General features: G+C 45.7%; 2 protein-coding genes across 2 annotated transcripts in view; both read right to left on the bottom strand.

The window, feature by feature from the left end:
• The window catches only part of LOC144599787 (B-cell receptor CD22-like), a 35,199-nt gene extending 14,222 nt beyond the window's left edge, over window positions 1-20,977 (bottom strand). Inside the window, exons 1-4 of the mRNA XM_078411023.1 lie at window positions 20,779-20,977; window positions 16,978-17,096; window positions 13,370-13,729; window positions 6,897-7,205 (exon numbers count right to left, since the gene is read on the bottom strand). Coding sequence (XP_078267149.1) covers window positions 6,897-7,205; window positions 13,370-13,729; window positions 16,978-17,029 — 721 coding nt within the window. The 5' untranslated portion in view covers window positions 17,030-17,096; window positions 20,779-20,977. The remainder of the gene's footprint in view (window positions 1-6,896; window positions 7,206-13,369; window positions 13,730-16,977; window positions 17,097-20,778) is intronic.
• A 40,551-nt stretch (window positions 20,978-61,528) lies between these two features.
• LOC144599959 (cell division cycle protein 20 homolog) lies at window positions 61,529-99,348 on the bottom strand. The gene is made up of 12 exons (XM_078411239.1): window positions 99,252-99,348; window positions 97,371-97,472; window positions 93,819-93,909; window positions 91,959-92,144; window positions 87,034-87,175; window positions 81,518-81,608; window positions 78,332-78,426; window positions 76,254-76,408; window positions 68,721-68,904; window positions 66,755-66,867; window positions 65,460-65,553; window positions 61,529-63,573 (listed from the first exon to the last, which is right to left on the bottom strand). The coding sequence occupies exons 2-12, from the start codon at window positions 97,444-97,446 to the stop codon at window positions 63,466-63,468; spliced, it is 1,335 nt and encodes a 444-aa protein (XP_078267365.1). The 5' UTR covers window positions 97,447-97,472; window positions 99,252-99,348; the 3' UTR covers window positions 61,529-63,465.
• Window positions 99,349-133,319: the final 33,971 nt, after the last annotated feature.

Below are 133,319 nucleotides of genomic sequence, written 5' to 3'. Positions count from 1 at the left end.
TTTAGAACTGAGATGAGGAAAAACTTTTTCAGTCAGAGAGTTGTGAATCTGTGGAATTCTCTGCCTCAGAAGGCAGTGGAGGCCAATTCTCTGAATGCATTCAAGAGAGAGCTGGATAGAGCTCTTAAGGATAGCGGAGTCAGGGGGTATGGGGAGAAGGCAGGAACGGGGTACTGATTGAGAATGATCAGCCATGATCACATTGAATGGCGGTGCTGGCTCGAAGGGCCGAATGGCCTCCTCCTGCACCTATTGTCTATTGTCTATTATCTATAATGGATTTTAACATGATAGCCAAACATAATTTAACCTTCAGGAATGTGCACTGCCTATTTTTAATTCAACACTAGACCAAGTGGATCCGTTGGGCCCAAACCTCTCCTACATTGGTGCAGCACCCTCTCCTCCCTCTTCCCCCTCCCTCCCCACCCCTTCCCCTCCCCTCCCCCCTACCCCCCACTTCCCTTTCCCCTCAACCCCCCCTTGTCCACCCTCCTCCCACCTCCCTCCCTCGCCCCTACCTCCCTCCCCCCTCCCTAGGAGATAGATTTAAACTTTAAAATGTGAATAAAAATATAACACCGATTTCAATAAAACTAAGTGCATTATCACTAAAGTGACAATGGTGAGTAAGGTGGGCCTAAAATTGTCGCGCTATCATGTACCGTTTTGGCTGAAGTTCAGTCACAAACAAGATAACAAACGAGAGTTTTAGTATTTAGATTCTGCCTCTTGATCCACATACAGCACTTCTTTCAGTTTAGGTGCTGCTTCTTTCTGTTCAGGTGCCTGGCTTGCAGGTTGCTCCATTCCATCACGCTTTCCAAGGATGGACAATCATTAGTCATCCCCTCTACACGCATGGGACTCGGCTACTTTCACTCCCGGCTTTCATTTGGACATGGTGTCTGATCCTCTTTTAGCCTTGGCAGTTTGTCAATGGACATTTCCCTTTTTTATCCCATGGGTTGCAATATTTTTTTAAACAGATCCTCAGTTTCATATCTGCTTTGACTTCCGTTTTAGTGATAACATAACTAAAGCAAAAATTTCATATCTACACTGCATCAGCAATTGGTTTCCTTATTGGTAAGTCTGAATGTTATTTTGGAGATATGAGAGACTACTGATGCTGGAATCTGGAGCAAATAACAAACTCTGGGTGAACTCCTCAAATCAAGCAGCATCTGTGAGGGCCGCGGGTTCAGATTGAGACCCTCCACCAGGGCAAGCTCCCCACTCATCCTTTGCCTCCACAGATGCTGCTTGACCCATCAAGTTCTTCCAGCAATTCCTATTTTGCTGCTCAAAATTACTTTAAATGGGAAATGTGATACCTGAGAAATAGGCACCATTAGTCTCACACTTATTTAATGATTGATTCTGTCTCCTTGTAAGCCCCTGAATGCTAATAGACATCATGGAATATTCAGGGTAGACACAAAATGATGGAGTAACGCAGCGGGACAGGTAGCATCTCTGGAGAGAAGGAAAGGGTGACGTTTCGGGTCGAGACCCTTTTTCAGACTCTTCAGAATATTCAGGTACAGACGTACTGTGAACACTGAACACTTCAAGAATAGGAGCAGGAGTATGTCATTTACCCATTCTAGCTTTCTCCAGCATTCAATAGGACGATGGCTAATCATCTATTGTTTACCATATCTCTGTTCTCCCTCTGGGGACCATTTTCTGTACATCATTTGTGGACTCCAGATGTACTGAAGTATGGTTGTGAACTACAAACTGTCTGTAAATATGAATCATGGCATACAGGATATTAGCTGTAGGCTGGAGTGAAATTCTGCATGCATGTTCAAAGCACACCACATGTAAGCATGAGGCAAGCATGTTGTTTCCATGAAGGCAATACCAATAGAAGCTGTTTATGTTTATACAAAGCCCGCCAGATGCTGGCTGTAATGCTGTGGATTTTCATTAAATATCTTTTCTGTGCTCACAAAGGGAACAAGTGTGCATGAGTTAGACCACCACCAACATGCACAAGCACATCCATTTCAGGTTCAAAGAAGTTATACAAAAACACACACACAAAACACTGAAGGCACATACTCAGAACACAGCTATGACAGGTAGACACAAAATGCTGGAGTAACTCAGCGGGTCAGGCAGCATCTCAGGAGAGAAGGAATGGGTGACGTTTCGGGTCGAGACCCTTCTTCAGATCGATGTCAGAGGAGGGGGCGGGACAAAGAAAGGATGTAGTCGGAGACAGGAAGACTGGTGGGAGAACTGGAAAGGGGGAGGGGAAAGAGAGGGAAAGCTATGATAGGTTTTGGTTTTTTATTATTGTAACGTCTACCAAGGTACCGTGAAAAATGTAATTTTCAATGCTATACAATCAAATCTGATAATACTATACATAGATACAATCAAGCTAAACTCAAGTACAATAGGTAAAGCAAAGGGAAAGATACTGAATGCAGAGTATAGTTCTCAGCACACTTCATGTAGCTACACCCTGTAAAATACAGACTAAAGCCCCTTGCTCGATTTATGTTAATCCTTTCTATTACTGAAGAAGGGTCTCGACCCAAAACGTCACCCATTCCTTCTCTCCTGAGATGCTGCCTGACCTGCTGAGTTACTCCAGCATTTTGTGAATAAATACTTTCTATTACTTATGTCGATCTGTAATACTCTGTTTAAATTAAAATTTTAGTTGGCTCTGGGTGATGGGCATTGGCTCAATGTGATCTTATTTCTCCCAGAAGAACTTTTAATTGAGCATTGCTTTAGAAAAACATCACTTTATATGTATCCTATTGCAAAATGGGTCCCTATCTGAATCATGCCAATCAAAGTTGTACAGCAGATAAATGAATGCTGTGGCCCACTAGGTCCATGCCAACCTTTACAGCCATCTACATTAATTCCATTTGCCGACCCACAATAAGTCTGTATCTTTCTGTGCCATGCCTGTTGAACTTTCCGTCTAAATGCCTCCTAAACGTGCTGACTGTATCTGAGTCCACCATCTCCTCCAGCATCACATTCCAGATATCAGCCGTTCCCTGTAAAAAATGTACTCTTCAGATACCATTTAAAACTCCTTCCGCTCAACTTAAATCTAAGTTTTCCCATTTTCGTTACTCCTACAAGTGCCCTGATAAATTTTTGGACATTTTGGAAGTGTTGCAAATCTGCTCAGATACCAGAGTACTTAACTCTGTGCAACAACAATTTTTACATGCGTTGTGCTGTTAAAGGCATTGCAAAATCACTGAATTTTGAGCCAATTACCCACAGGTTCAAAGTATATCATTGCAATTTTACATACAACATAATGCCAAGTGTAGAAAGAGTGGAAATGACAACATATTCATACACAACATGGAATGGCGGGACTGTCGTATGTTGAAAGACTGGAGCGACTAGGCTTGTATACACTGGAATTTAGAAGGATGAGAGGGGATCTTATCGAAACATATAAGATTATTAAGGGGTTGGACACGTTAGAGGAAGGAAACATGTTCCCAATGTTGGGGAAGTCCAGAACCAGGGGCCACAGTTTAAGAATAAGGGGTAGGCCATTTAGAACGGAGATGAGGAAAAACATTTTCAGTCAGAGAGTTGTAAATCTGTGGAATTCACTGCCTCAGAAGGCAGTGGAGGCCAAGTCTCTGAATGCATTCAAGAGAGAGCTAGATAGAGCTCTTAAGGATAGCGGAGTCAGGGGGTATGGGGAGAAGGCAGGAACGGGGTACTGATTGTGAATGATCAGCCATGATCACATTGAATGGTGATGCTGGCTCGAAGGGCCGAATGGCCCACTCCTGCACCTATTGTCTATTGTCTAACACGCCTGAAAGGCTCAGGAAATATTACAATATGTTTAACCCAAACAGCCCCACGGAGATCCAACTTCGAATTGATATTGAACATGTCATTAATAGACGGCCAAGAGACTACCACAGGGTAAGATTCAACACAACACCTATCGGCACCAAAGGTACCAAAGTAGGCTGAAACAAAAACAAAAATCACCTGAATAAATCCAAGGCCAATTAGTCAACACAAATCAAATCGACGCAAAGTATTTCAAAACATGCTTGTACAACAACCTGCCTGAAGATGCAGGATGTGCAACTTGGTATCTGAATACAACAGCCATTCTGTAGGTACAAGTGAAGCTATTTCACTCAACCCACAGTGACAAGGCACACCACTGTATGTATATTCAGAGAGCCAATAGGTAGGCCGCAGTGACTCTAAAACATTATATATCAAAGAGACACCAGTCAGGCCAAGATATTCTGCTTCACGTTTATTCATGGAAAACCTTCTGTTTTTAAAGAGAAAAATCACTGCACCCTGCATAACCCTGCTCTAAAGCTTTTGACTCCATTCCCACTAGTTAGGACCTTTCAACGTCTAACCTATCTATTCCTTTAATAACTCAAACAAAATTAGACAGCCTCTTAATCTTCCAGGAATAAAGGATTAATCTGCCTAGTCTTTGTGGTTTATGTTTGTATTTAATCATTTTTAGTTTGCTATCAATCCAGTGAATGTGTAGCAATTGCCCACTAAGTCACCATTTGCCCCACTGGTGCTGAGGAAGAGTGGGACAGATGGACCATATCTTGCCCCCCCTGCTTCATACTGGGGTGGGCACAGATAGTGAACGTAATCATTTGAATGGAGTGACCAACCCGGTGGAAAAAAGTATGTATTTGAGTTGTTTCACCATTTTTAATTATGAGTCAGTTTTAATCCTTTACAATAGACAATAGACAAAAGACAATAGGTGCAGGAGGAGGCCATTCGGCCCTTCGAGCCAGCACCGCCATTCAATGTGATCATTGCTGATCATTCTCAATCAGTACCCTGTTCCTGCCTTCTCCCCATACCCCCTGACTCCGCTATCCTTAAGAGCTCTATCTAGCTCTCGCTTGAATGCATTCAGAGAATTGGCCTCCACTGCCTTCGGAGGCAGAGAATTCCACAGATTCACAACTCTCTACCTGAAAAAGTTTTTCCTCATCTCAGTTCTAAATAGCCTACCCCTTATTCTTAAACTGTGGCCCCTGGTTCTGGACTCCCCCAACATTGGGAACATGTTTCCTGCCTCTAACGTGTCCTACCCCTTAATAATCTTATACGTTTTGATAAGATCCCCTCTTATCCTAAATTCCAGTGTATACAAGCCTAGTCGCTCCAGTCTTTCAACATATGACAGTCCCGCCATTCCGGGAATTAACCTAGTAAACCTACGCTGCACGCCCTCAATAGCAAGAATATCCTTGCTCAAATTTGGAGACCAAAACTGCACACAGTACTCCAGGTGCGGTCTCACTAGGGCCCCGTACAACTGCAGAAGGACCTCTTTGCTCCTATACTCAACTCCTCTTGTTATGAAGGCCAACATTCCATTGTCTTTCTTCACTGCCTGCTGTACCTGCATGCTTCCTTTCAGTGACTGATGCACTAGGGCACCCAGATCTCGTTGTACGTCCCCTGTTCCTGACTCCTTTACATTGTTAAAATAGCTGAATTCACACAATCCCCTACACTTCTTAAATAATGGAGTGACATTGGCAATTTTCTAACCCACTGATTATTTCTGGACCAAAACCATTGGGAATGTCCGGGTCCTGATAGAAGTGCCATCATGTCTTGATAATCCAACACTGTACCTCGCTCCTCACTTACTTCCTTTAGCACAATGAATGGCTAACAAGAAGATCTACTACCCTGTTTCCTCTATTCATCATAGCTATCTTCGTAGTGGGTTCAGGCAGCATCTCTGGGTAGAAGGAATGGGTGAGGTTTCGGGTCGAGACCTTCTTCAGACTGTATTGCAAGGAATGGGTGATGTTTTGGATCAAGACACGTCTTCAGACATGAGCCGAAAAGGCACCCATTCCTTTTATCAAGGTCTGAAGAAGGGTCTCGGCCCGAAATGTCACCCATTCCTTCTAACCAGAGATGCTGTCTGTCCTGCTGAGTTACTCCAGCATTTTGTGGCTATCTTCAGTGTAAACCAGTATCTGCTGGTCCTTCCAACACAGCTATCTTGTTTTCTTGCTCCTGCCTTCCTTGGCATCTTTTCTCAATTGACTACTGTCTGCTTTTAGTCCAGTTTCTTTTCTGATGACCTTTTATATTCTTCCCTATGACTTCCACCTCCACCTCTACCACCCACACTCGCGATTCCTTTCCAGTCTGAGAAGAGGAAATGAAAGTCCCTCCAAAGGTCCTTTTTCTGCAAATATCAGTCATAGATTTACATGATCAATCCTTTTCAGTTCAATTTCAGCGCAGTTTATCATCACATGTACAGTGAAAAGCTTTTGTTGCATGTTATCCAGTCAGCTGAAAGACAATACATGATTACATTCGAGCCATTTACATTGTATTGATTCATGATAAGGGAATAACGTTTAGTGCAAGGAAAAGACAGCATAGGCTCTTAATAAATATCCTTTGCTTACTCAAATCATTAGCAGTGAAGAGTCAAGAGTGTTTAAATTGTCATATGGACCGGGACAGGTCTTACTGGTTGTCTTACTGGTTTCGTAGGGCGTGGAATTCTCTGCCACAGAAGGCAGTGGAGACCAATTCACTGGAGGTTTTCAAGAGAAAGTTAAATTTAGCTCTTAGGGCTAACGGAATCAAGGGATATGGGGAGAAAGTAGGAACGGGGTACTGATTTTGGATGATCAGCCATGATCATATTGAATGGCGGTGCTGGCTGTTAGGGCCGAATGGCCTACTCCTGCACCTATTTTCTACCTGCTGCAGCTTTGCAGGCATATTGATGCATCAACACAACAAATGAACACAGTCCTGACTGAAGAAGACATCTAACCCACACCACCAATGCATCCCAAGACTTTGCCGTAACCCATTTGAAAACCATTTGAACTTACATCGTATTTGCAGCGTGATGTAGGTTTCATCGGAGTACGGGTATGGCGTGTAGTTAACTGTGCACTTGATGAGCTGGTTGTGGTGCTGGTGGGATGGGATGAAGGCCAGGTTGCTCTTCAGTGACCAAGAGTAACCAGACCATTCGTCCTCACTCTTGGGGGTCCAGTCCGTCAGGTCCTCGACACCTTCCCAGCTCAGGCTAGCCTTTCCCCTTTGGTCAATGTTGCCGGTGGAACAGGTCAAAGTTACAACTTCATCACCTTCAATGACTTCCTCGGGGATGGATATGTGTGGTTTTGTTGGGCGAGCTGTAGAGGTTGGAGAGAACAAACAAGCTTATTGAATGGAATTGTCACGGAGCCTTTAAGGCAGAGAACAAAGGAAGAATAGCATGATGCGATTTATTGTCCCAGATGAGTATACAATAGATGCCTCTACATGTAGGAAAATAACTGCGGATGCTGGTTCAAATTGAAGGTAGACACAAAATGCTGGCGGATCAGGCAGCATCTCAGGAGGGAAGGAATGGGCGACGTTTCGGGTCGAGACCCTTCTTCAGACTGATGCCTCCATAGTAGAAGGTAGTGCAGTTATTTGGTATCAAGTCAGGTATGTCAGCAGATATCTCAAAGTTATTGGTAATCTCTGACCCTACTCCTGAAACCCTGGTGTCTGTGACTACCTCCTATTGCCCATTTTAATGAGCGAGCTCGTCACTACTGATGGCAGTAAAACAATATCACCCACGGTGACAAAGGCAGTACATGGAGCAGCAACTGAGACTGAGCACAAGGAATGGCAATGGCAGTGTTGGATAGAGGTTACTCTCATGGGTGAGTTGGGCAGGAGTGGCAGGCTGGGGCTGCCTGGCTGTTTAGTTCTGAATTCGAGTGCCATCTGACAATAGACAATAGACAATAGGTGCAGGAGTAGGCCATTCGGCCCTTCGAGCCAGCACCACCATTCAATGTGATCATGGCTGATCATTCTCAATCACTACCCCGTTCCTGCCTTCTCCCCATACCCCCTGACTCCGCTATCCTTAAGAGCTCTATCTAGCTCTCTCTTGAATGCATTCAGAAAATTGGCCTCCACTGCCTTCCGAGGCAGAGAATTCCACAGATTTACAACTCTCTGACTGAAAAAGTTTTTCCTCATCTCCGTTCTAAATGGCCTACCCCTTATTCTTAAACTGTGGCCCCTGGTTCTGGACCCCCCCCCCCCCCCCCAACATTGGGAACATGTTTCCTGCATCTAACGTGTCCAACCCCTTAATAATCTGTGTGGAGGATGCTCATTCTTCCTGTGGTCTGCAGTGGCTTCCTCTGGGCACTGCCTCCTCCCACATCCTGAAGATGTGCTGGTCCTGTGGTTAATTGGCCACTACAAAATACCTTTAGAGAAAATGTGTAAGAAGGAACTACAGACGCTGGTTTACACCGAAAATAGACCCAAAATGCTGGAGTAACTCAGCGGGACCGGCACCATCTCTGGAGAGAAGGAACGGTTGATGTTTCAGGTCGAGATCCTTCTTCTGAAAAGCTGGAGTAACTCAGCAGGACCGGCAGCATCTCTGGAGAGAAGGAACGGATGACGTTTTGGGTGGAGACCCTTCTTCTGAACCATTCCTTCCCTCCACAGATGCTGCCGGTCCCACTGAGTTACTCCAGCATTTTTTGTTTACCCTTAGAGAAGGTGGGTGGAGGGAGAACAGGCCATGTGTTATTGGGCATGTGAGAAAGAATCGGTTGAACGAAAGGAAGGGAGGAAATGGAATCGATTTGATTGCTGTGAGAATTTTGGCATGCAGTTCATTGACTGAATATTGGCATTAAAAATGCTGAAGTAACTCAGCGGGTCAGGCTGCATCTCTAGAGAAAAGGAACAGGAGACATTTTGGGTCGAGACCCTTTATCAGGCTCCTTACACACTCATTGACTGAATAGCCTAAGATGTTGGAAGGAAACGGGAATTCAACAATGCCTTATACAACAATACTATGCAAAATGTGTAGGAAGGTACTGCAGATGCTGGTTTAACACGAAGATAGACACAAAATGCTGCAGTAACTCAGCGGGACAGGCAGCATCTCTGGAGAGAAGGAATGGGTGACGTTTCGGGTCGAGACCCTTATACAAACACCGATGCCTTAATACTTTAAAAAGGTCAGAGTCGGATTGGTGTGGTGAGTGGAATAATGTCACGATGCCACTGACATGGGACGTACTTCCCAGTTAAAAGATGTTTTGCACTGCGGTTTAGATCGTGGATTTAGTCCCAATACCTACAATAGTCGCACATCTCAATTGACTGGCAACATGACTAAAGAAATCACATTTGCTGCATTCCTGCATGTGCTGCAGTGCATTTGCTGCCTGGTTAGTATAAGAAAATAACTGCAGATGCTGGTACAAATCGAAGGTATTTATTCACAAAATGCTGGAGTAACTCAACAGGTCAGGCAGCATCTCAGGAGAGAAGGAATGGGTGACGTTTCGGGTCGAGACCCTTCTTCAGACTGATGTCAGGGGAGGGGGCGGGACATTTGTCCCTGATATCGCTTATTTGATCTATGGCTGTGTTTTAGTTTAGTTTAGTTTAGTTTAGTTTAGTGGTACAGCGTGGAAACAGGCCCTTTGGCCCACTGAATCCGCAACGACCAACGATCCCCGCACATTAACGCCATCCTACACGAGGGTCAATTTTGACATTTATACCAAGCCAATTAACCTACAAACCTGCATGTCATTGGAGTGTGGGAGGAAACTGAAGTTCTTGGAGAAAACCCACGCAGGTCACGGGGAGAACGCACAAACTCCATACAGACATGCAGGACAGTGAGGGTCTCTGGCGCTGTAAGGCAGCAACTCTACCATTGCGCCACCGTGCCGGCCACTTTGACTTCCTCTCCCTCTTTTCCTGACAGTTACTTTGTGCTGCTATATCTGCTATATCCTTTAACTTTATCCGTCTTTTTAATTTTAACGCTCATAGAAAACCCACCCCCTTAACTGCTGCACTTTCTATACACCCTCTTACAGCTGAGATCTACTCCAGTGCCAGTAAGCTGAGCAAAGAAAATGGAGTGGGAGGAGTACACACTCAACTGTTAACCATTCTGAACTGGACTCTCCCCACACTAGAAAATCTGGGCTTGTATCCAATCATTGGATGCCTAAAATGACAGATTAATCCCACACCCAAATGTCAGTGTTAAAGTGGGAGGAATCTTAATGTCTACTTCAGAAACTTCAGCACAAAATGTGGTGCCACAGGGCAGTATTGAGGGAGTGCTGCATTGGTAAGCCAACTGTGCTTTGACCTTCTGTACGTACACTGATGGGATGCACCTCAGCCTGGTTTGGCAGATGCATTGGTTTGGCAGATGCATTGGTAAGCCGACTGTGCTTTGACCTTCTGTACATACATTGATGGGATGCACCTCAGCCTGGTTTGGCAGATGCATTGGTTTGGCAGATGCATTGGTTTGGCAGATGCATTGGTTTGGCAGATGCATTGGTAAGCCGACTGTGCTTTGACCTTCTGTACATACACTGACGGGATGCACCTCAGCCTGGTTTGGCAGATGCTCCACTCTTGACTTCCTGAACTTGCAGAGTGTGGTGAGCACAGTCCAGTCCATGGGCTTGTCACTGCCTTCCACCTACACCATCTTCACATGTGTTGGGTCACGAAGGCTGGAGGTATTCTCAAGGATGTCTGCCATCCTGGTCTTACCCTCATCCTCTTTCTACCCAGCACCCGGTAGAAGGTGCAGGAGTTGGAAATCGTGGACTTCCGGACATAAGAACATCTTGGACACAAAATGCTGGAGTAACTCAGCGGGACAGGCAGCTTCTCTGGAGAGAAGGAATGGGTCGAGACCGTTCTGCAGACTCGACTCGAAACGTCACCATTCCTTTTCTCCAGAGATGCTGCCCGTCCCGCTGAGTTACTCCAGCTTTTTGTGTCTATCTTTAGTTTAAACCAGCATCTGCAGTTCCTTCCTACTCATAAGAACAGCTTCTTCCCCACCGTTACCTGACTTGTAAGATATACGGTTTCAGCATGGAGATAGAAACAAGCGGAGGTTTTCAGTACACGCTGTTGCCTGTGTGGGTCGTCTTTATTTTGCAAAATCTGCGCATACTTACACATATTCACGAGACTGATGATATAGAATATATCACGTGACACAAATCACACCATTACAGTACTGTTGTTAAAGTTACTGTTACCATTATATACACTGCACTGCTCTCCCCTTAGAAAGTAAAATCACTTGTAAATCAGACAAACAAGAATAATTTTAGAAATGTAACCTAACGACTGGTTTACGCACTCTGATCTCCTGAGTAGTTTAGGGGGAGTGTCGGTTTGTGGTTCTAAAGGAGAGTCAAGTTCAGGATCATTTATCTTTGTGTCTACTTTCTTTGGAGATTCTGATTTTACGTCTGAACTTGGAATAATACCGAACTCTGCCAGATCTGTTTCTTCGTCTATGCTTTGCTCTTGTTCCCTTGCTGGCATCATATGGTTTATGTGTACACTTCTAACATGTCCTCCAGTTTCTACCACCTGGTACCACACACTTCAACTACAGTTCCCACCTTCCATTTGTTTGCTTTGTGAGGGGTGCTGAGAACATGGACCTGATCATGTGTATTGAACCTGCGTTCTTTTTGACATCCACCATAATGACTTTTCTGATGTGAGTGATTGCAGGCACCAACCTTTAAATGCATCCTGCTCTTACATACGATAGACACAGAGTGCTGGAGTAACTCAGCAGGTCAGGCAGCATCTCTGGAGAGAAGGAATGGGAGACGTTTCACAGAGTGCTGGAGTAACTCAGCGGGACAGGCAGCATCTCTGGAGAGAAGGAATGGGTGACGTTTCGGGTCGAGACCCTTCTTCAGACTGATGTCAGGGGGGGGGCGGGACAAAGGAAGAATATAGGTGGAGACAGGAAGATAGAGGGAGAACGGAAGGGGGAGGAGAAGAGAGGGACAGAGGAACTATCTAAAGTTGGAGAAGTCAATGTTCATACCGCTGGGCTGCAAGCTGCCCAAGCGAAATATGAGGTGCTGTTCCTCCAATTTCCAGTGGGCCTCACTATGGCACTGGAGGAGGCCCATGATCTTCTATCTCCTAAAGGGGTTGTTCAGCATCTCCATGGTGACCACTTGCTAAACTTTAAAGACGTACAATATCAAATGTTGTTCGAAACCATCCGAGCGGTACGGTGGCACAGCAGTACGGTAGCTGCCTTACAGCGCCAGAGATCAGGGTTCAATCCCAACTATGGGTGCTGTCTGTACGGAGTTTGTACGAAGTCTCTGTAACCGCGAGGGGTGTTCTCTGGGTGCTATGGTTTCCTCGCACGTTCCACAGACGCACACGTTTGTAGGTTAATTGGCTTTGGTAAAATTGTAAATTGTCTTCAATGTGTAGGATAGTTCTAGCATACAGCAATTGCTGGTAGGCGTGGACCTGGTGGGCAGAATGGCCTGTTTCCACACTGTATCTCTGAACGAAATGAAACAAAACCAAACTAAACTAGACTAAACCAAACCAAACCAAACCAAACCAAACTAAACCAAACTAAACTAGACTAAACTAAACTAAACTTCACAGATGATTGCTTTAAATAGCTCTGAAATAAGAGGGCAGCCGTGCTTAACAGTGAGTATGCATTGACTATGTGGTTCGAGGACAATATTAGCTGGAAGTGAGCTAATGGCAGGGCTTCACTCTGACTGTACCAGTCTCCTCAGCAATAAGGCCTCCAATCTGCATTGTGTCAATGATGAGAGGGAGTGCGTGTTGGATTCCCTTTGGAAGTGAAATGTCACCTACAGAGCCCTAAGAAAACATGCCGGTCCTCACAGTTTTATCTCCAAACGCTTTCTGCAAAAATAATGGCAAAGGGTCCAAGGAACGTTCCTCCAAACGTGGCCTGGGATGGAGTGCTTCCACCACGAGGAAGTCCGACACAGGCTGCCATTTGGTTTTTTAAGAGCAGAGGAGGCTGAGGGGTGGTGGTGGAGGGGGTGGGGATGGGGGAGTGGATGTGTGGGATCTGGCTCAGAGGTGAAAAGAAATTGTAAGGAGCATTGAAAATGTAGACAGCAGGAAGCATTCTTTCCAAATGCAGATATGTCTATGACCAGAGGGTATAGGTTTACGATCAGGAGTAAGAAGTTGTGCGGGGATCTGAGGGAGAATACTGTTTACCCAGAGCATGGTTGGAATGTGGAATATGCTGGCCATGGGGGCAGATAACCCTACAAACAATGAGGAAATATCTGAAAGGAGCACTGGAATCATTCAGACAGAGAAAGGCATGCACCAAGTGCTGGTAAAAGGGATTCGTTTAGATGTGGTCCTGATGGTCACCATGGGCTTGGTGGATTGCAAGGCCTGCTCTTGTGAACCACGACTCCTGGATTGCAAGAGAATTCCAGCTTACCATATACGTTGACACTGATCCCATCTTCTCCTGACCAGTTGTTTCCCTGCCCCAGTTCGAATCTGAAGTAGTAAGTCCCGGTGTCGGCCTTGTGAATGTTCTCTATCTGGAGCGTACAGTTTCTCTCGTTCAGGTCCCCTATCAGCTGCACTTCAGATGACACCCTCTCCAGGTTTTTGTTGTTGTATATTTCGGCGGCCTGGTTGTTGGGAAAGGGCGAGTTCTTCAGCCACCGGGCAGTCACCGTAGAGGGGTCTCGGACCGGATCAGGGTATTGAAAGGAACAGTTTAACACCACAGTCTCCCCTTCCCAAATGGAAATGGAACGATCGACCCACACAGACCACTGGCAGACTGACCCTGTGGAGGTGAAAACAGGAACGTTGCAATGACTTGCTGTCATTTCACATTGAGTCCAGGCATTCTGCAATCTGCAATATTCAGGTTGAAGGACACATTTTACTGTCAATATTCCCAGACGTGCAAATGCTTCCAAAATCCCCGCCATTGAAGGGATTTACTGGAGTCGCTGCCTCAAAAAGTCAGCCGGCATCATCAGAGACCCACACCACCCTGGCCACACACCCCTGCCATCGCGAAGAAGGTACAGGAGCCTGAAAACAGTAACGTCCGAGTTCAGGAACAGCTTCTTCCCCACAGCCATCAGGCTATTAAACACCACAACCTCAAATAAGCTCTGAACTACAATAGACTATAATTGTTTTTATTGCACGATTATTGTCTGTTAGTTGTTTATGTGTGTGTGTGTGTGTGTGTGTGTGTGTGTGTGTGTGTGTGTGTGTGTGTGTGTGTGTGTGTGTGTGTGTGTGTGTGTGTGTGTGTGTGTGCGTGCGTGCGTGTGTGCGTGTGCGCGTGCGTGTGTGTGTGTGTGTGTGTGTGTGTGTGTGTGTATGTATATATATATATCCGTGTATATGTTTATGTATATGTGAGTATGTGTACATGTACACACACTGAACTTTTTTCTGGTTTATTAAACTCTTTACAGTGCACTATGTTTACATATTCTGTTGTGCTGCTGCAAGTAAGAATTTCATTGTTCTGTCAGGGACACATGACAATCAAACACTCTGGACTCTACAAACTCTTCACTCTTGACTCTTTAATGAATGTTGAAAAGAGTTGAACAGGTTTAGAATGATCTATTGCTCTTGTGTTATCTCATCGCACTGGTCTATGTTAATAGAAGACCCCCCTGATCTGTGATATCAACAGACATAGGCTGTGGTGGCTCAGCGGTAGAGTTGCTGCCTTACAGCGCTTGCAGCGCCGGAGACCCGGGTTCCATCCCGACTACGGGTGCTGTCTGTATGGAGTTTGTATGTTCTTCCCATGACAGCTTGGGTTTTCTACAAGATCTTCGGTTTCCTCCCACACTCCAAAGACGTACAGGTATGTAGGTAAATTGGCTTGGTATAGGTGTAAATTGTCCGTGAAGACAGACACATAAAAACTGGAGTAATTCAGCGGGACAGGCAGCATCTCTGGATAGAAGGAATGGGTGACGTTTTGGCATCAAGACCCTTCTTCAGTCTACACATTACATAGTCTGTCCCTCGTGTGTGTAGGATTGCGTTATTGAGCGGGGATCACTGTTTGGTGAAGACGCAGTGGGCCGAAGGACCTGTTTCCGTGATGTATCTCTGAACTAAACTAAACTAATTTCATCTACACACACCATCCATGCAAAGTGAGGTTATGGAAGTTGCTGTTGAGACGCAAATTGTCCCTTCTTATCCCTGTGAAACATTGCGTAATTTGGCACAATTGTTGCCCATGCTGTTATTTCACATTATGCCATGAAGAGTTGTTCATCTGGGACCAAATTAAAATCTCACAAAAGGTCTGAACAAACATACCATCCAGATTAGTTTGACATCATTATAAATGCATACAAGGCGGGAAAGAATGGACAAACTAAACATAAAGAACTGATAAAAAAAATGAACATAAAGTATTCTGCTCAATGGATAATTACAAACATAAACAATGAATTAAAAGTAAAAATTTGGAGAAAATAAATAAATATTTTTAACCTTTTCTCCCAACATTCTCCTTTAAAGAAAGCACAAAGTGCTGGTGAAACTCAGTCAGGCAGCATCTATGGAGGGTATGTATAGACAATGTTTTGAGTTGGGACCCTTCTTGAGTCTGAAAAAGGGACAAGACTCAAACATTGTCTGCCCATTCTCTCCACAGATGCTGCATGACCTACTGAATTTCTCCAGCACTTTGTAAAGCATTGGGTCACCTCAGGTTATAGTTCCTTAGGCAGGAACACTCCTTCCTTCAATAGCCTCATGGAGTCAGAGAGTCACAGAGTGATACAGCGTGGAAACAGGCCCTTCGGCCCAAATTTCCCACACTGGCCAACATGTCCCAGCTACACTAGTCCCACTTGCCCGCGTTTGGCCCATATCCCTCCAAACCTGTCTTAATCATGTGCTTCTCTAACTGTTTCTTAAATGTTGGGATAGTCCATGCGTTAACTACCTCCTCTGGCAGCTTGTTCCATACCCCCACCACCTTTTGTGTGAAAAAGGTACCCTTCAGATTCCTATTAAATCTTTTCCCCTTCACCTTAAACCTCTGCCCTCTTGTCCTCGATTCGCCTATTCTGGTCAAGAGACTCTATGCATCCACCTGATCTATTCCTCTCATGATTTTATACACTGATTGTATAGTCTGCCCTGTTCTTAGGGGCTATGTCCACATGCTATAACGTGCAGGGAACAACATTGCATTCTTTGTTCCAGTCCTCTTTTTATCTTCCTGATGCACAGAGAAACTCCACTGAAGCTCCTCTAAGTGGTTGTCAGGACCATAGGGATCTCTCAGTCTGGTCCTAGTTCGCCACACACACAGTGCTGCGATGGTAGTGCCAAGAGATTGGAAAGTGCCTGCACACAGATTGTGGCCCAGCTTGTCAACTGTCCAGGAACCACTCACCTCACATTGGATCCATGTGAGCTCACACACAAAGACTGACGAAGGAGATGACTGCAATCATCACCCATCATTCTGTAACCATCAGAAGAAATGGGATGGGAGAAGGGATGTTGAAAATATTTGCACAAAGGGAAATTTTTATCCAGAAGGTAAAATCAAGGATTGTTCTTCTTAGAGTAGTTAAGTTAGAAAGTTAAGGCATGATTTAGCAGAAGTCAGTATCGTTATGAAAGGCTTTGACTGGGTAAAAGTGTGTATAATTTCAAGTGTATATCCAATTCCTGTTTTAAAACTAATAGGTTCCATCCTAATGCACTTTTAGATAAATGCATTCCAGGCAGATAATCCTCACATCAAATAAAGTGTAAATCTTGCCAGCTGACCAGTCATTGGAGAGCAAGATCTTAGCATCATTGGACAAAGAATCAGAGGGAATGTTGAGTTGAATTTTTAATCCCAAAAGGTAACAGAAATAAGCTTCAAAATGCAATTCAATGCACACCTAATTATCAGTCTCTGAAAATAAGAAGTGCACCATTCAAAGAAACAGCAGAGACATAACAGTTCAAAGGACCACCTTCTTAGCATTGCATCCTGTGATCTCTTAAGAATATACCTAGTTGTCAATGGACACTTACCCTGGATAAGGCACGTGGCTATAAGTGCCAGGGTGAAGCGTGACGTGCTCATTGTGTCGATCTCAGCCTCAATAGGAGATGTACACACAGCAGCTGGGCACAATCAGACACATTGATACCTGTACAATGGACAATGAGCCACAGTCAACAAAGAGATGATTTAAGACATGTTTCGCAATGGCTGCAGCACAAGCCCCCACATCTGTCAAACTGAGCACTGAACTCTCATTGTACTTGCACTCTCATTCCTGTCCTTTGCCTCTGTGCAAAAATTACAGATATGGAACTGCAGTGCTGAAATAATAACAGTCCCCGACAAGAGAGTTGAAATTTATGAAATAAAATCTACCTTGTGCTCTTCTCACGTTACATCCTCTTCTCTGCCTCAGTATTTGCAACTACTCAAACAGGTCGATCATTTTAGTACCTCGTTCCAAACAACCACACTCGATGTATAGCTGGACATTCAGCTGTGAGGGCATTCTGTATTTTTCCAGACCTGCCAAGCAATTTTTTGTTCTCCAAGATGAACATCTAATTTTGACTCGTTGATGTCACAATCTCGGCCTTGCAAGAAACAAACTGCTGGAACTGCTAGGTGGCGTAGCGGTGGAGTTGCTGCCTAACAGTTTGATTCTGACCATGAGTGCTGTCTGTATGGAGTTTGTACGTTCGCCCCGTGACCACGTGGGTTTTCGCCAGGATCTCCGGTTTCCTCCCACACTCCAAAGGCATACAGGTTTGTAGGTTAATTGGCTTGGTATAATTGTAAATTGTCTCTCGTGTGAGTGTAGAATAGCGTTAGTGTGCGGGGATCGCTGGTCGGTGTGTTCCTCCAGCAGTTTGTTTTTTTAACTTCAGATTACAGCATTTGCATTCTCTTGTAACACCATTTCTGCCACGCTTTCACTTTCCAGAGCTGGACTTTGATCCCAACAATAGTGTCTTGCCTTTTTGAAAATTGATTATAAATTGATGAAAATTCACACCAATTCCATTCCTATGGCAAGAGTTGCACTTTTCTTTTTAAAATACTTGACTCCATTTATACCTCACGCTGCCTCGGCAAGGCAAGCAGCATAATCAAGGACGGGTCTCACCCTGACCACTCCCTCTTCTCCCCTCTCCCATCGGGCAAAAAAATATACAAGTGTGAAAACGCACACCTCCAAATTTAGGGACAGTTTATTCCCAGCTGATAGCATGCAACTGAACCAACCTACCACAACTTGAGAGCAATCCTAAACTACTATCTACCTCGTTGGTGACCCTCGGACTATCTTTGATCGGACTTTGCTGGCTTTATATTGCACTAAACGTTATTCACGTTCTTCCCTGCACACTGTGAATGGATCGATTGTAATCATGTATTGTCTTCCCGCTGACTGGATAACACACAACAAAAGCTTTTCACTGTACCTCAGTACACGTGTCAATAAACTAAACTGAACTGAACTGATATTCGGATTTAAGATTATGTATTTTGTAGCCCAATCAAAAAACATTTTTAAGGAGGTATTATCAAAGCTTCGTGACATCCAGATGTTGATAGTAGATTTTTAAATTTTTTTAAATTTTTTAAAATTTTTTAAAGCATATGTACAAATAATAATAAACGACAAACTGGTTATAGAGTTCTTACATAGCTTCAATTTAAATTTTTTAAAGATAAAATAAAGATGAAAAGAGACTGAAAAAAAAAAGACTATAAACTAATAGAGAGAAAGCAAAGAAAAAAGAGAATTACAAACATAAAGATTATGGGGATAGATCCGGGAGTTAGTGAGTATAGTTGTACATCCAACCCTAAACTCAAGTTTTAACTTTAGTTTTAAATTTTAGTTTTGTGACAAACCCATTTACTTTTTTAAAAATTCAATAAATGGAGACCATATTTTAAAAAATAGATCTAGTTTGTCAATTAAGGCAAACCTTATTTTTTCCAAATGCAAGGTCTCGGTCATCTTAGTAGATCTTTGGTACCTCAAAAATGTAAATTGGATAGCAAATTAGCTCAAGAACTACATTTACAAATTTGACAGCAAAAGGATGGGGCCAATGCCTTGATAATCCTATCCAGAATTCTCAAAAGATACTCAGGAAACTGAGAAGAAAATATTTTCTCATCCACTCCCTATGTATTAGGGGCAGTTCTTTTTACAGAGGCCACCCGGAAGAAATTCATGCAGTCACAGGGAGAACTTGCAAACTCCGCACAGAGAGCACCTAGCCTCTGGCACTGTGAGGCAGCAGTTCTACCAGCCGTGCCAATGTGCCGGTCACAAACGTGCTGCCAACATATTGAATGATAATCCTGAGCTGAAACCCACTCACCTCAGCCCAGGAGAGCTGATACAATTTGCAACATCCCAATACTTTCCTGGTAAAACAAAGTTCTGAGTTCAGGTCTTTTGTCTGTCTCGTTTGTATTACATCCACCTTAACTGTGTTTCATTAGCAATCGAGAGCTTGTGAGTGCAGATCCACACTCTACATACCTTGATATAAGAGCATAAGACAGAGGAGCAGAATTAGGTCATTCAGCCCATCGAGTCCACTCCACCATTCAATCGTGGCTGATCTATTTTTCTCTCTCAACCTCATTCTCCTGCCTTCTCCCTGTAACTTTTGACACCCTTCCTAATCGAGAAAATACATGTAATCTATTCTGATATTTGAGTGTGTCCCAGCAGGACAGCAATAATGTTAGGTCCTGCCTTCTGCAGAAATGGTTATTTCTGACTCCCTTCCCCAATCTTTGCACATGCCCAATCCTTTCCACTCGTTTAATTTCATGTTTCATGTATCTTGTGTTTTGTGACTGTTGGCAGATCAATTCCCCTGCTGGGATAAAGTTCTCTTGTATCATATCACAACGTTATCCGAGGTCTTCTTCAATCCTTCTGGTCACAATCATTCCTACCCCAATTTTTAGATTGTCCCTGACATCACACAAGTTCTTCTTGGAGCCCTGCGTAATGTTTAGCACTCAACTAAAATAACAAAAATCCAATTCTCTGATTGCTATTACATTCCCGCAACCCAAATGTGTATACATTTGTTAACCTCAGCAAACACTTGTTTCCCTCTCTCACCAGCGATTGTAAATCAAAAGCAAACCTATTCAATTAGTTATAAAGTTCTTTGGGCATCCAGAGGTCTCAACGGGCACTTTCTAAATGAAGGGCTTCTGTGCGCTCACTGAAAACATCCACTAAACTCAGCAAGGCAAACTACAGCTATTGTGAACTCACACAAAATCTTGATGAGTGGTTGAAGTTAGATTTAGTTTCAGTACAAGAATTAAACTTGCACACAGTAAACAAGATTACTGACTATAGCGTTACATTTTAAAAAAAGCTTTAAATTAAGTTAACAAGAACACTGCCTCAAACAAATCTAAATAGTACTTACAGTTGAATCCTTGCTCCTTTGAAATGGTGCAACAGATGGCAACCCCACACTGTGTATAAACAGGGCAATGATGGAGCGATGTGAAATTGAACACTTGTCCCAAAACAGACACACAAGAGGTGAAATGGCCCTCTCCTCGCCTACAGATCAACTGATTATAAACTTAAAGACCACAATAACCGAGCAACTCCTTTCATGTTAAAAAACTATATAAAAATTCCACATAATATATTCATTTTCAAAGTGGCTTTGTAATAAGAAATATGCATGGCGAATTGACATTTACAATGTTAAACAGCCAACCCAGACTCGAAGGCATCTTTGTTAGTTCAATCATAATTTTCTATAAAAGGCTACATTGAACGGAAACCATGAAATTGTTCTTACTTTTTCATCAAGACATGTTTGAATTAATTTCTTTCCCAGTTAACCAGACATTAAGAGATATCATTAACTCTTCCGAAACCAATCACATGCTCCATTGTTGCCCAAAGGTTGTCACGCATCATATTCGCATTATTTTCCAGTTACATTCCTTTAAAGATTTTTTTTTTCTTTCCAGCTAATACAATGCAAAGACAAACCGGTGAGAATTCCTAACCTGCAAAAGATGCTTTTGGAGACTGTCCACTTCAATGGTGCAGATAGCTGAGCACCGTAAGGGATTGTTAGAGCTTGTGGGTGTGCATAGCACAGTGCAGTATGAAAATCACACCACCCGCTCCTCACCACTCACAAAGGAAGGCTTCTGAAATGTGAGAAGAAGTCACAATGGAGACACAGTTTGTATGATGGGCACACTCCAGCATGCAAGGGAGAGCATGTCCTAGAGTGGGGCAATCTCAATCAACTGTTTGTACTGCCCATTGCAGACACAGCCTCTGTAACTTCAACACAATGCAGTGCCTGGTCTTAGTCAATCCTCCCCCAGCTTTTGCTTTGTCGCTCACATCGCCTGCTCTGGTGAAGTCAGTACTGTTGTTTGAAAACGGACTTCTTTTTTTGCTGAGTGTTCTAGGTGCTAGGTTGTTTTCATTATGCTTGTCCTCGGTAGGGGATAATTTTTGATATTGAGCAATTGTTTAACAGTAGATGATATCTGATCACCAACCATATACATCCCATACCTGATCACCAACCATAACCAATAATATACAGAATGGTCTCGACCCGAAACGTCGCCCATTCCTTCTCTCCAGAGATGCTGCCTGTCCCGCTGAGGAACATACCTATACACGCCCTTGGTCATCTGCCTTGTCCGACAGACCTCTCTCATTAACAGTGAGTACAATTCAATGCAGCAGTTGTTCCTCATTCCCTGGCATGCTCCTGCCTACTCTGCCCATTCAACCTTCTATCATGACCATCAGGGACACCAACAGATTCCCTGCATTCCCACATCCTGCAGGAGGAGCATTGTGCCAATCCACCTGCTATCACCACCGCACTGAACCAAACCAAAAATCACAAGGCTCACAACCAAAAGGTGACTTTACCTTATCCTCTTGGTCACCTATGTTCTAGCATCCTTGCCTCAGCTTCCTCACCAAAGACTCCTGCACCAATGACTCACACTTGCCTTCCACACTTCAACTCAGCCTAGCCTCTCTCCAAACCTGGCCGCCCCCAGCAGGCTGCTTCGCCCCACCTTGCCTCCTTATTTATTAGCTGGTCAATTAGCCAGATCGGCCGCTCCAACCAATCATGCTTGTCAAGACTCCCACTCCTGCTCCAACCTGAGATTAACTTGCTCCAAGGCTGTCAACGGCTTGCTCTTTGTAGTGTGGAGAATGGCACCTGTACCTTTGGGAACTGAGTGTACGAGATGGTGCGATATGAGTCAGGTGATGCATTGATAACTTATCAGTCCCTTGTGTGATGCATTGATACCTTATCAGTGAGCATGTACAGTGTACTTCTTTGCAATAAAGACATTGGCAATTGCTTGACTGAAACCCATGTCTGTTTTTGTCAACATGTCACTACCGTAATACCTTACACTTTTCAAGGCTGCTGCTACTGCCCTGAACTCAAATGAACTTGTTCCCAACCTTTCCATGGACTTGCTTTTCAAGGCCCCCACTGCCACTCTGAACTGAACTTGCCTTATCCACACTGTAGGTACATCATCATCATTGGTATTGGTTTACTATTGAGATACAGTGAAAATCTCTGCGTGCTATCCAGTCATAAATCATACCACACACAAATGCAATCAAGCCATTACAGGAATACAACAAGTAGTGCAAAGAGAAAAATATCAGAGTGCAGAATGAGGATGAGGATGTGAAGAGGATGAGGGACTTTCGACAAGAGCCGCAAAATCTTTACCTCGTGCTGTGAGCGAATGGAAATGTTTTTTTTGTGAAAATAACATTATTGAGGCTGAGGAAATGGAGGATAGTGATCAAGCACGGGTAAGGGTGCAAAACAAGGCCATCGGAGAATGCAAAAAGACCACTCTTTTAATTGAAATTGGCCCTGCAGTGTATGCAACACAAACGTGACAAGGCAGGGAACAGGCCTCCACAGCAAAGTCCTGGAGAAGCACAGACTCTGCTATCGATGCAAGGCCGGCACAAAGCAAACTAGCGCCTGTTCATGGACTCAACATGCCGCAACTAACAAAAGGAAGGCCATCACCTCCACCCATTTCTTCTCTCCAGAGATGCTGCCTGTCCCGCTGAGGTACTACAGCATTTTGTGTCTGCCTTCAGGTTTAAACCGGCATCTGCAGTTCTTCCTTACACAAAAGAAAGGCCATATTGCATCAGCATGTAGAACACCATCACAGGACAAAGCAAAACAAAAGACTTGACTAAACCAAACGCATGGGGCTCTCAACCTGGAAGAACATTCAAACATAGAGGGACTTGAGCTGGTCTGCATCTGCACTATGAATAGTGGGACTGAAAAGAAGTGAGTGTAATTATGCACAAACCGAGAAATAAACCCTTGGTATCATCTTTGGATTCAAGAAATGTCATCAGTATCTGTTGGGTAGGAAGTTCGCCCTGATTACAGATTATCAGCCACTTCTCGCTATTTTCAGTCAGCGATACCTGCAATGGCAGTCTGTAGGATGCAGCGCTGGGCAGTTCTCCAGTCACAGTATGACTATAGCATTGGGTATCGCAGCTTAAAAGAAAGTGCTATCGCTGAAGCATTGTCGTGTTAGCCTGATGAAGAGTCAGATGTGGGCACTGAAGGTGCTATCTATGGTAGTGGGCAATGGCTTTCCAGTCACAGCAGCACAAATTGCTGCTAAAACTCAAAAGGACACAGTGCTAAAACAAGTGTATGAACAAAAGAAAATTTGTGTGGACGGTCAGGAACAAAACCATGTACTGATGAACTAAAACCTGGAGTACTGTGTGCGGTTTTGGTCTCCAAATTTGAGGAAGGATATTCTTACTATTGAGGGCGTGCAGCGTAGGTTAATTCCCGGAATGGCGGGACTGTCATATGTTGACAGACTGGAGCGACTAGACAATAGACAATAGACAATAGGTGCAGGAGTAGGCCATTCAGCCCTTCTAGCCAGCACCCCCATTCAATGCGATCATGGCTGATCACTCTCAATCAGTACCCCGTTCCTGCCTTCTCCCCATACCCCCTCACTCCGCTATCCTTAAGAGCTCTATCCAGCTCTCTCTTGAAAGCATCCAACGAACTGGCCTCCACTGCCTTCTGAGGCAGAGAATTCCACACCTTCACCACTCTCTGACTGAAAAAGTTCTTCCTCATCTCCGTTCTAAATGGCCTACCCCTTATTCTTAAACTGTGGCCCCTTGTTCTGGACTCCCCCAACATTGGGAACATGTTTCCTGCCTCTAATGTGTCCAATCCCCTAATTATCTTATATGTTTCAATAAGATCCCCCCTCATCCTTCTAAATTCCAGTGTATACAAGCCCAATCGCTCCAGCCTTTCAACATACGACAGTCCCGCCATTCCGGGAATTAACCTAGTAGGCTTGTATACACTGGAATTTAGAAGGATGAGAGGGGATCTTATCGAAACGTATACGATTATTAAGGGGTTGGACACGTTAGAGGCAGGAAACATGTTCCCAATGATGGGGGAGTCCAGAACCAGGGGCCACAGTTTAAGAATAAGGGGTAGGCCATTTAGAACAGAGATGAGGAAAAACTTTTTCAGTCAGAGAGTTGTGAATCTATGGAATTCTCTGCCTCAGAAGGCAGTGGAGGCCAATTCTCTGAATGCATTCAAGAGAGAACTAGATAGAGCTCTAAAGGATAGCGGAGTCAGGGGGTATGGGGAGAAGGCAGGAACGGAGTACTGATTGAGAATGATCAGCCATGATCACATTGAATGGTGGTGCTGGCTCGAAGGGCCGAATGGCCTCCTCCTGCACCTATTGTCTATTGTCTATTGTCTAAAACCTTATCACGATAGACAACAATGGAGAATTGTCATGTGAGCAAGGATGTATCAAATGGGATCACAGAGTAGTAGCACCCAATCCTTTGAGGCAAAGATTACATACAGAGTTCAGAGTGAACATGCAGGTACTGACGGAATGAAGCCAAAGGTTACATGTACTGGGCAGGACTAGACATGGAGATAGAAGAAATGGCAAGCAAACATAGCACCTCTCAGAACTGCAGAAGTAGACCTGCACAACCCCCTTTGCAAATATGGTTTTGGCCTACTAGACCTTTTCGTAGAGTTCGTGTGGAATTTTTTGAGCAAGGGAATAATAATTTTCTTGTTTTAGTAGATAGTCATTCAGTGGAGTGAGGCGATGCATGGAGGTGCAAAAACAACAACAGAAAGAACAATAGATGCATTGCAGTCTATCTTTGCTTATTACAGCTTACCTGAAGGTCTCTGACAACGGCCCCCAATTTCCTGCTGTACTGTTCCAAATGTTCATGCAGCTAAACAGTATCAGGCATACCTTAATCCCTACTTGCCATCCGGCATCTAACAACGCAGCCAAAATGGCAGTCAGGAATGAAGCTCTGAAGACCCACGTTCTGGAAAGGAATTTGAAATTCAGTATGTCACAGCAGCTAGTAATTTCTTACTGAAATACCACACTACTCCACAATCTACCACAGAGTATATCCCAGCTGAACTTCTCATGCAAAGAACGCTCAGGGCTAGACTGAGTTTGGTTCTGCTTAACCTGCCACCCAAGGCAGAATGCAAACAATCTGATCAGAAACGTCATAATGGTGGAAATCATGAAGAACGCAGGTTCAATACACATGATCAGATTCACGTTCTCAGCACCCCCTCACAAAGCAAACAGAGGGGAGGTGGGAACAGTAGTTGCAGTGTGTGTGGTGCTTGGTAGACATTGGAGGGCGTGTGGGAAGTGTGCACACAAAGCATACGATCCCAGCAAGGGATGAACTAGTTCAAGAACAAAGCTTAGACAAAGAAGCAGATTCGTCAGACTTTGATATCATTCCAAGTCCACCTTCAGATGTAGGATGAGATTCTCCGAAAAAAGTGGAGACAACGGCAAATGATCCACAACCTGACTCTCCCCCTAAACCAGTCAGGAGGTCAGAAAGAGTGCGCAAACCAATCGTTAGATTATATTTGGAAAAGTGAACAAAGTGCATTTGAATGTTTTTTAAAGTTTAATTGATGTAATACATGAGATCATGCTCATGAGTAATATACATTTTAGACATTTTAGAGGTTTTATCACATTGCCTTGAATTCAAAAGAATGACCAATGGAGTTGAAAATTGAACAGTTAGGCAACGAAAAAGAAAATTGTACTTGTGTGGAAAATTTTCAAGTTCCTTTATTATGTCAGGGGAAAGCAGTGTCGTGTATAAAATGGTAACTGTACCTTTAAGATCTGAGTGTACCAGGTAACTTGGGTCAGGTGATTTATTCACACTTTGTCAGTCTCATGTGCAACAGCATGCTTGCAGTGTACATTTGTGCAATGGAGAAGACATTCACTGGCAATTGCTTGACTGAAACCTATGTCTGTTTCAGACAACATGTCACTTTTCAAGGCTCCTGCTACTGTTCCGAACTCAAATTAACTTGTTCCAAACCTGTCCATGGACTTGTGTAAGAAAGAAACTGCAGTCTGCAAAAGGGTCTCGACCCGAAATGTCACCCATTCCTTCTCTCCAGAGATGCTGCCTGTCCTGCTGAGTTACTCCAGAATTTTGTGTCTATCTGCCCATGGACTTGCTTTTCAAGGCTCCCACTCCTGCTCTGAGCTGAACTTGCCTTATCCACACTGTAGGTACACAATCACCATTGGTCAGGATGGAACCCGGGTCTCTGGCGCTGCAAACGCTGTAAGGCAGCAACTCTACCGCTGTGCCACTGTGCCACCCCAGCATAGAGAGATATGCCAGTGCGATTACAAAGTCGGTCAGGAATTTCAGATTGGAAAACCTAGGTTAATTAAGGAAGCCGAATGTCAAGCCTTCTTTTACATTTTGGTGTAATACCCAAACTAAGCATTCTGTGGGCTTTTAATGTCACTGTTTTAAAAGTACTGATCTCTCAACAACGTTATAAAAAAATGTAGGAATCCCACACAAGCTGTGGGCTTTACAGTCTTGATTCCACTCTCGCACAAGAGCAAGACTGTTTGCTTAGGACTTGTTCATTTCCACGTTGTCAATGTATATCCACAATGTTTTATTTACCAGGGAGCAAGCTTTCTGTTCTGTGGGATGATTAGAGCAGCGATTGTTCTCCTGAAAGCAGAAAGGGAGGGAGAGAGATGTTCAATTTATGCAGGGTTTTTAATAGGGGTTGCATGAAGCCTTGTCTTGGAGTTAATTGTCCTATAAACACAGTTCAAAATCCTGATGCCTCACAGCTCTGCTCAAGAGGATTAAAATGTCTGATTATTACAAAGTTGTGATCAGTAAGGGGTAGGCCATTTAGAACGGAGATGAGGAAAAACATTTTCAGTCAGAGAGTTGTGAATCTGTGGAATTCTCTGCCTCAGAAGGCAGTGGAGGCCAATTCTCTGAATGCATTGAAGAGAGAGCTAGATAGAGCTCTTAAGGATTGCGGAGTCAGGGGGTATGGGGAGAAGGCAGGAACGGGGTACTAATTGAGAATGATCAGTCGTGATCACATAGAATGGCGGTGCCGGCTCGAAGTGCCGAATGGCCTCCTCCTGCACCTATTGTCTATTGTCTATTGTTTGTTTCTCTGTCCGTTTTTCTGCTTGCTCCCGAAAGTTGTACCAATGTGTGTGAAAATAACTGCAGATGCTGGTACAAATCGACTGAAGAAGGATCTCGACCCGAAACGTCACCCATTCCTTCTCTCCTGAGACACTGCCTGACACGCTGAGTTACTCCAGCTTTTTGTGATACCTTCGAAGGTTGTACCAACGATCAGCATTCTCCTGAAGCACATTCAGAGCCCTACCAGTATTGATATTAACTATCGGTTTGTCAGCCACAAGCCTAAACTACCTCTGAAGAAGGGTCTCGACCCAAAACGTCACCCATTCCTTCCCTCCAGAGGTGTTGCCTGTCCCGCTGAGTTACTCCAGCGTTTTGTGTCTACCAGGCATCATCTCTGCTCTGCCATCTCTCGAGCATGTCTTAGTATCATTGGCAAACTTGCAAATCATATACATTTACATTAAATTCACTGGTAAAAATAATTAAGGGCTGCAGTCCCAACGGTCCTTAGGATATCACTAATCACTAGTCCCCAAGCATAACTAAATCCATCTACAAACATAATTATGATAGATGTATTTGTGGTGTTGCTGCATTTAATGTACCTGCAAATCTGAAGCAAATAAGATTTTTATTGTTCCAGCCCCAGGGCATATGGCAATTAAACAGTCTTGACTCTTGAAATGCATTCCAACCATTTCTAATTCTATTTTTATTAAACCAGTTCAGTCTGAAAAAGGGTCTCGAGACAAAATGTCACCTATTCTTTGTCTTCAGAGGTGCTGTCTGACCCGCTGAGTTACTCCAGCTTTTTGTTTCTATCTCTCATTTCTTATTCCATTTACCTAAGGTGCTCAGGCAGGATGGATGATGTCTCAAGCATCTATATGTGTCTGTATATCGGACTTTGCTTGACTCGAAACATGGAAACATATTTGAGGAAGGATATCGTTGATATTGAGGCAGTGCAGCGTAGGTTCACGAGGTTAATCCCTGGGATGGCGGGACTGTCATATGAGCAAAAATTGGAAAGACTAGGCTTGTATTCACTGGAATTTAGAAGGATGAGAGGGGATCTTATAGAAACGTATAAAATTATAAAAGGACTGTGTAAAAGGACTGGACAAGCTAGATGCAGGAAAAATGTTCCCAATGTTGAGAGAGACCAGAACCAGGGGCCACAGTCTTAGAATAAAGGGGAGGCCATTTAAAACTGAGGTGAGAAAAAACCTTTTTCACCCAGAGTTGTGAATTTGTGGAATTCTCTGCCACAGAAGGCAGTGGAGGCCAATTCACTGGATGAATTTAAAAGAGAGTTAGATAGAGCTCTTGGGGCTAGTGGAATCAAGGGATATGGGGAGAAGGCAGGCACGGGTTACTGATTGTGGATGATCAGCCATGATCACAATGAATGGCGGTGCTGGCTTGAAGGGCCAAATGGCCTCCTTCTGCACCTATTGTCTATGTTTCTAATAGGATATTGGCATCTTCCACAATGCCTTCTCCATTTTTATCAGTGGTCCCCATTGCTTTGGATGATCACGTGATGTTAACAACCCCTCCAACATTAATTCAGCCTGTGCACATAACAAGGGCTATCCCTAGTCCTCTGGAACTGGCTATGTTTGGAACCACCTTTCCTGTAAAAGGTTATCCACTTTGGTGGTAAGAATAAGAAGGCAGAATATTATCTGAATGCTGTCAAGTTAGGAACAGGGGACGTACAACGAGATCTGGGTGTCCTAGTGCATCAGTCACTGAAAGGAAGCATGCAGGTACAGCAGGCAGTGAAGAAAGCCAATGGAATGTTGGCCTTCATAACAAGAGGAGTTGAGTATAGGAGCAACGAGGTCCTACTGCAGTTGTACAGGGCCTTAGTGAGACCGCACTTGGAGTACCGTGTGCAGTTTTGGTCGCCAAATTTGAGGAAGGATATTCTTGCTATTGAGGGCGTGCAGCGTAGGTTTACTAGGTTAATTCCCGGAATGGCGGGACTATCAAATGTTGAAAGACTGGAGCGACTAGGCTTGTATACACTGGAATTTAGAAGGATGAGAGGGAATCTTATCGAAACATATAAGATTATTAAGGGGTTGGACACGTTAGAGGCAGGAAACATGTTCCCAATGTTGGGGGAGTCCAGAACCAGGGGCCACAGTTTAAGAATAAGGGGTAGGCTATTTAGAACGGAGATGAGGAAAAACTTTTTCAATCAGAGAGTTGTGAATCTGTGGAATTCTCTGCCGTGGAGGCCAATTCTCTGAATGCATTCAAGAGAGAGCTAGATAGAGCTCTTAAGGATAGCGGAGTCAGGGGGTATGGGGAGAAGGCAGGAACGGGGTACTGATTGAGAATGATCAGCCATGATCACATTGAATGGTGGTGCTGGCTCGAAGGGCTGAATGGCCTCCTCCTGCACCGATTGTCGGATTGTCTAAAAGGACAGAAGAATGTTGGTGAAGGTGCATCGCATCTGTTGCAGCTGATACTATGACTAAGCTAAAAGATGTGCCAACGTGTTGTGGAAAACTGCTGCATATATAAATGTCTGGTGGGCGAGGTGAACATTTTTCAGGGATAGTATTTGACAGAGAATTTTGTTAGGAGAGCTCTGAGGTGTGATGGACTAGAGTGACCAGGTATGTGTGTGGGAAGGAACTGCAAATGCTGGTTTACACCGAAGATAGACACAAAATACTGGAGTAACTCAGTGGGACAGGCAGCATCTCAGGATAGAAATAACGGGTCGAGACCCTTCTTCAGACTGAGTTGTGCATTTGCAGGTGGATTACTTTTGCGTAAACGTGCAGTCATCTGATGATGAATTATTACTAAATATGAATGTGCATCCTGATTTAGAAAATACAGACAGTAAATATGCAAGTATAACATGCAATCAGGGAAACACAAGGTATGCTCACCTTCATTGCAAGCGTCTTGGGGTCCTGCCAGGCTCTGAGGAAGGTGTAGAGCAGAGGGCTCCAGGAGTGCAGGTACAATGTCCCTTGAAAGTTATCTCACAGGTAGTTAGGGGGTCAAGAAGGCTTTCGGCACATTGGCCTTCACCTGTCAGAGTATTCAGTATAGTTGTTGGGAGGTCATGTTACAGTTGTACAAGACACTGGTGGGGCCACATTTAGAGTATTGTTTCAGTTTTGGTCACCCTGTTATAGGAAAGATGTCAAGCTGGCAAGGGTGCAGAGAGGATTTATGAGGATGTTGCCAGGACTCGAGGGCCTGAGCTACAGGGAGAGGTTGTGCAGGCTAGGACTTTATTCCTTGGAGTGCAGGAGGACGAGGAATGATCTTATAGAGGTGTTTAAGATCATGAGAGGAATAGATTGAGTAAATGCACAGAGACTTCAACCCAGAATAGGGGAATCAAGAGCCAGAAGAAATCGGTTTAAGGCGAGGGGAAAATAAATAATAGGAAGTTGAAGAGCAACTTTTTTTTTACACAAAGGGTGGCAGGTACATGAAATGAGCTGCCTGAGGAGGTAGGTGAAGTAGATACAATCACAACGTTGAAAAAACATTTGGACAGGTACTTGGATGGGATAGGTTTAGAGGGATATGGGCCAAATGCTGACAGGGGGACAAGTGTAGATGGGGCATTGTTGGTCAGCATGGGCATGTTGGGCCAAAGGACCTGTTTCCATGCTGTGTGACTCCATGACTCTATCAAAAGAAGTAAGTCTTGATGAACTTTTACAAGATTCACTTGGACTAAGGTGACAACAAGGCATCCAAAGTAAAATCCTATCAGGAGGCCAGTCAAATTAGTTGGAGAACGAGGATGAGGGAGGGGATGGAGAGAGAGGGAAAGCAAGGGTTACTTGAAGTTAGAGAGGTCAATATTCATACCGCTGGGGTGTAAGCTGCCCACGCGTCTAGTCAACCTTTTCCCCTGACCCATCCACCTGTAGAATTTGATACGTGTTGTGGTTTACCACTTGGTATGACTGTATGGCAAATCAAATTCCCCGTATGATTTACATACTTGTTTTGTCTTCATACTTGGCTAATAAAAATCCATTACAATTACAATTACATTAAACAAAGTTTTAGAGGGGGGAAAGAATTCTCCTAAAACCAAAATATAATCACTTCAAAAGGAGCCCATAGAGTGTACACTCGCACTTTGTGAGACCAATGCAGCAATGAACCTCTCCATTCCCCCTCCCCACTTTCTCTTGAGAGAATTGCAAACATGTCCTTCAGATAATTGTCCAGCTCCTTTGTGAACACAACAGTTAAATTTACCTTCACTGCTACCCAAGTTAGTGAATTCCAGATCAGTAGTAAGCGCTGTGTAAAAAACGTTTTCCGCACTTGACCACTGGTTCTTTTGCCTATCAGCTTCACTCTGTGTCTGGTATTTGGCTACTTCACAAATGGGAACTATTTCCCTTTAATTCCTCTATTTATATTATTCGTGGATTTTAAAACAGCTCTATTAGGTCTCCTCACAGCCTACTCCGTTCCTGAGAAAACCCATGTAAGTCCCGAGATACACAAGGAACTGCAGATGCTGGATGACAAAAATAAACACAAAATGCTGGAGTACTTCAGACTTCAGAACGTAAGTCCTAGGACTCATCTTGGCGAATATCCCCTTCACCCTCTCCAAACTCTTTATATTTTCTCTGCTGTAAAGTGTGGCTCCCAAAACTGGGCTGTTGCCAAACGAAACTCTTGTAAAGAATTATCATCTTGCATTCTTGTGCCTCTATTTATAAAGCCCAATGATTGGGCAAAAATTATCATGTGCAATTTTTGTTAAGGTATGAATAAAAAATATGCACTTCCCTGACTTACCAATGGGTCTAAATTCATTCATCTAACTGGGACCTCAGTGTAAACAATTCAAGTTTATTGCCTTACCCAGATAAATGAGGCAGCTGACCTCTGTAAATGGCAGTAATTTATAGAGATTTGGCAGTGAAGACAATGCTGAGCAACTGTAAGAGGAAGACTCTGTACAGATAATGATTCACTGAATGGAAATGCTTGTCTTTACGAAACAAACCCCCAGCTTTAATTCTCAGTTGTCCGGAGTCTCACTGTGCATCATCAATTGTTTGTAATTGCTGCTCTTAGAATTAGTACCACATCCATCTTTACAAGATTGGGTTCCTCCTGGTGTGGTACACTTTCCTGACCACTTATTTTGCAGGAAATAAATGTTTGACTTAGCTTCTTGTGGCTTCCAGTAGGTCTGGGCATATTGTGGATGCAACACAGCGCATCACACAGACCAGTCTCCCCCCATCCCCCCCACCCCCCCACCCCCCCCCCCCCCCACCCCCCACCATCTACACTTCGCACTGCCCTCGGGAAAGCAGACAATGTAATCAATAACCACCCTCATCCTGATCATTCCCTCGTCTCCCTTACTCTGACAGGTAGAAGATACAAAAGCATGAAAGTGTGTGACACAAGGCTCAGGAACAACTCCTTCTCCACTGTTACTAGGCTCTTGAATGGTCCTCTCATAAGCTAAGGTAGACACAAAATGCTGGAGCAACTCAGCGGGACAGGCAGCATCTCTGGAGAGAAGGAATGGGTGAGGTTTTGGGTCGAGACCCTTCTTCAGGCTGAAGAATATCTCCTCAAGGTATGTCTACTTTGAAGAAGTTCTCCTCCTCTCTCCGACGAGAGTTCAGCAAAATCCTCTCATAAGCTAAGGATGTCTTCCCAATCTACTTCATTACAGCTCCTGCAATTTTTATCCGCACTTTCTCTGTCGCTGTAACATTATATTCTGCGTAGGAAGGAACTGCAGATGCTGGTTTATACCGAAGATCGACACAACATACAGGAGTAACTCAGCGGGTCAGGCAGCATCTCTGGAGAAAAGGAAAAGGTGACATTTTGGATTGGAACCCTCCGAAACGCCTGCTGTACCTTTTAACCAGAGTTACCACCTGACCCGCTGAGTCTATCTACATTATATTCTGCACTCTATTTCCTTTCTCTTTTGCATTGCCTGTTGTACTCACGGATGGTTTGGTTGCAATAATTTACCTGGATAGCTCTCAAGTTTTTCACTATTGTAAACCGATAGCAGTGTCCAATGTTTGTGGAAGTCAAAACATGTCATGTGGTCGTTCAATTAACTTGCCACTCTCTCCTCGTCTTCCCTGCTATGGAGATCAAGAACCCAACGTGCTACTTTTGTGCAGCCTCTGTGATGAGGGTAATCCCAAACTTCTGTTTGCTCGGAAGTTGAAAGATTTGGACCCATTGAGCCAGCATTGGTGGTATAAGAAAATAACTGCAGATGCTGGTACAAATCGAAGGTATTTATTCACAAAATGCTGGAGTAACTCAGCAGGTCAGGCAGCATCTCAGGAGAGAAGGAATGGGTGACGTTTCGGGTCGAGACCCTTCTTCAGACTGAAGAAGGGTCTCGACCCGAAACGTCACCCATTCCTTCTCTCCTGAGATGCTGCCTGACCTGCTGAGTTACTCCAGCATTTTGTGAATAGAGCCAGCATTGGTAATACATTTGCAAGTCAAGATAGTGTATGATTTAGGGAGAACTTGAAGTTGGTGGTGCTTCCTTGTAGCACTATCCTTGTTCAATATAGTGGTGGAGAGATAATCACAGATGCTTCCAACACTGCTAAAGCAGCCTAGTGGGGTGGTTACAAAGCATCCTATGGAAGATACACACCAGAACAATGTACTTATTTATCCAAACACAAAGTGCCAGAGTAACTCAGTGGGTCAAGCAGCTGCATTCATCAGGTGATGAATCAGTAGGAGACACAAGGAACTGCAGAGGCTGGAATCTTGATCAAAACACGAAGTACCGGAGTAACTCAGCGGGTCAGGCAGCATTTCTGGAGGGAACAGACAGGTGATGTTTCAGGATGGGACCGTTCTTCAGACTTCAGAAACATTGTCTGTCCATTGTCCCCAGAGATGCTGCCTGACCTACCGAGTTACTCCAGCACCTTCTGTTTTGCTCGTGATTCCAGTACCCGCAGTTCCTGATTTACCCCCTGATTATACTGAGTTACTGAGTTACTCCGGCACTTGGTGCTTTGATAAATAAGTACATTGCACATTGCACCTGCAGCTCCTTGTGTCTCCTACAGCTGATGAGATGATGGCTGACCTTCGGACCATCTTGCCCTCGTGCTGAAACACATTCATGAAGATAAAATGTTCAGTTCCATGGTCACATGCACTATTCTGGAATGATGTCAGGCAGCTGCATGTTCTGGCATCCCTCACATCTGACTCGAAGGTATTTATTCACAAAATGCTGGAGTAACTCAGCGGGTCAGGCAGCATCTCAGGAGAGAAGGAATGGGTGACGTTTCGGGTCGAGACCCTTCTTCAGACTGACTGTCACTGTGACAGTGCCTGGCACTGGGGGGGATAGAGTGGCGAGGGCAGGTTCAAGTTCCACCCACGCTGATTTGAAAGTCCACACAACAGTGACTTAGTGAGCAAAGTCAAATGAATCAGTAAATTGGTCAAAGCAATCATTAAATGGTTGCTATGCGGTTGTGGTGATAATGCTGAAGAGAAACATGACAGAATATATTCAAATCGTGCCACTCTTCCCTCCAAAGCCTTCCCATTACCCCATTACAAGAAGGATGTGGAGACTTTGGACAGGGGATAGATGGTTTACCGGAGTTCTGCGTGGATAGAGAGGGTATCAGGTACAAGGAGAGCTTGGACAAACTCGGATTGCTTTCCCTGTAGCATTGGAAGCTGAGGGAAACCTGATAGAAGTAGAGACAATTATGAGATGTAAAGCTGAGGTAAATAGTCAGGGAAGCTCAGAGGAGGAAAGTTTAAAGTAAACATAGAAACATAGAAAACAGGTGCAGGAGTAGGCCATTCGGCCCTTCGAGCCAGCACCGTCAGTCAATATGATCACGACTGATCATCCAAAATCAGTACCCCGTTCCTGTTTTTTCCCCATATCCCTTGATTTTGTTAGCAAAGTAGAGCATGACATGTTTTTTACGATATGATAGGATACGATAAAACTGTATCCATCCCCGGAGGGAGGTTGGTCTGCCAACAGTCACAACACACAACAAGGTACACGAACAAATTGAGATTAAAAGTGAAAACAAAAAGAAAAAGACAAGCAACTGTTGTCTGGCTGCTGTGTGCACAGCGCCTTCACCAGAACAAACGAACAAACACACGAACACAGACTGATCCCCTGAGGATTCTAAACTAGAATGCCCACCCCTCCCCACACCGGGTCTCCCTTTGTTCTCCCACTGTCCCTCACGCGGCCCCCCCACACCAGGTCCTCCATTGTTCTTCACGCAGTCCCCCCATGCCGGGTCCCCATTGTCTTCCTCTCCCCCACATGCTCATCCCACATTGCCGCCGAGACTCGTGCCACCCCCGAGGCTCCCACTGCTGCCACCGAGTCTCCCACGGCACCTGAGGCCCCCGCCGCCGCCGCTGAGTCTCCCATCACCGCCAGCGCCAAGGCTCCCGTCACTGCCATTGCTGAAGCTCCCATCACCGCCACCGCCAAGGCTCCCACTGCCACCACTGCTGAGTCTCCCATCACCGCACACCGCCGAGGCCCCCATCACTGAGGCCCCCATCACCACCACTGCTGAGTCTCCCATCACCACCATTGCTGAGTCTCCTATCACCGCACACCGTCGAGGCCCCCATCACCACCACCACTACCGCCCCCATCACCACCACAGCCGAGGCCCCCATCACCACCACTGCCGAGGCCCCATCACCACCACCGCCGAGGCTCCCATCACCACCACTGCCGAGGCTCCCATCACCACCACTGCCGAGGCTCCTTCAGCCAGACAGGCCTCGCCGCCCGGCTTCACCGCAGTCCCCTGGGTGGCCTGTGGGGCGAGTCGTGCACATTCCGGTCTTCTGGTATCGCTCTGGTCGTCGGCGCCGCGGTTGTTCGGCGGGTGGATCGGGCCGGCGCGGCCCTCCGGCATACACATCCTTGTATAACAGTGCTAACCCAGCATGTGGTGCCAGAGATGGAGAAAGCAGACATGATGGTGGCATTTAAACAGCTTTTATATACTCTAGATACACGGATAAATGGGGAACGGAGGGATTTGGATCACGTGAAGACAGAAGAGATCATTCAACTTGGCATTGTGTTTGGCACAGACATTGTGGGTCTAAGCGGCTGTTCCTATGCTGTTCTATGTTGTCTGCCAGAATGTGGGTAAGTGGTCTTGAAGAGTAACGTGAAGGCATGTGCAGTTCGCATCATGAGCGATGGTGAGAAATTAGATTGCTGGGGTGAGGAGTGTGATGTGAAAGTAGGTGGATGTGATTTTCTCCCGAAAACAACTACCATGCATTGGAATTCTCGCCACAGAGGGCAGTGGAGGCCAAATCACTGGATGGATTTAAGAGAGAGTTAGATAGAGCTCTAGGGGCTAGTGGAATCAAGGGATATGGGGAGAAGGCAGGCACGGGTTATTGATTGGGGACGATCAGCCATGATCACAATGAATGGCGGTGCTGGCTCGAAGGGCCGAATGGCCTTCTCCTGCACCTATTTTTCTATGTTTCATGCTGGGTCCCTTTTCCTTCCCCAGAAAATTTCTCCTGGTACTTATCGACATATATACGGCACCTTGTGACAGTAATAAAGACTGAGGTCATTTTTAGATTTGTACTCAGTGTACTGATCTGTTCAAGGTACTCTTGGTAAACAAACATCTTTGACGATATTTGATCCAGGGCTTGTGTACTGAGGTTTAAAATGCCTACAGCAAATCTGACAAAGCAGAATCGTGCCATTGTTCACTCTTTAAATAAAGGGTTGATTGTCCTCTGTCGTTTGCTGTGCAGTGCTCACAATGAAGAACAGGCTCCCAACAGCACCATTTACTGTTGTATTATAATAGATACAGTGGTCATAAATCAAGGGCTAAACTTTCCAGCTTATTGCATCTTGAGTTAAAGGTCTGGATGTTCTATCGCCGACCTTTACATCTATACACTAGGACTCTCGTTTGTTTGTTCCTGAACTACAGTCAAAACGGTACACGATAGCGCAACAATTTTAGGCCCACCTTACTCACCATCGTCCCTTTGGTGCTAATGGGAGGTTCCATTGAAATCGGTGTTATATTTTTAAAGTTATTCAGATTTTAAAGTTTAAATCTATCTCCTAGGGAGGGAGGGGGAGAGCGGCTGGAGGGAGGGGGGGAGGAAGGAGGAGAAGGGGGGTTGAGGGGGATGGTGGGGACGGAGAGGGGGGCGTGGGGGAGAGGGAGAGAGGGGCGGAGAGGAGGGGAGAGGAGGGGAGAGGAGGGGAGAGGAGGGGGGAGGAGGGGGGAGAAGGGGAGAGGGGAGAGGGGAGAGGGGAGAGGGGAGAGGGGAGAGGGGAGAGGGGAGAGGGGAGAGTGGAGAGGGGAGAGGGGAGAGTGGAGAGGGGAGAGGGGAGAGAGGAGAGAGGAGAGGGGAGAGGGGAGAGGGGAGAGGGAAGAGGGGAGAGGGGAGAGGGGAGAGGGGAGAGGGGAGAGGGAAGAGGGAAGAGGGGAGAGGGGAGAGGGGAGAGGGGAGAGGGGAGAGGGGAGAGGGGAGAGGGGAGAGGGGAGAGGGGAGAGGGGAGAGGGGAGAGGGGAGAGTGGAGAGGGGAGAGGGGAGAGAGGAGAGAGGAGAGGGGAGAGGGGAGAGGGGAGAGGGGAGAGGGGAGAGGGGAGAGGGGAGAGGGGAGAGGGGAGAGGGGAGGGGGGAGGGGGGAGGGGAGGGGGGAGGAGAGGGTGCTGCACCAATGCAGGGGAGGTTTGGCTCAACGGGTCCACTTGGTCTAGTACTGGTTAAAAATAAAGAGAGCAAACAAGAGCAACATTGCAGCTTCGTTCTCCATCTGACTCTCCCTATAAAAGATCCATTTATCACCAAACCAAATAATAACCCTCACTTCGTGGGATACCTGACTAATTCCATGAAGGGTGGTGAATAAAATTAAAGGATATGAATAAGAGATGTGAACCATTCAACAGGGGGTTATTCCAGAATGCAAGTGATACAATCCATCAATGTTATGCCTCAATGTACAGAGGAATCTTGGATCACCGGTCCATAGCGCCCTGAAAGTGGCAACACAAGTAGAAAGAGTGGCACAAAAGGCATAGGGTATGCTTACCTTCAAACAGTAAGTCGGAGCATTGAATATAAGTGTCCCGACGTCATATTGCAGCTTTATACACCGATCAGCCAAAATATTATGACCCGATCAGCCAAAACATTATGGCCACCTGCCTAATATGCTGCTAGTTCTCCGTGTGCAGCCCCATACGCAGCAGGGTGCGATGCATTGTGTATTGTGCATCCTCCTCTTCATCCTCTACCTGTTCCCCCTTGGTCAATTAATCCGCCGTCATGGTCTCAACTTCCACTGCTTCGCCGATGATATCCAGCTCCTCATCTCCACCAAGTCAATCTCCTCCACCACACACTCTACACTGACAAACTGCATCACTGAAATAAAATCTTGGCTTCAATCAAATTTCCTCAAACTCAACTGCAACAAATCTGAAATCATCATCATTGGTCCAAAAACGCTCACCAAATCCACCCAAAACTTCATCCTCAATATTGATGGTCTCCCAGTATCCACCTCACCTCACATCCGGAATCTTGGAATCATCTTTGATCAAACCCTCTCCTTCGACAAACACATCAAACACATCACAAAGACAGCCTTCTTCCACCTCAAAAACATTGCCCGTCTCCGTCCATCCCTCTCCTCCACAGCTGCAGAAACCCTCATCCACGCCTTCATCACCTCCCGTCTGAACTACTGCAACAGCCTCCTCTATGGCGCACCCTCAAAAATCATCAGTAAACTTCAATACATTCAAAACTCCGCTGCCTGTCTACTCACCCACACCCCGATCCGTGACCATATCACCCCCGTCCTTTACAAACTCCACTGGCTCCCCATCCCCCAGAGAATCCAGTACAAAATCCTCCTCATGACCTACAAAGCCCTCCATAACCTGGCCCCATCCTACCTGACCGACCTCCTCCACAGGCACACTCCCACCTGCACCCTCCGCTCTGCCGCTGCCAATCTCCTATCCCCCCACATCCGGACCAAACTCAGATCCTGGGGGGACAGGGCTTTCTCCATCGCTGCTCCCACCCTATGGAACTCACTACCCCAAACCGTTAGAGACTCCTTCACACTCACCACATTCAAAACATCGCTGAAGTCTCACCTGTTCAGTACTGCCTTCAACCACTGAAAGTCACCTCACCTTCTGTCTCCTTTCTCTGTTCATTTATTTATTTACTTATTTATCTATTTATTCATTTCCCTATGTTCTCAAAATCTCTGTAAAGCGTCTTTGAGTATATGAAAAGCGCTATATAAATAAAATCCATTATTATTATTATTATTATTGTAACAAGATAACCAATGTTATTCACTTCACCTGTCAGTGGTCATAATGTTTTGGTTGATCGGTGTATAACTTTGCTAAGGCCACATTCGAAGTATTGTGCGCAGTTCTGGTCCCCCTATTCCAGGGAGATATTGGAGGCTTTGGAGAGGGTGCAAAAGAATCTTCCCACAATGCTGCCTGGTTTAGAGGGTATTAGCTACAGGGAGAGGTTGGACAAACCTGTGTGGTTTTCTCTAGGGCGTGGAGGTTGAGGAGAGAGAGATCTGATAAAAGTAGAGACAATTATGAGAGGCAAGATAGTGTCTACAGTCGGAGCTTTTTCCCAGAGCGGGAATGGCAAAGACTGGAGGGTAGAGCTTTAAGATGAGAGGAGCAAAATTTAAAGGAGGCAAGTCTTTTTACACACAGAGTGGTGGGGTGGCTGGAATGGCTGCCACGCGTGTTAGAGGAAACTGACAAGATAGTGGGATTTCAGCAACTTTTAGATAGACACCTAGATATGCTGGGAATGGGGTGACACATGGAGAGAAGATGAGTTTAACCTGCCATCAAATTCATCAAGGATACTGTGGGCTGAATGAGCCTGTTTCTGCACTGCACGATTCCATGTTGTCTATTTGGATTGGGCATGTTTTCATGGAAGGGTAGGTTGGAAGGTTTAGATTTGTACCTGGTGAACATTCGAAGAGTGAGAGACGACTTTATTGAAAGATATAAGAACCTGCAATATTCAGCAACGTGATGTGGAGAGGAAGCTTCCTATGCTAGGCCACTCTAGAAACAGGCGTCACTGCTGAAAAATAACAGCATCAGCCATTTAGTGCAGATGAAGCAACTCTTTGTTCCTCAGACAATGGTGAGTCTTTGAACTCTCTTTTTAAAGTGTACTGGAACAAGTGGACCCGTCGGGCCAAACTTCTCCTGCATTGGTGCAGCACCCTCTCCTCCCCCTCCCCCTACCCCCCTCCCCTCCTTCCTCCCTCCTCCCTCCCCCTCCCTCCCTCCCCCTCCCCACTTTCACCCACATCCCCCCTCCCTCCCCCTCCCTCCTCCCCCTCCCTCCCCATCCCTCCCCCTCCCTCCCCCTCCCTCCTCCCTCCCTCCCCCTCCCCACTTTCCCCCGCCTCACACCATCCCCCCCAGGCCTCTACTTGTTCCTAATTTTTCTGTTTGTACATACTGTCATTTGCCTCTGTTTTAGTTTAGAGATACAGCACGGAAATAGGCCCTTCGGCCCACCGAGTCCGCGCCGACCAGCGATCCCTGCACATTAACAGTATTCTGCACACACTAGGGTCAATTTACATTTATACCAAGCCAATTAACTTACAAACTCGCACGTCTTTGAAGTGCTGGAGGAAGCCAGAGATCTCGGAGTAAACCCATGCAGGTCACGGGGAGAACGTAAGAACTCTGTACAGACAGCACCCGTAGTCAGGATCGAACCAGGGCCTCTGGCGCTGTCAGGCACTAGCGCTACTGCTATGCCACTGTGCCACCCACGTCTGGATGAATGACGTCAGCTTCCATTGTGCACATCTATGTTTTCCCCCTGACAGGCCCTTGTGACAGACCCTCGACGACTCACAGGGAGGGGTTGGTGTGCCTGGCCAAGTTACCCTTCCCAGTCCCACACTGACCTTTCTGTCTGGGAACACCTCCATTGGCTGTGAGATCACACACAAGCTGGAGGAACAGCACCTCCCATATTCTGCTTCAGTAGCTGAGAACCCAATGGCATGAACATTGAATACTCCAATTTTAGGTACACCTGAACAACAACCCCCCTCTCCCCCAACCTCCTTCTCTCCCCATACCACCACCCCCCCCTCTCTCTTTTGGCTCACCTGGACTACCACCTATCTCTCCCCTCCCCCCCTCTCCCTCTGCATTCCATCTTCTCGCTTCATAATTCACAAATCTTCAATGCTGTCTTATACCTCCTGGTTTAATCTCTAGCTTATGTTCGAACCATCTATCCCCCTCACCTGTGTGCACCTGTTACCTGCCACACTTTGTCCCACCTCTCCTCTCTTCCAGCTTTCTTTCCCCTCCCTCTAGTGTCTGAAGAAGGGTCCTGACATGAATCATCACCTATCTATGTTCTCCGGGGATGCTGCCTGACCCGCTGAGTTACGCCAGCACTTTTGTGTCATGGTTGGCAACGCATGCAGGGATTCAGAGATTGCTGGCCCTAATTCATTCAGCTCAGACACTGAAAGACAGGGTTGTTCGAAATATGATCTCAGTGCTGGTTATCTGATTGTTAAAATAATAATGGCATAGACGTCACAGGTACCATTATCTGGAGGACGCAGCTAGAGCTCCACAGATATATCAGACAACGGTAATGTTTCACAATGCAAAAACACTCTGCCTCTACCACACATACACCGATCAGCCAAAACATTATGACCATTGACAGGCGAAGTGAATAACATTGGTTATCTTGTTACAATGGCACCTGTCAAGGGGTGGGATATATTAGGCAGCAAGTCAACAGTCAGTTCTTGAAGTTGATGTGTTGGATGCAGGAGAAATGGGCAGGAGTAAAGACCTGAGCGACTTTGACAAGGGCCAAATTGTTATGGCCAGACGACTGGGTCAGAGCGTCTCTGAAACGGCAAGGCTTGTGGGGTGCTCCCGGTCAGCAGTGGTGAGTACCTACCGACAGTGGTCCGAGGAGGGACAAACCACAAACCGGCGACAGGGTGTTGGGTGCCCAAGGCTCATCGATGCGCGAGGGCAACGAAGGCTATCCCGTCTGGTCCAAACCGACTGTGGGAAGACGACAAGCCGGTGGAGGGAGTGTGATGCTCTGGGCAATGTTCTGCTGGGAAACCCTGGTCCGGCCATTCATGTGGACGTCAATTTGACACATATCACCCACCTAAACATGGTTGCAGACCAGGTACACCCCTTCATGGCAATGGTATTCCCTGATGGCAGTGGCCTCTTTCAACAGGATAATACGCCCTGCCACACTGCACACATTGTTGGGGAATGGTTTGAGGAACATGATGAAGTGTTCACGTTGTTGCCCTGGCCTCCACGTTCTCCAGATCTCAATCCGATTGAGCATCTGTGGGATGTGCTGGAACGACAAGTCCGATCCACGGCGGCTCCACCTCACAACTTACAGGACTTGAAGGATCTGCTGCTGATGTTTTGGTGCCAGATACCACAGGACACCTTCAGGGGTCTTGTAGAGTCCATGCCTCGGCGGGTCGGCACTGTTTTGGCGGCACACGGAGGACCAACAGCAGATTAGGCAGGTGGTCATAATGTTTTGGCTGATCGGTGTATTCACACAAGTAAATGAGCATCAAAAACCTACAGATGTCAGAAGTCTGAATCCATCAGCAGATCGTGCAGCATCTCTGGCAGCCTGAAACGCTGGCTGTTTCTCTTCCTATGGATGCAGCCTGACCTGCTGAATGTTTCCAGCATGTAAGCTCACCATTCTGTGGTGTCATTTTTTTAGATTTAGATCTAGAGATACAGTGCGGAAACAGGCCCTTTGGCCCACTGGGTCCGCGCCGCCCAGCGATCTCCGCACATTAGCACTATCCTACACACACTAGATTCAATTTTTTACATTTGCCCAGCCAATTAACCTACAAACCTGTACGTCTTTGGAGTGCAGATTCATGCAGAGATTTGCAATGGGAAACTGAGATTTTTTTAGTTCTCCAGTTCACCAAAGGCATGAAGCCTTTAGTCCTCCAGACCAATGCAACATCTTTGTGTAATCAGTAAGCTTGGGTGCAAATGAGCTGTGAATGTAACAGCAAGACGAGAAGTGAAAGCTTTCAGTTCCTTATTCTGGACACTTGGAAACTGGAGTTCAGTGGGATCGGGATGCACCATTCACAACCCTCTGAACATTGTATGGGTGTGGGAGCCATGCATTTATTTTCCCTATTGCACAACCTGCCATGCTTGTATTTGGAATGAATATGGATGCACCTTGGAAAGAGCATTCTTCAGGAATTAATTTACTCCATCACTCTCTGCCGTCTTCAAGAGAGTGATGGGAAGAGATGCCTAGGTAGCGCAGCGGGTAGAGCTGCTGCCTCACAGCGCCAGAGACCCGGGTTCAATCCTGACCTGAGGTGCTGCCTGTGTGAAGTCTGCACGTTCTCCCTGTGACTGCATGGGTTTCCTCCGGGTGCTCCGGTTTCATCCCACATCCCAATGACATGTGGGTGTGTCGGTTAATTAGCCTCTGTAAATTGCTCCTCGCGTGTGCAGGGAGCGATTTCAAAGCACAAGGTGAATGGTCATTGTTTGATCACTCAGGTTCATCATTATAATGTCATTTGAGAATCAGTGAGCTTTTACTAATAGTTTGAAATGCAGAATCCCACAGGGTTTTGACTTATTAGGTTCAGTATCAAGCACTGATGTAAAAGGTATAAATCAGAAAGTGCGTGCAATGTTAACAATGAATTTTACACACAACATACTCACACACACTCATTAATGTAGAGTCACGGGTCGGCACGGTGGCGCAGCGGTAGAGTTGCTGCCTTACAGCGAATACAGCGCCGGAGACTCAGGTTCGATCCCGACTACGGGCGCCGTCTGTATGGAGTTTGTACGTTCTCCCCGTGACCTGCGTGGGTTTTCTCCGAGATCTTCGGTTTCCTCCCACACTCCAAAGACGTGCAGGTATGCAGGTTAATTGACTGGGTAAAATGTAAAAATTGTCCCTAGTGTGTGTAGGATAGTGTTAATGTGCGGGGATCGCTGGGCGGCGTCGACTCGGTGGGCCGAAGGGCCTGTTTCCGCGCTGTCTAAATTTTTTTAAAAATCTATAGAGGCTCAACACACGCAGGCAAGAGAAAGAGACTGAAAAACATTATCAAACATTTTGTTCTAGCCTCACTAACGTAGGGTCCTTTGGGAAACACTTCAGTCCTCCTACGGAAAGCATGGAAGAAATCCGAAATATGTGACCAAAGTTCAGCTTGAAAAATAAATGATGGATGTTGGCTGTGATTCTTTGCATTCGTTATAAAGACGTCAACATCTATTTTAATGGCACAAAGTGGAGAAGAGAAAATGAACCTTACAGGCATTTGTCCTTGTTTTAAAAAGGCAAGCAGAGGGATATTTCCCTTTCTACTTTCAGTAATATATTGCTACTAGACCAAGTGGACCCATTGGGCCCAAACCTCTCCTGCATTGGTGCAGCACTCTCTCCTTCCCCCTCCCCCCCTCCCCCCCTCTCCCTCCCCTCCCCCTCCCGCCACCCCCATCCCCCTCCCTTCCCCCTCCCCCTTCCCCTCCCCCTTCCCATCCCCTCCCCCCCCCCCCACTCCATCCCCCTCAACCCCCCATATCCTCCCTCCATGTCACCAATGGCTACAAACTGCTTTCCCCGTTTGGTGCGTTGGCCTCGCTTTTCATCCTCCATCATCCTCACCACAGTGAGGAACTCAGCATCCTCATTTGAACAAGGGTCTCGACCCGAATCGTCGCCATATTCTTCAATATTTAACAGTGCCATTCTCTCCAGAGATGCTGCCTGTCCCACTGAGATCAGTTTTTTGTGTCTATCTTCGGTTTAAGGCAGCATCTGCAGTTCCTTCCTAAACATCCTCATTTATGGGTCGGTTCCACACCTCCACACCCCTGTCATCTGAGGTGTGACAGGTGACTTTTCGGGTAGAGGTACCTCCAATTTTCCTCTGCCCTGACTTTCAGTCTGAAGAAGGGTTTCAATAGACAATAGACAATAGACAATAGACAATAGGTGCAGGAGGAGGCCATTCGGCCCTTCGAGCCAGCACTGTCTTTCAATGTGATCATGGCTGATCATTCTCAACCAGTACCCCGTTCCTGCCTTCTCCCCATACCCCCTGACTCCGCTATCCTTAAGAGCTCTATCTAGCTCTCTCTTAAATGCATTCAGAGAATTGGCCTCCACTGCCTTCTGAGGCAGAGAATTCCACAGATTCACAACTCTCTGACTGAAAAAGTTTTTCCTCATCTCAGTTCTAAATGGCCTACCCCTTATTCTTAAACTGTGGCTCCTTATTCTGGACTCCCCCAACATTGGGAACATGTTTCCTGCCTTTAATGTGTCCAACCCCCTAATAATCTTATACGTTTCGATAAGATGTCCTCTCATCCTAAATTCCAGTGTATACAAGCCTAGTCGCTCCAGTCTTTCAACATATGACAGTCCCGCCATTCCGGGAATTAACCTAGTAAACCTATGCTGCACGCCCTTTGGTGCAGGACCTGAAACGTCACCTATTCCTTTTCTCCAGAGATGCTGCCTGACCCGCTGTACTGTTTTATGTTCTATATTCTGTGTAAGAAAACAATGGGGATCCTTAATGTCAGCTAATTTCGACATCTGCATCATGTTATAAGTTTACAGCCAAATAGAGATCGACACCATGGAACCAGCCCCTTTGGCCCAAGGGAACTGTACCAGCTATCAACCACACATGTTTTTTTACACTGCCCTAAACTGACTAATCTTATTCTTCCAACATCCCCATCAATTCCTTCCCAAATTCTACCTGCACCTGCACAAAATTTACAGTAACCAATTAACCTGCCATCCCCACACATCTTTGGGATATGGGAGGAAACCGGAGTACCTGGAGGAAACTACACAGTCATAGGGACGATGTTCAAACGTCCTCACAGACAGCACCAGACGTCAAGAACTGAATCACGCTCCATGGAGCTACCAGGCAGCAGCTCCACCTGCTGCAACACCGCATTCATAGAGTCATAGTCATGCAGCGTGGAAACAGGCCCTTCGGCCCAACATGCCCACACCGGCCAACATGTCCCAGTTACACTCATCCCACTTGCCCACGTTTGGCCCATATCCCTCCAAACCTGTCCTATCCATGTGCCTGTCTAACTGTTTCTTAAATGTTGGGATAGTCCCTGCCCCAACTATCTCCTCTGGCAGCTCGTTCCAGACACCCATCACCCTCTGTGTGAAAAAGTTGCCCCTCAGATTCCTATTAAATCTTTTCCCCTTCACCTTAAACCTACTGTGTCCTCTGGATAAAAGCTCCTCCCTTTATTTGCTCGGCCCATGGATGTAAGAAGGCAACAGTTTCACTGCTGTACCTCCCTCAGAACAAACGCAGTGTTCGGAGAAGATGCAACATAACATTGAGGAACTTCACCTCCATTGTTGTGGGCCTGTGCTGCAAGTGCAAAGCTGAGTGATTTCTTATCCTTTCTCAGAGGCCTGATTGTCAAAAGAAAAATTGAAATGCTCAGTGAGGCCTTTGTGTAGTGGAAACGACACACTGCTGCTTTGAGAAGGGCCATTGTGCAGAGGCACTCAGCTGCATGCCTTGTGCTTTTACACCTCTGATACACAGTTCATGACCAAGTACCTCACAAGGATCTGGCAATGGTTCAACGGATTTTTTCTCTTCACACAACAGGAGATGGCATGGGCCACCCAAGGTTTCCTGTATCACTACTCTTTCAGAAGGATTGTGGAACAAATGCTCTCAGATTTGTCATGCGATCATTGTCAGCGAGCCAATCCTCGAAGCCAGAGGGAGCAGTGGCAAGTCCCCATGACAAATACCTTCTGTTGAATCGATGGGCCACTGGAACACATCACACAATAAGGCCCCATCAGAATCCAGGACAATATAAGAATGAATGATGAGAGATTGCTCCAACTCTGAAAGGAAAAGCTTTGTAAAACATTATAGACAATAGACAATTGACAATAGGTGCAGGAGGAGGCCATTCGGCCCTTCGAGCCAGCACCGCCATTCAATGTGATCATGGCTGATCATTCTCAATCAGTAGCCCGTTCCTGCCTTCTCCCCATACCCCCTGACTCCGCTATCCTTAAGAGCTCTATCCAGCTCTCTCTTGAATGCATTCAGAGAATTGGCCTCCACTGCCTTCTGAGGCAGAGAATTCCACAGATTCACAACTATTCCACAGATTCATTGAATCGTGTTAGCATTTTGGGTGCATCGCGCCCCTGCTGCTCTTGTTATGGGCTCATCTGTTGCAAGCCTTGCTTGGTATTTGATTCTTTCAGGTCACTAGAACTGAACATAATGCAGCAAATATAATAGTGTGTGAGTTCCACCAGCGACCAAATCAGATTTCTAGGCCAGAACCGCTTTGGAGGATTTATAGCCATACCATGACACTGACAACACTGCCCCGACCAGACACTCACCTGCTTTCCTACCTGGTGTAAACTGCATTGAAGGTCATGTGCAAGTTGCACTATAACCATTCAGGTAAACAGAACTCTGTGGCCGATTAGGAGAAGGGGAGATGCAACGAGACCTGGGTGTCGTGGTACACCAGTCATTGAAAGTAGGCATGCAGGTGCAGCAGGCAGTGAAGAAAGCGAATGGTATGTTGGCATTCATAGCGAGGGGATTTGAGTATAGGAGCAGGGAGGTTCTGCTGCAGTTGTACAGGGCATTGGTGAGACCACACCTGGAATATTGCGTACAGTTTTGGTCTCCTAATCTGAGGAAAGACATTCTTGCCATAGAGGGAGTACAGAGAAGGTTCACCAGATTGATTCCTGGGATGGCAGGACTCTCATATGAAGAAAGACTGGATAGACTCAGCTTGTACTCGCTGGAATTTAGAAGATTGAGGGGGGATCTTATAGAAACTTACAAAATTCTTAAGGGGTTGGACAGGCTAGATGCAGGAAGATTGTTCCCGATGTTGGGGAAGTCCAGAACAAGGGGTCACAGTTTAAGGATAAGGGGGAAGTCTTTTAGGACTGAGATGAGAAAGTTTTTTTTCACATAGAAACTTACAAAATTCTTAAGGGGTTGGACAGGCTAGATGCAGGAAGATTGTTCCCGATGTTGGAGAAGTCCAGAACAAGGGGTCACAGTTTAAGGATAAGGGGGAAGTCTTTTAGGACTGAGATGAGAAAGTTTTTTTTCACACAGAGAGTGGTGAGTCTGTGGAATTCTCTGCCACAGAAGGTAGTTGAGGCCAGTTCATTGGCTATATTTAAGAGGGAGTTAGATGTGGCCCTTGTGGCTAAAGGGATCAGGGGGTATGGAGAGAAGGCAGGTACAGGATACTGAGTTGGATGATCAGCCATGATCATATTGAATGGCGGTGCAGGCACGAAGGGCCGAATGGCCTACTCCTGCACCTATTTTCTATGTTTCTATGTTTCTACACATGGAACAATAATTAACAGGCCGGAGGGAGGTTTCTGAGTCATAAAAGTGAAGGCTCTAGACCGACTTCTGAGATCTGATCACATGCACCTGTGCTGAGCTGCAGTAGTGCCATTTCTTTCAGTGGTGCTGTGATACAGATGACCCATTTAAACTGAGCCCCGTCAGTACTCTAAGATGTAACGACAACCTCATGGCATTACTTTGAAGAGGATCGGGACAGTTGTCCTAATTGCTGAACATTTGTCCCGTCATGTCTATCCTGATTACCACCTTATTCTCTTTATCTTTCTCTCTGGGGCCTTGTTCGGCCCCAACTAAATGGCACGCTTTGCAAAGGCACTTCAGACGCACATCTTTGGTTGCAAGAAGCTTTTGTCATCCTGATGGTTGTGATGGAGGGACAACTCCAGCCATCAGCATGGTTTCGTTTCCTCTCAAAGGAACTGGCGGAGAACAATGAAGTGTCATCCCCTGCTCTTCCACTCAGACCTAAAAATACCATGAAAAGCATGAGACGTGACTGCTGACTCCAGGCATTGGAGATCCTGACTAAAATTAGAATCATGTCATACGAAAAGGAGAAACAAAACCTCCCGCTGCAAGCAATGGTTTGTTCTGGCACTCGGGGATTCCCTAAGTGTTTAAAGCCCTTGAGGTGGCAAGAGGACACATGACATAGAACGGCGGGCCACATCCGGCCTGCCACGAGATTTTATCTGGCCTGCAGAAAGCACGTTCCGTGCTACGGGTTCTGTGGTAGCATGGGAACTTTTTATTTTAGTGGCCTATACGAATGGTGGTTTATTATCACGTGTGCACTGCACAGTGTAATTATTTAAACGCAGATCACACGTGCACATATTTTGGCGCCGTTTACAAACAGTACAAAGTCGGGTCCACACGCTGGATGTACTGGAGCGGCTCCCGATCCAGGCGAGCCCCAGGCTGCTGCAGGGCCTGCTCCGTCACCCTCGACTGGCTCGGCCCTTCGATCGTCGTCCCTCTCCTCGCCCGACCGAACGTCCGCCTCTGTGTCCCGGGGGAAACGCCTTCTGCAGCCGACCTTGCAGGTGCTGGGGGCATTACCCCTCTCCTACTGGCCCACTCACCGTGTCCGTCATCGCCAGCGCCTCCCTCCTCCTCCTCCTCCTCGGTTCTCCGGCCTTCAGGACTGACCTTGGCAGTTTCCGAACTTACTCGTCAGGTAGGCTATCAAGTTGAGGGGTTTAATGCAGCTGCCGACTTAATAATAATTTTTAATTTGAATGATTTCTTTGCAGAGTGCCCACCCGTGGTCACTGCGATGGTGACACATGTGGTCAGTCCGCCATTATATCACACGATATTTCTATACTGTCTGCAGGCCCACTGGTGGTCACTGTATTTTTTCTGTTTTATAAATAATTGTATACCTACGGTATATATATATATTCCAATATTTCAAGCTCTTTTATAAAATTGAATATTATTTATTTGTTGCCATATAATCCTCATTAAATTTATAAAACTGACATTTCTTTATTTTTTCCTATGGCAAATATGTGCCAAATATATAATGTGGCCCTCGTGCTGAAAAGTTTGGAGGCGCCTGATGTAGAACATGGAACAGTACAGCACAAAAACAGGTCCTTTGGCCCACTACGTCTGTGCCTAATACAATGCCAAGATAAACTCATCTGCCTCCACATGATCCACATCGAATACGCCTCAGTTCCATGCGTCACGGTGGCTCAGGGGTAGAGTCGCAGCCTTACAGCGAATGCAGCGCCAGAGACTTGGGTTCGATCCTGACTACGGGTGCTGTCGTACGGAGTTTGTACGTTCTCCCTGTGACCTGCGTGGGGTTTCTCCGAGATCTTCAGTTTCCTCCCACACTCCAAAGACGTTCAGGTTTGTAGGTGAATTGGCTGGGTAAATGTAACATTTGTCCCTAGTCGGTACAGGATAGTGTAAATGTGCGGGGATCGCTGGTCGGCGCGGACCCGGTGGGCCGAAGGGCCTGTTTCCACGCTGTATCTAAACTAAAACTAAACTAAACTCAGTCATAGAGTCATACATCATGGAAACATGCCCTTTGGCCCAACTTGTCCATTACGACCAACATGCCCCTTCTACAGTATCCCATCTACAGTACTATTACACTGCGTTTAGCCCATATCCCTCAAAACATATCCTATCCATTTACCTGTCTAAATCTTTCTTAAACATTGTGATAGTACTTGCCTCAACTACCTCCTGCTTTATTACCCTTTGTGTAATAAAATTGCCCTGAAGGTTCCTATTAAATTGTTCACCCCTCACCTTTAACCTATGTCGTCTGGTTCTTGATTCCCCTACTCTGGCAAAGGGATAAATATTTAGCATCTTTAACTGCAGTCAAGTTGTAAACTGTCCTTTGGTTCCTTTATTGCATTAGGAATGGTCTCCATTCGATAAATGAAGTGGATGAAGTATTCCAAGAAAGACAGACCTTTATTGAAGGTTGAAAGACCAGGCACTGACCCGTTCTGTTTAGATTATGGAATCAAGCCCCACACTAGAGAAGCAAACACATTATTGAAGCCAAGGCCAATCTGCACCTTATCTCCACCTACCAGCCTCAGTTTCATAACCCTGAGCACCCCAGCCAAAACAAAAACAGTCTCAATTATAGCATTGCATTGAGAACTGCCTCCACTTTTGACCTAATCCAAATAGCATGCGAGACCCAGACTTCATCCTAACCTCTTCCTTCAACTGCCTTGCTCTAATTTTCTCACAAGCCCTCATTCAGAAGTGGCTTACTCAAGTCAGAGGGTTGTCGCGGATGGACGTTCATTTGGATGGAGGTTTGTGAACAGTGGGGTTCCGCAGGGATTTGCATTGCGACCTCTGTTGTTTGTGATATATATAGTGACGGTTTGGATGCAAGTGTAGATGGGCTGGTTAGTAGGTTTGCAGATGACACCAAGATTGCTGGAGTTGTGGACAGTGAGGAATGCTGTCAAAGAATACAGTAGGCTATAGGTAGACACAAAAAGCTGGAGTAACTCAGCGGGACAGGCAGCATCTCTGGAGAGAAGGAATGGGTGACGTTTCGGGTTGAGACCCTTCTTCAGACAGCATCCGTAGTTCCTTCCTACACATAGTAGGCTATAGATCGACTGCAGAAATGGGAGAAGAAATGGCAAATGGAGTTTAAACTGTGCAAATGTAAGGGTTTGCCTTTGGGAAGTCAATTGTAAGGGAGAATGTATACAATAGACAATAGGTGCAGGCATAGGCCATTCAGCCCTTCGAGCCAGCACCTTACTCACTCTCAACATCATTGATGTCCAAAGGGATCTTGGGGTCTGAAAGTGGTAACACAAGTGGATAGAGTGGTAAATAAGGCATATGGTATGCTTGCCTTCAATGACCAGGCATTGACTGTAAGAGTCAGGAAATTACAACACAGCTCCATAAGACTTTGGTTAGACTACACTTGAAGTATTACTTGCAATTCTGGTTGCCCAGGAAGGATGGGGAGGCCTTAGAGAGGGTGCAGAAATGCTTTACTAGAATGGATTCTGGATCAGGTGGTCCGAACCACAAAGAGAGTTTGTGCAAACTTGGATTGTTTTGTATTGGATCATCAGAGGTTGAGGATAGACCTGCTAGAATCGTGTAAAATATTTCTTATATTCCTTCTTAAGGAATTCACTGCCTCAGAAGGCAGTGGAGGCCAAGTCTCTGAATGCATTCAAGAGAGAGCTAGATAGAGCTCTTAAGGATAGCGGAGTCAGGGGGTATGGGGAGAAGGCAGGAACGGGGTACTGATTGTGAATGATCAGCCATGATCACATTGAATGGTGGTGCTGGCTCGAAGGGCCGAATGGCCTACTCCTGCACCTATTGTCTATTGTCTATTGTCTATTCTCAGGGTGGAAACACCAAAGGCTAGAGGGTATAGTTTTAAGGTGAAGGGGGCAAAGTTTGGAGGAAATATGTGGGGAAATGTTTTTACCCAAAGGGTGGTTTGTGGGTTGGAACATGCTGCCAGGGATGCTGGTGGAGACAGATGTGATAGGGGCGTTTAAGAGACTTTTAGATGGGCACATGGATATGTAAAAAATGGGGGGGGATATGGATCATGTGCAGGCAGGTGAGAATAGTTTATCTTGGCATCATGTTCAGCACAGACATTTTGGGCCCAACGTCCTATTTCTGTGCTGTACCTTTCTAGGTTCTTAGTTTAGTTTAGTTTAGTTTAGATTAGTTTAGTTTAGTGATACAGCGCTGAAACAGGCCCTTCGGCCCACTGAGTCTGCACCGACCAGCACATTAACACTACCCTACACACACTTGGGACAATTTTACATTTGCACCAAGCCAATTAACCTGCAAACCTGTATGTCTTTGGAGTGTGGAAGGAAACTGAAGGTCTCATTGAAAACGCATGCAGGTCACAGGGAGAACCTACAAACTCTGTACAGACAGCCACCATAGTCAGGATCAAACCCGGGTCTCTGGAGCGGTTAGGCAGTAGATCTACCGCTACGCCCAGTGTTCGGTGTTCTTTATCCTTATAAATCATAAGTTCATGTAAATTATAGGCATCAAATCAGTCCCATTTACTTAAAATATTATAGTGATCAATTATGATTAACACTGGAATGACTCAATCATTGTTGTTCTATCACAATACTTCATTTTGCCTTCTCACTATTACCCATAAAGTTAGATGGTCAAATAATGGGTATTAGTGGGTATTAGTGAGAAGGCGAAATGAAGTATTGTGATAGAACGACAATGATATTCAATATGTTATTAGCATTAGTAAAGTTAAACTCAAATGCTGGCTGTTGCTACCTACAGAGGCTTTGAAGCACATGACTATGAATAAAAAATTGTGCAGTTGCAGTCTTCAGTAGCGAGAAATCAGAGAAATGACCTGATAAAAATCATAAAAAGTCATACAAATCACTAGACGAGTTGATAGGTTAAATGCAAAGAAGATATTTTAAGTTGTGGGAATGTCCAAAATCAAGGACCATAAATAAGAGTCAATCTTAAATCAAACTATCCTGGTCGATGAATACTGGGAAGTGAAAAGTGGGTGAGTTCTGGTGCCAGCAGAGGTCTATTTCAGGAGAAGTGAAGTGTATACCTGAGCGAGAAAAGAATAGAATGATATTGCATAAAGTTAGATGAAGTAAGATAATAAGAAACTCATGCAGGGCCTCCCCAGCTTACAAATCCCCAACCTATGTACGTCTCTTACAAATGGACGAGTATTTGGGAGACTCCAGGATGGATCTGTTGACTGTTGCAAGGCTGCAGGCATCTTTTTAGATTTTTAGATTTAGATTTAGAGATACAGCGCAAAAACAGGCCCTTTGGCCCGCCGGGTCCGTGCCGCCCAGCGATCCCCGCACACTAACACTATCCTACACCCACTAGAAACAATTTTTAAAAAACATTTGCCCAGCCAATTAACCTACATACCTGTACGTCTTTGGAGTGTGGGAGGAAACCGAAGATCTCGGAGAAAACCCACGCAGGTCACGGGGAGAATGTACAAACTCCGTACAGACGGCGCCCGTAGTCGGGATCGATCCTGAGTCTCCGGCGCTGCATTCGCTGTAAGGCAGCAACTCTACCGCTGCGCCACCATGCCGCCATAGTGTTTTGCTGTGTAAGAACTAGTCGCAGCAACTTTTCTGACCAGTGAACCATTCAGGTTATGATCCCTAGGGAAAAAAACTGCAGGTGCTGGTTTAAATTGATGGTGGACACAAAATGCTGGAGTAACTCATCGGGTCAGGCAGCATCTCAGGAGGGAAGGAATGGGTGACGTTTCGGGTTGAGACCGTTCTTCAGACTACCAGGTTATGTCTACCAGGTTACGATCCCTGTTGTAATCTGGGGACCATCTGTACAATGGATAGACACCTGCATGGACCTGTTGGTCTGAAGGGTCTCGACCCAAAACGTCACCGATTCCTTTTCTCCAGAGATGCTGTCTGACCCGCTCCGTTACTCCTGCTTTTTGTGTCTATCTTCGGATGAATGATCTGTTTTATCTCCTGAAATGTTCCATGTATTCGATATTGTGAGGTGCAGTGTATGCCTGTAAATGAATGGTTTAAAATTCAAGGTAGATAGAGAGCTCCATTCCTGCTTCCAAGCATTATGTGGAATGGAAGACTTGCCTTCTGAGAGAATATCTGTTGAAGGGAGACTGTTCCCTCTTTCTCTGCTGTGGAATTCTTATTACTATTATTTTGCCTTCACTCACACTGCCTTAGGCTTGTTTTCTGATCAGCTCTGTTCTCATGTTACACATTCTTTTGTCTCCCACATGATGCATGTTTGAAAGAAAGGCTTCAAAAAGCAAATCAAGCTGCATAGTTAAAATAAACAACTTTGGTGTGAACATTCAACATAACAGAGGAGAAAACACAAGGGAGCATGTTGAAATGCTAATACCACTCAGGGCCATTTGGTCGGAAATTTTACTTGTCATTCTCAAGTTGCATTAGACTTTAACTACAATTCATTTAGTTTTGTTTATTTTAGAGATACTGCGCAGAAACAGGCCCTTTGGCCCACCAAATCTGTGTCAACTAGCGATCCCTGCATATTAACACCACCCTACAGACACACGGAAAAATGTTACATTTATACCAAGCTAATTAACCTACAAACCTGTACGCCTTTGGAGTGTGGGAAGAAATCGAAGATCTTGGAGAAAACCCACGCAGGTCATGGGGAGAACGTACAAACTCCGTACAGACAAGCACCCATAGTCAGGATCGAACCTGGGTCTCTGGCGCTTAGGGTTGCCATCTGTCCGGTATTAGTTTGTCCCGTACAGGACCACCCTTGTCCCGTATTAGGCCCGGGGGGGCGCTGTAGGCCCGGACACTGTAGGTCCAGACACTGTAGGCCCGGACACTGTAGGTCAGGAGACCCCTAATGGAGGTTGCGTAGTAACCCGCCTCCAGGCCCGGGCGGCCGCCATTGGTGGAGCGGCAGCACGTGGGCGCTGGCAGGGTGAGGTCACGTGGGACGCGGGGCGGTGACGTCACCTTGTCCCTTATTTGGGAGTGAGATAGTTGGCACCCCTACTGGCACTGCAAGGCAGTAGCTCTACCGCTGTGCCACCATGCCATTCGTGGGGACTTGGGCAAGACTGGTACAGATTTCCCTTGAATTATGGCAAAGTTCCATTCCTGTTCATTACCCAAAGAGTTTGCAAGTTGGAAACATGAGCGCAATCCGAGTTCCCAAACGGCAGAGGATGTCGGTGGCCCTGCAGCAGCCAGCAAATCCACCAACCCGTCTCCCGAATGCTTGTTTGTACGTGCCGTAGGCAGCCGCACACTAGTTGTGTGTTTGTAAGCTGGGGAGGACTTGTATTCATCGCCTATCCCTGACTGCTCTTGAACAAATAGGCAGGCCATTTCAGTGTAAGAAAATAACTGCAGATGCTGGTACAAATCGAAGGCATTTATTCACAAAATGCTGGAGTAACTCAGCGGGTCAGGCGGCATCTCAGGAGAGAAGGAATGGGTGACGTTTCGGGTCGAGACCTGTGCGTGGTTAAGGTCAACCATATGCAGTCTACCTGCTTACAACCCAGCAGTATGAATATTGATTTCTCTGACTTGATGTAACCCTTGCTTTCCCTCTCTCTCCGTCCCTCCCACATCCCAGTTTTCCAACTAGTTCTACTGTCCTCCAGATTAAATCTTCCCTGTCCTGCATTGTCACCTTCCCCTCAGCTAACAATATACCATTTCCTTAACACCATCAGCTTTGATCTGTTGTTTTCACACCTAACCCTTCCATATCTCCAGACTCCCTCTCCCCTGACTCTCAGTCTGAAGAAGGGTCTCTACCCAAAACATCACCCATTCCTTATCTCCAGAGTTGTTGCCTGTCCCGCTGAGTTACTCCAGCATTTTGTGTCTATCTTCGGAGTCTACCTGAAGTTTTATATACAGGCCCAACCGAGTAAAGACAACAGATATCCTCCCCTGAAGGACATTAGCTAAACAATGGGCTTTTATAGTTTGGTATTCTTTTGCTTTTGCTGGTTGTAAGAGTGGTAGTGTCATAGTATTGCACAGCAACACCACACTGGGCATCAAGAACTATCCAACAATCATCCAATTTTATTTTACACACATGCCCCCCAACTCCCCCTCAGATTCTAATACTTATCTACATACTAGCAGCAGTTTACAGTGGCCAATTAATCAATCACACCTCACATATTGGGGAAACAAGGAACCGCAGATGCTGATTTACACAAAAGGACAAAAAGTGCTGGAGTAACTCAGCAGGTCAGGCAGAATCTCTGGAGAACATGGTGATGTTTCAGGTCGGGACCCTTCCGACCTGAATCGTCACCTGCCCATGTTCTCCAGAGATACAACTTGACCCGCTGAGTTTCTCACGCACTTTGTGTGCTCCTGTCTTCAGGTTTTGGGTGAAAACGTGGGAGTACCTGGAGGAACCTCACGTGGTCGTGGGGAACGTGCAAACTCCACACGGACAGGTCTGACGGATGGGATTGGCCCTGCAGAGAAGCGGAGGAGCAGAGATTCCATGGAGATGTGGTGTTAATCTCTGAGGACGTCAAGTAAAATGGAGGATGGGGTGAGGTTAGTGCGGTGTGGCATGATGATCCTGATGAACAGTGTTGGCCTTATATTTATCCATCCAGGCTGCCAAATTAGCACCTATGACCTATCAGATCCCATTCCTGTTGAGCTTCCAATACTTTTACCAGACTTTCCACTTCCTGATACCCCAGCCAAAAAAATGACCCATCTGACTTGTGGAGGTCCTTATCATCTCTTTCTAGCAATGTGCGAACCTGCGTTGCTACAAACAATGGGCAACATAATGACCTTCAGCTTTCCGTCTTAGTATGCCACTGTTAAATTAATTCATACTCCAATGAATGTTCTGCTAAATTAGAGCAACATTTAATGGCTCACATATCTGAGTGGTGTAATGGCCGAGTAACTTCAAATCTGCAGGGCAGAACATTTATATCAGCTGATGGAAATAGTTATTCCTTGCCCCTGGTGTGAAGATAATTTTTAAAAGGTTGCTGGAGATATTTTGATAAAAAGTCTGCATAAAATCAGCCATGTGCTAAATGGGTCGGTACAGAAGCAAATCGAAAAATAAATGGATTAGTTCGGAAGGATGACAAAAGGGATAAACTTTCCAGAGTGGATTTATTCAGCCTGACAAAATACTCGGGTCACTTGACTGGAAACAGTGCAGACAAAGGAAGCTTAATATTTAGGGAATAATAGCAACAGGAGAAAGTAAAGGGCCTGTCCCACGAGGCGATTTTTTTGGCAACTGCCGGCGACTGTCAAAGTCGTAGCAGATCGCCAAAATATTCTTTTACCCGAAGACAATGACCACGACAATGCCGAGTCAGGTCGAGATTACAGCGTCCTTGGAAACATCGCAAAATTCCCACGCTGTCAATGCTTCTCCGGCGTCCTAATTTTTGCTGAAATCACTGACAAGTCGGTAAGTACTTGAGAGTTTTGAACTATAACACCTTGTATGGGTTACTTAAAAACCAAGCTTCACTGCAACAAGGAATAAACTGGATTTACTTCCAGTTTACTAATAGCCGTACTAAAAAATATACTATTTAAAGTGGTTCAGTGGATTTTTGTGAAAATTGTGTGGGCATTCTTTGAAAATGTACGGGAGTTGCATATCTGGTTTCTGGGTTGCATATCTGGATTGGGAGCCCACTTTAAATGTAATGGCTGATGGCCATAAACATCGCAAAATTCCCACGCTTACCTGACTGTCAAACTGTCTACCTGTCAAATGTCCTGATGGTAAATAAATTGGTTAAACACAAGCATTTTATGGTATTTTAAAATGACTTTACTTATTTTAATATTATGTGCTTTTAAATGCATCTAAGAGAACCTAGCAAACCTGGGGACAGCATGCGACAGCGCCCGCAATAAGCAACGATACTTGCCGACAAGCCAGCTGTCGCCGGGAAATTTCAAACCGGATGATTTCTCAGCGACGCGCCGAGATCCACTACGATTCTTGGAAGACCACTCACGATCATGCCCGCGACACCTGGCGAACTGTCAGTGACAGCCTAGTCACCGGCAGACGCCTTAAAATCGCCTAAGTGGGACAGGCCCTTAAAGAGTGCTGGGGGATGAATATGACACTGTCAACATCAAAGACATCAATGGGGGGCAGTTGGATCATCATAATGGATGGTGCCATAAAATGAACAACATTATTAATTATTCACTGCTGAGGAAATAATGTATTCTGTGGCAAAAAGTTATGAGGGTCCCAATACGTGAAATAGTGGTCAGGACTGTAACTGATATCTGAATAACTAAAAGTAATGGTAATTCCAGAAATATCTGATATTTAGCTCTTGGATCAATCTGCAACTGACCCTTGTTCTATGGGTCTAGTCATCTCGCACAGAAACATGATGGCAGAGGGGCGGGACAAAGAAAGGACATAGGTGGAGATAGGAAGACAGTGAGAGAACTTGGAAGGGGGAGGGTGGGCGGTGGGGGGAAAAAGAGAGAGACAGAGGAACTATCTAAGTTGGAGAAGTCAATGTTCATACCGCTGGGCTGCAAGCTGCCCAATCGAAATATGAGGTGCTGTTCCTCCAATTTCTGGTGGGCCTCACTATGGCACTGGAGGAGGCCCATGACAGACTGGGAGTGGGAGGGGGAGTTGAAGTGCTCAGCCACCGGGAGATCAGGTTGGTTAAGGCGGACTGACCAAAGGATTGAGCAGACTGAGCGAGTCCGCCTTAACCAACCTGATCTCCTGGTGGCTGAGCACTTCTCAGTCCGAATACCCAGGAAGTTTCAGGTAGTTCTTGTTTTCGATGCAAGTCTCCTGCAGTAGAACCATAGTCACCTTGTTTTTGATGGCAATCTGTTCGATGACGTTGAGCTTGGCGGTGGTAAGGCCTTCAACATTGAGCTGCAGTAGCGCAAAACCTCGACAGTTGACGGCATTTGATGGTGCCGCCTGGCCTGGGGAGGCGTGGCGTTTTGCAGTCTGCAGACGTGACAAAGACATTAGTTTCGCTTTATGGGCTTATGAGCCTGTAAGCTACTCGTGGGGGAGGCCGCGTAGAGGCTGTCCTTGTCTTCCCCTATAAAATCACCAAAGATAGACATAAAAAGCTGGAGTAACACAGCGGGTCAGACAGCATCTCCGGAGAAAAGGAATAGGTGACATTTTGGGTCGAGACCCTTCTTCAGACTGAGAGTCAGGAGAAAGGGAAACGAGAGATATAGATGGCGATAAAGAGAGATGTAGAACAAGTGAATGGAAGATATGTAAAAAAGTGACGATGATAAAGGAAACAGGGCATTGTTAGCTGTGGGCTAGGTGAAAACTAGTTACAGACAATGAGACTCAACAGGACGACTTTAAACTGGTACGACTTGGGTGGGGGAGGGATGGAGAGAGAGGGGATGCAAAGGTTACGAAGTTAGATAAATCAATATTAATACCGCTGGGGTGTAAGCTGACCAAGCAAAATATGAGGTGCTGTTCCTCCAATTTGCGTTGGGCCTCACTTTAACAATGGAGGAGGCCCAGGACATAAAGGTCAGTGTGGGAATGGAAAGGGGAATTAAAGTGTTTGGCAACCTGAAGATCAGGTAGGTCCAGGCAGACTGAGCGAAGGTGTTCAGCAGAACGATCACCCAGTCTACGTTCAGTCTCACCGATGTATGAATCCACACCTTCAACAACGGATACATTAGATGTGGTTGGAGGTGATGCAAGGCCAGTTTGAGATTAAGATGGAGGAAGTGTTGGGACTCTTTAAGAGCATTAGGTTGATAAATCCCCAGGGCCTGATGAGATCAATCCTAGAGCTCGTGGGAGTCCTAGACCTTACATCAACGTTTATCTAATAAAGGATCAGCTTTCTTGGGAATAGTTCAGTTGCAGCAGAGATGGGTGTCGCAGCTTGAAAGAAGATTAGAGTAAAATTAATTAAGGGCCTGTCCCACTTTAGGTGATTTTAAGGCGACTGCCGGTGACTAGGCTGTCGCCGACAGTTCGCCGGGTGTCACGGGCATGATCGTGAGGAGTCTTCCAAGAATCATAGTGGATCTCAGCGCGTCGCTGAGAAATCATCCGGAGCGAAATTTCTCGGCGACAGCTGGCTTGTCGCCAGGTATCGTTGCTTATTGCGGGCTCTGTCGCACGCTGTCCCCAGGTTTGCTAGGTTCTCTTAGATGTATTTAGAAGCACATTATACTAAAATAAGTAAAGTCATTTCAAAATACCATAAAATGCTTGTGTTTAACCAATTTATTTACCGTCAGGACATTTGACAGGTAGATTGGAGGCGACAGTTTGACGGTCAGGTAAGCGTGGGAATTTTTGTGATGTTTATGGCCATCAGCGATTACATTTAAAGTGGGCTCCCAACCCAGATATGCATCCCAGAAAGCAGATATACATCTTCCGTACATTTTCAAAGAATGCCCACACACTTTTCACAAAAATCCACTTAACCACTTTTATATATATATTTTTTAATACAGCTATTAGTAAACTGGAAGTAAATCTGGTTTATTCCTTGTTACAGTGAAGCTTGGTTTTCAAGTAACCCATACAAGATGTTATAGTTCAAAACTCTCAAGTACTTACCGACTTGTCAGTGATTTCAGCGAAACTTAGGACGCCGGAGAAGCATTGACAGCGTGGGAATTTCGCGATGTTTACAAAGACGGTGTAATCGCGACCTGACTCGGCATTGTCGTGGTCATTGTCGTCGGGAAAAAGAAAATTTCGGCGATCTGCTACGACTTTGACAGTCGCCAAAAAAATCGCCTAAGTGGGACAGGCCCTTTAGTTTAATGCACATTTGCTGTCTTTTTGCGTCTTAGAAACATAGAAAATAGGTGCAGTGGTAGGTTCTTCGAGTCAATATGATCATAGCTGATCATCCAAAATCAGTACCCCGTTCCTGCTTTTTCCCCATATCCCTTGATTCCATTAGCCCTAAGCTAAATCTAACTTGCTCTTGAATACATCCAGTGAATTGGCCTCCACTGCCTTCTGTGGCAGAGAATTCCACAGATTCACAACTCTCTGGGTCTTGTGGGAATGGATAATCTGACATTATTGCTGCTAGTTCGGACAGATTTTGGAACTAACAGAGCTAAGGTATTGCAAGAACTGACCAGCGCAAATGGGAATTACTGAAGATAATAGAAACAACAGCATTCTGCAAAAGTATGCAATGTTCTTTTTACTGTTTTTCATCAATACCGCAGAGGGCTTTTTAATTAAATTTTTAAAAGTTTATTCTTGACAGGTGCTATCCTTGTTAATTATATCGTTAACAAACTCAACCCACCTTGACAGCCTTTTAAAAAATAAAGTGGAGCAGTTTGTTTGACTATCACGGACTCACAAGGCTATTGATTAGGGTTTCCAGGACGTTGATCGATTAATGAGTATCTGTGACCAGCTCAGAGTGTCATGTGAATGGGAGGACAGCTTGGAACAGGCTGGTATTTCCATATTCCTTTTGTACGACCTAGTAGGTGATAAAGTTCATTGGCGTACAAGGTGCTGTCAAAGAATCCTTGGTAACTGGGTTCATTGCTTCCAGCAGGTAGTAATCTTGCCAAAAATGGTGCGTCAGTGGAGGAGAAAATGGTTATCTAAGATCAATGAAGGTGACTGATCATTCAAGTTGCATTGTTGCGGAGGGTTTAGTTTAGAGATACAGCATGGAAACAGGCCCTTCGGCCCACCATGTCCACACTGATCAGCGATTCCCGCATTCTAACACTATCCCATGGACAATTTACATTTGTACCAGGCCAATTAACCTACAAACCTGTACGTCTTTGGAGTGTGGGAGGAAACCGAAGATCTCGGAGAAAACCCATGCAGGTCACAGGGAGAACGTACAAACTCCGTACAGACAGCACCTGTAGTCAAGATGAAACCCGGGTGTCTGGCACTATGCGGCAGTAGCTCAACACCACCATGGGTGGTGGTCCCATTGTCCCAACTGAACCATCTAGGCAAGTGGAGGCCATGCCTTCAGACATCTAACTTGCATTTAATAGCAGACACAGAAGATTTGTCGAATCAGGAGGTGAACCTTTCGTCAGAGAATGTCCACTCACATTCTGTTCCATGGGCCAGTAATCATGGCAATGGTGCAGCTAAATATGTAAATGATGGTAAACAGTTTCTCATCTCAATGGATTTGTAACAAGTTAAATCAATTTCAAAGTGAGATCATCACTAAGGGGATTGCGGCCCTGGTGATATTTCCTCTCAGCTTGTTGCACTGTTTGTACTTTTCCTCGTTTCTTTGTTCTTTGGAGGTAATTTGATGTAAGCGTTCCAGACTCGCACCGTGCAGTCCCAGGAAGCAGTAACATACTGGAACATGAGCACAACACCAGGTTAATTGGAACAGAGATTTCCGAGATGTGCACAAAATTACAAACCATTTTAATAATTGGAAGAAATGCCAACTGGGTCATTAATTAAATGAGTCAGATTTATGATAATTGCCAAAAGAATAAAAATGCAAGTGGAATGCATTGCCTTCAAGCATGCTGACTCATTGAAACAACTTTCAAAATTACACACTGACTTCTTTATTCACAAAATGCTGGAGTAACTCAGCAGTAACTAAGGGCGGCACGGTGGCGCAGCGGTAGAGTTGCTGCCTTACAGCGAATGCAGCGCCGGAGACTCAGGTTCGATCCTGACTACGGGCGCCGTCTGTACGGTGTTTGTACGTTCTCCCCGTGACCTGCGTGGGTTTTCTCCGAGATCTTCGGTTTCCTCCAAAGACGTACAGGTATGTAGGTTAATTGACTGTGTAAATGTAAAACTTGTCCCTAGTGTGTGTAGGATAGTGTTAATGTGCGGGGATCGCTGGGCGGCACGGACTTGGTGGGCCGAAGGGCCTGTTTCCGCGCTGTATCTCTAAATCTAAATCTAATAAAAAGCAGGTCAGGCAGCATCTCAGGAGAGAAGGAATGGGTGACGTTTCAGGTCGAGACTTCTCTGACCTCTTTTACCAATATACCCTACACAGATAGGAAAACAACTGCACATGCTGGTTAAAATCAAAGGTCACCCATTCCTTCTCTCCGGAGATGCTGCCTGACCCGCTGAGTTACTCCAGCACTCTGTGTCTACCCGACAGTGATGTTCTTTTGAAAGTTGAAAGTTATGTTTACATTTGGTTCCAGCACACTGTGGCGCACTGTATTCCAGATCAGAACAATTTGACCTTCTCTTTAAATTTATACCAACTATACTAACTCTGTGCAATAGCCACTGCCACTGGAAAACATTTTATTCCGAGCTACTGCTAAAATCACTTGTAATTAGAACATGGCAGAGTTTAGCACAGGAACGGTCTCTGGCCCACCATGACAGTGCCAAACATGTTCCCCAGTTAAACGAATCTCTTTTTCATTTGATCCATTTTCCTCCATTCCCTGTATATACATGTATCCATCGACAAGCCCCTATTCTATCTGCTTCCACCACCACCCGTGACAGTGTATTCCAGGTACCTAGCACTCTATGTCAAAAATCTTGCCACAACATCTCCTTTAAACTATCCCCTCTGACCTTAACGCTTCCTAGTCTTTACCATTTCTACGCTGGCAAAAGAGGTTCTGACTGTCTAGGGAAAAAAACTGCAGATGCTGGTTAAAATCGAAGGTGACACAAAATGCTGGAGTAACTCAGCGGGACAGGCAGCGTCTCGGGAGAGAAGGAATGGGTGACGTTTCGGGTCGAGACCCTTCTTATGCCTCTCATAATTGTACACCAGATACATCACCTGATAAGTCACCCATTTTTCTCCAGAGATTCTGCCTGAACCGCTGAGTTACTCCAGCACTTTGTGTCTATCATCGGTATAAACCAGCATCTGCAGTTCCCTCATCCACGTACTCCACCATTGTTACCTAACTTGCAGTCATTTAATAATATAATGGACCAATTGGACCCGTTGGGCCCAAACCACTCCTGCATCGGTGCAGCACCCTCTCCTCCCCCCACTCCCCCCACTCCCCCCTCCCCTCTCCCCCACCCCACCCTCTCCCTCACCACCTCCCCCCCTCTCCCCACCTCCCTCCCCGTCCCCTCCCTCCCCTCCCTCCCCTCCCTCCCTGAAAGTGTTACGTGCTTCTAAAAGAAAAAAAGGCACTTAATTCCCCAACATTCATGTAACCCATTGATGAGCAGAAGATGCTCCAGAAGCGAGACTGGTAGTACTGGTGCTGAAGGGTCTTTGTTACCTGGCTCCTCTCAGGGATGTGGACGATGGAACGGATTGAATCTGTGTGTCCAGTATTTCTCTGCACTTGCATAAGTGTCTCAGGGTCATAAACACTGATGAAATATTAAAGAAACATTTAACAAAGTTAATTTAAATAGCATGCATGAAAAAACCCCCACAAGTACATGTCTTTAATAAGCTTTCATTCCAATCTACAAGAAGAGGTAGAAACAAAGAGCTGCCCATGCTGGTTTATACCAAAGATAGACACAAAGTGCTGGGTCTGACAAACTCAGCCGCCTTTTTGGGTGACATTTTTTCTCAGGAACCTTCTTCAGATCCGAGTCTGAAGAAGGGTCCCGACCTGAAACATCGCCAATCCTTTTTCTCTAGAGGTGCTGCCTGACCCGCTGAGTTACGCCACCATTTTGGGTCCATCTGCAAGAAAATGTCTTTGATTTGCACCTTTACTGAAGGTTGTGCAGTGGTAAGAAAGACAATGAACGTCGTGTGAAAATCCATCTGATTCACTGATGTCTGTCATTCTTACTTAGTCTGGCCTAGATGTGACTTCAGAACTCGACCCATAGTCGTCTGGATGAACAAATACACTGCCCCTGCCAAACGAAAACACTTGGGTCCCAGATAAAGGAATTGCCAAGAATCGTGGAAAGATAAAAATCAGAAATATGTAACCAGCGAGAAATGGAGAAACATTTCCACAGGCCGATAAGCCTGGAAGAAGAGAGGGGTGAGACGAGGGAGAGATTCAAAATCAACAGTGAGAATCTCAAACATCCTCCGACCAAGAAGCAATGTTAACACAGGAATGCAGAGTAAACTTTGCTTCATGGCCTTGTGGAGCTGGAAATTAACCATTCCTCACCCGATTCTCACTTTATAGAATGTAATTTCAAGAAAAAAAGATCAGCTCAAACCCTCCACATCTCCCTCTGCTGCTTGCCTTTAACCACATCTACTGTTCTGCAAATAGACTCAAAATGCTGGAGTAACTCAGCGGGACAGGCAGAATCTCTGGAGAGAAGAATGAATGACGATTCATGAAGAATGAAGAAGGGTCTCGACCCAAAATATCACCCATTCTTTCTCTCTAGAGACGCTGCCTGTCCCGCTGAGTTACTCCAGCATTTTGGGTCTATCTTAGGTTTAAACCAGCATCTGCAGTTCCTTCCTACTGTACTGCAAACATTTGCAAAGCCCATAAGCTATTCACGGTCTGATTTTCCGTGCCGGACAACACCCCCACCAGCCCAAACTTCACAAGTCACGTGACCACTCACGGGCAAGCCTTACCTCATGCTTTTCTGAAGCCCAGCTAAAATGCAGCCATTGTGCTGATCGGTGCAAAGGCAATTAACTGCTTCATGCGTGACCAGTATCTGCTCACATTGCGATCCAGCTTCACTCTGTTACAAATAGACAGTCCAATAATGTCAAGAAACACTAGGATGGTTCAATATTCTTTAGCAGTTGCCCAGGAACCCCCGAGCCACAGGAGCTTCGACCGCCCCGACTCGGAGACATTGACCGCCCCGACACAGAGACTTCAACCGCCCCGACATGGGAACATTGACTGCCCCGACACACACACTTCAACCGCCCCGACACGGAGACTTCAACCGCCCCGACACAGAGACTTCAACCGTCCGGACATGGGAACATTGACCACGCCGACACAGAGACTTCAACCGCCCCGACATGGGAACATTGACCACGCCGACACAGAGACTTCAACCGCCCCGACATGGGAACAATGACCGCCCCGACACAGAGACTTCAACCGCCCCGACATGGGAACATTGACCGCCCCGACACAGAGACATCGACCACCCCGACACGGAGACTGCAACCGCCCCGACACAGAGACTTCAACCGCCCCGACACAGAGACTTCAACCGTCCCGACGCGGGAACATTGACCACCCCGACACAGAGACTTCAACCATCCCGACACGGGAATATTGACCGCCCCAACGCAGAGGCTTCGATCGCCCCGACTGCAGATGGTTCGATTGCCCCGACCATGGGAGAATAAAAGAGGAAGAGAGATTGGACTTTATTGCCTTCCATCACAGTGAGGAACGTGGGGAATCCACTGTGGTGGATGTTTATGTTAACTTTTATGTCGTTGTGTGTCTTGTTGCTTTGTTTTAGTATGGCTGTCTGGCCATTTGGATTTCACTGTACCTTAATTGGTACACGTGACAATAAACTGACCTTGCAACCTTGAGGATGATTCTCGCACTACTGCAGTTCCGTACACCTGCATTTCGTGGTGGCCCCTTATGAACCCCATATAGATTGCCTATTAATGTATTGTACATATCCACTCATTGTCGTGTGTCAGGCTAAATCAGACGACTGTGCTTTTGACCTCCGTTCCTGTGTCTAACCCTTATCTGACACCACTGCAGTACCTCTGCGGTGTAATGCAGGGAATGCTACTCCATCGCAGTCTCTTGCATGGGGTGGATGTTAAAGTACTGTACCTCGGTACACGTGACAGTAAACTAGACTGAACTGAAGTAGTGCAGATTGGAAATGGCAAGGCTGTTCATTTCTTTACTGCTACTGCCAATCTGACCGGTCCCCCGTGACGTTTGTGGACCCAGCTGTGTGCGATTTGTTCATGTTTTCTATAGAATGCCAATTACTGTTCTAATGTACATCATTGGGTGCAAAATGCTTTGTAAAACATTCAATTCAGATCAGTTCAGTTCAGTTTCGTTTATTGTCACGTGTACCGAGGTACAGTGAAAAGCTTTTGTTGCGTGCTAACCAGTCAGCAGAAAGACAATACATGATTACAATCGAGCCATTACTGTATATAGATACGTGATAAGGGAATAACGTTTAGTGCAAGATAAAGCCAGCAAAGTCCGATCAAGGATAGTCTGAGGGTCACCAATGAGGTTGATAGTAGTTCAACACTGCTCTCTGGTTGCGGTAGGATGATTCAGTTGCCTGATAACAGCTGGGAAGAAACTGTCCCTGAATCTGGAGGTGTGCATTTTCACACTTCTGTACCTTTTGCCCGATGGGAGAGGGGAGAAGAGGGAGTGGCCAGGGTGCGACTCGTCATTGATTATGCTGCTGGCCTTGCCGAGGCAGCGTGGGGTATAAATGGAGTCAATGGAAGGGAGGCTGGTTTGCGTGATGGTCTGGTTATGGTGGTTATGAAAGCTTACATATAATTACAGTCTCTAACTTTAGTCTTAACCAGGCCAGTTTCTTCATCTGGTTCCCTGTGAGATACTTACCCAGATCCGGATAGTCCCATCCTCTGAACCACTGATCCACTTATTTAAGAGGGAATGCCACAAAATGGCAGTGATGTCAGCCTCGTGACCCTGCAGAATGCTCACGAGTTTCATTTCACTTGTGATGGGGCTGAAGTGGCGAATGTAGACCATCCCATCACTCGAAGAGTAGGCAAACTCATTCCTAACCAACAGTAAAGGGTTCTGGATGAATCCAACAGCTAACATGTGCTTTATTCATTGCTACCAATTAAACTAATGAACAAAAACAAACAAGGACAAATCACGTTACCTTTAGTTTAGTTTAGTTTAGGGATACAGCACGTAAACGGGCTCCTCAGAGCACTGAGTCCGCACCGACCTGCGATCCTCGTACACTAACACTATCCTACACACATCAAGGATAATTTACAATTTTACCAAGTAAAAGTTGGAGTGTGGGAGGAAACCGGGGGGAACGTGCAAACGAACGTACAGGCAGCACCCATAGTCAGGATGGAACCCGGGTCTCTGGTGCTGCAAGGCAGCAACTCTACCGCTGCACCACTGTGCCGCCAGGTTACTTTGTGAGGGAGGTTTCGATATTAATTCATTGACAGAGAAAAATTAATGAACTCAGTAGTTGCAAATTTATCAAACTATGCTGATAGACTGGCACAGCTGGTTGAGCTGACACCTCACAACTTCAGAGGCACAGCTACAATCCCCAGTTTCCATGTTCTACCTGTGACCATGTGGATTTTCTCCAGATGCACCAGTTTTCTCACACATGCCAAAAATTTAGGGATTTGCAGGTTAATTGGTCACTGTAAATTATCCCCAGTGTAGATGAGTTGCTGGAATTGTCAATAGTTACAGGGAAAATGAGTGGGGAAATGGGATTGCTCTGTGACCAAGGAAGTATGAACAGGAAATTAGACAGGATAATAAATTTAAAGTACATACATAAATTACTTGTGTTTTGTATCTGTAAAAATGCAGGCAGTGAAGAAAGCTAATGGCATGTTGGCCTTCATAACGAGAGGATTTCACTATAGGAGTATAGGGTGCAGAGGAGATTCACCAGGATGCTGCCAGGGATGAAGGGCCTCGGCTATGAGGAGAGACTGAGCAGACTGGGGTTGTTTTCCCTGGAGCAGAGAAGGCTGAGAGGGGACATGATCGAGGTGTACAAGATCATGAGGGGCATAGATAAGGTAGATGGCGGAGAACTTCTTCCACTGGTGGAAGGTTCAACAACGAGGGGACATAGATACAGGGTAAGGGGAGGGAGGTTTCGGGGGGATGTGAGAAATAAAATTTTCACCCAGAGGGTGGTTGGAGTCTGGAACTCACTGCCTGGGGTGGTGGTGGAGGCGGGAACACTCACAACATTTAAGAGGCATTTGGATGGGCACTTGAAATGCTAAACATTCAGGGCTACGGTCCAAATGCGGGAAAATGGGATTAAAATGAGACTGTGTTTGGTAACGGGCGGCACGGACACGATGGGCCGAAGGGCCTCTTTCTGTGCTGTAGGACTCTATGACTCTATGACTATGAGTAAAGAGGTTCTGTACTTGTATAGAGCCCTGGTAAGACCACATTTGGAGTATTGTGTACAGTTTTGGTCTCCTAATTTGAGGAAGGACATCCTTGTAATTGAGGCAGTGCAGCGTAGGTTCACGAGATTGATCCCTGGGATGGCGGGACTGTCATATGAGGAAGGATTGAAAAGACTAGGCTTGTATTCACTGGAGTTTAGAAGGATGAGGTGATCTTATAGAAACATATAAAATTATAAAAGGGCTGGACAAGCTAGATGCAGGAAAAATGTTCCCAATGCTGGGAGAGTCTAGAACCAGGGGCCACAGTCTAAGAATAAAGGGGAGGCCTTTTAAAACTGAGACGAGAAAAAACTTTTTCACCCAGAGAGTTGTGAATTTGTGGGATTCTCTGCCACAGAAGGCAGTGGAGGCCAATTCACTGGATGAATTTAAAAGAGAGTTAGATAGAGCACTTGGGGGGTAGAGGAATCAAAGGATATGGGGAGAAGGCAGGCACGGGTTACTGATTGTGGATGATCAGCCATGATCACAATGAATGGCGGTGCTGGCTCCTCTTGCACCTATTTTGTATGTTTCTATGTTTCATAACCTACAGTACAGTTGAACTAGGAACACTCAAGCCCAATGGACTCAATAGAGATGAAAGAATTTCCATAGGCGCTTTAGTTTCAGGTTACGTCCATTCCTAGTCTTGATTAACTGGTGAAAATCTCTGTCCTCATGACTCTAAGGAACTTGCAGCAAGTATGAAGCCATTGTACAGGAAGAATCCACCATGCAAAGCTGCGCAAGGCTTCCCCCTATCGAAGGCCAGTCAAAGGTACAAGAGCTGTTGGGTTGGGTTTAAAGAGTAACAGCGTATTTTAGCCAGGAGTGCAAAGGAAGTCTAGAGGCCAGATGTTGGTTTGATCTGGAGGTGGGCCCAGGTGACAATGCAGAAAAAGCAACCACTCTTAATGCAGGAGAAGGTATTGGACTGGAAAACGACTTCAAAATGAAGGAGGGTCTCAAACTTGAGATTCAGCCACGGAGCCTGGAGTTTGGTATAATAGGCACACAAGGAACAAGGGCAAAATCACTGTTTTGTGACCTCCCAGTGTTGAACTAAAATAAATTTCTGCTCAACCAACGTCAGGTAAATAATGAGACAAGTTAAACGCACAGGAGGGTTTGACAGGGTTGATAGCAAGGTTGAGGAGAAATGCCCAGCATCTTTGAGAACTAAAGATTCAACAATTAGTCATTGTAGCATCCTCAAAATCGGTTTTTAATTTTCTTTGAAGACTATCATTTGTTGGTTGTATAAACAGTGAAATTGTCCATTTGGACAGCCTTGTGCTATGGACATGGACTCGCTGAGTGCTTGTGGTAAAGGTGGGGGGGATAGGACAAGTTGAGAAGGAAAGGCTGGTAATGAATCAATAGACAATCGACAATAGGTGCAGGAGGAGGCCATTCAGCCCTTCGAGCCAGCACCGCCATTCAATGTGATCATGGCTGATCATTCTCAATCAGTACCCCGTTCCTGCCTTCTCCCCATACCCCATGACTCCGCTGTCCTTAAGAACTCTATCTAGCTCTCTCTTGAATGCATTCAGAGAATTGGCCTCCACTGCCTTCTGAGGCAGAGAATTCCACATTTCTTCATTTGCAAAAGCTTCAGCCAGTGTAGCTTCTGAGCTGGGAGTCTTGCACAGTAAGTGAAGAATAAAAAGACTGCTCTGTGTTAAACTTAAAGAGTATTTTTTTTCAAACCGATTGTTTTGTGTATGCACTGTGAAATTGCTTACACTAAATCCTTTATTACTTTTTGACAAGCATTGCCTAGTTATTGGAGTCCGTCATGTGAATCCTATTACTGTTAATCTTTTGTTTGCTCATAACTCAACCTGCGACTTGGAATCCTTAGCAACCAGATTAATGTTTACTACTGTTTATACTCTGGGATTTAACCAGTGCCGAGACAATGGACAAGGTTTCTTGGCCCAGTTTCAAGCCTGGTAAAATGTCCAAATTATTTTCCTCTTTTATTTTTTCCTGTCATTGAAAACTCCACTTTGATAGAGTCAAAGTCTCCATCCCTGACCCTTTGGAGAATGGGATGGTGAGAGGGATAAGTGGAGGAGGGGAATGGGTAAACCCTGGGAAATGGGGTTGGGATCAGGATCTGAACAGGTTGAGAAGCGAAAGCAAGTGTGATGGAACATTTATTGGAAGGGTAATTGAAACAGTAAAGGACCAGAACAAACCGACTTAAAAACAGTTTCTTTCCCTGGGCCATAAGAACTGTGAATGGAAATACTTGACTTGATGTAATTTTCACTTTCTTTGCACTTTTTAAAAATATACAGCATCTTAGGTGCAAAACCCATTTATTATTTATTAGTTTTTATTGGTTTTTATTGATATTGGTACTTATTGTATTGGTTCGTATGCTTGTACGATTGTTTTTGACAGTCAGAAACCTTTTCCAAGGGTGAAAAGTCAGAGAAGGGAGGACACAGCTTTAAGGTGGGAGAGGCAAAACTTAAAGAAGATGTACGAGCTAGATTTTGTACATGGAGTGGTGAGCCTGGAACGCACTGCAAGGGATAACGTCTCGACCCGAAACGTCGCCCATTTCTTCTCTCCTGAGATGCTGTCTGACCTGCTGAGTTACTCCAGCATTTTGTGAATAAATACCTTCGATTTGTACCAGCATCTGCAGTTATTTTCTTACATTGAATGGCGGTGCTAGTTCGAAGGACCGAATGGCCTACTCCTGCACCTATTGGCTATGTATCTATGTAACCTCTTCATACAGAGGGTGATGGGCATGTAAAAGGAACCGCAAGAGGAGGTGGTAGAGGCAGGCACAGTTGCAATGCTTAAAGGGCATTTGTACAGGTGAAAGGTTTATAAGAATGAGGGCCCTATGCAGGCCAATGGCACTGGCTTAGGTAGGGAACCTGATCGGCATGAACAAGCTCGGCTGAACAGTATGTTTCTTTGATTTTCTAACTTTTTGACTCTTGGATTTCAGCCTCTAATCTTTTGAATGAATGAGCACACACACCACCAGGATATAGAACTTGAAAGAGAAAATCTTAAATAACTAAGCTACTCTTTCTAAGCTTGAAGTCAAAAGATCCTCCAGATGCTGGAATCGTGAGCAAAAAAACAGTGTTGGAGGAACTCAACGGGTCCATCGCCATTTATTGAAGGAATGAACAGATGACATTTTGGAGTTGGGACCCTTCTTCAGACTGTACTATATAATATTTTTGGAGTTTAATTCAGATACGTGTGAGGTCTTGCATTTTGGGAAGTCAAACTAGGGGCAGGACATTCACAGTGAATAGCTGGGTCCCAGGGTGTTTTGTAGAGCAGAGGGATCTAGGTGCACAAGGACATAGTTCCCTGAAAGTGGTGTCAGAGGTAGAAGTAGCGATGCCAGAGTGGTGAAGGAGGGCTTTGGCATGTTGGTCTTCATCAATCCAGAAATTGGGAATGTAAGTTGGTATGTAATGCAGCAGTTGTACAAGATGTTGGTGAGGAGGCTCTTGAGGTATTGTGCTCAGTTTTGGTCACTGTGCTACTGGAAAGATACCATTAAGCTGGAAAGATTGCAAATAAGCTTTACAAGAACATTGCCAGGACTTTAAAATAACAACATTTAAAAGGCATTTGGACAGGTTCAAGGAGGGGAAAGGCTGGGAAATAAAGATATGGGCAGAATGTGGCAAATAGGACTAACTTAGATGGGGCATATTGTTTGGCATGGTTGAGTTGGGCTAAAAGGTTACTTCTGTGCTGTTAGACTCGAGGACTGTATGAATTACATTGCTGGACTAGATGGCAGAATTTTGCACCAATGATCAGGAGACCTGAGTTTCCATTCCATCGTGGCCGTTTGGGAAGTTAAATTCAAACAATTGACGTTTGAATTTACTTACAAAGACGTACAGGTATGTAGGTTAATTGACTGGGTAAAATGTAAAAATTGTCCCTAGTGTGTGTAGGATAGTGTTAGTGTGCGGGGATCGCTGGGCGGTGCAGACTCGGTGGGCCGAAGGGCCTGTTTCCGCGCTGTATCTCTAAATCTAAATCTAAATGAACAAAAAGCAGACCATCAGATTATTGTAAAACAACACATTGATTTTCCTGATGTACTTCAGGAAGGACATCTTTTGTCCTTACTCAGTATCGACTGTAGGTGGCTCCAGAGTCACCTTAGATGGTCATATTGAACCATTTCCTCAACCCAAGGGTCTGAGGGATGGAGAACATACACCACCTTTCCTGTGACATCACATCCTGTGAGAGAATACATTTTCAAACAACTTCCAAAGAAGCTTCACCAAAGCCCAACACAATTGCAGACTTTGCCTTCCATCACAGTGAGGGTATGCCTGGAGCAATCACTGTGATGGCTGTTTTGTGTAAAAAATTGTATCTGTGTGTCTTGTGCTTTTTGATGTCTGCTGCCGGACCCTGACGTGAGAGGACGCTGGCGTTGAGTATTCGCCGCTTTTCCGTCAGGATAGTTTGTCTGTTTGTTTCTATGTTAATTGTATTTGTAAAGCGCTTTGAGCATGTGATAAGGCGCTATATAAAATAAATATATTATTATTATTATTATTATAATAATTTACAATTGCAAAAGGATTTCTTTACTCTTGTACTCAAGCACTTATCAATAAAACAATATACCATTGGCCTTCCTAATTGTTTAATGTACCCAGAGTTTACTTAATGGCCTTGTGGGTTATGATTCTTTGAGAATATTTGTTAATGTGTTTAGTTTAGTTTAGTTTAGAGATACGGCGCAGAAACAGGCACTTCGGCCCACCGAGTCCGCCCCGACCAGCAAGCCCTGTCCATAAACACTATCCTACACACACTAGGGACATTCTACGCATACACCAAGCCAATTAACCTCCAAACTTGTACCTCTTTGGAGTGTGGGTGGAAACGGAAGATCTCTGAGAAAACCCATGCAGGTCATAGGCAAAAACGTACAAACTCCGTACATGGTCGGGATTAAACCTGGGTCTCTGTAAGGTAAGCCTGGCAAGTGCTGTAAGGTAGCAACTCTACCGCTGCGCCACCGTGCTGCCCACAATGGCAAATGTGATTGTGCCATGTTTCTGTGTACCAAAGTGTCTAATCACATAGGTTAACACAAAAGGCCAGAGTACCAGCCTTTTGCATCTATCTTCGTTGTCAACCAGCATCTGCAGTTTCTAAGAACTACCAAGTTCCTCAGAATCACCAAGATGCAGTACAGAATGCCACAGGAGATCCTTCTTCCCGGTGGCTATCAAACTGGACAACTCCTCCCCCTTCTGTCGTGGGGTAGACTGACTCCCCTCCCCCTCCCTCCCCAGTCTTTGCACATCCCCAATCCTTTCCACTCGTCACTTCTCGGCTCGGCCCTGGGACTTTCCATCGCCCGGCGGGGGTTTCAAAAGTCGGGAGCCTCGATCGCCTCGTGGCACCACGGGAGAAGAATGAGGAGGAGATAAGATTTTTCTTTGCCTTCCATCACAGGGAGGATGTGCCTGGAGCAATCACTGTGATGGTTGTTTGTGTAAATTGTAATTGTGTGTCTTGTGTTCTTTATTGTCTACTGCCGGACCCTGACGTGAGAGGACGCTGGCGCTGTTTGTTCGCCGCTTCTCCGTCAGGACAAATCTTTTGTTTGTTTGTTTGTTTTTATGTTTTGTTTGCTCTGTAAAGCGTCTTTGAGTATCCTGAAAAGCGCTATATAAATTAAATGTAGTATTATTATTATTATTACTTCAATTTCATGTTTCATGTATCTTGTGTTTTATGACTGTTGGCAGATCAATTTCCCTCCTGGGATAAATAAAGTCCTATCGTATCGTATCGCATTGTACCGTATCATAATCACACAGGTTAACTGGGCGCAGGGGGATTTCTTGGGGGCAGCTGTTTGGAAAACTGACTGAGTATTCAGCGTGACTAATGACTAATGGCTCACCGCTTTGGGCTGTAGACAAGATCTAAAATGGCACCATCACAGGCCAGTTCCTGTACATCGCCACTCTCGCCTGGCGCAGTGTTGCAGAAGGTGTTGTGCAGCTCACCCACTTGCAGATCCCACACACATAACTGCCTGTCCCAGCCACCAGAGATCTGCCAGAATGAAGACAAAACACAACAAACAGTCGAGCCAGCAAGTCAAACTAACAACTTTGCTTTTATACGGGATTCTGAAGTTTATTGGTACTTCCGCAAGTCCCATCAGACAGAAATATGCCAGGCCAGGCACGAGTTAAGAGAAAATGTCACCATGCTAATGGACTCTCTTAAGGACAAAGCTGATGGGATAGATGATTGGTTTCCTCCACACTGGGCTTTAACTGATTTTTAACAGAGCAAATTCACGTGTTTAAAATGAAAGGTCATAAGCTTTCGATAGATGAGCATGAAGTTCAGTCAATTGTGATTGTGTTCAGTCTGGAACAACACAGGTGTCAAAGGTCCATGATATGCAGTAAATGGTGAACAGTCTTGCTCATTGCTAACTGGAAAATAAAGTTCTGCCAAGCCTAATGTAGATTCCTTTGTGAGGGTCCCTGTCACGAGTTATTCTGAACAGCTCCGTCACAGATGTCTCTGTGATTTATGGACAGTTCTCAGGGACGCATTCAGAGACTGACATCGAGTGCTGCTGGAAGGTCATCAACTCGGTGAAAAACGCTCTTTGGTCTGCCCGAGCTTTGTTGACCTCCCAGCGGAGCGAACTGTCCATCGGGGAATGTTGCCGACTGGCCCACTGCAGACTGCAGGAGTACGTGCTGAGGGACGCACTGAAGCTTGGTGCAGCCAACGCCAAGGCCCTGTGGGGGAGGACCACAGTCTAGGGTCCTTCCGCTGCTGGACATGGGGGGCAGGGTGTCGTGGAGAGAGACGCCCCTCCAAATAAAGGAAGGGATTCCACGCCAGTGGGCCATATGAGTGGCAAGGGTGTGGGGTAATTTTGTGTAATTGGTGTATTGAATGTATGTATTGGATGTTGGAGTAGCTTCAAAGAATGTCAGATGGAACTTTGTGAAGAACATGTTTTGTACATATTTATTTCTCGAATAAAGTATATTTTGAAATATATATATATTTTTTAATGTAGATCCCTTTGTGGTGATGTGCATCCAGCGTCTCGTACTCACAGAGGAACCCACTGTGCTGAAGCCATTGGTGAAGCTGTCTCTGAGTCACCTAACCTAGCTCTTCTTATGGATTCCCCACCACAGATGGTGGGCAAATATGAAATAAATATATACACATCTCTCCTCAGCTTCAATAATCTGCCTCAATTCGATTATCTGGGCTGTGACAACACATGGCCTTTCCCGACTTAGTTGTAGCATGAATGCTGACTGTCTGTGACCAGGGACAGTTTTATGCACCTCGTCCATGTTTGCTTGAGACTGCAGCGTCTTTATTCTCTTCAGAACCTCTTATCGAGTAGAGAGAGGACAGATTCCAAATCCAATGTTGTGAAGTCAGTATCTCACCAAATGTGACATCCAGACCTTTCCTTTGGGGCTACTGGGTAGCTGAATCATCAAGAACCATAATATTGCCGCTGTCATCAGCCGCCCCAATAAATCTCATTCCACAGTTCCAGGACTGACTCTCACGTCCAGTGCATGAAGATGCATAGTGTACTTTAACCCGCCAGTTTAGCTTAGTTTGTTATTAATGTCATGTTATAGAGTCATAAAGCACGGAAACAGGCCTTTTGGCCCAAGTTGCCCTAACCGACCAAGATGCCCCATCTAGGCTGGTCCTATCTGCCTACCTTTGGCCCATATCCCTCTAAACCTTTTTTTATCTATGTACCTGTCCGAATGTCTTTAAATGTAGCTGTGGTACAAAATGCTGTTACGTTTGCCGAGATACAGTGTTATCCAGTCAAATCATAATGTGCATGAGTACCCCTCTTCTGGAACAGCACCCACAGAATCGGCAGGCCCCAGCATCACCTTGCAGCTTCCAAGTCTCAAGTGTTCAGTCTGCGCCTCGTGACAGAGGAGGTGTAGGGAGGAAACTCACCAGGTAGTCAGTGTCATAGCCTTGATCCCTCCCAACCACAGCAACTCCTCCAACAGGCTGAGTATGATGAGACAAAACCTTCTTGCACACAAACCCTACATCAGAAAAAACACAATTAGTGTCTTTGTGCATGACAATAGACAATAGACAATAGGTGCATGAGGAGGCCATTCGGCCCTTCGAGCCAGCACCGCCATTCAATGTGATCATGGCTGATCATTCTCAATCAGTACCCCGTTCCTGCCTTCTCCCCATACCTCCTGACTCTGCTATCCTTAAGAGCTTTATCCAGCTCTCTCTTGAATGCATTCAGAGAATTGGCCTCCACTGCCTTCTGAGGCAGAGAATTCCACAGATTCACAACTCTCTGACTGAAAAAGTTTTTCCTCATCTCAGTTCTAAATGGCCTACCCCTTATTCTTAAACTGTGGCCCTTGTTCTGGACTCCCCCAACATTGGGAACGTGTTTCCTGCCTCTAACGTGTCCAACCCCTTAATAATCTTATACGTTTCGATAAGATCTCCTCTCATCCTTCTAAATTCTAGTGTATACAAGCCTAGTCACTCCAGTCTTTCAACATATGATAGTCCTGCCATTCCGGGAATTAACCTAGTAAACCTACGCTGCACGCCCTCAATAGCGTATAGGAAGGCACTAGTGTGCATTGTCCAATAGTGATTCATGTGAGGAGGCTATATGTGAATATATGTGTTACAGTTATGAAGTTATACAGATGCTGCCTGGCTATCTGAGTTCCTCCAGCAGTTTGTTTGTTATTAGCGTAGGAGATTAGAGACGTGGCCAAAGAGCAATCTGAGAGTGGATAGAGACAAGAATAAACGTATAAATGAAATTCCCAGACATGGAACTGAGATAACTGGAGGTAACTTTTATATGACACCAAATTACGTTGTGTAACTAATACTGAGCAATGTTGTGAGAAATTGCCAGAAGGATTAATTATGAAAATTATGTGCAATATCATAGTAAGTGTAAGGTCGAGCGTTTTGGTAGCACTGCAAAGAGCCTCGTGATCCATTTAAAATAAGAGATTAAGGTAGGAAGCAAGGAAGACAAGTAGGTTTGTTCTACACAGGTCTTTCTAACTAGAATATAATTCTAGTGATGAATTTGGGAAACTATTTGTATTATGCTGGCTGCATTGAAAATTACAGGATTTTGATTGGGAACACTTAAAAGATATTTTGGACATGGTAAAGCAGAGAAACTGTCTGTGATTTAAACAGTTTAGGGGGAAAAAATACCGGTTTCTATGTGGACGCCCCACAGTAATCAAACACTATTGTCTCAGGAACATAGGTGCTACTTTATCCACATGGCAATCGATCCCTCTGAGAAACTCCCACCAGGTTCCGACCAACCGTGGATAACCTGGCGCCGTCTCAACAGACTGTGGACAGGCGTGGGGAGGAGCACATCCAACATGCTGAAGTGGGGATATACTGAAGATCCGGCAGACTGCAAGTGTGGATGGGGCCTCCAGACTATGGAACATCTCCTGAGCTGTGACATGCTACACGACACATGCACTGTAAAGGATCTTGCAGAGGCCAACGACGTGGCACTAAAGTTTGCTCGCTATTGGCAAACAGTTGTGTGATGACACGAATAAATAATAAATCCACAGTTGGCCACTGAAATTGCTAAGCAATCAGTTCTATTGATAATTGTGCAATGATACTGTTTATATATTGTAATTATGCAGCTGAGTATTTTTAGCTTGCAGTAATAAAAATTAACTTATTGCTATTGAAAATACCTTTTTTTTAAAAAATCCTGCAGGGAAAAAATAACGATGTTATTATGAGTCTGAAACTACACTACTCCATTGACAAAATGGCCTTCATAACATGACGCTGCGATACCAGGAATCTTAGGAAGTCAAATACCGCATAATAGCAGAAAAGCCTGTATCAATAACGTAGCTGCACTGGTTAATAAAATCATAAATTAAGCAAACAAAGCATTGTAGCTATTTCTAGAGGAGTTACATTGAGGTAAGTTGAAGATATATGTCAAACGTTGCAGCCAAAATTTGTTTGAGTAGAACTACAGTGTTGTATACACTGCTGGTGCATTAATGGACAATGATATGCAGCTACTGATAAAGGTGTGGAAAATGACTTTTCAAGATAGGATTGCAGAGCTGAGGGCTTGCTTGGGAAGACTGAAGAGTTTTTTTAGAGTAATAATGAGAATCACTCACTATGAGGAACACCAAGACTGAGTGCAAAAAGCAGTCACTGATAAATCTAAAACGAAGGGCAGGAAAACTGTCTTTCCCTACGGAGAGGTTAAAATGTGAATCCTGCTACAACATGGGTACAAACAGGAGACACACATTTCAGGGAAATTGGTTACAGCCATGAACAGCAAGGAATTGATAGGGTTAGGGTGGGAGGTGACATGTGGCAGGTATAAACCTGCCTGCCAAGAGGTCTGCTTTCATACTGATAAGATTCTACCTAAAGCACAACTGGCAAAGTGTCAAAGTTTGCAACCTTCTGTTTAATTTCACCATTCCTTGACTTCCAATGTTTCTGGAAACATTTTGTTTGGTATGTTCTGATCACCTTTCTTTTCTTGGTCAAATATCCATCATGAACATGCAAGTCGAAGGTATTTATTCACAAAATGCTGGAGTAACTCAGCAGGTCAGGCAGCATCTCGGGAGAGAAGGAATGGGTGACGTTTCGGGTCGAGACCCTCCTTCAGACTGATGTCAGGGGGGCGGGACAAAGAAAGGATATAGGTGGAGACAGGAAGATAGAGGGAGATCTGGGAAGGAGGAGGGGACGGGAGGGACAGAGGAACTATCTAAAGTTGGAGATATGCAAGTGTTCCCAGCCCCCCTTCCAGCAGTGTGGCTCGACTCAAGGGAAGTTCATTCTGTTCTCCACTAGTCACCTGCATCTTTACCCCCTGCACCAAATGGGACTTTTCCACATCAAAGTCAAAGCCTTCGACATCTAACTATAAACCCTTGCTGCCCTGTTGTTTGAGATCGGCCCGTCCTGGACCATTCCACTCCACGTCGTTCAGCAATTTATGAGGTAACCAAATCAGCTGAAAGTTGTGCCTTCGTTCAAGCACCAGAATGTATCCTGAATGATGGATTGCTGGGGCATCATGTGTGCAATATAATACTGAGCTATCTTCACTACCTGAAACGCGGTTAGTGACCGGGCTCTCGTTCTCCTCTTCAAGCAGACTGTATTGTCTGTCAACACTTGGCTTGGGCAAGCATTCAAAATTCTGGAAAAAAGATCAGAAAGAAATTGCTCTTCCAGTTGCATGAGATTAATTTTATTTTGTGCTTCAGTCTTACGCCCTGTGCAATAAATATTCCCCTCTAATTTCCAGTGTTGATGGCCTTGCAATCCTATTGCCAAGCTAGGCTTCTTTCCAGTGCATACTTAATCCAGGAGCATTTGAGCTCACTGGCTATCCTTTTATCTTATTGTAAGTCAGGATGGAGGATACATTTACAGGCATTGCTCTCCATCCATCCATAGAACATAGAACAAACAGTAGCGGTTTGTGGGGCGGCACGGTAGCGCAGCGGTAGAGTTGCTGCTTTACAGCGAATGCAGCGCCGGAGACTCAGGTTCGATCCTGACTACGGGTGCTGTACTGTAAGGAGTTTGTACGTTCTCCCCGTGACCTGCGTGGGTTTTCTCCGAGATCTTCGGTTTCCTCCCACACTCCAAAGACGTACAGATATGTAGGTTAATTGACTGGGTAAATGTAAAAATTGTCCCTAGTGTGTGTAGGATAGTGTTAGTGTGCGGGGATCGCTGGGCGGCGTGGACTTGGTGGGCCGAAAAGGCCTGTTTCCGCGCTGTATCTGAAATATGAAATATGAGTACAGCACAGGAACAGGCCCTTCAGCCCACAATGTCCATGCCGAATATGATGCCAATGTAAACTGATCTCTTCTGCCTGCACATGCTCTATATCCCCCCATTCTTTGTATATCCATGTGCCTACCTAAAAACCTCTTGAATGCCACTATCGTATCTACCTCCATCCCTTGCTTTCCAGGCCCACCACTCCATGTACAAAATCTAGCTTGTACATCTTCTTTATGTTTTGTCCCTCCCACCTTAAAGCTGTGTCCTCTCTTCTCTGACTTTCCACCCTTGGAAAAGGTTTCTGGCTGTCTACCTTTAGACTTTAGAGATACAGTGCGGAACCAGGCCCTTCGGCACAATGAGTCCACGCCAATCAGCAATCACCCTTACAAACCTGTACATCTTTGAAGTATGGCAGGAAATGGGAGCACCTGGAGAAAACCCACACACACATACGTACACACAAAAGGAACAATAATAGTGCAATAACAATAATAGTCTATGTAGTTCAGAACTTATTTGAGGTTGTAGTGTTTAATAGCTGAATGGCTGTAGGGAAGATAGTGTATATATGATCGGTATATATATATATATATTTATATATATATACATACACCGATCAGCCAAAACATTATGACCACTGACAGGTGAAGTGAATAACATTGGTTATCTTGTTACAATGGCACCTGTCAAGGGATGGGATATATTAGGCAGCAAGTGAACAGTCAGTTCTTGAAGTTGGTGTGTTGGATGCAGGAGAAATGGGCAGGAGTAAAGACCTGAGCGACTTTGACAAGGGCCAAATTGTTATGGCCAGACGACTGGGTCAGAGCATCTCTGAAACGGCAAGGCTTGTGGGGTGCTCCCGGTCAGCAGTGGTGAGTACCGACCGACAGTGGTCCGAGGAGGGACAAACCACAAACCGGCGACAGGGTGTTGGTGACCCAAGGCTCATCGATGCGCGAGGGCAACGAAGGCTATCCCGTCTGGTCCGAACCAAACCGAAGAAGTACAGGTATGTAGGTTAATTGGCTGGGTAAATGTAAAAAAAATAAATTAAAAAATAAATAAAATAAAGATTGTCCCTAGTGGGTGTAGGATAGTGTTAATGTACGGGGATCGCTGGGCGGCACGGACTTGGTGGGCCGAAAAGGCCTGTTTGCGGCTGTATATATATGATATGATGATAAGGTCCACTGTGGCACAAGTCACAGAAAATGTTAATGGTGGTCATGGGAGGAACATGTCACGATATACTCGTGCTTGACTAATCTACTGGGATTTTTTGAGGATGTAACTAGGAAAATTGACAGGGGAGAGCCGGTGGATGTGGTGTACCTCGACTTTCAGAAAGCCTTCGACAAGGTCTCACATAGGAGATTGGTGGGCAAAATTAGAGCACATGGTATTGGAGGTAGGGTACTGACATGGATGGAAAGTTGGTTGACAGACAGAAAGCAAAGAGTGGGGATAAATGGGTCCCTTTCAGAATGGCAGGCAGTGACTAGTGGGGTACCGCAAGGCTCGGTGTTGGGACCGCAGCTATTTACAATATACATCAATGACTTGGATGAAGGGATTAAAAGTACCATTAGCAAATTTGCCGATGATACAAAGCTAGGTGGCAGTGTGAACTGTGAGGAAGATGCTATGAGGTTGCAGGGTGACTTGGACAGGTTGTGTGAGTGGGCGGATGCATGGCAGATGCAGTTTAATGTGGATAAGTGTGAGGTTATCCACTTTGGTGGTAAGAATAGGAAGGCAGATTATTATTTGAATGGTGTCAAGTTAGGAAAAGGGGACGTACAACGTGATCTGGGTGTCTTAGTGCATCAGTCACTGAAAGGAAGCATGCAGGTACAGCAGGCAGTGAAGAAAGCCAATGGAATGTTGGCCTTCATAACAAGAGGAGTTGAGTATAGGAGCAAAGAGGTCCTTCTGCAGTTGTACAGGGCCCTAGTGAGACCACACCTGGAGTACTGTGTGCAGTTTTGGTCTCCAAATTTGAGGAAGGATATTCTTGCCATTGAGGGTGTGCAGCGTAGGTTAATTACTAGGTTAATTCCTGGAATGGCGGGACTGTCATATGTTGAAAGACTGGAGTGACTAGGTTTGTATACACTGGAATTTAGAAGGATGAGAGGGGATCTTATCGAAACGTATAAGATTATTAAGGGGTTGGACATGTTAGAGGCAGGAAACATGTTCCCAATGTTGGGGGAGTCCAGAACCAGGGGCCACAGTTTAAGAATAAGGGGTAGGCCATTTAGAACAGAGATGAGGAAAAACTTTTTTAGTCAGAGAGTTGTGAATCTGTGGAATTCTCTGCCTCAGAGGGCAGTGGAGGCCAATTCTCTGAATACATTCAAGAGAGAGCTAGATAGAGCTCTTGAGGATAGCGGAGTCAGGGGGTATGGGGAGAAAGCAGGAACGGGGTACTGATTGAGAATGATCAGCCATGATCACATTGAATGGCAGTGGGCTCAAAGGGCCGAATGGCCTACTCCTGCACCTATTGTCTATTGATACACAGTGCATCGCACCCTGCTGCGTATGGGGCTGCACACGGAGGACCAACAGCACATTAGGCAGGTGGGCATAATGTTTTGGGTCATCAGGTCATAATGTTTCAGCTGATCGGTGTATATGTGCATTTGTGAGTATGTGTACATATGCGAACTTTGAACTTTTTTCTCTCTCTCATTTATTATATTGTTTACAGTGTACTATGTGTACATATTCTGTTGTATATTCTTCTGCTGCAAGTAAGAATTTCATTGTTCTATCTGGGACACATGACAATAAAACACTCTCGAACCGAGACACTCTCTCATCCAGGCAGTATCCTGGTAAACGCCTTCTGCCCCCGCTCTGGTCTCCCCTGCAATGGGGCAACCACAACTGCACACAGTACTCCACTCTACCCATCTTGTCCTCTGCTCACAAGGGAGGCGTTTCTGACATGGTGCCTCAGGCATCATGAGAAGGAGGACACTCCAGCAACAGTTGTGCTGTGCAGAGTGGATGCTGCAGCTTTCCTTTATTACTGATCACTTTTTAAGCTTTAAGTTCCTTCTCATTCTTCTTCTTGTCTGTCTTCATCCATGATCTATGCAACCATTTAAGGGGTTTCCTGTCCTTTCTTGTTCCATCTCCATTTCCACTTGAAGGATTTTCACCAATTAGCCGTCCCTGCCATGAAACCTTCTCCCTGAAGCTGCTCCATCATTGTACTTTGCCATGGCTGAGAGCATGCATCATTAATCAATGTTTAATATTTAATATTCAGAAGCATAAGTACTGAAAGTGCATCAATGGAAGGGAGCTCCACACATGGCCCAGCCACTAAATTGAGCGTGATGTGATCATATATAAAACAACATGGAAAGGGGCCACCTGGGCTAATGGGTGCATGCCAATTCCCAGAGAAGCAATCTCATTTGCACCTTTCCGCATCTCCCTGTAGCCCAGCAGCTTATTTCCTGTCGCTCGTGCTGGTCAACTCCCCCCTTGATTCTATGTGATGTTAACCCACACCAAGTGGTCACTTGCAGTGGCCAACTAACGTTCCAATATGTCTTCCCAATCGCCGGGGAAAATGGAGCATCCAGAGGAAACCATCTTCTAGAGGGACCTGGCATGGAGCGGTCGCTGAGAACTAAGGGGGACCTAGGGTGGGGGCACCGAGAACGGAGGACCTGGGGTGGGGAAGGACACTGAGAACTAAGGGAACCCAGCGTGCGGGGGGGGGTCCACAGAGAATTAAGAGGGACCCTGGGAGTGGCAACCAAGAAGGGACGAGTACTTTTAGTACCTTTGTCGGCGCCTTTGTGGTGAGTCTTTTATGTACTTTGTATGCATAAACAAAGAAGTTAACTGCACCTAGTTGCAAGTGATAATAAAGTATCATCATCAAACCCATGTGGTCACCGAAAAAACATGCAAATTCTGCATGGACATAATTCCAAGGATCTGGGTTTTATCCTGACCTTGGAACCATGAGGCAACAGCACCGACTGCAGGCTGCCCAATGCTTATCAGAGTCGGTTGGGTGGACAATGTCCCCTCTAAAACTGGCTGGCTAATCAGTGCAAACCCATCCTCAAAGGATTGGAGTATAGGAGTCAAGCGGTCCTTCTGCAGGTGTACAGGCCCCTGGTAAGACCACATCTGGAGTATTGTGTGCACTTTTGGTCTCCTAATTTGAGGAAAGACATCCTTGCTATTGAGGCAGTGGGTTCACGAGGCTAATCCCCAGGATGGCAGGACTGTCACATGAGGAAAGATTGGAAAGACTGGGCTTGTATTCACTGGAATTTAGAAGGATGAGAGGGGATCTTATAGAAACATATAAAATTATTAAAGGATTGGACAAGCTAGATGCAGGAAAAATGTTCCCAATGTTGGGGGAGTCCAGAACCAGGGGCCACAGTCTAAGAATTAAGGGGAGGCCATTTAAAACTGAGATGAGAAAGAACTTTTTCACAGAGTTGTGAATTTGTGGAATTCTCTGCCACAGAAGGCAGTGGAGGCCAATTCACTGGGGGAATTTAAAAGAGAGTTGGATAGAGCTCTAGGGGCTAGTGGAATCAAGGGATATGGGGAGCAGGCAGGCACGGGTTACTAATTGTGGATGATCCGCCATGATCACATGAATGGCGGTGCTGGCTCAAAGGGCCAAATGGCCTCCTCCTGCAACTATGTTCTATGTTTCTAAAATGCATAATTGGCCTTTGAATGTTCACACTGGTGAATCAAATCAGATCATGTTTGTTCGGGCTGCTTGTTTACTTGGAGATGTCAGACCACCTCTGGTGCCCTCTTACCCTTGTGCTATTCTCCTCTCGGCTTGTTCTTGAAGGCATCATCTTGAGAATGCTGGACAGGGAGTCATCGAAGCCCCAAAGGTAGATATTGCCATCATCAGCAGCAAGGACCAGCATATCCAGCTCTTCCACAAACACCGACCTACAACCCAAAAAACCATGCCGGGATGTTAGCGTTCAAAATACACCTACTGGCCATGGGTTAGAATATCTCACCGCCCTCTTTGTTGGGCTGCATTTTGTCTGTATGCCATTCAATGAATGATCTGTGGAATTCTCTGCCGCAGAAGGCAGTGGAGGCCAATTCACTGGATGTTTTCAGGAAAGAGTTAGATTTAGCTCTTAGGGCTAATGGAATCAAGGGATATCGGGAGAAAGTAGGAATGGGGTATTGATTTTGGATGATCAGCAATTATCATATTGAATGGCAGCGCTGGCTCGAAGGGCTGAATGGCCTACTCCTGCACCTAGTTTCTAAGTTTCTATGTAATCTTATCCAGAAAACAGACCATTTGGAAGCATGAACAGAACGTGCTGAATAGATGAAAGGTAACCACTTGAATTTTTAGGAGTGTGGGAAGAAACTGTAGATGTTGGTTTAAACCGAAGATTTGAAGAAGGGTCTCGACCCGAAATGTCATCTGTCCCTTTCCTGCAGAGATGCTGTCTGACCCGTGGAGTTACCCCAGCTTTTTGTGTCTATCTTCACTTGAATGGTTATCTACCTCTTGCTGCACAGATGCTGCCTGACCTGGTGAGTATTTTCAGCCTTCCCCTGCTTTGATTGCATGTTTCTGGTATCGGCAGGCTTTTATTTTTAGAATTGGAAAGCAGCTCTATTCACTCCAGCTTTGATTAATGATCGGGTTCCCTAAATTACTCTCACCTGTTCTTTACATTGGAACTGTTGAGCTAAGCAGCTCCTTAGTTTTGAAATCCCCACCCAAATTTCTCTAACTTTCCCCCCTTCTCTGAATGCATCTCAGAGTCCACCTCCATCGCCCAGCTTCTGCTTACATGTTTTTATGATACAAGTCCTCTGAGGAAGTGCCATTAATAGTAAGTGTAACTCCTAACGTTCGCCCATTCTAACTATGCTCCCAAACGTGCTCTGGTATTGGTGACACGATGCAAAGTTCTTCACAAGTTCACAAGTTATAGGAGTAGAATTAGGCCATTCGGCCCATCGAGTCTACTCCGCCATTCAATCATGGCTGATCTTTGCCTCCTAATCCCATTTTCCTGCCTTCTCCCCATAACCCTTGACACCCGCACTAATCAAGAATTTGTCCAACTCTGCTGGATAGAGCTCTTGAGGATAGCGGAGTCAGAGGGTATGGGGAGAAGGCAGGAACGGGGTACTATCATATCATATCATATCATATATATACAGCCGGAAACAGGCCTTTTCGGCCCACCAAGTCCGTGCCGCCCAGCGATCCCCGTACATTAACACTATCCTACACCCACTAGGGACAATTTTTACATTTACCCAGCCAATTAACCTACATACCTGTACGTCTTTGGAGTGTGGGAGGAAACCGAAGATCTCGGAGAAAACCCACGCAGGTCACGGGGAGAACGTACAAACTCCTTACAGTGCAGCACCCGTAGTCAGGATCGAACCTGAGTCTCCGGCGCTGCATTCGCTGTAAAGCAGCAACTCTACCGCTGCGCTACCGTGCTACTGATTGAGAACGATCAGCCATGATCACATTGAATGGCGGTGCTGGCTCGAAGGGTCGAATGGCCTACTCCTGCACCTATTGTCTATTGTCTATTGCCTTAAAAATATCCACTGACAGCCTCCTCAGCCCTCTATGGCAATGAGGTCCACAGATTAACCATGCTCTGACTAAAGTTCCTCCTCGCCTCCTTTCTAAAAGAGCATCCTTTAATTCTGAGGCTATGACCTCTGGCCCTAGACTCTCCCACCAGTGGAAACATCTATCTATGCCTTTCATTACTCTGCAAGTTTCAATGAGGTCCCCCCTCAACCTTCTAAACTCCAGCGAGCAGAGGTCCAGTGCTCTCCAGCGCTCATCATCTGCTCATTCCTGGAATCATTCTTGTAAACCTCAGCTACGTCGCGGCACTTTACACTCGGGAATCTGCCCACTGTCGTTGAGCCAAATCTGACCTGCCTCAGCATTAGTGAGCACAGTCAATTGAACCAAGAGTAAGGACTGTTCAATTATCATACAAACCGGGACAAGAACGATCAAATTCTAACTTGCTGTAGCTTTACAGGCAAGAGTGGAGAAGATTGCAGGTGAAATAGTACACTTTTTGTCTCTGAAATAAAACTTTACTCATTTTTTAAGCATCTTTCTTACTAACCGTAAGAATGTCGTTGAATATCTGAGATATTTGCAAATATTCAATTCGTCTGAACATCTTGACAGCCTTATGCCTTCAAGAAAGCTTGACTGATTAAGTGTGTAGAGAGGAACGACAGATTCTGGTTTAAACCGAAATGGACACAAAAAGCTGGAGAAACTCAGCGGGCCAGACAGCATCTCTGGGGAAAAGGTATAGGTGACCCTTCTTCAGACTGGTTTAAAGTAGTTCTGTGACCAGGACATCCCAATGATGACTGAACACTCTCGAGTCAGAGTTATCATAATCATAATCATACATTATTAGCCAAGTATGTTTTGCAACATACGAAGAATTTCATTTGCCATACAGTCATAAGAACAAAAAGCAACAGAACACAACATACATTTTAACATGAACATCCACCACAGTGACTCCTTCCACATTCCTTACTGTGATGGAAGGCGAAAAAAATGTCAACCTCTTTCCTTCTTTGTTCTCCCGCAGTCGGGGGCCTCGAGCCTTCTGTTGATGGGATGATCTTGACTCCCGTAGCTGGCGGTTGGACCCTCCTCGTCGGGGTGATCAAGCTCCCGTATCGGGGGGGAATCTCAGATCCCCCATGCCAAGCGATCGGACCCGGGTCGGGGCTGGTCGAAACCTTCTGCGTCATTTAGAGCTCCTGACATTGGTCTCTACCCGAGACTGCGAGCTCCTTGGTGTTGAAGTCCGATCCCAGGCAAGGGGTCGCTCACTCCGATGGTAAGTCCACGTTCCGGCAGTGGGACTCAAAGTCAGTCTCGAGCAAGGCCGCCAGCTCCACGATGTTAGGCCGCAGAGCGACCAGAGATACCATCCGGAAAACAGTCGCATCTCCGGCAAGGTAAGAGATTGAAAAAAAAAATTCCCCTGACCCCCCCCCGCCCACCCCCCACATAAAACAAACCAGAGAACATTATTCAACACAGAATTAGGCTCTTCAGGCTAAATTGTCCATGCTGATCCAGTGTCTCATGGTAATTGTTTAATTGATAAATTGTCTTGTAACGTACTGAAGACCTGAGAGTACTGCATCGATATAAATAATTTCTTAGCTCATCCATCTTAACTTTTCAGAATGACTCAAAGGATTTACCATTCACTGTTTCATTTAGTCATCTATTTTGCATTCAAATCCCTTTGACTAACCTGTTCTCTGAACTTTGGCTTAAGGATCAGCGTCCACAACAATTTCCCTTCACAAAGTCTCAATATAACATTTATTTCTTCCTTCAAATAACTTGTATTTAGCTTCCGCAAAGAGCAATGAGATAATCAATTATATAATGTGCTTCAATGTTGGTTGTCTGATATTGGTGGGGATACAAAGGAAAATTCCAATGCATTCGAGAATGGTACCACCGTTTTTATCTGCAAGATCAAAGAGGGATTAGAAACTGCAGACACTGGTTTACGAAACAAAGGAAACAAAGTGCTGGAGTAACTCAGAAGGGCAGGCAGCATCTCTGGAGAACATGGATGGTTGATGTTTCGGGTTGGGACCCTTCTTCAGTAATTGTGGGGATGGGGACGGAACGGGGAGAGCGGAGGGGACGGAGAAAGCATGGCAGGTAACAGGTGGACACAGGTGAGGGGGGGGAGCGGGTTGATAGGCAGATGGTTGGACAATGGCCGGAGATGAAAAGACGGAAGGTGTGAGACAAAAAGACGAAAGAGTTGAAAATTGAGAAGCCCGAGGAAGGAATATAGGTGCCGAGGGAAGGGAAGGGAAGTGATAGGTGCGGGTTTAGGTGGGGAACAAGCGAGGCCGGGGAAGAAAAGTGAGTGTAGGAGAGGTAGGGGAGGGAGAGCGGGGGTTCTTCGAGGTTATTTAAATATGCAGAATTCAATGTTCATACCATTGGGTTGTAATCTACCCACATGGAATATGAGGTGCTGTTCCTCCGGTTTGCATGTGACCTCACTGTGGCAATGGAGGAGGCCCAGGACAGAAAGGTTCGTATGGGAATTGGTAAGGGAGTTAAAATGGTTAGCAACCGGGAGATCCAGCATGCCTTGGATGACCTAGTGTTCAGTGAAATGGTCGGCGAGTCTATGCTTGGTCTCACAGATGTACAGGAGACCACATCGGGAACACTGGGCACAAGAGGTGAGGTAGATCAAAGGAGGACATATTGTGACTCGTCCAGCAGTCAGGTGGAGCATCGGAAACACAAAGGGGAGCACTCAGGTCATTCAAATGGGGGGGGGGGGAACAAAGGAGGACCTGGCGTAGGATATTTTGTAGTCTGAAGAAGGGTCTCGATCCAAACCGTCACCCATTCCTTCTCTCCAGAGACGCAGCCTCCCCTGCTGAGTTACTCCAGCAGTTTGTGTCTATCTTCGGTTTAAACCAGCACCTGCATTTCCTTCCTATATACTTTGCAACGTTGTCAGTGCCCTTTATGTGGCGACTATTTGCATACCTTGGGTACGCAAGCAAAGAATTTCACTGTGACTTGCCACATGTGACAATAAAAGTATTAATTAATTAATTGATTGATTCATTCATCCTGAGGAGACTGTTGCTGACCAAAGAGCCCAGGGAGAGCACAGAGCTCCTTTACCTGGTAAAGCTGCATGGGACATTGGGTTCACGTGGTCTCTTGGCTCCAGGTGATTCCTCTGCCCTGCTCGGACGCCCGCCAGCTGGACTACGAAAGGACAGGGCTCTGCGGCGTCTGGCCACTTGGGCGCTGCGGTGTTTCCCCTTTCCAACGGACTGTGCTTCAAACGTATTGAACAATTCACGACTGACGAGGGGGAAGCCAAATGTAAACACGTAGCAGCCAGTTAGTAACATTTCAAAGATTGAATGCTGAGCAATAATTTGTAATGGGTCATTAATAGAGCATTAATGAATGGCTAACCATTAAGAATCTCAGAGAACATGGGCCACAGTGTTGAGAAATTGCTCTACACAGGTTTAATTTCAAACATAGGGGTCAGAGTGATGGTGTGTTGGGTTAGATTGGCCAGTGAGAACTGAAACACTTAATTAACCGCAGTGCAGTGACCATGGCTGGAAGTGGAGCAGTCTAGGGGTGGGTTGCAGGAAATGGTGGGTAAAATATCCAACCCATCCTCCACCATTCCACGCATCACATTGTGCAGTAATGGTGGATTTGGGTACTATTGCAGCCAATGAATCTCCAGGTCAATTCATTTACAACAAATGGAGAAACGAAGAGAGGAATGGGGCAGCATGGTGGCATAGTGGTACAGCCACTGCATGGTGGCATAGTGGTAGAGACACTGCATGGTGGCATAGTGGTACAGCCACTGCATGGTGGCATAGTGGTAGAGACACTGCATGGTGGCATAGTGGTACAGCCACTGCATGATGGCATAGTGGTAGCGCCACTGCATGGTGGCGTAGTGGTACAGCCACTGCATGGTGGCATAGTGGTACAGCCACTGCATGGTGGCATAGTGGTAGAGTCACTGCATGGTGGCATAGTGGTAGAGTCACTGCATGGTGGCATAGTGGTAGCGCCACTGCATGGTGGCGTAGTGGTAGAGTCACTGCATGGTGGCATAGTGGTACAGCCACTGCATGGTGGCATAGTGGTACAGCCACTGCATGGTGGTGTAGTGGTGGAGCCACTGCATGGTGGCATAGTGGTACAGCCACTGCATGGTGGCATAGTGGTACAGCCACTGCATGGTGGTGTAGTGGTACAGCCACTGCATGGTGGCATAGTGGTAGCACCACTGCATGGTGGCGTAGTGGTACAGCCACTGCATGGTGGCATAGTGGTAGAGCCACTGCATGGTGATGTAGTGGTAGAGTCACTGCATGGTGGCGTAGTGGTAGCGCCACTGCATGGTGGCGTAGTGGTAGCGCCACTGCATGGTGGCGTAGTGGTAGCGCCACTGCATGGTGGCATAGTGGTAGAGCCATTGCTTTACAGCGCCAAAGACACGAGTTCAATCCTGACTATGGGTGCTTGTCTGTACGGAGTTTGTACTTTCTCCCCATGACGTGCGTGGGTTTGCGCTGGGATCTTCAGTTTCCTCCCACACTCCAAGGTATGTACAGGTTTGTAGGTTAATTGGTTTGGTGGAAATGTCAAAAAACTGTCCCTCGTGTGTGTGTGTGTAGGGTAGGGTAGTGTTAATGTGCGGGGATCGCTGGTCGGTGTGCTGTCGGTGGGCCGAATGACCTGTTTCCACTCTGTCTCTAAACTAAAATAGAAATACCCCAGTGGAAGAATTCACCTGTTGCTTTTGTACATATGACACCAATTTATTATTACTTTTTGGAAAGAAATCCAATCAATTGGAACGATGACACATTGTTCTTCTGATGGTCCCATACGCAGAGTGAACAATGGAATGAACCCAATTGGACAAAGTGCTTGAAGGGGTATGCCTCCATCAGAAGGGGCAATCAGCACAACACATTGACTCAGAGTGAATCTGACCTGTACAGAAAGTAAGATGACTGTTGTCTTTCCCATTTTATAAGCGTCCCATCACTGTGTCCACTGAAAAGGAGTATTGGTTCCTTCTGGGCTGGAGAAGAACAGATGCAATATTTACCACAGTTGCATCAATTAAAATTCACATAACAATGGGTAAACATCACTTACATAATGATAATAATATTATGTCTCAGCACAGCACAGCAAAACACAAAACTCAATTTAAACAGAGCAAGCTCCCACACTTCAGATGAAGCAAACTCGACCAGATACTTTAACTCTGTTTCTCTCCCCACAGATGTGGCCCGACCTGCTGAGTATTTTCAGCATTTTCTGTTTTTACAGAATATTGGTTTATGGTAATTTTATCAATTTTCACGATGGTTGTTGACAGGACAGTGGAAGAACATTGTACGGTCGTTCACGTGAAGATAAAGTGGGGGTCATCGTTCAACACCTCATCCAACATGAAGCACCCAGAGCAATCCAGCATGATCTCAGTAACGTAGTGTAAGAAAATAACTGCAGATGCTGGTACAAATCGAAGGTCTGAAGAAAGGTCTCGACCCGAAACGTCACTCATTCCTTCTCTCCTGAGATGCTGCCTAACCTGCTGAGTCACTCCAGCATTTTGTCAGTAATGTAGTAAGTCGTGCAGTCATTAGCAGTAGCAGTCTGCTAAAATGTGCCGATTTTCTCACAAGATAGCAGGGTCCACTGTTTCTGAAATATACTCATTGTCTGTAAAATGCTTTGATTCTGTGGTCATGGAAGACAATACAAGAGTAGTTCACTTTCCCGTTAATTGCCCAATTTGTAATGCAGTTTGCAGCAGAATAACTATCAATTCTCTCCTCTTCAAAGCCTTTTGCAACGGGATCCTTCATTTTCTCATCAGCAGACCTCAGTCAGTGTGGCTTGGAAACAACATCTCCACCTAAGAGGCGCATCTCAGGGACTTGTGGTAAACCCCCTGCTCTACTCTCTTTACATCCATTGCCATCGACACTCCATTGCCATCTACAGATTCGCCAACGACACTGCTGTTGTTGGCTGAATCATGGGTGGGAATGAGTCAGTGTCCAGGAGAGAGATAGAACACCTGATTAAATGGTGCCACAAAAACCACCTCCCGCTCAGCTCAACAAAAGCAAGGAACGATTGTTGGAGTTTAGAAAGGAGAGGTGAGGAGATCACATGCCAGTTTTCCTCAGTGGGTTGGATGTGGAGAGATTTAGCAGCTTCAGATCCCTCGACACTTAACATCTCAGGAGGACCTGACCTGAGTCCACCACACAGATGTCACCATGAAGAAGGCATACCATTGCCTCTACTTGTTTAGATTTTTTTAGATTTAGATTTAGAGATACAGCGCGGAAACAGGCCCTTCGGCCCACCGAGTCCGCGCCGCCCAGCGATCCCCACACATTAACACTATTGTGAGAGAGGGGTAAAAAAGGGATAATTGATTTAGACTAAGGACCCTGAGATATAGCTGACCCGACCGTGCTCGGCTAGAAAAAAACAAAAAACCGCAAGAACAAATGGTGACAGTCCAAGGACAAGTGTTAGAAGATAATCAGAGAACTAGGAGGAAGGGCAAAATAATCAGAGAACTAGGGGAGAGGAAGGGCATGAACTATTCTGTACTGCTCTTGCCTAATGAGATAAATGAATATTACAAAAACGCCCAGCATGACAAGATGTCTCATTTAAATGCGCATGCGATGTATGATGTGGGAGGCAACAGGGGCGGTGTTGGTAGATTGTGCACCTCAGTGCTCCGATTGGAAGGAGCCCGAAGGGGAGGAATTAATGGTGTGACAATTGTAAATTGAAGTGAATAAAAAGAAGGGATTTTCCCGACCTCGGTGTGTCTCGAGAGGGGAGGCACCCAACTGTGCAGACTTGCAAATAAACTATACTTGTTTCTCTAGATTGTCTCGAGCATCGTGATTGTGAGCACTCACTTTTGCATCTCACACTATCCTACACACACTGGCGACAATTTTTTTTCTTTTTTAAACATTTACCCAGTCAATTAACCTACATACCTGTACGTCTTTGGAGTGTGGGAGGAAACCGAAGATCTCGGAGAAAAGCCACGCAGGTCACCGGGAGAATGTACAAACTCCGTACAGACAGCACCCGTAGTCAGGATCGAACCTGAGTCTCCGGCGCTGCATTCGCTGTAAGGCAGCAACTCTACCGCTATGTTCAATGTATTACCTTGCTCAAAGTAAATTGGACAGGGACGCTGACATGCCAGGTCTCAGGTTAGAGTTTGCGAATAGATGCACTTATTGGTCTTTCTTTTCCTTGGCAGGGGCAAGCTGCAGATTGTGGCTCACATAATCCAGGCTGATATCTCCAGGGTCACTAATGGATTGTTACAATGTCAACGAAGGTCGAAGAGCATGAATCTAATCGCCACCTGAAATGAATAACTCCGAAGGCTGCTATGAGTTAAACACCTCATATTTCGCTTGGGCAACTTACAACCCAGAGGTATGAATATTGACTTCGCTAACTTCAAGTAACCCTTGCTTTCCCTCTCCCTTTGTCCCTCCCCCACCCTCGTTCTCTGACGAGTTTCACTGTCCTCCTGATTAATTTTACTGATTGCATGCATCGTTGTCACTTTCCCCTCACCTAACAATGAACCATTCCAAATTTTCCTTGATCACCATCAGCTTTGATCTGTCGTTTTCACACCTCACCCTTTCATATCTCTAGTCTCCCTCTCCCCTGTCTCTCAGTCTGAAGAAGGGTCTTGACCCGAAACGTCACCCATTCCTTCTATCCAGAGATGCTGCCTGACCCGCTGAGTTACTCCAGCATTTTGTGTCTATCTTGAGTTAAACATTGATGGGTTTGGTCTCATATCCTTGCTTGAACGACATTCATAAACCAGATGAATTTTCACAATAATGCCGTTCATTATTTGGATTATCATTAGTTAGTATAAACTCATAATTATTTCAATTTCCTCAGCTGCAGGTGAGAACATAGTTGGCACAGAGGCCCAGTGGTAGAGTTGCTGCCTTACAGCACCAGAGACGCGTTTGATCCTGACTATCAGTGCTGTCGGTGAGGACTTTGTACCTTCTCCTTGTGGTCGTGTGGGTTTTCTCCGGGTTCTCCAGTTTCCTCCCACATTCTAAAGATGTGCAGGTTTGTAGGTTAATTGGCATCTGTAAAAATTGTTCCAAGTTTGCAGGATGGAGCTAGTATGAGTGGGCGTTAGCTGGTTGGTGTGGTCTCGGTGGGCTGAATGGCCTGTTTCCACACTGTATTTCTAAACTAAACTAAAAAAGTAAACATAGATTATAGAACTGTGCAACACAAGAGCAGGCTCTTTGGCCCATGATGTCTGTGCTGAACATGATGCCAAATTACACTGCACTCTTCTGCTACAAGTGCTCCATCTCTGCATATTCATGTGCCTATCTAAAAGCATATGATGCACAAGCTGCTTCCTCCAGAGCCTGGGTCCAACTCTAGCTGTTGTTGAGCAGGTAAGTGGTGTATCCACACTCCAGTGGTACTCACTGTAACTCAGGCACTCCACTGGCTTCTGGCTTCGCAGCATCGTGACCGAGCCCATCTTATTGTACTTCCACACCATCAGGCCCCTGCGTTGCCTGCTGAAACCTGCCGCAGGAAACAAACAAACAAGGATTAATGAGACACTTGAAGACATAAGTAACTGCAAATGCTGGAACCTTGCAGTAAGAAACAAGGTCCGAAGAAAGGGTTTGACCCAAAATGTCATCTATCCGTTCGCTCCGCAGATGCTGCCTGACCCGCTGAGTTCCTCCAGCACTTTGCATTTTGCTTAATGAGCCACATCTCAATGAACAAATCCTATCAGCCTTCTCATTATCAGGGGTTGACACTGCCAGGGTACATTGGTCGTGGCATCGATGGGATATAGGCTGTCTGCCAGTAACAGCTGAATAAATGATTTTCATAGGGGTTTCTCTGTTAGTGCCTGTAGGCTGTTGAACCATCAGGGAATCCACAACTGGACGGGCCTTTAGTTATGGCTGCCATCTCCCACAGATACCGGGATGGAGCCTGGTGGGTTTTTCTGTTTGCAGTTGTGGTGTGGAGAGCAAGTGGGGCACCACATGGTGACCCTGGCACAGACCAGAGGGTGAAGCCTGATGCCTTTGCAAACTTCGAGGGTCAGACATGCTTGGACAGTGCATGGACCAAGCACAACGGCAGGGAGGAGGTGGAGCTTCAATTCATCTATTAATTAATCAACTCTGCTCATGGAGAAAACTTGTTTTCTTCGCAGAAATCTATTGACGAAATGGCTTGGATTACTGATAAAACTTTCATCTCTTTGCCCAGAGTATCTGCATTCACTGATACACTTATGAAATAATCCAAGTTAACACTCCCAGCCCAGTAAGCAAGCTATCCAGTTGCGGGAGTAAATCAGCGGGACAGGCAGTATCTCTGGAGAGAAGGAATGGGTGACGTTTCACCATCATCACCCATTCCTTCTCTCCAGAGATGTTGCCTGTCCCGCTGAGTTACTCCAGCATCTTGTGTCTAGCTTTGGTTTAAACCAGCATCTGCAGTTCCTTCCTATACACTTGCACGCTTTGCCTTCTGTCAAACTAAGTTCACCACCCATCTCTTGGTTAGTTTTATAAGGTACAATTGAATTATTCTGAAGAAAACTGATGGTGCAGCAGGAAGTCTGGAAGTATCATCAAGCTTACCATCTCCACATTCAGATAATCTCCAGGTTCAGGAACAGTTTATTTCCAGTTGTTATCAGGCAACTGAACCATCCCACCACCAAGTGGAAAGTAGTCCTGAACAACTATCTACCTCATTGGAAACCCTCGGGCTATCTTTAATCAAACTTTACTGTCATTTATCTTGCACTAAACGTTATTTTCTGCCAGGTATGTATGTTAATTGACTGGGTAAATGTAAACGTTAACCAGGTATGTAGGTTAATTGACTGGGTAAATGTAAAAATTGTCCCTAGTGTGTGTAGGATAGTGTTAATGTGCGATGATTGCTGGGCGGCGCGGACCTGGTGGGCCGAAGGGCCTGTTTCCACGCTGTATCTCTAAATCTAAAAAATCTAAATCTAAATCTATTCCCTTATCATGTATCTGTACACTGTGAATGGCTCAATTGTATCATGTATTGTCTTTCCGCTGACCGGATAGCACGCAACAAAAGCCTTTCACTGTACCTCGGTACACGTGACAATAAACTACACTAAACCTGCCACCCAGGCCATTCCATTAGGAGAGGGTGCTGCACCAATGCAGGAGAGGTTTGGGCCCAACGGTTCAACTTGGTCTAGTACTAAATAAATGTGCCTTGATAGAAGATGTTCAGAGAAGGTGAAAGTGCTGATTGATTTGGCAATGTAAGTGGAGACATTGTTAATGTGACCTCTTGCCTATGACGTGGTTGGATTCTGGTGCGCAGACCAGTTGGTGCAGTGGTTGTCCATCCTCATGGCTTTGGAAAGTTTCGATGGACTCTGAAACCTTGGAAAGGAAAGTGAGACAATAATCAGTTCAATGGCTATTCAAAGTAATCTATCTGGGTTAATGGTGACTAAATTCAAGAGGTTAGAGGCATCTTTGATGAATGTAATTAATGAAGTGAACTTGCAAAGTATCAACAAAGTTTGCAGCACAGTTGGCCATGGAAAGTAATCAGTGGATCGTTAAGGTCGACAATGGAATAAGTATAGTGTAAAACATTGCAAAGGACTAGAATAACCAATGAGAGAACAGACCAATAGCACAGATAGAGTGGTTAGATTGGATAGCACAAATGGAATTTCCAAAACTTTCTCCGATTATTTTAACTGTTGACTGAAAAAAAATACCATGTAACATTATGAGAGGGACAAATAGAATAGATGATCAAAATCTTTTTTTCCCCATGGTAGGAATGTCAAAAACAAGGGGGTAGAGTTTTAAAGTGGGAGAAAAGTGAATTAAAGGGTATCTGAGAGGTAGTTTTTTTTTTAGACTGACAGTGGTTAGACCGACATCCAACAGGTTTGCCAAACACTTTAATTCCCCTTCCCATTCCCACACTGACCTTTCTGTCCTAGGCCTCCTCCATTGTCAGAGTGAGGCCAATGCAAATTTGAGGAACAGCATCTCATATTTCACTTGGGCAGCTTACACCCCAATGGTATGAATATTCAGTTCTCTAACTTCAAGTAACCCCTATGTTCCCTCCGACCCAAGTCACATCAGCTTCTCGTTCTCACCTAGCAAACAGCTCACAATGGCTTGTTTCCTTTATCATCATTACTTTTTTTGCATATCTTTCATTAATTTGTTCTATATCTCTCTCCACATCCCTGTCTATATCTCTCGTTTCCTTTCAGTCTGAAGAAGGGTATCGGCCAGCTGCCTGTCCCGCTGAGTTACTCCAGCATTTTGCGTTTATCATCACTTTATCCTACGGATTTGTTGTCGATTCTCCAATATATCTTGTTGTGGCCCTTGCACTCTTTCTTTTATCTACACTTTCTCTGTAACTGTAAACTACAATTAAAACACAAAGAACTTGTGCTCTAACTCCAGGATATGCGCTCAACTAAGAAAACCAAGCCCAAAACCAAAGTATTATCTAACTAAATACACAAACTTAAAATAAAAAAAACCAGCTACCTACATATTAATTACATTTTTAAAAAAAAACTAATCCTGTAGATGCAAGTATATCATTGGGGTTATCAAGTGGGCATCTCCCTTCACTGGTGTTTCGTGACATGACACCTCAGGAAGGTTCAACAGTTGTTTCTGGCATCCCAGACCATTACACTATCTCAGGCCTCAAACTAGTAGTAATTATTTCTGAGGAACAACAAGCTTTCCTCCCAAATCTACCGGCATCTCCCAATCATTGGCTCCCCGTAACAGGCCTGATTCATACCCATCTGCAAAGCTGGGGGGCAGTGTTAGCTGTGAGGTGGATGCTAGGAGGCTGCAAGGTGACTTGGATAGGTTAGGTGAGTGGGAAAATGCATGGCAGATGCAGTATAATGTGGATAAATGTGAGGTTGCCACTTTGGTGGCAAGAACAGGAAAGCAGACTATTATCTGAATGGTGGCCGATTAGGAGAAGGGGAGATGCAACGAGACCTGGGTGTCGTGGTACACCAGTCATTGAAAGTAGGCATGCAGGTGCAGCAGGCAGTGAAGAAAGCGAATGGTATGTTGGCATTCATAGCGGGGGGATTTGAGTATAGGAGCAGGGAGGTTCTGCTGCAGTTGTACAGGGCATTGGTGAGACCACACCTGGAGTATTGTGTACAGTTTTGGTCTCCTAATCTGAGGAAAGACATTCTTGCCATAGAGGGAGTACAGAGAAGGTTCACCAGATTGATCCCTGGGATGGCAGGACTTTCATATGAAGAAAGACTGGATAGATTCGGCTTGTACTCGCTGGAATTTAGAAGATTGAGGGGCGATCTTATAGAAACTTACAAAATTCTTAAGGGGTTGGACAGGCTAGATGCAGGAAGATTGTTCCCGATGTTGGGGAAGTCTAGAACAAGGGGTCACAGTTTAAGGATAAGGGGGAAGTCTTTTAGGACCGAGATGAGAAAGATTTTTTTCACACAGAGAGTGGTGAATCTGTGGAATTCTCTGCCACAAAAGGTAGTTGAGGCCAGTTCATTGGCTATATTTAAGAGGGAGTTAGATGTGGCCCTTGTGGGTAAAGGGATTAGGGGGTATGGAGAGAAGGCAGGTACGGGATACTGAGTTGGATGATCAGCCATGATCATATTGAATGGCGGTGCAGGCTCGAAGGGCCGAATGGCCTACTCCTGCACCTAGTTTCTATGTTTCCCTCCTCTACCTTTCTTTCCCTCACGGACAAAATGAATCAATACAGTCCCAGTCCTGACGCCTACTGAATTCACCCGTGCTCTCCTCCTCTCAATTGCTGTAGCTGTACACTTCAAGACCAGGTTATGCCAACAAGTATATCGACCCTGAGAAACACTCGTCTTAGATCCTGACAAAATATATTTTTCATATTTTATATTTCAGATACAGCGCGGAAACAGGCCTTTTCAGCCCACCAAGTCCGCGCCGCCCAGCGATCCCCGCACATTAACACTATCCTACACACACTAGGGACAATTTTTACATTTGCCCAGTCAATTAACCTACATACCTGTACGTCTTTGGAGTGTGGGAGGAAACCGAAGATCTCGGAGAAAACCCACGCAGGTCACGGGGAGAACGTACAAACTCCTTGCAGTACAGCACCCGTAGTCAGGATCGAACCTGAGTCTCCGACGCTGCATTCGCTGTAAAGCAGCAACTCTACCGTTGCGCCACTGTGCCGCCCCAATATGCCTCAACGTTGCCACCTCTGAACACATGGGACACGCCAGGTCCCCACCTACCCATTGTTTGAGGCTCTGCGGTGATGGCAGCACATCATAAATAGTCCTTATAAGGAAGCTTACATGACCCGCCTCCATGCACCACAGGTCCCTCCAGCTCAACCTCCTCTTTTCTACACTTTCCCAGTTCATCCACTGTCCCTGTTTAACCTGAGCTACTGCCCTTCCACATCCCACTGCTTCCTCCTGACGATGTACCTGTTCTACACCCAATTCCCTCCTCTCTGTTGGACCTGCCTTACTCCACACTGGGTTCCCTGTGCCGAGCCCTAAGCCTCCTTTCCCTTGCCGCACCCGACCAACAATGTCTGTCTGCCTCAGAGCTGCTTGTGCTTCTTCTGCTGCCTGCTTTGTGTTCCACTTCCTCCCTCTAGTTACACTTGGAACCAGATTAGTAACCAAGGTATCCTTACTCCCTGATAATTGCAACTCTAACCTCACCTTAATACACTTAAACTCCTCTGTTAGGCTAGACAATGGTAAATGGAGAATACATTTCCCATATAAAGCCACATTACTAAGACACTGTGGAACTCCTAACCATTTCCTAATGTATGAACTAACCAATCTATCTAACCTTTCCACCTTAGAATTTGGCACCTCATATACAGTCAAGGGCCACATCAACCTAGGGAATAGCCCAAACTACAAGCACCACAACTTCAACTTGCCTGGAAGCCCTGACTTCTCTCTCCTTTCTAACCCGTCAGTAACATACTTTCTAAGCTGCTGAATCTGTTCAGTGTCATCCAACTTCCCGTTATACTACCTGCCCAAATTTTTAACTGGTTTCACCATTGTAGACGGGATTTTTTCTTCATCTACACAGGACCTATTCTCTACCACCTTTCCTCTTGCCAAATAAATACTCCATGACTTTCTAGGCTTAATCTTCAATCGAGCCCATTTAAGATTACCATTTATCTTCTCTAACAACCTTCTTGTCCAAGCTACTGTTGTGGTCACCAGGGTCATATCATCCACAAAGGCCCTGATTGGAGGGAGGTGCAGTCTGTCCTACCGTCTCTCCCCGCCAACGACCCACCGTGATGCTCTAATCATTCGATCCATCGCCATTGTAAACGCTAACTGGGAAATAGTACACCCTGCCTTAATGCCCATCTCTAGCCTCTGCCATGCTGTCGAAACGTCTGCTGTACTAAAACACATTCGGACATCTTGGAAATATGTTTTCACTAAATTTACTGTTGATCCTGGAACTCTAAAGAAATCAAAAGCACTCCAAATAAGACTAAGTGGCACAGATCCAAACGCATTTGCCAGGTGCATAACACCACATGCAAATCTCTTCTCTCGAGCTTGGCTGTCTGAATCTGGTGCCATATTACACTAATGTGTTCGAAGCAACCTGCAAAATCTGAGATTCCTGCTTTCTGCACTGTGGTATCTATTCACCTGTTCCTTTCTAAATAACTTGCCAGCCTCTGTGCCACGATGCTAAACAAAATCTTGTCTTCTACATTTGGGAGAAATATAGGTCTAAACTGACTTAACTGAAGACCCTTTCTCCTTGGGAATGAAAATACCCCCTGCTCTACGCCAAACCCTTGGTATAACCAGCTTCTACCAAATTATACGCAAGGTATTTATTCACAAAATGCTGGAGTAACTCAGCAGGTCAGGCAGCATCTCAGGAGAGAAGGAATGGGTGACGTTTCGCGTCTCGACCCGAAACATCACCAATTCCTTCTCTCCTGAGATGCTGCCTGACCTGCTGAGTTACTCCAGCATTTTGTGAATAAATACCTTCGATTTGTACCAGCATCTGCAGTTATTTTCTTAAACTATACGCAAGAGCCTCCACAAGAATCTAAGCACATCAGGTACACTTTCATATACCCAGTAAGGGACTCCATTCGGCCCTGGGGCTGAAGAAGCCTTTGCTCGCCTTGTTACGCCTTCCACTTTGGTGGCAAAACATCTAACTGATGCTCTATCTCTCCTAAGGGTGGTACATCTGGAGGGAACCCCATTCCCCTTTTCGTTTCTGGATCTGAGTATGTCCTTTTGAAATATTCCTCTAACTCTTCCTTTGAAGCTTTGAGCTTTCCACTTTTTCCCTGACTAAACATTCTTTTAACAAATGTAAGTGGATCCCTGTGAAATGCTGACCTGACTTGCTCCTTCTTCTTTCTCTTCATCCGGAGGTGTTCTGCCCTCCTTAATATTGCTAACCGATTTCTTAACTCTTCTTGCAAAACATTAATCTCCTCTCTCTCATCAAGTGTAGCCTTTCTCCACTGCTTTCTCAACTGTCTCCTCTCCTTCACAAATCTCTTGATTTCACTCTCTTTCTCTCTCTCTCTCTCATCTAGATCTACCCACCTGTAGAGCCTGCGCCTTCTCTTTCTCAATAACACCAAACCTGTCCGCACCATATTGGCAAATGATCTCTCCCATCTTATCTAACTTGTTTTCCACTGTTCCTTTCAGACTCACTAACGCCTTTACCAAATCTATATTAACAGTTTCCCATTCCTCCTTTCACCTGCCCGAGGCCATTTAACTCTAGGTTTCACCCCACCGCTCTTCTCCCTGACTGGCACCACCACCTACACACTGTTTCCGGCTGTATATATATGATATGATATGATATGATACATCCCCCTCGACAGCACTTGTTCCCTCCTCATCAGTAACAGGGGTGATGATATCCTGCGAACCGTGGTTTCCTACTCATTGCTGGACTTCACTCGACTGACTTGACTGACTTGTCAAGAGATACTGCACCATGTTATGCACCTGCTTGACTGGATTCATGTATGGACGGTCTATCTGGATAGCACACAAGCCAGATTATTCACTCTACCTTGGTGGTAATAATAATAATAATAATAATAATACCAATAATAACAATAACAACAACAACGACAACGACAACGACAACGACAACGACAACGACAATGACAATGACAATGACAATGACAATGACAATGACAATGACAATAATAATAATAATAATAATAATAATAATAAACCAGTCCCAATACCAACCCCAATATAACAGCACATTGCTTGTCGTGCAATTGCAAGGATTTGGCAGCAGGAGGCAATGGATGAGCTAGATATCCACTTATTATCTGATCTGTCAGTGAAAAACTCATTAATGTGCAATACTAATAAACACTGCACCAAGTTACCCCTTCAGCAGACAGATTTAATTAATTTATTTATTTACTTTTGGGAAGCGAGTGTCACTGACAAAACCCATCATGTTTTGCCATTTCCCATTGGTCGTGGAGAGGGTGGTGCTGAACCTTCTCCCTGAACTGCTGCTCTCCTTTTGATGAATAGATGTTGGGGAGGTAGTTCTGGGATTCAATCATTGATGCAGAAGCAGTGATGTATCTCCACACCAGGATAGTGTTTGACTTAAAGGCCAACCTGCATGTGGCAGTTTTCACATTTTCTCACTACCCTGGAGTTGCGATCTGATTCAACGACTAGCCACCTCTTCCCCTCCACACCCCTTCCTTCCTGTAGGACCACTTTCTCCTTGGCTCCCTTGGTCCAGTCACCCCTTCCCGCCCATTCCACCTCATCTCTGAGTACTTTCCCCTGCGGCCATAGGAGCTACAACACTTGTCCCTACACCTCCTTCCTCACCACCCTCCAGGAACCAGGCCTTTCAGGTGAGACAAAGATTTACCTGCACTTCTTCCAACCTTGTCTATTGCATTCAATGCTCTCCATGTGGCATTAGCAAGGCCAGAACTAGAATGGACAACCATTTTTCTGAGTACTTGCGATCTGGAACAATGACCAGTTTGAGCTCCAGATTGCTAGCCATTTAGATTTAGATTTTTAGATTTAGAGATACAGCGCGGAAACAGGCCCTTCGGCCCATCGGGTCCGCGCCACCCAGCGATCCCTGCACATTAACACTATCCTACAGACACTAGGGACAATTAAAAAAAAAAAACATTTGCCCAGCCAATTAACCTACATACCTGTACGTCTTTGGAGTGTGGGAGGAAACCGAAGATCTCGGAGAAAACCCACGCAGGTCACGGGGAGAACGTACAAACTCCGTACAGAGGGCGCCCGTAGTCAGGATCGAACCTGAGTCTCCGGCGCTGCATTCGCTGTAAGGCAGCAACTCTACCGCTGCGCCACCGTGCCACCCATTTCAACTACCATCCCCATTCCCACACCGGCCTGTCTGTCCTTGGTCTCCTCCACTGCCAAGGTGAGGCTGGTGCAGCCTAGAGGGACAGCAAGTCATACCCCAGCTGGGTAGTCAACAGTCTCATTGCATGAACGCTAAATTCTCTAACTTCAGGGAACCTGCACACCCTCTGTACATTTCCCTCTCGACCTGAGCTACCCAGGTCCTCTTGCAAAACCCTTTCTTTCCACTGCCCCAGCCCCTGATAGCCAGTTTCATTCCCCTTCCCCATCTGGTTCCAACAGTCTAGAACCCACACACTCTTCGGATTATCCTTGATCGGACTACCATCTACCACATTGGTGACCCTCAGACTATCCTTGATCAGACTACCATCTACCACATTGGTGACTCTCAGACTATCCTTGATCGAACTATCATCTACCATATTGGTGACCCTCAGACTATCCTTGATCAGACTACCATCTACCACATTGGTGACCCTCAGACTATCCTTGATCAGACTACCATCTACCACATTGGTGACCCTCAGACTATCCTTGATCAGACTACCATCTACCACATTGGTGACTCTCAGACTATCCTTGATCGAACTACCATCTACCACATTGGTGACCCTCAGCCTATCCTTGATCGGACTTTGCTGGCTTTACCTTGCACTAAACGTTATTCCCTTATCATGTATCTATACACTGTGAATGACTCGATTGTGATCTTGTACCGTCTTTCCGCTGACTGGTTAGCACGCAACAAAAAGCTTTTCACTGGACCCCGGTACATGTGACAATAAACTAAACCAAACTCTTTCACGTATCGCCTTCCCTCTGATAAGTTCCTATGATCGTCCTTCACTTATATTATCAAAATGTCTAATCTCGTAGATTTCGGTATTAATTTCATTCTCCCAGTAGTCTGCGTATTATTCAAGTGTGTCATTGTGCTCTTTGAGGACAATAAAGTTTGGCAACAATGCCCACAACTCAAAACATAAACAAAAATATGTTGCAATCCTCCCCACTTTCACTCGCTTGCGTCATTTAATTTCACACACGGACTTTGAAATCATGTCCTGTGTCATTATTAATATTTCACGAAGATACCGTAGTCCTGCTCCTAGGTTTGAGGAAGTTGCTTTGGAGGAAGGAAGTTTACTTCTCCCTTGCAGTCACCTCCTATTCTTCGCTTTCAAATCTTTGTTAAATGTACAGTTACACTGCCCCCTGCCACTTCAAGATGGCTGCGCTGCCATGCGGCTGCGGCTGCGGCTCGCCGGCAGTCTGTTTGTCCGTTGTCTTTTTATTGTCTATATGTTAGTGTTAGATATGTGTAGTACTCTATTTTAGCTGTGTATATGTGGGGGGGGGGGGGGGGGGAGGAAACCTTTCTTTTAAAAAAAAATCTCTTTCTCGAGGCGTGGCTCGGCCACGGAACCTTCCAGCGCGCAGCTCGGCCGCGGGACTTTCATTGCCCAGGGCGTCTCGGCCGCGGGGCCTTCCATCGCCCGGTACGGCTCGGCCTTTCTTCGCCCGGTACGGCTCGGCCGTGGGACCTTCCATTACCCAGTACGGCTCGGCCGCGGGGCCTTCCATCGCCCGGTACGGCTCGGCCGTGGGGCCTTCCATCGCCCGGTACGGCTCGGCCGCGGGGCCTTCCATTACACAGTACGGCTCGGCCGCGGGGCCTTCCATCGCCCGGGGTGGCTCGGCCGTGGGGCCTTCCATCGCCCGGTATGGCTCGGCCTTCCATCGCCCGGTACGGCTCGGCCGCGGGGCCTTCCATCGCCCGGTACGGCTCGGCCGCGGGGCCTTCCATTACACAGTACGGCTCGGCCGCGGGGCCTTCCATCGCCCGGGGTGGCTCGGCCGTGGGGCCTTCCATCGCCCGGTACGGCTCGGCCGCGGGGCCTTCCATCGCCCGGGGTGGCTCAGCCGCGGGGCCTTCCATCTCCTTGTGGGGGCTGCGCGAGTCGGTCGCCTCGGCAGAAGTCGAACTATGTGTCCGTGGGAGAAGCATGGGGGAAGAGAGAAGATATTGTTTGCCTTCCATCGCAGTGAAGGGGTGTCTGGAGGAGTCACTGTGATGGATGTTTGTGTTAAAATTGTGTGCCTTGTGTCTTTTACTCTGTACTGTTGTGGCTGCGTGGCAAATGATTTTCGTTCAATTTATTTTGAAAGACAATAAAGGTAATTCAATTCAATTCAATTCAATGGCTGGATTTATTCCCAGTAAAGAAAAGAGCAGCACTCACGATCTCTCCGGAGCTCGGGTCGAAGATGGAAGGGGATGGGGCACCGCTGCAGATCCAGACCGAGTTCACGCAAGGCACGAAGCAAAGACTACTTATGAAGCCGGTAAAGTAGGGGAGCGTGAGGATCAGCTGTCCGTCCTGGGACCAGACTTTCACACTTTTATCGAAGGAGCCCGTCACCAGCCTGAATGAGTCGTGAGAGAAAGCCCATTAAACACATTACTTTTGGATACGAGAGAGAAGAGGGTTGAGAGTGTTTTATTGTCATATGTTCCAGAGAGAACGATGAAACTCTTACTGGCTGCAGCACAACAGAAGATGTAAACATAGTACACTCTAAACAATATAATAAATGAGAGAGATAAAAACTTTCAGCGTGTATAAATACAGTGTGTGTATATATATGTGCTATTCAGTGTGTAATACAGAATTTATTCACAAATACAGATCATATATATATATATATATATACGCACACATAAAAAACAACCAATAACAACAATAATCTAAGGTAGACACAAAATGCTGGAGTAACTCAGCAGGTCAGTCAGCATCTTTGGAGAGAAGGAATGGGTGACATTTCAGGTTGAGACCCTTCTTCAGACTGATGTCAGGGGAGGGGGCAGGGCAAAGATAGGATGTAGTTGGAGACAGGAAGATAGAGGGAGAACTGGGAAGGGGGAGGGGATAGAGAGGGAAAGCAGGGACTATCTGAAGTTATCTAAAGACTATCTAAAGTCTCTGACTACATCCTATCTGTGTCCCGCCCCCTCCCCTGACATCTGTCTGAAGAAGGGTTTAGACCCTAAATGTCATCCATTCCTTCTCTCCAGAGATGCTGCCTGACCTGCTGAGTTACTCCAGCATTTAGTGTCTACCTTCGATTTAAACCAGCAGATGCCTACACAATAATAGTCTATGTAGTTCAGAGCTTATTTGAGGTTGTAGTGTTTAACAGCCAAACTGCTGTAGGGAAGGAGCTGTTCCTGAACGTTACAGTTTTCAGGCTCCTGTACCTTCTTCCCAATGGGGATCTTATCGAAACGTATAAGAATATTGAGGGGTTGGACACGTTAGAGGCAGGAAACATGTTCCCAATGTTGGGGGAGTCCAGAACAAGGGGCCACAATTTAAGAATAAGGGGTAGGCCATTTAGAACTGAGATGAGTAAAAACTTTTTCAGTCAGAGAGTTGTGAATCTGTGGAATTCTCTGCCTCAGAAGGCAATGGAGGCCAATTCTCTGAATGCATTCAAGAGAGAGCTAGATAGCGGAGACAGGGGGTATGGGGAGAAGGCAGGAACGGGGTACTGATTGAGAATGATCAGCCATGATCACATTGAATGGCGGTGCTGGCTGAAAGGGCCGAATGGCCTCCTCCTGCACCTATTGTCTATTGGCAGTGGTGAAATGAGTGTGTGGCCAGGGTGGTGTGGGTCTCTGATGATGCTGGCTGCCTTTTTGAGGCACCAACTCCGATGAATGCCTCCGATGGTGGGGCGGTCAGAGCCAGTGATGGACTGGGCAGTGTTCACAACATTTTTCAGTCATTGCGGTCAGTGGATGAAACACTAGTTAGTTCTACCAATGCCATCTCTTTTACTGTGCACATGATCATAAGACGTTAGAGAGGGTGCATTGTATAAGACGTTGGTGAGGTCGCAAATAGAGTATCGTGTTCAGTTCTGGGCACCATGTTGTAGGAAAGATGTTGTCAAGCTGGAAAGGGTGTAGAGAAGATTTATGAGTATATCGCCAGAACTCGAGGGTCTGAGCTGTAGGGAGAGGTTGAGTAGGATGGGACTCTATTCAATGGAGCGCAGGAGGATGAGGAGTGATCTTATGCAGGGGTGATTATATAAGATCATAGGAGTAGATCGGGTAGATGCACAGAATCCCTTGCCCAGAGTAGGTGAATCGAGGACCAGAGGACATACTGTAGGTTTAAGATGAAAGAGAAAAGATTTAATAGGAATTTGAGGGGTAACTTTTTCACACAAAGGGTGGGGGGGTGTATGGGACAAGCTGCCAGAGGAGGTCGTAGTGGCAGGGACTATCCCAAGATTTAAGAAACAGTTAGACATTGGTACATTGATAGGACGAGTTTGGAGGGATATGGACCAAACGTGGGCAGGTGGGACTAGTGTAGCTGGGACATGTTGGCCAGTGTGGGCAAGTTGGGCCAAAGGGCCTGTTTCTACGGTGTATATGTGGCACTCCTGTTTATTTGACTCGAAATGTGGCTTTTTCCTAACTATTTACATTGATTTTAGGAACAGGATGAACCAGCAATTCCTATTGTCCTTGAGAAGGTGGCGATGATGTGTATAGTCAGGTAGCCCCCACAATATGTCAGGTATTTAATCATTTTGAATTGGTGACAATGAACCATTGGTAAAAGAAGGGAAATCCATTGTAAGTAGATAATAATCGGTTGTTCAATATCCTCCACACACTTAAGATGGTAATACCATCAACATAGAGGGACAGAGGAGGGAGGGGGGGGGGGGGGGGGGTAGGGGCAGGAGGCGGTTACATTCTGTCTCCTGCCCAAGTTATTGGAACCAGGATCTTTACTAGCTATCTTTACAAGTTATTGTCTTTACTAGGATGGATGGCAGCATACTGCTGGCTGGTTAATGAGTGTTCATTTTCAATCATCACACTGGATATCTAGGGTTTACTAGACCAAGTGGACCCGTTGGGCCCAAACCTCTCCTGCATTGGTGCAGCACCCTCTCCTTCCACCCCCCCCTCCCCTCCCACCCCCCCCACTCCCTCCCCCGGCTCCCCCCCACCCGCCATAGGAGATAGATTTAAACTTTAAAATGTGAATAACTTTTAAAATATAACATATTTAAACTTCTTCCATTAGCACCAAAGGGACGATGGTGAGTAAGGTGGGCCTAAAACTGTCGCGCTATCGTGTACCGTTTTGTCTGTAGTTCAGGAACAAACAAACAAATGAAAGTTTTAGTATATAGATTGTGCAAAATCAAAATGGACACTGCACAGCCAAGATTCAAGGTCCAAATCCTTTATTTTGCAGAGCAGAATGTTGGCAATGAAGAGATTCCCTCTGACTTGCCTGATGTTGAGGTGGACTGTACGCCTTACCTTGTGCTCTCCATTTCCCGAACGACCATCAGATTTGTGATTCCAGCGTCGTGAGCTCTGGGGTTGCAGTGGACCACCTGCAGGCTTCTGCTGTTCGGATAGGAACTGGTGTTGTAGATGATGAATTTCTTGTCATAACTGCTCAAACAAGTGGAGTGGAAATGTTTTTGGGTCTGACTGTGAGTGCTAAAATCCCCTATAGTTACATTAATTGTCCCATTCTCAGACCCCTTCCACCCTTCCTTACTTCCCCTGCTACCTCCTGATCTCCATGGACAGGTGACGGGACGTAGCTAGATAATAGGCTGTCGAGCCCTCTCATCTCAGGCTGCCATTTATTTAGATCACGTAATATGCACCTCCAACTACATTGGGCGGCACAATGGTTCAGTGGTAGAGTCGCTACCTTGCAGCGCCAGAGATCCAGGTTAGATCCTGACTATGGGTGTTGTCTGTACAGAGTTTGCACGTTCTCCCTGTGACTGCTCTGGTTTCCACCCACACTCCAAAGTCGTACAGATTTGCAGGTTAATTGGCTTTGGTAAGTTGTAAAATTGTCCCTGGTGTTCAGGACAGTGCTGGTGTAAGGTTGATCGCTGGTTGACCCGGATGCAGTGGGCCAAAGGGCCTGTTTACACACTGTAAGTCAAAAGTGTAAACTACCTGTATTTACTCCACATCCCTTGAGACTCGTACCTTTCCAACAAGTCCGGTCCAGAACCAGGGGCCACAGTCTAAGAATAAAGGGGAGGCCATTTAAAACTGAGGTGAGAAGGAACTTTTTCACCCAGAGAGTTGTGAATTTGTGAAATTCTCTGCCACAGAAGGCAGTGGAGGCCAATTCACTGGATGAATTTAAGAGAGAGTTAGATAGAGCTCTAGGGGCTAGTGGAATCAAGGGATATGGGGAGAAGGCAGGCACGGGTTACTGATTGTGGATGATCAGCCATGATCACAATTAATGGCGGTGCTGGCTCGAAGGGCCAAATGGCCTCCTCCTGCAACTATTAAGAAAAAATAAAAGATCTATTAACCTCAGTTATTGAGTGTGAATCATTCACGTGGAAACAGGCCTTTCGGCCCAACTTGCCCACATTAAAACCCTGAATTCACTCTTTTTGAAGCAGAGGCCGCCTGCTTTTCATTGGGCAGTGAGCAACATTCCTGATTTCAATCCTGAATGACTGACAAATGAAGTTGATGTCCACACTCTCTCCCTGATACCCCCAACTAAATTCAAGAAACATCCAGCAAAATAACCTGTTTCACCTCATACACTCTATCAATATCTTTATTCTTGAAACAATCACTCCCTCACAAAAAAAACTAAAATTCTACTTCTTGCCCCTTAAATTGTTAAATTGCACCGTGCTAATTTACCTGTTGGCCTTAAACCATCCACTTCACTTCCAAGCTGTCAAAACATATTTACACTTCTGCCTGTATGACTACTTCAGGAATATCATGGTGCTATTTCTTCCTCCTGTACACCCAAGTGTTTCTGATCTGCTTGCGTAAGACTAAAGCATGGTTTGATGCAATCCCGTACTTCTAATTCTACATGACATTTGACCGTTAAACTCAGAGCTCAGCTAAAGTTTGATATATTTCATATTAAAACATGATACAAGGACCAATATGTTGACCTAAAATTGTCTTTTGATCCACTCAGCCCAACTCATTCAGTATTTAAATGCACCATCTCCTGAGGCAATCCATCCCCTGCTGGAAATAGCTCCAGATACATGGGGAATACAAAGACATGGAACCACTGCATTGGACATCAGCCAGTGGTCAACCGTCATGGATAAAGAGCTCATCCAGATGTGGCCTCAGGCAGTGCTGTCTTCCAGACTTGGCACAAACACACTTACCTTGTAGCCTTGATCCTTTCCCCTGTGTGTGTGTGTGTGTGTGTGTGTGTGTGTGTGTGTGTGTGTGTTAGCTTTGGGCATTGCCTTATTATCAATATCTTGATGCCTTGAGCCATCTTTGCAAATGTAACTTATCTATTCCATTTGTGGAACGTGGGTGTGAATGGTAAGAACAACATCTATTTCTCATCACTAGTTGCCGCATAAGTGAAAGGCTAGCTACACAACGTCAGGGGAGATTGGAAAATCATGCACATTGAAGTATCTGGAATACTTTAGACCAGGCAAGGCAACTATATATATCTGGAGGGCATTCATAAAGCAGATGGGTTATTGCACGGCCACATAGGTCATTTTGTAGATATCATTATGGATGACAGTTTTTTATTTCAGATTATTCAAGTTTTTAAATTCCATAATGGCTGTGGTGGGATTTGAACTCGGGTCTCTGGATGACAACTCCAGGCCTTTGGGCTAATATTAGTGTATGAAATCATGAGAGGAATATATCGGGTAGACACACAGAGTCGCTTGTCCAGAGTAGGGGAATCGAGGACCAGAGGACAGTGGTTTAAGGTGAAGGGGAAAAGACTGAATAGGAATCTGAGGGGTAACCTTTCCACACAAAGGGTGGTGGGTGTCTGGAATGTGCTGCCAGAGGAAGTAGTTGAGACAGGGACTATTGCAATGTATGAGAAACATTTACAATATGATACGATGCGATACGATTTGGCAGAAATTTATTTATCCCAGGAGAGAAATTGAATTGCCCACAGTCATAAAACACAAAACACATGAAACATGAAATTAAAGTGATGAGTGGAAAGAATTGGGGATGTGTAAAGATTGGATGGGGGGGGGGGGGGGGGGGGGAGGGGGGGGGGGGAGGGGAGTCAGTCTACCCCAAGACAGAAGGGGGAGGAGTTGTACAATTTGGTAGCCCCAGGGAAGAAGGATCTCCTGTGGCGTTCTGTCCTGCATCTTGGTGGAACCAGTCTGTCGCTGAAGGTGCTCCTCAGGTTGACCAGTGTGTCATGGAGGGGGTGAGCTGTATTGTCCAGGATGCTCCGCAGTTTGAGGAGCATCCTCCCCCCCCCCCCCCAAGACCACCTCCCATGAATCCAACTCTATCCCTAGGATGGAGCCATGCCTTCTTGATGAGTTTGTTAATCCTTTTAACAATCCATTTGGACAGGTACATGGATAAGACAGATTTAGAGGGATATGGGCCAAACGCAGACAGGCGTGACTAGTGTAGCTGGGACATTTTGGCTGGTGTGGGCAAGTTGGGCTGGTGCCACACTATCGCTCCATGACTCTAGTCCATGAATATAACTGCTTTCCCACCATCACACCATTATTCTGTTCATTTACTGGTGAAACAATCTTCTGACATTTTCAGTCAGAGAGTTGTAAATCTGTGGAATTCTCTGCCTCAGAGGCCAATTCTCTGAATGCATTCAAGAGAGAGCTCGATAGAGCTCTTAAGGATAGCGGAGTCAGGGGGTATGGGGAGAAGGCAGGAACGGGGTACTGATTGAGAATGATCAGCCATGATCACATTGAATGGCGGTGCTGGCTCGAAGGGCCAAATGGCCTCCTCCTGCACCTATTGTCTATTGTCTAATTTGGAAACTATTTCAATGAAAGAACAGCAGGGTCAGAAGACTATTCTCACCTCATGGTCTTCCCTTTAAGACAGACTCCTTCCTGATTTCATTTATTGGCCTGAACTTTCCACCTCACGACACCATGATACTATGACCACTGGCCATCCACAAGAAAAACAAATGGGTTCCGTTTTATAGACATCCACGGATTTTGTCCACAGGTCAGATAACACATAAAAATCACTCAAAGTGGTGATTATACCTCCACAACATTGCAATGCGTGGCATCACAAGTACATAAAACTGGTAAGAATGCATGACTGCTAAAAGAGGAGAGAGATAAATAACAGGTCCTGCTGGTCCCAGGAACTAGAATTTGTATGTGGAGCGGGTTTATGAGTTTAATGATTTCACAAGATATTCATTCACAGCCCAGTGTGGGTCTGTACCCTGTCAGTTAACATTCCACAGGCCGACTGCCACCAGCAGCCTTGTTTGTCAACCGGTCGATGGATGGGCATTGGGCAGTGGCATTGCCACCACTTTTGGTTCTGTGAATTAGCTTGGTATTCCCGCCATGAGGGAGGGAGAAGAACAACAGAGGAGCCGGCGTGGGGGGGGGGGGGGGGGGGGGGGGGCTGGGAGGAGGGGATTGGGTGGGAGCAAAGGAGGACCTAGGCTGGGACACTGTAACTTTGTCCACGCCCTCGATGTGGCGACAATTGCATACCTTGAACTTCACTGTGACTCGTCACATGTGACGATAAGGTATTCATTCATTCATTCATTCATTCATTCATTCATTCATTCATTCATTCATTCATTATAGACAATAGACAATAGGTGCAGGAGGAGGCCATTTGGCCCTTCGAGCCAGCACCGCCATTCAATGTGATCATGGCTGATCATTCTCAATCAGTACCCCGTTCCTGCCTTCTCCCCATACCCCCTGACTCTGCTATCCTTAAGAGCTCTATCTAGCTCTCTCTTGAATGCATTCACAGAATTGGCCTCCACTGCCTTCTGAGGCAGAGAATTCCACAGATTTACAACTCTCTGACTGAAAAAGTTTTTCCTCATCTCAGTTCTAAATGGACACCATTCATTCATTCATTCATTCATTTCTCTGCCAAGCATTGGATTCTGGATCTCACTTAATTAAGGCCAATGCATTCTCTGCTTCTGTGTATTCAATGCAACATAACTTCAAGTAACTCGATGAAGGCGTTATTATACTTGAAACACTCACAGACTCACTGGCACTCACCCAACAGAATAAATCCGGGTGTCAATGCAGACCACAGCTGACACGATGTCCCGATGTCTGCGGTTGGCGAAACTCTTTTCCAGATCCAGGACATGACCAGAGTCTTTCTTTTCATCCAAAGGAAAGACCCGAAGCTGGTTTTTGAATCCGCAAATGAGTAGATGCCTCCGATGATTGATCGCCATGCAAAATACCGAAGCCTTTAACTGGAAGTGAGAAAAAAAATGACCAAAAGCAGGATCCATGCATTTCAACTACCCGTTCATTTGCCAATTTGCCATTTGAGTGATCGTGTTCAGTTGAAAAGGGCTCTTTCCTACATAATTTTAAATGCGTTCATTTTCTGTAATTCATTTTTGCTATATGTGTGAATCATTATTTATTATTAGGCTTACATGTATGTCCAGGACTAAGTTGTAGCACTCTCTACTCTATAAGTCAGAGTGGTTACAAGTAAATTTTGAGAATGTAATCATGACCGTCTCCTCTGTAAAATCCTGTGGGGGATCGTGTAGATTGGCCATCACTGGAGGCCCCACAGAGGTCAGATGAGCTCTTGGATCAGACGTGGCCTGCAGCAGCTCGGAGAGACAGAGCAGTGGAGGACTCAGACAGTATCGGCAGGCCAGGCTAACTGCTGCAATATGGCCCAGTGTCGCCACCAGGACAATGGGCCTTTAAGGTCAGGATAAGACTCTGTACTCTTAAGAACTTTGAAACACAAAGGGCACAATTTGGTGCGAGGATTGTGGTGACTCTTTGTTTACTGCCTCAGTGGTGACATCTCTAATTAACTATAAGAAAATAACTGCAGATGCTGGTACAAATTGAAGGTATTTATTCACAAAATGCTGGAGTAACTCAGCAGGTCAGGCAGCGTCTCAGGAGAGAAGGAATGGGCGATGTTTCGGTTCGACATTTCAGTCTGAAGAAGGGTCTCGACCCGAAACGTCGCCCATTCCTTCTCTCCTGAGATGCTGCCTGACCTGCTGAATTACTCCGGCATTTTGTGAATAAATACCTTCGATTTGTACCAGCATCTGCAGTTATTTTCTTACACTACCTGTTGCTCCACTGCGATTTCTCCTCAAGGTATGTCCACTTTGAAGAAGTTCTCCTCCTCTAATTAAATATTGTCTAATAGCATAGATTCTCAGTGGTTTAAGAATTAGTGTAAGAATTGTATTCTTACACTACAATCGTTGCACTTTTACACTTATCTATGATCGTGCTTATCTATGATTGTACTTATCTAGAGTATGATTTTACTGGATTGTGTGCAAAACAAATAATTTCACTCTACCTAGGTACATGTGACAATATATTATCATTGAAGCTTTGAATTACCAAAGCTGATATTCTGACCATCGTCACCTTACCGTTTGCAGGATCTCACTCTACACAAAATTAACCATTTGTGACATTGTTTCAGTGACTATTCCTCAAATGCTTTCCTTACTTTTTTTCTTTCAAATTGGACCTCAGCTCCATTATTCGCTTGAGTTCATTCCTCAAAGCGTTTGGACGAGAGAATCATAGAGCAGAATCCAATTTCAAAGACAACAAATATGGAAAGCTTTTGAGGAAATAAGTCACCGAAGCAATCTGCTTGACAAGTTGGGACACAGAAATAAAAATCCAAGCTTAAACACGGAAACCTGGAATGGAGTTCATACCGTGATCCTGTCAAACACAGTGGCCCCAATCGTCCAAACCACGATAGTTCCATCATTGGATGATGAGAAAAGAAGTTTGGGCTCAACCCAATACAGTAATTGGGTGATCATGCCAATGTGTTCAAAGACGCAAAAGGTGAGTTGTCCAGTCTCCAAATCCCACCATTTGATGACACCATCTGAATTAAGGCAAGACAGCAAGTATTCATTCAGCACACAAAGCACCACGATTACATTCCACATGTGGTGTTCCTTTCCGAGTGCGTAACAGAGAAAGACAAGCAGGACATTCAACCTTTGGAAAAAGCCCCACCATTCGGTTGGCCCATTGTTTCAGAATCAGAATCAGAATTACCTTTATTGTCATCCAAAAAAACAAGTCTTTTGGAGGAGATTTCGTCACCCACAGTCCAACAATAAGAGCAATAAATGTATGCAGATTCAATTAATCTGCCTTTCATCCAAACCCCTCGGTAGATTTGTGCAACACAACTTTGATTTATCTCAGTTGTTGAATTTTTAATTGATCAAACATCTACCAATTGTTTGGGAGAGGCAGTTCCATGTCTCAACAAACCTAAAGCGGAAAAATATTTCCTGATTTTCCTCTTCAATGTCAAGTCCATTTTTGTTGTTAAGTTAATTTTGTAGTTTTCCAGCCTAAAGAGCAGATGCAAATAGGTGGCACTAACTGTGCAGAAATCAACCTCAATCAATCTATTCCTCTCAGAGTTGCACCCATTAAGAGGAACATTATATAATGGCTGAGTTAGAATGAAGATAGCCTGGGTAAGATACTGAGGAATATATAATCTTGTCCACATTCAGTAGTGCTGTTATGCTGCACATTAATGCCATGGTGCGAGTATTTATCTATCTTTTTTATATCAAACTTCCTGTACTGACATTATGCATCCAACGAAGAAGATCTTGTGGGTGAATATTTAACCAAAAAACACAAAATGCTGGAAGTCCAAAATGAAAATTGGAAATGCTAGAAAAACTCAGTAGGTCTGGCCACATCTATTAATCTGAAACATTTCCTCTGTTTCTCTTCCCAGAGCTAGACACAAAATGCTGGAGTAACTCAGCTGGACAGGCAGCCACTCTTCGTGGAAGGAATGGGTGATGTTTCAGATCCAGACTCTTCCCAGAGACACTTGCAAGATGGTCTTCATGGATTGAATGGTGTTTTTTTTAAATTTAATTTTGTAATGATTACTTTGCTCCTGAATATTTAGCTTTGCCCACGATTAGTAGCTCCCCCTTGCTGAATTAGAAGTGAGAACATGCAGTAACAACATGCTTTCCACAAACACAGGGGCCAAAGTACTGTGGTGCAAGAAACCAACATGATATTGACTTTCTCAAATGAAGTGAGAAGTGATGGTTGTATCTGCACTCACTATTTTTACTGGAGGCAATTAACAATAGAGTAACGAGCATTTTCTGTTTATCAGAGCATTGTGGCAAGATTTGAAAAAGGTTAAATGACGAGAGATCTTATTGAAGTGTACGATATCATGAGAGGAATAGATCGGGTAAATGCCCAAAGTAGGGGAATCGAAAACCAGAGGACATAGGTGTAAGGTGAGGAGGGAATGTTTTAATAGGAACCTGAGGGATAACCTTTTTTCTACAGAGGGTGGTGGATGTATGGAACGAGCTGCCAGAAGGGATAGTTGAGGCAGGTACTATCACAACATTGAAGAAACATTTAGACAGGTATATGGATAGGATAGGTTTAGAGGGGTATGGACCAAATGCAGGAAGTTGAGTCTAGTGTAGATCCGACATGTTTGTCAGTGTGGGCACGTTGGGCCGAAGGGCCTGTTTTCATGATGTAAGACTCTTTGACTCTATGTGGCATGAATCCAGTTGAATTGTTTGTGAAGGTTAACAAAACTAGTTGACAGGAAAATGTTAAGATGTTACATATATGAACTGCCAGAGGTTTATAATCAGCTCTTTCAAAAACGATTCATAGCTTAAGTTGTAGCACTTGGACAAGAGATAATCTATTGGTATGTTTAGAAACTGGGGGGGGGGGGGGGGGGGGGGGGGAGCTGGAAGAGAGGTGGGGGTGGAAAAAAGCCAGATAAGTAATGTGTAGAAAGGAACTGCAGATGTTGGTTTACACCGAAGATAGACTCAAAATGCTGGAGTAACTCAGCAGGACAGGCAGCATCTCTGGAGAGAAGGAATGGGTGAGGTTTCGGGTCGAGACCCTTCTTCAGACTGGGACACAAGAATGACTGTGGACATAGGTGCATCCGAGGCTGTCGGGGGAGGGGGAATGAAGTTGGCCCACTCACCTGTTCAAACTGAACATGTATATAGAATGTATTGAGCTCGTCAAGGGCTTTGTCACTTAGGGTACAGCCAATCTTCACTTTGTAGGCCGTAACTCCTTAAAGGGTTCATAAAGGATTGAGGGGGTGAACTGGAGGTAATAGGATAAACGGACTGAGAGAGTACACTGAGTTGGGAGGGTACGCTGAGAAGGGCGAGACTGAGGGTTAGAGTAGAAACTGAGGGTTGTGTGGGGGTAAACTGAGGGTTAGAGTGGAACTGAAGGTTGGGGGTGGGGTAAACTGAGGGTGGGGGGGTAAACTGAGGGTTGGGGGTAAACTGAGGGTGGGGAGGGTAAACTGAGGGGTGTGTGGGTGAACAGGGGCTGAGAGGATGAGGGGGGGGGGGAGGGGGTGTAAAATAATAAAATGGAATTGAGAGAGTAAACTGAGATGAGAGGGGAAATCAGAGGTAAGTTAATAAGCTGGGGATGAGAGCCGGGTAAAGGGGGGTTCGAACTCTAGTCTGTGACACCAGGGAGCCGCTCGGATACTCCAGCAAGGGGCAATGGGCAAGGGGCAAGGGGCAAGGGGCGGCCAGGCTGATGGGCAAAATCTCCAGCCGAGACGTGAATCCAAGACTCCTCTCTATCCGCAAGATCATGCTAACGAATTAAAGACAGGTTTATTGCTATTTCAAGTGTCTTGACGCGTCCGCCTACGTTGCAGCAGTGATTAGACTTCAGGGAAACAAACACTGACTGCAAAGCACTACTAGGGCAGCCTGAGATGGCAGAAAGGCAGTAAATACATTCAAGCACGTCTTTCATTTGAAACAAAGGTATTTATTCACAAAATGCTGGAGTAACTCAGCGGGACAGGCAGCATCTCTGGAGAGAAGGAATGGGTGACGTTTCGGTCGAGACCCTTCTTCAGATCTGAAAAAGGCTCTCAACCCGAAATGTCACCTATACCTTCTCTCCAGAAGTTCTCAAGAGTCAAAAGTTAAGAGCGTTTTATTGTCATGTGTCCCAGATAGAACAATGACAATCTTACTTGCAACAGCACAACATAATATGTAAACATAGTGCTCTGAAAACAATGTAATAAACGAGAAATACCGGTTCAGTGTAGACACACACACACACACACACACACATTATATATATTCAGACCCACTAAAGAGTCTCCACCCGAAACAGCGCTCATTCCTTCTCTCCAGAGATCCTGCCTATCTACATATCTGCCTATCTACATATATATATATATATATATATATATATATACACACACATACAATATAAACATACAATATATATATATATATATATATATATATATATATATATATATATATGTATACACATACACACACACACATGAATCCCCCCATTAATAGTGCAATAATAACAATAATAGTCTACATAGTTCAGAGCTTAATGGAGGTTGTTTAATAGCTTAATATAAGAAAATAACTGCAGATGCTGGTACAAATCGAAGTTATTTATTCACAAAATGCTGGAGTAACTCAGGAGGTCAGGCAGCGTCTCAGGGGAGAAGGAATGGGACCACTCCTACTCTCCAGAGATGCTGCCTGACCTGCTGAGTTACTCCAGCATTTTGTGAATACATTGTTTGACAGCCTGATGGCTGTAAGGTAGAGGCTGTTCCTGAACCTGGACGTCGCCTGCCTGTCCCGCTGAGTTACTCCAGCATTTTGTGTCAGTCTTCGTTGTACACCAGCGTCTGCAGTTCCTTCCTGCACATTTCTTTTGGTTGGCGAGTTGCAGCAGTACCCAGTCAGTACTCACCCTCAAAGCCGGCCAGACACTCCCTGCGGGCCGAGTGGTAACCCAGGGCGCTCACCGAGCGGCTGTGGCAGTCTGAGATGGTCAGGTGTTTCTGCATGGACATGGTGAGCCAGAGGAGAGTGGTGTGTGTGTGGGGTGTGTGTGTGTGTGTGTGTGTGTGGTGTGTGTGTGTGTGTGTGTGGTGTGTGTGTGTGTGTGTGTGTGTGTGTGTGTGTGTGGTGTGTGTGTGCGGTGTGTGTGTGCGGTGTGTGTGTGTGGGGTGTGTGTGTGTGGGGTGTGTGTGTGGTGTGTGTGTGTGTGTGTGTGTGTGTGTGTGGTGTGTGTGTGTGGGGTGTGTGTGGGGTGTGTGTGTGCGGGGTGTGTGTGTGGGGTGTGTGTGTGGGGTGTGTGTGGGTGTGGTGTGTGTGTGTGTGTGTGTGTGTGTGGGGTGTGTGTGTGTGTGTGTGTGTGTGTGTGGGGTGTGTGTGTGTGTGTGGGGTGTGTGTGTGTGGGGTGTGTGTGTGGTGTGTGTGTGTGTGTGTGTGTGTGTGGGGTGTGTGTGTGTGTGTGTGTGTGTGTGTGTGTGAGGTGCCCTCGCTCTGTGTCCAGGAGTTGTTGTGGCACCTCAACGCTCTCCTGCCCCACAGCCAGCCCGCAGACTAACATGGAAACCCCTCGCTGAGGGTCCTTGCTGAGGGGCAGCCAAGTGCCCGCTCTGTGCACCCCCCTCACGTCCACCCTTGCCCTCCCTCCGAGTGTCCCCCAAGCCGCCACTCCACACCGACTGCTGCAGAGTTGGGGAAAAGCTTCCTGCTCTGCAACCATGGAAACTGAGACGCCAAAGATCAGCTGGTCCAAAGACAACAGCGTCCCACAGTCAACAGCTCAAACACACAGCACTGAGAAAGAACAGGGTCCCCTGTAGGGAATAGAATAAGTACACTTAGTAATGCACAAAGACCCCGAGCCTGGTCACAGCGCCTGGCGCAACTTACCCACTCTGAATGCATTCAAGAGAGAGCTAGATAGAGCTCTTAAGGATAGCGGAGTCAGGGGGTATGGGGAGAAGGCAGGAACAGGGTACTGATTGAGAATGATCAGCCATGATCACATTGAATGGCGGTGCTGGCTCGAAGGGCCGAATGGCCTCCTCCTGCACCTATTGTCCATTGACTTTTCGACCCGAAACGTCACCCATTCCTTTTCTCCTGAGATGCTGCCTGACCTGCTGAGTTACTCCAGCATTTTGTGAATAAATACCTTCAATTTGTTACAGCATCTGCAGTTATCTTCTTATACTAACATTGCAAAGTCCCCAATCTTGTACAGGAAAATAACTGCAGATGTTGGTACAAAGGTGTAACAAGATGCTGGAGTAACTCAGCGGGACAGGCAGCATCTCAGGAGAGAAGGAATGGGTGATGTTTCGGGTCGAGACCCTTCTTCAGAAGCCTGACCCGCTGTTATTCCAGCATTTTGTAATATTCCCCCAATCTTATATATTCGCATGCCAACATTGCAAAAGAAGACCGCGCCAACCTGCCATTTAGTTTAGTGATACAGTGCGGAGGTAGGCCCTTCGGCCCATCGTGTGCTGTCCCGACCAACCATGACCCTACCCGACACGTTAGGAACAATTTACAGAAGCCAATTCACCTGCAAGCCTGGGAGTCTTTGGAGAGGGGGAAGAAAACCCCAATGTTGGGGGAGTCCAGAACAAGGGGCCACAGTTTAAGAATAAGGGGTAGGCCATTTATCTTTTTCATATTTTTTTTCATATTTCAGATATTTAGAACTGAGATGAGGAAAAACTTTTTCAGTCAGAGAGTTGTGAATCTGTGGAATTCTCTGCCTCAGAAGGCAGTGGAGGCCAATTCTCTGAATGCATTCAAGAGAGAGCTAGATAGAGCTCTTAAGGATAGCGGAGTCAGGGGGTATGGGGAGAAGGCAGGAACGGGGTACTGATTGAGAATGATCAGCCATGATCACATTGAATGGTGGTGCGTACAGGCTCGAAGGGCCGAATGGCCTCCTCCTGCACCTATTGTCTATTGAAACCCGAGCACCTTCGCGGGCGGGCACAGGTAGAAGGTCAAACTGGACAGCCAGCACCCACAGTCGTTGATTCAGTTGTTCTACACCTCTGTATAGCACCGTCCACATCTCTCCTTTCCCCCTCCTCTGACTCTCAGTCTGAAGAAGGGTCTCGACCCGAAACGTCGCCCATTCCTTCTCTCCACAGATGCTGCCTGTCCCACTGAGTTACTCCAGCATTTTGTGTCCATCTCCTTCCTTCAAATACAAACTATTTTGAATGGCCGTAAGTTTATTTGTGTTCCCACAGGCGGAATGTCCCAAGGGCTTTATGCTACATTGTTTCACAGAGTTTCTTTGCCCAAGTGTCAATAGAAACGATCGCTGGTCAATTTCTGTTGCCACCTGCAGTGAAACTAGCAGCTGTGTTCTCAAGACACACAACGGTGTCTATGGGAACAATATTGTCTCCCGGGCAGTTTTCATTAGTACCACGGAATATTCCTCCCAGCTGGCAACCGCTTCTCCAACTCAGTATTGTAACCAACCGGTCACCTGGACCAAGTGGTCTTCTCATATTGAATGGCCGCGTTATGTCCAACAGCGGCTTGCAAATATGTCTTATAGTCAAACAACCTGCATTGGGACCCGTGTAAATGGCAATAAGAGCAACCCAAAACCCTCACAGCCTCAAGATAGTGTCTGTCTGCTCACGGATGTTAAAGTCATCGGGACAGATAGCATGGAAACAAATCTGGCCATCAAGCTTCCATTTAAAACTAACCACACTTTGTGTTCCCCACCGCCTTATTTCTCGCTTTAACCTAACTTTTCTCTTTAATTTCCTTTATTTGTCCTCTCTCTCTCTCTCTCCCCCTCTCTCTCCCCCCTCCCTCTCCCCCCTCCTCTCTCTCCCCCCTCCTCTCTCTCCCCCTCCTCTCTCTCCCCCCCTCCTCTCTCCCCCCCCTCTCTCCCCCTCCTCTCTCCCCCTCTCTCTCCCCCCCCTCCTCTCTCTCCCCCCTCTCTCTCCCCCCCTCTCTCTCCCCACTGACCCCCCCTCTCTCTCTCCCCCCTCTCTCTCTTCCCCCCCCTCCCTCCCCCCTCTCTCTCTCCCCCATCCTCCCCTCCCTCCCTCTCTCTCTCTCTCTCTCAAGTGAGAATATGTTCGGGGTCATCTAATGAAACAGTGGGATGTGAAGAATGTTTTTTTTTAATCAAAAATGCTGAAAACACTCAGCAAGTCAAGCAGCGACTGTGGAAAGAGAAATGGTGCCAATGGTCTCGGGTGAAGACCCTTCCACAGGAGGGAAGAAGAGAGAAAACAAGAGAGATTTACATTCAGAGAAGGCAGAAACAGATGGGAGGGAGGTTTGTTGTTCAGGTGTACACTCACCCTGTTTGTAATAAATGGAGAGGGTTATCACCATGGCTTGTTTGTTCTGTGCACTTTCTTCATGACACACAGGTCCACTGTTAACGTCACAGTAATGTTTTCCCACTGCTGTAATCCTCATCACATCTCCCCCCACTCTGCCATTCGGATGTTGCCAGACCTCCCGCCAACAGCTTCCATCTCCACAAAGATGCTCTTCGAGTCAAGTGAAAATATTGTGCAGGTAACAAACAAAATGATAATTCATATGGTCTCGGTACGGAGAATGTGCTGGCACATTCGTGACCAATGTAGGGTAGGGGTGCCAACTACCTCACTCCCAAATAAGGGACAAGGTGAGGTGATCTCACCTAGCCAACGGCCACATGCTCCCGCCCCACCAATGGCGGCCGCCCGGGCCGGGAGGCGGGTTGCTACGCAACATCCCTTAGGCGGTGCCCAGACATCAGTGGTGGGGAAGATGCTGGAGTCAATTATAAAAGACGAAATTGCTGAGCATTTGGATAGCAGTAACAGGATCATTCCGAGTCAGCATGGATTTACGAAGGGGAAATCATGCTTGACAAATCTACCGGAATTTTTTGAGGATGTAACTAGGAAAATTGACAGGGGAGAGTCAGTGGATGTGGTGTACCTCGACTTTCAGAAAGCCTTCGACAAGGTCCCACATAGGAGATTAGTGGGCAAAATTAGAGCACATGGTATTGGGGGTAGGGTACTGACATGGATAGAAAATTGGTTGACAGACAGAAAGCAAAGAGTGGGGATAAATGTGTCCCTTTCGGAATGGCAGGCAGTGACCAGTGGGGTACCGCAAGGTTCGGTGCTGGGACCCCAGCTATTTACGATATACATTAATGACTTAGATGAAGGGATTAAAAGTACCATTAGCAAATTTGCAGATGATACTAAGCTGGGGGGTAGTGTAAATTGTGAGGAAGATGCAATAAGGCTGCAGGGTGACTTGGACAGGTTGTGTGAGTGGGCGGATACATGGCAGATGCAGTTTAATGTAGATAAGTGTGAGGTTATTCACTTTGGAAGTAAGAATAGAAAGGCAGATTATTATCTGAATGGTGTCAAGTTAGGAAGAGGGGATGTTCAACGAGATCTGGGTGTCCTAGTGCATCAGTCAATGAAAGGAAGCATGCAGGTACAGCAGGCAGTGAAGAAAGCCAATGGAATGTTGGCCTTCATAACAAGAGGAGTTGAGTATAGGAGCAAAGAGGTCCTTCTACAGTTGTACCGGGCCCTGGTGAGACCGCACCTGGAGTACTGTGTGCAGTTTTGGTCTCCAAATTTGAGGAAGGATATTCTTGCTATTGAGGGCGTGCAGCGTAGGTTCACTAAGTTGATTCCCGGAATGGCGGGACTGTCGTATGTTGAAAGGCTGGAGCAATTAGGCTTGTATACACTGGAATTTAGAAGGATGAGGGGGGATCTTATTGAAACGTATAAGATAATTAGGGGATTGGACACATTAGAGGCAGGAAACATGTTCCCAATGTTGGGGGAGTCCAGAACAAGGGGCCACAGTTTAAGAATAAGGGGTAGGCCATTTAGAACGGAGATGAGGAAGAACTTTTTTCAGTCAGAGAGTGGTGAAGGTGTGGAATTCTCTGCCTCAGAAGGCAGTGGAGGCCAGTTCGTTGGATGCTTTCAAGAGAGAGCTGGATAGAGCTCTTAAGGATAGCGGAGTGAGGGGGTATGGGGAGAAGGCAGGAACGGGGTACTGATTGAGAGTGATCAGCCATGATCGCATTGAATGGCGGTGCTGGCTCGAAGGGCTGAATGGCCTCCTCCTGCACCTATTGTCTATTGTCTATTGACCTACACTGTCCGGGCCCGCAGCGTCCGGGCCTACAGCGCCCCCTGGGACTGCAGCGTCCGGGCCTACAGCGTCCTCTGGGCCTAATACGGGACAAGGGCGGTCCCGTACGGGACTAACCAATTTAACCCAAAATACAGGATGTTCCGGCTAATACGGTACCGCTGGCAACCATAGTTTAGAGGAAATGTCATGGCTGTTTTTGGCAGCTCTCTTACCTCTTAACAAGTAATGTGAGCAGTTTTGGGCCCCAAGGTCTAGGAGGGACCCATTTGGGGAGGGTCGAGAGGAGACTTAGGAGAGTGATATCGGGGATGATTGGGTTAATGTATGATCAGCGTTTGACAGCACTGGGCCTGTACTCGCTGGAGTTTAGAAGGATGAAGGGGGACCTTATTGAAACTTACTAAATAATGAAAGGCCTGGATAGAGTGAATGTGGAGTGAATATTTCCACTAGTGCGAGAGTCTAGGACCAAAAGGCATAGACCCAGAAATTAAGGATGCACCTTCAGAAAGGAGATGAGGAGGAATTTCTTTAGTCAGAGGGTGGTGAATCTGTGGAATATCCAAGTCAATGGATATTATTAAGGTGCAGATTGACAAATTCTTGATTAGTGTCAAGGGTTATGGAGAGAAGGCAGGCAAATGGGATTGAGAGAGAAAGATAGATCAGCCACGATTGAATGGCGGAGTAGACTTGACGGGCCGAATGGGCTACTTCTGCTCCAGTGATTTATGAACTTATGAAGGAGGCTGTTGGTTTAGATCTCATCCAGAGACATGATCACATAAACCTGCCTGATACTGCAGTGGACATTGTGGAAGCACGGTTTTTGGGAGACATGAACTGCGGTGCCACCCGCTAGCTTAGGTGAACGCAAGAGGCTCATGGAAAAAAGCCTTTAGCCTGGGCGTCTGGACATGTAGAAAACATGGCAACTAAGTTATGGACCTTAATGTTCTAATAAACACCAATGCTGTCCTTCAAACAACAAAAGTGAACCTGGTACTTTCATTTCAGTGTTGCACCTTTAGGCCCCATGACTTAATTGCTGCATTTCCCATATTACCCCAGGAATTATACTTCAAGAATTTCAAGAGAGGAGGCGCAGCAGTAGAGTTGCTGCCTTACCGCTCCAGGGACCCGGGTTCGATCCTGAGCACGGGCGCTGCCTGTACGGATTTTGTACGTTCTCCCTGTGACTGAGTGGGTTTTCTCTGGGAGCTCCGGTTTTCACCCACACTCCAAAAACATACAGGTTTGTAGGTTAATTGGCTTTGGAAAAATTGTACATTTTCACTAATTTGTCCCTAGTGTGTGTACGGGGAGGGGCTTGGTGGGCCGAAGCATCTGTTTCCATGCTAGTATCTCTGAGCTAAACTAAATTAAACTTGTCGTTATGAAGCCTTGGGTGATGAAGCCAAGTTCTTTTTCTGACAATTGGGCTCAGAGGTCACTTGACCACAAGATTGTCTTTTGCTTGCATGGTTCTGCTACAATAAATATTTCTGTCACTTTCACCTTCAGTGTTTTGGGCTGTAAAACCGCCATGTTTGTTCGTCAACCCATTATCATGACGATGGAGTGGATTTGGTGCAAGGTGATTGACTGAATGTGATTATTGCTCTGCTGTGTCAATGTGATTTAGCAAAGAGTGGCTGAGCTCCTTTCTAGGGACGTGGCGTGACCTCACCCAGCCAACGGCCACGTGCTCCCGCCCCATCAATGGGGGCAGCCCGGGCCGGGAGGCGGGTTGCTACGCAACCTCCCTTAGGCGATGCCCGGGCCTACACTGTCCGGGCCTACACTGTCCGGGCCTACACTGTCCGGGCCTACACTGTCCGGGCCTACACTGTCCGGGCCTACACTGTCCGGGCCTACACTGTCCGGGCCTACACTGTCCGGGCCTACACTGTCCGGGCCTACACTGTCCGGGCCTACACTGTCCGGGCCTACACTGTCCGGGCCTACACTGTCCGGGCCTACACTGTCCGGGCCTACACTGTCCGGGCCTACACTGTCCGGGCCTACACTGTCCGGGCCTACACTGTCCGGGCCTACACTGTGTAGATGTGATTTAGCAAAGAGTGGCTGAGCTCCTTTCTAGGGCTCCATTCATCAAACCAATGCCCAAATCAGGCATCAGTTGACCACTGGATTGCGGTTGGGTGGAGTGGGACTTTGGAATGCAAAGACTGATGATTTATGACTTGCTCGCCTGACGCTTGAAGAAAGACTGGATGGACTAGGTTTGTTTTCCTTGGAGCAGGGGAGGCTGAAGGGTGACTTAATAAGAGGTGTAGTGGATTATGAGGGGACTAGATGGGGTAGATGGTAGGTATTCCCCCATTGTCAAATGCGTTAAAAGTCGAGGGCAAAGCTTCAATGTTTGAAGAAACAGTGTAGGGTGTTCTGCAGGAGAACTTTTTTCATCCAGAGGGTGGTTAGAATCTGGAAAACTCTGCATGAGAAGGTGTTGGAGGCAGACTCTCACAAAATTTGCAAAATATCCAGATGAGTACTTGACACCCACAAACTAAATTAATAAGTCCATTAATACTAATAGGCACCTAGCAGTTGGCATTGGCATGGAGGGCCATTTTTTATAATGCCTGACTCGAGGATCCTTTTTGACCAAGGGGAGATTTTCATTGTGATTCTTGGCAATATTAATAGTAGGTTATCAAACTGTAGTTTTGCAAAAGAAGAAAGAAGGAGGAGTAACTCAGCAGGCCAGACAGCATCTGTGGAGAGAAGAGAAGGAAAGGGTGACGTTTAGGGTCGAGACCCTTCTTTTGCAAAACAAGCTTGCCCAAATTGAGCCTTCCCAATATCAAGGCACCTTGACTCCGAGAGAGGTAACTGTAGAGGAACAAGGGGCTGGAATCTGGAATCACAGGATGTAGACAATAGACAATAGGTGCAGGAGGAGGCCATTCGGCCCTTCGAGCCAGCACCGCCATTCAATGTGATCATGGCTGATCATTCTCAATCAGTACCCCGTTCCTGCCTTCTCCCCATACCCCATGACTCCGTTATCCTTAAGAGCTCTATCCAGCTCTCTCTTGAATGCATTCAGAGAATTGGCCTCCACTGCCTTCTGAGGCAGATAATTCCACAGATTTACAACTCTCTGACTGAAAAGTTTTTCCTCATCTCAGTTCTAAATGGCCTACCCCTTATTCTTAAACTGTGGCCCCTTGTTCTGGACTCCCCCAACATTGGGAACATGTTTCCTGCCTCTAACGTGTCCAACTCCTTAATATATGTAATGGACTCAACGAGTGCATCTTGTTCCATGCTGGGTCTCTTTCGATCCATTGTGTGTGGAGCTGGCTCCTCTCTATAATCCACATATTCTCTAGGTTCTAAACTAAAAGCGACTATTAGTTTAAACTGCTTGGGTGGCTTGGGCCCATTCACTATGTTGATTTAGCTGCTTTGCACTGGAGAGCCACAGTTGTCCTCAATTAAGATTGGGAAATAAATCTGCTGGTATGTGGCCTGAACTTCAAGTTGGACAATGCAGTATTAATAAAAGGCTTTAACTGTTAAAAGGAATCTGGGAACATTGCCCTCCCTAAATACTCTTCTCGCAAAGCCAAATAGACCTGTTAAAAATGCCAGAGATGCTGGCATGGTTAGAGAGAAGCTGGAATGGTTAGGTGATAGTAAATCTTGTTAATAAAAACGTGTAAAATAAAAACACCACATTTAACTAACCAGAACTTCAACATTGTGGTTCTTGCTTCTGTCAAGAGTAAGATTTGTTTAATAAGTTGGCAGTAGCTTTTTCTCCGTAAAGAAATAACGAGGCTCCTGCTCTTTTTGAGACGACTTCCATCTAGAGAGAAGCCAATATAATTGCCTATTCAGGAAGAAATATAATCCTGTTTTGTTCAAAGAGTTTGATCATATACTGTACATGGCTTGTTCTTTGGTATTGGAAAGACTGGTAGGAATAACAAGTGCCTTAAATAGTTTTAACAAATATTGTTCAGGTTCTGGGCAGCTCGTATTCCCGACCCTTCTTTCCGTATTCCATCTGCGAAACTCCAATTTCCTGTTATTCTCAGATCAGACTTGGCCTAACATTGACCTACAATTCAATGCCAAAGTCAGAGAGCTAGAGTCAGCAACCAATGCATTCTTGTGGGTGCTCTGCAATCCCTTTAGAATAAACCCCTGCCAATATACAGAGCACGTTTAACAAAGCAGATCTCTCATGATGATCTGGAATTCACAACTGGAAGAATGGTAGAAACAGAATCAGCTCAGGACCTCAAAAGAGAGTTGGATAGGAAATTGAAATAGAATAGTAGGTAGTTCTTTGGGGAAAGGGAGGATTTCAGCTGGCTAGATTGCTCTACCGTGAGATTACTTATATGGTTTCCTCCATTCTACTACATTTCAGTGATTCATGTGGGAAGCTATGTTATGGAAACTAACTAGCTCAGACTATAAAGAACTGGAAGAATTGGGGGTGTTAAGATCCAAGTGTTCAGTGATGGGGAACATAGTAGAATGGGAAGTTGGATCGGGTGAAAGGATGGCTGGTAGATCTATGATCTGATGGTCCAGTCGATAGAAGATTTGGAATCTGTTATGAGAAGACCTCCAAGAATCTGGAAACTGGAATTCTTCGAATGTATCATAAAATGAAGGAGGAGGGCTGGGAACAGGAGTCGGTAGAATTGTGAGTGAATCTCGACAGTCAGCCAGCCAAGAGTACAACAATATCATAATGAAGGTGTTAAACGTGGTTAAATAAAGAAGTGTATTTGTCCAACATTGGAAAATCTTTATGTTTCCTAATTTAATCTGTTGTCCGTATATGCTGATTTTAAATAAACACATCTTCTTCCAGAAGTGGTTACTTAGTTACACAGATAATAACGGGAGTCTTTATTAGCAGAACGATTGACATACTGTAGAGGTTCGATCATTGACATGGCAACCGAATTATGTAAACATCGAATGACCTAATTGGTCTGTCTGTTGACCAAACAGCATGCTCGATGCAACTAGTATTACTACTAATACTAGAAAACATTGTAGATAAGCAGCTCGACTACGGAAACATGGTATTGCCTCTTAACTTGTTTGCCATACAGTAACACAACCAAACTTCTGTTAAATCATGGTGGGTTTACTCAGCGTAAACAGCGAGACAACTGAGGAGAGAGTAAAGTGCCAACATCAAGGTTTGGTTGGTTGAACAAATGACAAAGCTGTTGCAATTGCCTCAGGAGAGCGTTACATTTGGCGAGTGAAAGACAGCGTATAGTCCTGTTAGAGTAGCCCTTAGAATTACTCAAGCAGAGAGCATTGGCAGTGTGTGCATTTGTGAGCAGGCCTGAATAATTTATGGTTCTTTGTGATTGCTCTGTGATTAGCTTGGTCCTTGATATAACACGGTCAGAGTTGACAGGTTTTGAATCACGCAACATGGAAGCTGGCTATTTGGCCGGCCATGACGATGCTGATCTGTGGGCACCCATTCATACGAATCACAGCTTCCAGCACTGCTTCTAAGCCTGGGTGATACAAGTAGGCTTGTGGACATTTTTAAATGGTGTCTGCTCCTCTGCTTCCAGCACTGTCTGGGTGAAAATGCTTCCCCTTAAATCCCCTTTACATCTCTTATCCCTTAATCTAAAGTTTCATTCAGCTCAGGAAGTCTTGGAATGTATCATAAAGTAAAGCTGGGGCGGCTGGGAGCAGGATTTGGCGGGATTGTGAGTCAATCTCAACACCAAATCAGCTAAGAGTACAACAATATCATAATAAAGG

This window comes from Rhinoraja longicauda, chromosome 14 (assembly GCF_053455715.1).
Source record: "Rhinoraja longicauda isolate Sanriku21f chromosome 14, sRhiLon1.1, whole genome shotgun sequence".
Lineage (NCBI taxonomy): Eukaryota > Metazoa > Chordata > Chondrichthyes > Rajiformes > Arhynchobatidae > Rhinoraja > Rhinoraja longicauda.
The sequence above is the reverse complement of the archived record's forward strand: the minus strand, read 5'-3'. Positions and strand labels throughout refer to the sequence as shown.

Coding starts and splice junctions, on each gene's coding strand:
- LOC144599959 (XM_078411239.1), bottom strand. CDS start 97,446: ATGGTGTGGAAGTACAATAAGATGGGCTCGGTCACGATGCTGCGAAGC. Junction 92,145..93,818: donor TCATCTTACTTTCTGTACAG/GTCAGATTCACT, acceptor CCCCCTCGTCAG/TCGTGAATTGTTCAATACGT. Junction 63,574..65,459: donor ACATCCCTGAGAGGAGCCAG/GTAACAAAGACC, acceptor CTCATGTTCCAG/TATGTTACTGCTTCCTGGGA.